The sequence below is a fragment of the Mastigoproctus giganteus genome, chromosome 3 (genome assembly GCF_048544385.1).
Source record: "Mastigoproctus giganteus isolate SK-2022 chromosome 3, ASM4854438v1, whole genome shotgun sequence".
NCBI lineage: Eukaryota > Metazoa > Arthropoda > Arachnida > Uropygi > Thelyphonidae > Mastigoproctus > Mastigoproctus giganteus.
In genome coordinates, this window is record NC_143577.1 from 16,197,845 (window position 1) to 16,319,740 (window position 121,896).

Genomic DNA, 121,896 nt, shown 5'->3' on the forward strand with positions numbered 1-121,896 from the left:
AGCAGTACACTTGGGGACAAGAGTAACTGCATACTAGTCAAAGAATTTTAGCTCCAAGAAACAAATGTCTTGAAGAATTTTGCCATTGTATGACTTGTCATATTAAATCATACTCTTATAAGTAGCTTTATAGCCCTATTCTTGGTCTTTATTTTTTTTAATATACTTACTTATAGGTAGAACCTTTGAATCATTTGAATCTTACCACGACTGTTATAGTTATTGAGTGGTAGGGGTATTCAGATATTTACTGTGATAGATAGATAGCTCTAAAGTTCATATCACTTGGGGGTTGGCGTTAGTTGGATAATTTTGTTACATAGTATAATTAACTTATTACTTTAAAGAGCAACATGCATATATAGCCTAATATATTTAATGCAAACTTGGTAGCATTGTAGTATTATTGCTGTGTAACTGCAACTGGTCCTTCAACACAACCACTATGCAAGTTCTAGTTCCTTTAAAGAATTTTTTTTACAAGGATAAAAAAGGAAACAAGGTTAATGCCTATAACCATGGGGGCCTAGTTTATAAATTAGAATACCAATATTGTGGAGTTGACACAGATCTTATGAGAGATTTTCTACCCAACTAAAAGAACATTCTAATGGACATAGTTGAAACGTGTTAGGAAATTCAAATCCAGCCTTTCATGCCCTATTCAGCATCATTCTTTCCACAGATAATTTAATTCTACAAGAGAATCTGAAAGAAGCATTCTATGTTAGAATGCTACAAAACTGAAGCCACAATGGAAAAGGGATACATTGTTCAGAACAGCACTTGCACAAAGATAAAGGCTGTTCAAGTCCGGTAAATACACACAAGTTAAAAACTACCAGGAAAAACCAGCCAAGACCACAGAGCTTATCTAAGCCCAGCTCAGTGCACATCATAATCATTAACCCTGGGGGCTCACATCTGGTGAGTATGGGCTTGGCACACCCAGGGTCCTGAGCTGGATATTATCATTCTTCTCTTTCTTGGTGATGCCTTTCTACTTCTCTCTCACACAGGGGGGTAACTCGGGAATTTTTTTATTCTTCACTTTATCTCTTAGAAGTTTCACAAACTTCAGATAGCTGAGGAGCAGTATTTTTTTTTACTATCAATTTTGTGGCCTAAAAAATGAAAAAATAAAATTTTACAATTCTCATGACAAGTTATAATGTGTACACTTTATAGCCTTGAATTAACAATCTAAAAGAAGGATGTTATTTAACATCATGTAGCAAATTTATGTCTGCAGCAAAAGACAATTTTATCCTCAAATCTGGTTTGACATTTGATCTTCAGTAAACTGTCGAAATAAAGGAGCCCCAAATAACGGAACATTTGAGCTAACGGCACGTTCAGATCAGATGTTTACATACAGCTCAGAGGTCTTGCAGTGCAGATAAAAGAAAACGACGTCATGTGATTAATGTATTTGTTTACATTTGCCATTCTGAAAGTGAATTCTGTACTGATATCATGGATTATACCACTGTTTTATGTTTATTTTAAAATTAAAAACCCCTCACCCCAGCCACTTCATTTCTATTCTTCACTTAACATTAAAACAAACTAAAAAAGTGCTCATATTTTTGAGAGAAATCCCTGAGTTATGTTCTGCGCTATTGAACTTGTGGGGGAAAAAAAAAAAAAAAAAAAAATCTAGATTTCAAAATTTTATTACTATTGGATAGCAACACCAGGCCACCCAAAAGATTTGTCTTTCCAACATTGAAGTTATGTTCCTACCACCACAGATGAACTAGGTTAATACAACTTCATTCAGCCATTAGAACACGGCATTATATCCACCTTTAAATCTAATTACATCAGAAAATCGTTACAATGGATTTTGGATAAAATTGATTCTGAATCTATTGAAGTAATGGAGGCATGGAAAAACTTCTCTGTTGTGGACTGCAATAGAATCATACCTTTATCACTGAAAGAAGCAAAACTGTCAATGTTAAATGCGTGTGGAAAAATGTATGGCCAGAATCAGTTCATTCAGGAAATAAAGTTGATTGAACTGGCCGAAAACAGAATCGGGGGGAAGGTTTTGATGATATGACTACTGAAGCCCTCGTGGGTAGTACAGTTGATAGAATCGCCCTCCTCCCCACACCGGGTGGAAAAGACCAGAGTTCGAATCCCGTCGATGATGGGAAGAATTTTTATGGGTCTTTTTCACGACGTGGCTGAGTTAGTCGGCTCAGGCGAGGGCAGCATGGTTTTCTTCCCCGGAAACTCTGGTTTTTCATCCAGCAAACAGAAAATTGACCTGTGGACATATTTGATTAGCCGAAACACCCTAACACCAACCCGATATGCTAATGTTTGTTACGGTATTCCCCGCCCAGCCGCTGTTTTAAATTCGGGAATGCATTTTTCCTATTGTAAAATAGCGGGAAGGGAAAGGATAAACACCCTAAGGCTGAGGCAGTCTATAGGGGGGGGGGCCCTGTTTGCCGATAGGTACATGGTGATGACACGGCTGGCACGCACTGCGTGTCACCCATGCCAGCTGTTTCCATCTGTTAAGGAGATCACGTGACACTGGGCAAGGTCAGAACGCGTCAATCACGGTCGTATCACTAGCAGTCTGGAAGGGTACCCGTTTCTGAATCCCGATCCCTTTTTCTTCTGCGTGCAAACAATTTCCCATGGATACTGTATTTGCGACCAGCACTCATATAACTTGCGTTACGGGAATGCCGTGTTTTTACCGACTGCGTGCCAGCACGGTAAGCGCAATAAACCCGGACAGGGCACCTTATTCCGAATATGAGAACAGCGCTGAGTAACCTGACTAAGTAACATTCTAAAGATTAAAACACACTAACACGAAAAGTTACAGTATACTAAAAATTGAATGAATACACTCACCTGATTTCGCCGGTCCTTTCTTAATCCGTTTCCGGAGGTCGGTAAACGATACTGACAGCGGAAATAAATTGCTTAGTGATGTGGGCACATGCATGTCTCCTTCGCCATAAAATTTCGGCTACATATGCGTAGAACTGGTTTCGTGTAGGCTGCTTGGACAACACCTTCCTTTCGATGGCACTCCACGAACTCGCAATATTTTTGGTGTCTTCGTCTGTTTCAGGATCGCTGAAGTGAATCGAGTAGTTCTCAGCGACACGCCGAAAACCTTCGTCCCCTAGACAGTCAAAAGACTTCCAGCAATCCGACACTATAACAGTGCCGGGTAAAATGAAAGTCTTAATGACGTCTAGAAGGACTTCTTTACTTCTGCCTTTCACGACCCTGAAAAAACACCGCGTATAACCCCTCTGAATTCCTACAAACACCCATTTCCCATTCACTCGCTGATCCCAATCATACTTCCTTTCATCAAACTTGCATTCACCAATTTCGACAACTACACCCACACCACCAAGCACACAACTCTCTCTCACACACATATCGACACACAACTCCCGACAAATGCACCCCCAGTCACTCACGATCTCGGAACTCACATCCACCTCATTCATTACAAGCTCACACGGCGCCTTCTGTACCCAGTAATAGGTCAGAAGTAGCACGTCAATCATTCGTAACTTGCTCTCCGAGAACCAAGACCCCTTTCGCACAGACCTTTTCACACAATGACCATTTAACCCTTTCACTCTGCACTTCCATTCATATCCATCCATAATGTTCTTTCGTTCACTTAATCTCATCATATTTCCACACTTAGGACACTTATATCGGGAGGCGATCAAACCCACACTCATACACCATTCAATTACTTTCATACAACCATCCTTCTCCAAACACATAAAAAAAATCGAATTCAGTCTCTCCTGAGGGTTCATGACGCCCATCTTCGATCAAAGGAAAAGTGAAAATGACTGCGTTCGCTAAGAACAATACATCTGAAAAGAGCGGGAACTGATAGCCAATCAAACACATTCAATAGCAAATGAAAATTTGGGCAACCGATCAAATTCATAATCCTTTACGTAATTTTCGCTTTTTTCCAATTTTAGAAAAAAAAATAGTAAATAGTATTAGTAAGTTAAAATAATTCAGTGTGATTTTCCTCTTTTTGTTTTATACATTTTCTAATTATCGCTCATTTCTATTGAATGGGTTTGATTGGCTATACTCCTATTGGCTATTTTGCACATAAAAAACGTGCAAAATTTTAAACCTGAGAATATATTTCTGCTTACTACTATGTGTATAAATAATGTTTTAACAAAACCTATACTGTATTAGATAATGTTATTTCCATTTTAAAATTTATTTCAAATTTGGCATTCCATGAAGGAACTTCATGGAACGTCCCACGTGAATATCGCCTTTTGTGTTTTCGTAGTGAAAAGTTATTGCATGTGCAAAGCAAAGTATATTTTTTGTTATAATTCATTTGAAAAGTTTGCAGATATATACATATACAGTATATATTTGTTATAAACTTATATTTTATATGTAACTCTTTGCATTATCATATTTACTTTATTCTTAATGTTTTCTAATATGTATTCATACACTGTGATCGAAGCGATCATCCAAAAATAATACATCATTTTTCAAATATGTAAATAAAAAAAATAATAATGGAGGGAAGAAAACACAATATTTAACTTATTAGAAAGAAATGTCTAGCGGGCTGAATAGAAATCATTGAAACAATTTCAATGAATAATAAATACATTCATCACATTCTGAAACAAGAATAGGGCTAAGATTTAGTACTCGGTGCACCCTCTCTATACTCGCCGACACGGCAGTGATTGACGGGTGCTGACTCCGCCCAGTGTCACGTGTTCTCCTGAACATACGGAAACATCTGGCACGCGTGCCACGCCGTGCGTGTCACCCGTGTTATGAATTTCGCTGTTAGAAGTGTCACGTGGTGTTAATACTTGATTAGCATATTATTTAATTTTATCGATGCGTAATTATAAAGCAAAAAAAGAAAAGTTGTTTGATTTTGGAAAAGGCTGAATAATACGTATATTATTCGTCCTGAATAATACATCCCCACAGAAACGGGGGGGTCTGGGGGGCAGAGCCCCCCAGAAAAAAAAAAAAAACCCTCAATTTGCGTATTCGATTGTTAGTGACTTACTCTTTGGTTTCCCCTGGTTGAGATGGGTGTCTGTTGTATTGGGTGATTTTTTTTTTCCTGCGAAATATTAGTTCGAAAATGTTGGGTTGTTTTGAAAATATAATTCAATTGATGAGGTGAGTGGTTTTCTGTCGTTTTAGCATTTCTGTTGGGCATCAGCAATTTTCAGTGTTGCCCATGGTGTTAATTTTTTTCCAGTGTTGCACGTGGTGTTAATTTTTTTTTTTTAGATTTTAGATCAGTGATTATTAGAGTGCTTGTGATTAATTTTTTGATTTTAGCATTTCTGTTGACGGGCATCAGCAATTTTCAGTGTTGCACGTGGTGTTAATTTTTGTTACAAATAATACTAATTACTTGTTTTTTACAATACTAATTACTTGTTTTTTCCGGCCAGAAAGGCAGGGGATTGGGATCCCCGTCTAGTAATGTACCGGGCGAGAAGAATCAAGGGTTGCACGTGGTGCGAATTTTTTTTAAACAAACAAAAAAAAGAAAACTTGTTTGGTGTTGGAAAAGGCTGAATAATACGTATATCGGGGGTGTGGGGGCAGAAGCCCCCACAGAAACGGGGGTCTGGGGGCAGAGCCCCCAGAAAAAAAAAATAATAATGATCCCCCTATTTGCGCTAAAAATAATTGCCCTAAAATTATAGCTTAGATTGTAAGCTATAGCTTGGAAAAACGTGCATTTTTGTTTGTTTTATTTTTAATAATTGTTCATTTGTCGTTCCTTTTCTTTCGCGAAAATTACCTTTCCCCCTTTTTTTTTTTTTCTTTTCGGTTGTATCCGACTTATTCAAATGTCACGTGATATTTTGCCCCCAGAAAAAAAAAATAATAATGATCCCCCTATTTGCGCTAAAAATAATTGCCCTAAAATTATAGCTTAGATTGTAAGCTATAGCTTGGAAAAACGTGCATTTTTGTTTGTTTTATTTTTAATAATTGTTCATTTGTCGTTCCTTTTCTTTCGCGAAAATTACCTTTCCCCCTTTTTTTTTTTTTTCTTTTCGGTTGTATCCGACTTATTCAAATGTCACGTGATATTTTGTGATCCACGAAAACCGTATTTTTGTAACTTGAACTTTTGAAATTATTGGATTTATCCTGTTTTCAGCGGCCGTATTTGTTGCTGTGCCACCCGCGTGTCACCTAGTACCGTTTGCCGAGGAGAATAGCGGGAACGCAGTGAGTGGGCGGAGTCACAATCCGTCAATCACTGCTTTCCCCCCTCTTCTCCTCGCCGCCATTTTGAAGGGTGCACCGAGTATTAAATCTTTACCGTAGATATACATCTCTAAATCCTTTTTGGCCTCTTCAATATATGTTTGCAGTTGCTGAGTTAAATTAAACTGGATCTCTGTTAGTTCTAAATTCACATTTTTATTTTTATCATCTGGTGTCTGTTGTTTACTGAAAGAAAATGAAGTAGCAGTACATGAACAGATAGTGAGGATGAGATAATTATAATATACATTTTTTATTTCTGCTATGCCATGTATTATATTTAATTCATATATCACAGCACTTAATTCATATAAAATGAACTAAACTAATTTTAATTTGGCAATATTAAAAATAAATGCAGAAGCTGTAGCAATTCACAAAAAAAAATAATAAAATAAAGATACAATATTAAAATATACTATTTGTGAATTTCTTGTGTGGACTGGGCCAAAAAAAATCCCTAAAATTAGTTTTTCTTGTTTAAAATTTTTATTTTTCAAACTTTGGAATTCTGGGAAATTGCCTAGTCTGTCTGTACATAAATGCAGGACATTCTACATCCTACAGCACTGCTTGCATCCACTCACAATGTGGCAGAATAGTAGTATCAGATTATTTGCATTTTAATCTCATATCCTCTTATTGTAAGAAACTGAATGCTCTTTCTGTAAATGTACAGGGTGTCTATAAATTATTCAACTCAATTAAAAATTTTGTTGTAATAGGTATCTTAAAATGGTTTGCTGCAGATATCAAAGTTACTCAATGAGCATTTCTCATGCTGTTGGCAGACTAGATTCCAGCAAGCATAGCAACAGTACAGCATTAAAATTGCAACATTACAGGAGAAAGTAATCTGTATGTTGTGGCTATGGGATAAAAAATCGCCAGTGACTGCATATTTAATGGGAATTCCAGGAACATCCACCTACAGAACATTTAATGAGGTGCTGTTAGAAGCAGTTTCACAAAATGGCAATGTGCTGCACTGGAAAAGGGCAGGTACTTTAGCATATCTGCCAATAAAGTTTTGGAAATTCAGTTAAGTGTTTACCCAAAGGCCTACAAAATCAATCCACCGGGCAAGCCTCCAGCTGCTAATACTGCAAGCAACATTACACAAGGTGGTTTGTGTTTACAACAAATCGTCCAGGAAATAAAGCCTCGTATAAAATCACAACAAGAACAATTTGCATATTACATTATGAACCATATAGATGAAGATGACCACTACTGTGAAAATGTTATTTTTAGTGATGAAGAGACTTTCCTCCTGTCTGGTAAAGTCAACAGAAACAATTTTCACATTAGCATTAGCATTAGTAGAGGCATTTGATGCAAGAAAGCAAGCTTATGCAGCATCAGCCAAAAAAATAAAAAATAAATAATCACTTCCACTTCACCCCTCTGTTCGTTCGAAATACCTGTCCAGCTGAGCCTTAAACTTATTTAGGCTATCAACTTCCACGACAAGAGATGGAAGTCTATTCCACCAACCAACCACCCGCTGGCTGAAGGCAAATTTCCTCACGTCTATCCTACATCTGTCTTTTCTCAATTTGAATTTATGCCCTCTCAGGTGATTATTCTGAGCAAGAGGAAGGATCCCATCAGCATTGAGCATGCTCAAACCATTCAAGGCTTTATACACCTCTATCAGATCACCTCGCCGGTGCCTAGTCTCCAGACACTGTAATTTGCAAAACTTAAGACTTTCTTCGTAAGAGCACCCCTTTGTTCCATTCACTAATCTTGTTGCCCTTCTCTGTACTCGTTCCAGCATCTCTACATCCTTCTTGAAATGAGGCCTCCAGACCTGTATACAGTATTCTAGGTGTGGTCTGACCATTGCCTTATACAAGGGAATAATCACCTCCTTATCCCTGCTAGAAAAATTCCTATATATCATCGACAATACACCATGAGCTACTCTTGCAGCCCGTCTGCACTGCTCAGAAAACTTCATATCTGCCTGCACAACCACCCCCAGGTTCCTTTCATTCTCTACCACTGTCAGTGTAGTACCACAGAGTTGATACATTGCTCTGGGGTTGCTGTTTCCCATATGTAGTACTTTACATTTGTCAATGTTAAACTTCATTTACCACCTCTCAGCCCATCTGCTCAACTTTTCCAGATCCTGTTGCAGTAGCATAGTGTCAGTAGTGTCCTTGACAACCCTGCCAACCTTCGTATCGTCTGCAAACTTGGACATTAAGCTTGATATATGGGGATCCACAGTCAGTTTGTGACAAGGATGCAATTGTCCCAAGGTGGTACACGCTGTTCTTCAGCCAGGAGAGTCAGCTGGTTTTTTTTTGGTATTTTTTCCCGTAAAAACTGTACTCTGCAAATTACCTATGTATACTCGAATTGTGTGCTGCACCTCAGTTGAAAGTTTTGCAACCTCGTGTTCAATCAGCAAGATGGGGTACCACCACACTGGAGCTTACATGTGCTCTATTTTCTCAATAAAAATTTCCTAACAAAAGACATACTGTGAATGATGTTACCATTCTGAATAAGATAAATGTTGGAAGTGATCACAGAATGGTAAGAAGTACACTTGATATAGATGTAGCAAAGGAAAGGAAAAAACTGACTCGAGTAAATAATACAAAGATCTTTGAGATAACAGAAGAGGAGAAAAAGCAGTATGTACTAACTTAAGAACAAGTTTGAGCTTCTGCAGACTGCTCAGGACCAAGATATCGACGAGGAATATTACAACTTTCTGAAAGTGATAAAGCCCAAGAAACCTATAGGGAAAAAGAAATCCAAAAAAGAAAAAATTAGCCAAGAAATTGTTATGATAAACCGAAGGCGAGAAACGAAGATCAAGATAAACACTGACAAGGAAAAAATTGAGTATTCTGAGTTATGCAAAGCCATTAGAAAGAGACTCAGAGAGGACATAAGAAGATTTAACACAAGAAAAGTAGAACAAGCATTAAGGGAAAACAAAGGATTTAAATCAGCAGCCATGAGCAGTAATACAGAAAGACAAATGATACTGAAACTGAAGGATAGCGATGGTGTACTTATAAACAGCAGAGAAGGCATAATTCAAATAGCAGAAGACTACTATAGAGAATTATACAAGGAGCGAGGGAATGATGCCAGCAGTGGGGAAGATGGATTGCAAATTAGCAACACATACGACATACCCGATATTCTTCCTGATGAGGTAGAACATGCATTGAAGAAAATGAAGAATCAGAAAGCCTTGGGGGAAGATGAAGTTACTGTAGAGTTGTTAAAATTGGGAGGAAGAGACATAACACAAAAACTGGCAAGGCTCTTCACAAAGTGCATTAGAAAAGGTGTGACGCCTAAGTAGTGGAATAATGCAATCATAGTTTCGCTGCATAAGAAAGGAGATAAATCAGAAATTGGAAATTATAGACCAATTAGCTTGTTATCCCACATCTACAAGTTGTTCACAAGGGTCATTACTAACAGATTAGAAAGAATACTTGATGAGAATCAACCGAAAGAGCAAGCTGGCTTTAGAACAGGATTCTCAACTATGGATCACCTTCCCGTAATATCACAGCTAATGGAGAAAGCAAATGAATATAAAATACCATCATGCCTGGCATTTGTGGATTATGAAAAGGCATTTGACTCCATACAGCATAAGGCAATGTTTCGGGCACTGGAAAGACAAGGTAGATACCCCACATATTACGATTTGGAAGAAAATATATGAGAATGCTATCTCCTTTATCAGACTAGACAAAGACAGTAGGAAATTTAAAATCGAGAAAGGGGTTCGACAAGGAGACACAATATCTCCGAAGCTGTTTACTGTTGCCCTTGAGGAAGCTTTCAGAAGATTAGACTGGTCGCAGAAAGGAGTCAATGTGAATGGAGAGTACCTAAACATTTACGATTCGCAGATGACGTTGTGGTCATAAGCCACGATCCCAAAGAATTAGAGGAAAATCTTAATCAGTTATGCACAGTTAGTAAGGAATTTGGACTAAAGATGAATATGGCTAAAACAAAAGTAATGATGAACAAGTATGCAACAGAAAGGGAAATAATGATTGAAGGAGCAGTAATTGAAAAGATGGAGTCATATACTTATCTGGGACAAGTCGTCAGCTGTAATAGTGATAAATGGCTGGAAGTCAAGAGAAGAATAAATTTTGGATGGATAGAATTCAGGAAATATAGTCACATGCTGAAGAGCAATATCCCAGTTTGTCTGAAACGTAAAATAATGAACCAATGTTTACTCCCCACCATGACTTATGGAAGTGAAACTTGGGCACTGACCAAAAGAATGGAAGAGAAGCTGAGAACTACACAGCGAAGAATGGAACTAATTATGTTGGGAATCAGACTGTTAGATAAGAAGAGAAACACATGGATTAGGCAGCAAACTCAAGTAAAGGATATTCTTGTGAAAACTAAAATGGTCTTGGGCAGGACACATAGCTCGAAGATATGATGACAGATGGACTAAGAAAATAACAGAATGATACCCAAGAGGAGCTAAAAGAAAACCTGGAAGACAAAGTTGGAGATGGATAGATGAAATTCAGGAGTTTATGGGTAGTAAATGGATGGCCAGTGCTCAAAACAGAAGGAACTGGAAAGTTGCTGGAGAGGCCTTCATCCTGCAGTGGATTGAAAATGGCTGATGATGATAATGAATATTAATAACTGGACAGTACTCATACGTTAATTTAATAAATAACCTTTGATTTAAAATGAATACTACGAAAAAGAGCAAAATATATCATTTTCATCAAGAGTGGTAGCCAGAATACTGTTTTTTTTGTAATGATAATAGAAAAATGCTGTTGTTTGATTTGCAATGCTTCCATAGCTATACCCAAAAAAGGGAAATTTAGAAAGGCACTTCAGTGCACTGATTAGTAGTATTTTTGCATATAAATATCAATTTTTGGCAATGGCTAAGGATCTCAAAGGAAAAAAAATCCGATCATTTTGCAAATATGCAAGATCAGTTGCAAAAAATCCTGTTTTTGAATTTAATAGTGAGAAATATGTTTCTGAAATTGAGAAAGTTGTGAATGATTTTGAAACCAGATTCACTGATTTTAAAAGAATTGAAGACATTGTCAATATATTTCTTATCCATTTAATGTCGACTTAGATACGAAACAAATTGCAAAAAAGTCGCTGAGATTTTTCACACGGAGAAAATATTACTTGAAAATGAAATTATTACATTGCGAAACGATAATATTTATGTGAATTGGCCTTTTCATATTTGAAACAAAGAAGAATCGCTGTACTCTTACAGACTTGCAACCATAATAACGTAAAGATTTTTATGGTTGGCCTCATCACAGTATATCCCCTATTTTGAAAGCTTGGCAGATAACATTAAGACAAACTTCGCATAAATTAAAATTTAAATACGTGTGAATTTAACATAAGAATTCTGAATTGTATTTAATTTATAAACAACATTTTTCAATATGTGTTGATTAATTTTTTTAACCATGTGCAATGAAATTCTTGAGATGGTAGATCGCGACACATTTTTAAGAAAAAAAGTAGATCGCATCACAAATTAAGTTGGCCACCCCTGCTCTAAGTAATAAGCGGTATGCCACCAAAATTAGTAAATAACTCCAGGGGCTCACATCTGGTGAGTATGGGCTTGGCACACCCAGTGTCCTGAGCTGGATATCATCATTCTTCTCTTTCTTGATGATTCCCTTCTACTTTTCTCTCTCTCAGGGTAACTCGGGAATTTTTTTTTTTGTTTTTGGCTGGTGCAGCATAAGCCTCAGGCTTCATTGCATCATATAGTTAATAATAATAATAACTATTCAAAACACACGGAGAAGGATCCCGTGAAAATAATTAGTTCCAATATCTGCCGATATGGGAGAATATAGCACTGTACAAGAGGAAAGACGTGCCAAGGTACCAACAAATAACTAAGACAAACCTTAATGAAATTGCAAATTTTTATTTGTGCTCTTTGCAAAGAAACTCAATTGCGCTAAAGTTTTTAAATCCAAACTAAAAAATAACCCACCTAAGACAGCAGAAAATTTGCATATCTCTGAGTTAATTTAATTTTCCCAGCAGCAGATAGCTATAAAGGCACAACGTGAACATTGCAAGCACATTCTGTAAGTTTACTATTAACATTATTCCTCAACTGCAGCAAAGAGGATGCCTGGATGAGAATTTTATGCAAGATGGGGCCATCCATTGTATGGCCACCACATTCACCTGATCTTACACCGAGTGATTTTTGGCTGTGGGGTCACCTCAAGGCCAATCTATCCAGGAAGTGTCCCTGACCTGGCTGTCTTAAAGGACAACGTAGTGCAACATGTGCGGAACATTACTCCAGAGGCGTTGCATTCCGCAGTGGAGCACACTGTGCATAGAATGCAATTTCTGCTCCAGAACGATGGTAACTGCATCGAAAACCAACTTGACAATCGGGAGTAAACTGTGAGTGAGTTTGGAGTGGTGAAACCATTTCCTCTGACAGTTTAGTTGTTTCTTTATGTTTTTTTTTGCAAATAGCACAAATAAAACTTTAATTTCATTAAGTTTTGTCTTAGTTATTTATTTCTTGGTACTTTGTCATGTCTTGTCCTCTTGTACAGCACCATATTATTCCCTATTTTGGAACTAATTTTTTTTTTCACAGAATCCTTCTCCCTGTGCCTTGAATACTTACTAATTTTGGTGGCATTCTTCCGCTTATTAAAGTTACAGAGAGCTCTGAATAGGGATACTTAATGCTATTTAGGCAAATGGACCAGGGCCAAAGCATAGGATGATACATCACTAGTGACTAGGGTTACTCAGCAACAACTTTAGGTACATCTGAAGAATTAGTTTATTCCGCCCCTCTGAGAGGTACTTTAAGGATTGAGTAGTTTGGATACGTGCAAAACACGCTCACATAGATAGTAATCTTAAAAGCTAAGGCTGGATCATTTGCACATTGAATGGATATTGAAGAATTTAAAAGTTCGTTTGTGTGGATGGTTCCAGAAATTTAAGACTCATCGGGGCCTGTCTTTCAAAAAAGTGTGCTGAAGGTGCAGCCTTGGGTATTGACGCTATAAAGGGATGGAAGGAAAATCGTATAAAAAAATGTTTCGCTGACATACTATCACAATGACATCTTCAGTGCTGATGAAACTGGGCTCTTTTTTTTTAAATTTCTACCGAATCGAACATTTACATTTAAAGGCGAAAAATGCAGTGGGGGAAAAAAGCCCAAACAACGGATTACCGTTTTCCTAACAGTAAGAATGTCTGGCACAAAGAAGTTTCCTATTTTAACCATTGAGAAACCCAGAAGCCTAGATGCTTTAAAAGTTTGAAGGCAATAGCAACTATGCATCGAGCAAACCAAAGGCATGGATGACATGAAAAATCTACGAAGAATGGATCAAAGACTTAGATCGCATGATGAGTGAAAGTGTAAATGATCTATGTGCAATCATTGTCGAGTACCCACCACCAAATATGATATCAATTCTTCAGCCACTTGATCAAGGTGTAATACAGTGTTTTAAGAAAAACTACTTTAAGAAGAATGCCAATAAACAAAATTGTACCATGTCTTGAAAGCAAAATTCAATGTGAAATCGAGATCCAGCAAGCATGTATTTCAGCATGGGATGAAGTTAATGAAAAAGTGATCGCCGACTGTTTCAAATATGCTGGATTTACCGCCTTGAATGATTCAATGTGTGAAGTTTCGCATGCTGTTCCCTCTATTAATTGCGAACAACAGTCCGATAACAGGAAAGAAATATTTGAGTAAGTGCATCATCACATAAACTTACTTCTGGATGCGGACATTGAATGTTTCAGGGTATATATGAATGAAGAGGAACTCATTGCAAACATAATGGAATCTTCTGAAAAATTTGCAGTGATGAAGATAAGTAACTTACTGTGGTTGAACAAGATGTTCCAGTGAAAACTTTCCGTGAAAGATGCTCATTAAGGATTAGAACATGTACATTGATTTTTTTTTTCAAGCGCAGCCTTACTGCGAAAGTGAGATAACTACTATCGGACACCATAATTCACTTACACCTTCATAATCCACTTTTAAAATATGCTCAACAATTGAAACAGCATGTTTTGACTGATTATTTTAATGTATGAAACAATTCTCTTGACAGGTAAATAGCCTATGTAGTGGAAATTAAAATTTAATTTTAACCTTACTGCACTCTACAATCAACACAATTTTCACGGTCATAACTTTCTTTGTTAATACTGTAACATATACACCGATGAGCCAAAACATAATGAGCAGTGAGTCGTTATACAAATCGAAGCAACTGTAGGTGAACTACGGCCCGGGTCAGGACACGGTATAAAAACACCTGATGCTGAGCTCCGTTAATCAGTGTTACTCTTGCTCTTCAGATGGGAGAGCCAGCGGACTTAAGCGAGATTAACAAAGGCCAAATTGTAATGGCCAGATGACTAGGTCAGAGCATGACGTAGCCCAGTGGTCAGGAGCGAGAGTGCATAGAACGCGTTCCTTGAGTGGACCGGGGTTCAAGCCGTGACTACTAAATATGATAAATATTTGTATTGATGATTTATTGTAAATTCTACTGACTTGGTTGTCGTGCCGGAGTATAAACAGAAAATTTATTTATTTATCATATCCAAAATATGATATTAGGGTGCCCCGTAAATGATTACGTCTACCCATATATTTATTTGTCTGTAAATTGCGTGTGTTCTCTGGTCTGTTTGCTGGACGAAAACCCCTAGTTTCTGGGGAGGAAAACCTTGCCATCTACGCCTGAGACCAACTAACTCAGCCACGCAGTGAAAAAAGACCACTAAAGTTCCTTGCGTCATCGACGGGATTCGAACCTGGGCTTTTCCACCCGGTGTGGGGAGGACGGTGGCACCACCACTGTGCTACCGCGCAGACTGGTCAGAGCATATCCGAAAAGGCACAGCTGGTGGGATGCTCACAGTCAGCCGTGGTTAGTACCTATCGAAAGTGTTCTGAGGAGGGGAAACCCACAAATCGCCGGCGAGGTGTTGGACGACCACAGCTCATCGATGCTCAAGGTGAGCAAAGGATCTCCCAGATGGTATGTGGCAACAGATGGGCGACTGTGGCTCAACTCGCCAGTAATTGGAATGTTGGTGAAGAGAACAACGCACAGTACATCGCACTGTGAAAAGATAATTGTGAAAAATTTAATTTCTGAAGTTTATTCACTGTCACGCGATTCACGGGGAAGCATAGAAGCCAGGACCGATTCAAATTTCACAAAATCGTTTGTCGTAGAAATAATGTTTTATTTACTAGAATGGAATGTGCACTTTATTTTCTTAGGCAAATTTTAACATATTTTAAAGCTCATAATTTTAAATTTTTTTAAAATTCATAATTACACTAAGTTACGAATAGCTACTAATCGGAATTTAGAAGTTTTAAAACTAGTATGTAGCTGTTTTAAGTTTCATCAAACCAAGCGGATTGCTATGAGGTGAGTGCTAAAAATTAAGCTATGCTATACTTATGATCTAGTTGTTACATCACAGCACATAAGGAATCCTTAATATATCATCAATTATTTAGTTACTTAATGGGAATTCGGGAGAATAACAAAAAGACACCGACATTGTGGCTACACACCCATCATGGTCAACGATGAAATCTGCACTGCGTGCTTTACAGTGACTTTGATTGGTTTCACCTATAAAAAATGTATACTGGCAAGTTGCCAATGGCAACAAACTACCAAATATTCACTGGAATGCAAAAATGTGTCACTGCCTGGTGCACAGTGAGGCCTACGGTTAATTAAACTTAAAAGTTGGAAACGATTTCGTGATTTTATTAGTTTATTATTGAATTGATTACTGGAAATAGAGGATGCGCATGCTATATGCAGGTCCTGTTAATAAAAATATTCATTAGGTTGCATTGTTCTTAACAAAATTTCATATAACTCTGTTCACTGTATATCTAGATTTAAATAGCTGGGGGTACAGCAGTGCCTATGGACAAGCCACCCCTGGACAGACATGACAATGTACAGGACAAAAATCACACACCTAGTGGTTGGAACTTTTCCCGACTCTTTAGGTCACTAAACAGTGATAAGCAGAGATGCACCATTGTCACGAAGCACCTGTAAACTTGGAAAATATCAAGCAGGATATGAGCAACCAACTACAAAGAACAATGAATGCAGACACAACAAACAGAACATGTGGAAGAAGAACAAGTACAAGAACTATAACCTGGAACAACAGAAGTGGAAAGACAGGTGAACGCGATATCCAGAATAGAACAATGGAAGGAACCCAGCAGAATTCGAGGGAAGAGACCACACAAAGAATCGAATCATACCGAAGCAGGCCCAAAAGTATGTGGTCTGTAACTTGCCACAGGATATCTTAACAACAACGAAGTGACAATAGACTATGTGACACAGCTATTGACTGTGCAGTCACCAGAATGAACGCAAGAGAAACTAGAGACAACAGAACACAAAACGTAAAGGTAAGGCACTACCAGCACGGGAAAGAAGACTATAGCAAAAGATAGAAGAGATAAGGAGTTTAGATTTGATTCATCCCTTTCCTTCTAGAGAAACTCTAGAAGAAAACAGATGAATCATATTGGCCCACAACATACAAATGGCTCGACTGTTGATGATTCTGCTCAAGTAGCTGACAAACTGAATAAGATTTTGCATCTACGTTCACACATGAGGAATTCTGTAGAGTAATAGAGCTCAGAAGTTTATCAAATTCTAACAGGGAGCTAAATTATTTTGTAATAACTGAGAGCCAAGTGGAGAAGAACTTGTTAAAGTTTAACATAAAAAAGCATCATGGGGTGGATGGGATCCAGTAGTGTAGCCAGGATTTTTTGTCAGCAGGTACATTCACAAGAAAGGTGCCAATTGACTAATGCTGACCTGCTTGTTATTTTTGGTATCAGGGAATATGATGTACCTACTGATCCTACCCGGACTATGCTATTGATAGGATCTAGATCTATCCAGTTCTAGTAAAATAGGCAGCAAAGGAAGTAAGCAAACCCTTATCCATAATTATGAGAGCATCCTTGGATTTAGGGAAGGTTCCTCTGGTTTACAGATCTGTGAATGTATCCCCAATTCACAAAAGGCGATAAAAGAGTGACACGAGTAATTACAGAACTGTTATTTAACTTCGGTTCCGAGGGGAATAACGGAGTCACTGGTTAAAGAAGTATTGCAGGATCATCTAGACAAGACTGCAGTTATAGTTGAGGCACAGCATGGGTTTGTTAAGGGGAGGTCTCGTCTGACCAATTTGATTGGATACTATGATGGGGTCAGAAAGGACCTGGATGCAAAAAATAATTTTCATATCATATATTTGTATTTCAGGAAAGCTTTTGACACTTGCAAATAAAAGACTGCTCTACAAATTAGAGCAGTAAGAGACAAATTGCTGGTACGGAAAAAGGGTTGGTTGATTAGAAAAAAACAGAGTTGTAATGAATGGACACTGCTCTTAATGAACTAATGTTATTAATGGAGTCCCTCAGGGTTCTGTGTTGGGTCCATTGCTGTTTTCTGTATTTATTAATGATATGGATGAAGGTATATGGGACTTACTGTACAAGTCTGCAGACGATACGAATGTTGGCAGCGTTGTTAATGACAGGGGAAGTTCGTTGGAAGGCACTGTGGAACCACAGGACCTCCAGCTTTTTAAATCTAAATACAGTCAACGGAATTTAAAAAAAAAAACTGCTTTATTTAATGCAAGTATTAAATAGAGGCAAGGAGCATCCAGGCCCAATCATAGCCTAAGGCATTTGGTTCATGGCAAAACAACTATTTCCAATAAACGTTTCAATAATAAACGAATAAAACACGAAATCCTTTTCAACTATGAAGTTTACCCGTAGGCAGAACTGTATGCTGGACAGTATCACATTACTATCTATGTTGCATGTCTTATAACAAAGTCAATTTAATGTAACTTTAAGAAGCAGCACACCCATACAGCAGTCACAAGCTGCTACTAGTTAATGACACAAATGCCAGTACACTACTTCAACAGGATCCAGAAAAGTTGAGCAGATGGGCTGAGAGGTGGCAACCGAAGTTTAACATTGACAAATGTAAGGCCTTGCAAATAAGTAGCAGTAACCCAAGGGAAAAGTATCGACTGTAGCACTACACTCAGGCTGATACATATTTAAAAAGACTTTGGGATTATTGTGCAGTCAGATATGAAGTTTTCTGAGCAATTCCGACAGTCTGCAAGAGTAACTCATGGTGTCTTGTCAATGATGTTCAGGAAATTTTCTAGCAGGGATAAGGTGATTGTTCCCTTGTATAAGACAATGGTCAGTCCACACCTTGATTACTATATACAGGTCTGGAGGCTGCATTTTAGGATGTAGAGCTGCTGGAATGAGTACAGAGTAGGGCAACAAAATTGGTGAATGGAACAATGGGTTGCCCTTACAAAGAAAGGCACCTGCAAGGCCATCTGATTGAGATTTATAAGGCTTTGAATGATTTGACCAAGCTCAATGCTGATGGGATTGTTCCTCTTGCACAGATTAATTACCTGAGGGGACATAAATTTAAATTGAGGAAATAAATTCAAGGCAGAACTAAACAATCATTTAGAGTTAATGGATGGATGAAATGGGGTCTTTTTTTTTTTTTTTTTGGCTGATGCTGTATAAGCTGCTTTCTTGCATTGTTAGTTCTACTAATGCTAAATTTAAATTAAGGAAGGCAGTTGCAAAATAGATGTGCGGAAATTTTTAGCCAGCTGATGGTTTATTGCTCAAACAAACTTTCATCTGTTGTTGTTGTTGTGGAAGTTGAGAGCTTAAATAAATTACAGCAGGAACTGGACAAACTTTTGGAGTGATTGAATGGGTGAAATGGAAAGTTTTTTGCTTTCTTGCATCATATGCCTCTACTAATGCTAATTACTGGTAGACGTTCAGCTGCACCTGTAGGCATAGTGGAGCAGCTCACCGAAATAATAAGCACACTGGCACCATCCCAGTCTCATACTCAGCTACATAAAGGGTAAGGTCAATTACACCAGAAACTCAGCATAGTACTGGCTAATCATCTGTCTTCAGAGGCAGAAGGTCAACTAAGTCACCCCTATACATGTACTGACAAATTCCTAGAAGTAACCATGGGAAAATAGAAGACAACAGTCAAAGTCAAGAACATCACAATCAGACCGATTCACATCAGAACCCTTAACAAGGACACAACCAACCACCCCATGCATTTGGTACCAAAAGGAACCAATCCCACGAAAAGGAGAAAACGTTTTAATAATTAAAAAAAAATTTCTCCTTTTTATGGAATCCCCTCAAGACAGGTACTGGTACCAAGTTTATGGATTGGTTGCTTTAGTCGGGTGGGTATAGTGCCTGCCTGGCAACCTGAAGGTTGCGGGTTTGAATCCCACCTCGGGCTTGGATCAGAGTTGAAAATGCAAAACCTTGGGAGGTGCATTATGGCCACAGAAGCCGATGACAACAAAAAGGAAGGCCACAGACAACAAAAAAAAAAAAAAAAAAAAAATTGGGTGGTTGGTGTGTCCAATTATTATTAGTTTTTGTATACTTAAATTTTATCTCAAGATTAAGACTGGCAACAATATGTCAATTTATGAATAATTCCATTAAAATATCAGAAAATATTCAGTATTATGGCGGCTGTAAAAATATAAATTTCCATTTATACTCTGTATGGCCAAGCCAGTATAGTTTACATCTAACTGTATAACTGTTTTATGTAGATAAGCAATTACAATGCAGTTAACACAGCAAAACAGCTAATACACACTCCTGTCACATATGCCAGACACCAATGGATGTCTGAGTTTCAGTACCTTGAAATTTACGAAAATAATTGATTTCTCTCGTTTGCTTTTGTTTGATATATTTTACTTGGATTTGAGAAATCACAATAGCTATTTTCAAAATTTTTATAATTAAACAAAACAGAGGTTAAATGATCATGCGTATAGGTTTAAGTTGTTAGCAAACTTCGTGAGCTTCTCCTGTATTCCCTCATCATTTATAAAATTCATTTATAAAGAAACAAGAGAGATGATCTCTGAGGGATACCATTTGCTACTACAGTCCACTCTAAATAATACCCATTTATGACCATCTACTGTTTTCTGACCTTCAAACAGCTACCTAATCCACTCATGGATTTGTTATCCCAACCTGCTCTACCTTATACCTCTGTTGAAGGAACCAAATGTCTATCTGGCATTGGCATGTCTATCTAGTAAGACCACTGCCAAAAACACGCTCTGCTTCTCAGCCCTGTCACTTCCATCCTATTTCTTCTGCATCAAGCCTATTAAAGCTATTCAAGAAATCTCTTCTGAAAACGTTAAGCACCCAAATAATGCCACATCAGCCACTGCAGATCCACTGCTACAAATCTAGTCACCACCACTACCAAGATCCTCGAGGCATTTGAGCATGGTTCGGAAATCACCGTTATTTATATCGACGTCCAGGCAGCATTTGATTCCGTATCCGTTCACGCATTGGCAAGGCTACTGGGTGAGTATTACCTCATTGGGGGAGACGTGCTCTGGTTCATTCAGACAATGCTTGAGAACAGGACCATTATTGTTTGCGATGCCAATAGGCGCTACACCAAAACTATTACAGCTGCAGTCCCACAAGGCGGGGTACTGTCCGGAATCTTATTCTCAGCTGTTCTTCTGCCTTTTGTGACTGGCCAAACTGATATTATTATAACCTTCGCTGATGATATAAAGCTGTTCGCTGCTATCAACGCCGGAGACACTGCTGACTACACAAATGCCTTAATCGTACAAACAATCCAGAACCTCGAGGCCTTTCTCTCCAGTTTCGGCCTTCACATCAATTCTGAGAAGTCGAAACAGTTGACTTTCTCGGTCAAACAGAAACCAACAACGGTGCAAGCCAATATAAGAGGATCTGCGATTTCTGCTGGTCAGCAACACACCGATCTGAGCGTTATTTTTGACTAGAAGCTCCCTTTTCTACCACACATAGACCACCTGCAAAAAAATTTCTGTCGACTCCGGTGGATGTCCAAGACCAGACTGTTGGATGCAGGTATATTAAGACGTGTCTATTCGTCATACTTTATGGCTCAGAAGTCTGGACCTCAACTGCCACAACTCATCTGTGACGGATTTTTGCAGGAGAATTTTGGCTATTGAAGTGGGTCATATGGAAATTTCAGCTTCCTCCTGCACCAAGGACTACCCAGATGGCAGCAGTTCTAAACATCAGATGTCTTCCTGCCATTATCCATGAGAGAAGACGCGTCTTTGCTGTAAAAATGGTTGGCATTATTTCGGACCCAGACTTCTGGGCTAACTGCGATTGGAGGATCGCAGTCCCAAGCCTTGGGGCCAATCCAGTCCTTCAGGCCACCCCAAACTGGTTAAAGTTATCTGATCAGTTCTTACCGGGGCAAATGCTGCAGTATATACACTCCTTGGATGGCGATCTGTACAAGTTCGCATTGGAGAAAAAATGCAGACAGAACTTACTCCATCGACTTCCTTCTGAGGACATCACAGGACATTAGCATCTGTTCCCAAGGATCTGTCCATCACTACATTCTTCCAACCTTCTGCATCTGCTCAGATGATTCCAGCACTGTAAAAGGACTGCTCCCTGGAGAATAATTTAGCATGATAGCATGCTATTGTGTATATATGTTCATATGTAAATTTTTCATTTGTTTTCCAATGTTTAATCTTACACTTGTATAATTAGTAATAATATTGTTTTCTCCTATCTCATCCTTTATTACATTGAATTAGCCATGAAGGGTATTGTGTACAGCATGTGCATTTTGTATACAATAGAGTTCTTCTTCAAATCAAAAGCCATACTAAGATGTAGCTGTCAGAGTTCTTGCTCACATCCAGCAACTTTATCATAACCATGTCATAGTAATTTGCTAGTTTACTACGGCAAGATTTCCCTTCAACAAAAGCACACTGAGCCACATTTAGTATACCATTCATGTCAAGATAGTTCTCTATAACAATTTTTAACCTTCATCTAGCACAGTCTGACATCCTTTTTTAAAAATCTGAAAATAAATTCAAATCCTTCCATGTACCATTCAGCTCAAATAGAGCGGAGCATCAGTTATACGGAATAATTGATGTTAGACCTCTTCTGGATAATCAAACCGGAAAATTTTTCTGGTAAGATTAAATAAATAAATAAAAAAATATAAGCCAATCTCAGAAAACAATAACTGGATGGAAGAAACACCCATCCAGTCATTTTTATACAAAACAGGAAAATTAGAAATATTTTTAAATGCTCTTGGTTTTATCGACTTACCGATAATGAGCACGGATAATCAGAGCATCCCAGTGGCATTTGCATACATAGCAATTGTAACTTGCTCTTTTCTCACCTCAAAACCTGGTGTAGGCATTTTCCTTTTAGTGGCTAGGGTTTTTCTTGGTAATGCTTTCCATAATAAGCACGTCTCATAAACATTATAAACGTTATTCTCTTAATTTGCTATAACTGAAGCAAGCCCACGAGGGGCGAAACATGTCTGTCTCGAAATTCCAACACCTTGCCTTCTGAGGTTGCTCCACATTCTAATAGCAGCAGCCAAGAATCCCGTTCACCACTATCCTGGCTGCTCTTAATGTATGTCTGTGCACCCTCCCCCCACAACCAGCAGTTTTCAACCCATCTACCACTGCCTCGAGAGCAACTGCAAATTTCTTGCACTTCTATTTATGACTGTTAAGAAAAATTTGTTTATGCTACCAGTTTTATACAACCAATAAGTTAGATGTGTTTACAATCAATCATTTCAACAATGAATATACTTGTTCAGTTAGCAAGAAAATAATTGTAATGTTCTTTCATTTAAGGATGATTAGACCACGCATGTCAAAAAAAAAAAAATTTATAAAATTTTGGTGTATAAATATGAAACCTATATCTCAAAGCAAGAACCGTACAGACATTTAGGTTTTGTATTTTTAACTGTTTACCTCATTTCCGAAAATATTCGAACTGTTTTAATTAACTGATTTGTGTCAAACACATGCCATATACTCAGTCTCCTTAGTACCAGGCAAAAATTCACACCTCCCAATTTTCTCTTACTGATTTATCCCTTCTATTCTCTGGAACAATCTTCCTTCACAAATATTTCCTGATTATTACAATCTAAAAGTATCTATCATCTGTGTTCTCAGCCTTTAAATCGTGCAAATTATTAAGTAATATAAGATCTATTATGTTTTGTGTTTGCGATTTTCATTAAACACACATACTGCTGGTTTTCTTTTTTTTTTTTTTTAAATAAAATAAAAGCCACAGTAATTTAAAACCTTTATTTAAACTGTTTATAAAATAACTTACTATATATTTATGCTCTTTTAAAATTAAAGATTTGACAAAGTATTCAGTTTGTTTTCCATTTAACAATTAGGTCATGTAATTCCTTCATGCTTTCTTCTACAACTGCAAGATATGTAGATGAACTAGTATTTGCATAGGTATTAAGAGTTCCTGCAGAAAAGTTGATGAAATCTGGATAAAAGATGTAACAAATGCTACAACCATCATCATGCAGTGGACCAAAACATGCATAACCTGAGTCTGTAGAAATGGTCTGAAAGTCAAATACATTCAAATTAAATAAGCAGTAACTTTCTGTATTCAACATTTAAATTTAATTACAATGTTTACATATTTTATAACAAAAACTTATTGGAGACAGTGCAATATATACATATATATATATATATATATTTAAATAATGGCTTAAAAGTTAAGATGTAATAACATAAAATAAGAAAAAAAAAAAAATAATAAATATTAAGCTATCATCAGAGGCAGAAAAATGCACATCCTCCACATGATGCCCAGATATATCCGATAATTCAAAATAAAACATAAGCCAGTAGTAGGGCAAAAACTGTAGAGCAAAAATCAACATAAAAATAATGTAAAATAAAATAAACCAACAGGGAGGGGGAAGTAAAGGTAATAAGAAATAAACAGTAGCCAAAAGTCCCCTATATAATTTAGCACTTTAAATCCAATTAATAAAACAGATATAAAATCACCAAAAAGGGGTTAAAAGAACTACCAAGAGAAAACAAAATATAATAGACTGACCATTATGCTCCATATCAACAGAGGACCATGAGGCCAATAATGGTTATGGAATTGCTGCATTTCAATTGCTAAACAAATCGTTGCAAAGGCAAAAAGATCGAAGAACCAAACCATCCATTCCTCCTCCGATCAATCCACAAATGCAGAGGATTTGCATGGTGGTGGTCCTTATGCAGCGAGAAATAAATTATAGAACAGACAGCACTCTAGAGCAGACTGGCTTATGTTTTATTTTATTTTGAATTATCGGATATATATATATTGCACTGTGCATAATTTTTAGTGAATTTTAAATTCTTTGTTTTATCATACTTTTATCTCATTTTAATAATTTCTTTCATATTTCAAATTCGTATTTATGACAAAATGTCTTCCTTCACTAAAGGTTGCATGGGGATTTTGATATTTCTGGGGTTCTCCATTGTGTTCCTGGAATATTGGACTGCCCGTGTGTCAATAGTGAGCAACACATGAGTTTTAAATTATTTTAAATTATGTAATCTGGTTTTAAGGTATCAATTTCGTAATTTATTCACATAAGGAGAATTAGTAAAGAATAAATCCTACTGACTGAATAAAACTTAATTCCTTGTGTATTTCTAAAATATTAATAGAATGTAGGAAAAATTGAACTTATGTAAGGTCTCATTTATGTAATGTATTTATTTATATATATATGTCAAGAGATATTGAAAAATGAACTATTATGCCATTTACAGGTCAGAAATGGGTACAAAAGCATCTGCTTTATGTTAGAAGTATGCAGATCAATAAAAAATATTATGACTCATTTATATAATTTAAAACTGAGCCAGCAACTTCCAAGGGAGATTTTGTGATGTGTTGTTAACAAAAAAAACTGCAGCAAAACTGCTAGACCATAGATCACTGGTGATAGATGATTGCTAAATGGAAAACTTGCCCTGCACAAAACAGCTTGAACTTCTCAAATATCCACTACAAAAATCCTTAAATGATGATCTGCAGTGGGGCAAAGATAACTCAATTGCAATTCTTCTAAAACTCAGTCTTGTCTTATATTTAAAAAAAAAAAAGAGATTCTGCTGATCCTATGCTTATCTTTGATGATACTACAATTTCTAGACAAGATCATATCTCTATTAGGGATTACCCTGACTTCTAATCTCTCTTGGCAGAAGCACATTGCAAATATTCCTTCCTTCCTCTTGCATCTAAAAAAAAAAAAAGTTTCTCTTTCACTCCTACTTTTCTTCTAAATAGCTGTTCACTCTGTACAAATCACAAATTCACACTACCATGGAATACTGTTCCAACATCTTGGACAATGCCCACAAAACCTTTCACAACGTTCTAGATTTCATTCAAAAGATGGCAGTTAGGTAAATAATTAAAGTCATCTCTAACAGAGTCCCTCCACTTAATGCCGATCTCCAGGTAATTTTCCAGTGGGGCAAAGACAACTTAGTTGATTTCAATCCTTCTAAAACCCAGTCTTGCAAAAAGGATTCCCCCTGCTCCTATGCTTATCTTTGGTGACACTCCGATTTCAAGGCAAAACAATATATCTCTTTTGGGAATTACCCTGACTTCTAATTTCTCTCGGCATAAGCACATTACAAATATTGCTTCCTCTGCATCTAAAAAACTTGGTTTTCTCTTTTGCTCTCGGCATTACTTTTCTTCCAAACAGCTGTTCACTCTGTACAAATCACAAATCCGCCCTACCATGGAATATTGTTCCCACATCTGGGGTGGTGCCCCCAAAACCTCTCTTAGGCTTCTAGATTCCATTCAGAAGAGGACAGTTAGGTTCATTAATGATTCATCTCTAACAGTCTCTCTCTCTCCACTCGCTGTCTCATAGACGTACTGTTTCTGCTGCATGCCTCTTCTACAGATACTTCCATGGGCACTGTTCTTCTGAATTGTCTCCTATAATTCCCGCTCTCTCTTTCAAAACAGTCCGAACACGTGCCGCCACCAACCAACATCCATTTACTGTCCAACTTCAAACTCACAGAACCAGCTTTTCATCTTCCTCGTTTATTCATCCAACTGCCGTTTTCTGGAACCTTACTTCATACATAATTCCTGAAAATTACAGTCTACAGAAGTTCAAGTCCAATGTCAACAAATATTTTCTTTTGTATTCTCAACCTCCAACCGAAGCACAGTACTAAGTACTATAGGTTCTAATACCTCTCATGTTTGGTATATAAAAAAAAAACTATTTCTGTTACATGCCTTTTCTATATACAGGGGTTGTTAAAATTAAAGTATCCCTATGTAGAGGGCACTGGGGCGAGTTCTAAGGCTCGTACTGAAGAGAAATTCCAGCATCAGAAGTGCATAAGGCATGGACCTGACTGTTTGTCCTGTCTGCAAAATAATTGCAAAATTTGAAGCAGCAGGACATCTTAGTGTTCTAAGATGGACATCTCGTGTTGAAGATGTGGCTACAGCTTTTGTGGATTTATCAAGTCAAAAATCCACGTGGTAGCGCAAGTGTGCTAGCTGTATCTCGTGAAGTGGACATGCCATATTCCACTGTAAGGCTAGTAATGCGTCATGTGCTGCGGTGCTATCCTTACCAGATGAACATGCTACAGCAAGGCGATGCAAATGACAGTGGATATCACTTGGCCATGAACATCCTTTGGAGTGAAGTTCAAGTTCCTTTCTTTGGAGTGAAGCCCACTTCTGCTTAAATGGACAAGTGAATGCACACAACTGTCGTATTTGGGCAACAGAAATCCCTCGAGTTATCCATGATGTCCCATTGAATTCTCCAAAAGTAACAGTGTGGTGTGGATTTATGGCCGCATTCATGATTGGAACATATTTTTTTTGAACAGGTAACACCGACTGGACCCCACACCTGTTCCATCACTGGACAGCGATATTATGAAATGGCAAATTTTGCAATACCAGAGCTGCAACAACATGGGTGCCTTCAGGATACCATATTCATGCAAGATGGTGCGCCACCCCAATCACAGGGATCTCACCCCAATGCGACTTCTGGTTGTGGGGTTTTTGAAGAACCAGGTGTCTCGAGAAGGAGGTCAAACTTTGGCAGATCTGAAGGACAGCATTAGACGTCACGTGCTGGCTATTCCAGTTGACATGTTACATTCTGCTGTAGAAAATGCTGTTCTTTGAATGGAAACTGTTGTTGACCAAAATGGAGGACACATTGAACAACTGTAGCGCTGTTCAAATGATTTGTATTACCACAGCGCCATATAGTGACAAATTTCCCCCCCCCCAATAAATGGCAAGTGCATTCTTTGTTGTACCAGTTGTCCAAATTTCTCTTCAGTATGAACCTTAGAACTCACTCCATAGCCCTCTAGTAGGGATACTTTAATTTTAACAACCCTGTACTTCACTGGGCACTGTTCTGAATTTGTTTCTATAATTCCCGCTCCTGCCCCAACCAGGCAACATCCTTTTACTCTCAAACTTCAAACTCACAAAACCGCTTTTTCTTCTTCCTCATTTATTCATTCAACTTCAGTTTCCAGAAGCAACCTTCCGTCATATGCATTTTCTGAAAATTACAAATCTACAGATGTCCAAGTTTGATGGCAACAAGTATCTCCTTTTATTTTATTTATCTTCAGCTCATGCACAGTACTTAGTAATATGTTCTAATACCTCTCGTGTTTTCATATACAACCACTCCCCAATTTACATATATTTTTGCCAGCTGGTGCAAATTTTAAAAAAATCATGGAAACGTATTTTGCATCCTGTAGTGCGGATCACCTGCTTTTGTCTGAAACTACTGTTTTGGATCGGAAATCTGTGGTTTCTTTTTATTCCCGTGTACTTAATGATGAAGGGAAAGTGACCAAAGAAAAGTGGAAGTGGTGGCAGGGCTAGAAAACGAAACAAAACTGATTTAGAAATGAAAATGATTAAAAAAGTATGAAGTTTCTTATTTTTTCATGACTAGATATCAGTCAGTATAGTGTATACTGCATGATATGACAACCACGAATATTAGCAATTTGTCACCACATTGAATGGTGACACGATGGTCCTGTAAGACTGTCACGGACTTTCTTTATATTTTCTGTAGTGGGAGGTTTTGGAGCTCATCTGCCTTATTCATCTTCACATGATTCCCCACCAGTTAAAACTCATGGTGTCACCTTTGAATTATATCAAGTGATGGAGCAGTCACCTACTGTGTTCAAGAAGTCTTTTTGTTTATATCATCATCCAGTTCTTTTTCACAAACTGTTTGATAACAGTTCTAATATCAGTTTTTCATTTCTTACAGGTAGTAATCCTTCAGCCAACTCCTCACTACAATGAAAAATGGTATTGAGAGTGACACATTTTTTACAACAAAAAGTTTTTTTTCACATCACCTATTCATCACCTCAAATAATTTTTCTAGTTCTTCCTTGATTTATTCAAACTACTACCCACTTCCACAACAGATGAAAGTACGTTCCAATGATCAACCACCTGCTGGTTGAAGGCTAACCTATGCCATCTATCCTTCTATTCAAAGCCTTAATTAAACACCTCAACCAACTCAATTTACAGGTACCTAGTCTCCACATGCTGCAATTTAAGGACTGAAGCCTTTCTTGGTGAGACAATAAGACCAATATGCAGTGGTCATGATTTGGCTTAACCATTGCCTTGTATAGCTGGATAATCACCTCCTTATCCCTACTAGCAAAGTTCCTGTATATCATTGAGCTGTCCTGAGTGTTTACATTGCTCAGACCCACATTTCTGACAGCACAATTATCCCCAGGTCATTTTCATTACCATTACCCTGAATACTGCTAACAAATGAGCAACCCTGGCACTCTGCCTACACTGCTCAGAGAACTTCATATCTGACTGCACAATTACACCTAGCTCTCTTCATTTTCACTATGCTGAGTGTAATACCACACAGTTGATAAGTTAATCTAGGATTACTGCTAATCATATGAAGTACCCTGCATTTGTCGATGTTAAACTTGAACTGCCATTTCTCAGCATTACATAATCTGCCTAATTTTTCCAGATCTTGTTGGTACTAGGTTATCTTGGTTACTGTCATTAACCACCCTTCCAACCTTTGTATTATCAAAAAACTTAGACATCAATATTATTAATATATATACAGAAAACAACACTGGGCCCAGCACTGAACCAAGGGGGTGGGGGAAATTCACTAATAACCCTAGTGCATGAAGAGCAGTGCTATTAATAACCACTGTTTTCTCCCACATCCAGTTCCTTTTTTACTGTACTACAGTATCTAGTTAGATTGGGTAGACAAGATGACCTCTCAACAAATCCATGCCGTGACTGCATTCCTGCGAAGATCCTAAATTACTTCTTTAACTAGTGACTATTATTTTCTCTGGAACAAAAGTTAAGCTAACAGTCTGTAACCCTTTCCTAAAGAATTCCTCATTTGTGAATGTATATACAAAATACCCATTCAGTTTTTTTTCAGCAAGCTGACCTGCATTTTCAACAGTAAAACCACACATCAATGGAACTAGTGTTATTCAACCCCCTTCTTCTACTGTTAATATAAGTATGTCTTGTAATCTGTCGTGACTTGATTACAGATTAGTTTATGTTCCATAGGCTTCTGATCCCTAATAATTGGTGTTCGTAATCACCAAGTATTAGGGATAAAGAAATGTAATCATCCCCATAATTGGTCCTTGACATTTTTGATCTGATGCCTTTGTTTAGATGTTGCAGGTACCAAGAAAATGTTATTTACCACAGAATGTCCTCACAACTGTGAAGTATGGTAGAAGTGCTGGCACTGCCTGGTATTGTTGCATGTAGTTTGGGCTCGGACCACTGGCCATCATTCTTGAACAGCAATACCATGCGGTACTTTGACCTCTTCCAACACTATGACAGCCATACAATGCTGCAAAGCTTGTAGTGATTTGGATTAAAGACATGAGCATGGTACAATTCAAATGGTGCCAGGGATCAATACTGAAACTCTGGTGTCAACCCAATGTTTTCTTCTCAAGTATTGCCCAAACATCTGAAACACTGTTCCACTTAAGAAATATTGCAACATTTTAATAAAAAAAAAAAAAATTTTTTTTAATAAAACTTCCAAATTTATATTTATCATATTTTAATGAAATCTGGATGGCTCAACAACTATTTCAAAATATCCAAATATAAAATTTTATTTAATGAATTTTGTCTGTAGAATTCAAGTTGTTTCATGTGAACTGGAATAAGGACAGACATAACGAAGATAAGTGCTTTATACCTTTGTGAGTGAATCTAACAAAGCAAAGAATATTTTCTGGGACAGAATAAATCAGTGTGTTTGATGGTCAGAAAACTATAGCAGTTTATGTGGCTAGGCCACCTTACCTGTACTATGTTGATCAATAAAAATAAATTTTCAATGTGGTTCATAAAGTTTGATTTTCTCATTTTGGCATCTCTTATATGTAGTGCATAATTTACATTTATGAAATTAAATAAAAACACATTCCTTACAAATATTAAATGGTGGTTTTGCTATATATATAAAGGAAAAATATGGGAAATAAGTCAGTCATTCCTTATAACACCAATTTGAAATCTCTAAAACTAATACCAATTTACACCGAAATTTTCACATAGCAAATGGAACTAATTTTAAAATGCAAAGAATATGCATAACTTACAGAACTTGTCATGAGATCAAACTGAGTATTTTGATTAAATATATCATCATTCAAGAGTTCTGGGATATCTAGATTATTATCCAAAGCAATTTGCCTTAACGAAAGTAGGTAGTGGTCCATTCCATTTCCATTTGACACCTGACAAAAAAAAAAAAAAAAAAAGTAAATAAGTAGCATGTTAGAAACCAGTCATAAAATGATAGAGAAATTTTACTCATTTTATAATTAGGAAATAGGTTCGTTGGATTTAGGGACCATTCACATAATAGAGCAATTTTTTAACGTCATCCCAATTTTAGTTAGATTTTCTTGTATAGCTATTATTCCCATAGTATCTTAAAATCTGATCACTCAGAAATAATTGGCTATTCATGTCATTTTGTGTCAAATTTTTAAGCTTTTCTAGTGCACAATGCTGCCAGAATCATAACTGATCCCTCTCTCCTTATTCTGAGTAGTGCAGTAACAAGGCAACCTGTTGTAAAACTATTTCATGAAATATAAAAACCATTTTATGATGCATTATAGACTAGTTATTATAGATGGGCTCCAGAGCCTCACCATTTGCTTAATCCCTTTAGAAAAAGTGACATCACCCAAACTGTTCAAAACTTTAAGTTTTTCTGGAATTATAGGCAATATCATACAATTTGCATATCCTCTTTACAATATATTCCCAAAATTCTTGTCAACTTAGCACAGACTAACTATTATTACCACTGAATATGATAAAATTTGATAGCACTCCTTAGGGCAGTGCTTCCCAATCTTTTGTCACTCAAGTCACACTAAGTTAAAAGACAAATAATAAGTTTCCCTATTCAGGAGACTCTAGTGTTAAAACTAGAGTTAGTGCTGTGAAAATTGGTGAGTATGTCATTTAGGATATGGGAAAGCAATTTGTAGAAGAAAAAAATAGTTAAAATTTCCACCACCGGGGGGGAAACGGCACTGCAAATATGTAAGAGTTTTCATTTACTTCAAGACGCACTGCTTATGCAAATGACACCCCGTTAGATAAAAGCAGAAAGGCCAACACCACCGTCAATAACTATTATGGCTCTTACAAAAGAGGAATGTGTTCTTTTAGTAAAACTGTTCTACCAGAATAATAGTAAGGCCAATGTAGCACTACATGAATATCGGAAACTTAAAAGGGACCTTTGACGTCAGTGGGGCTTCGAAAATTAATAAAGAAATTTGAAGCAACCGGGGAGTTAGGTATAATTCCAGGCAGGGGACGACCACGTATTGGGACGGAGGTAGTGGTGGTTGCAATGGTCAGAATGCAAAACACTACCAGAGATTTGCCAAGAGAACCTTCCTCAGTCTACTGTATGTAAAGTGCTTTGAATAATTTTACACTGGTTTCCGTACAAGATTCACGTAGTGCAAGAACTAAAGTCTTGTGATCAGCAACAACGAATAGACTTTGCTCTACGATTTCTGCCTCGTATGGAACTTGACGATACACAGGCTCGAATGATCTTGTGGTCTGATGAGGCACACGAGGCTCTTCATGGGGCCGTAAATGCAAAATACTGCCGATATGGGCAACTTCTCGTCTATCTGCTGTGCATGAAAGACCACTACAAAGTTCATACATTACAGTATGATGTGGATTCACAGCAGAGTTTATAATTGGACCATATCTCTTTGAAGAGTCTACACCTCATGGCCCTGTAAGGTGCACAGTAACTAGTGCATGGTACTGTGCTCTTCAATGAGATCACATTATTTCCCACTCTGCAAGAAAGGCAATGCTTGGAGACCATAGTATTCATGGGAGATGGTGCCCCTCCCCATATTGTTTGACAAGTGAAGGAACGGCTCTGTTCAACATTCGGAAATGATTGCATAATTTCTAGACTTTCTGCAGTTCTGGCCAGCCTGATCACAAGATCTCAATTCCTGTGATTTCTGGATATGGTGATACTTGAAAGCCAGAGTTTACCATGGCAGCATACAGACGCTTGTCGATTTGAAAGCAAGCATTAAACAGCATGTAGTCAACATCCCCAACGAGATGCTACGCGAAACTGTCTCGAATGCAGCTCTCCATTTTCAGAAGTCATCTCAAGTGAAGGAAAGCACATAGAATATCTGTAGATTTTTAAATTCTGATATTAAAATCTAATCCTAAGTTAAGCATTCCATCTCGTGTTTACAGTGCCAATTTCTCCCCTGGCGGCGGAAAATTGAACTATTTTTTCTTCTTCTACAAATCCCTTCCCCATACCCTAAAATGACATACCCACCAGTTTTCACAGCACTATTTCTAACTGTTTTAGGGTCTCCTGAATAGGGAAACATTTTTTAACCACGCAGTATATGGTGGCCATCACTTAAGTTGTTTGCTAAATGGCAGGTCAATGGTAGCCAGAATTCAATGGTAACTCCATCTCCCCAGACTTCTTCAGATCACACCATCAGCCTTGATCAAACTGTGTAACATTTCAACTTTTCTGCTTCCTTTCAATCTTTTCCACATAGTTTCCCTTTGGTTACATCTCAAACTTCTCCCGCTTCAGAATGCACCCCATCCAACTTTGCATTTTTCCTTACAGTATTTATACACTGATTTTTTAATTCTCTTCAATACTTCATTTCTAAGCCTATCCGTCTATTTTGCCCTTACAATTCCCTCCACACCCACATATGAAAAGCATCAGTTCTAATATTCTCCTTCAGTCTCAGTCCTATGAAGCATAACACTCCACACAAAATATTTAAATGATCCCGTCATTAACCTGATACTATTCTCCCATCATAGCTCTAGTTTGACTTTCCTAACTACTTCTCCACTTGTTAGCAGACTCGATAAAAATACACCATGATCACCGAATTATGGCTATCCTGTCTCTAATGGACTATGCCGCATAACTTTCAGCATAAAAAGCTGAACAGCTTTGTACACTAGAGCAGTGGAAATTTTCACCTGGTCGTGCAATTCAAAGAGCAGTATCAAGGCAGCTCGTGCATTGGGTGATTGCATATCGTTGAGCTGCTCGCGTCCCGCTTTGAACAATATCTTAAATTACAATGCACAACACTTGCATGTATGGGGTTCCAGAGCAGATGATCCAACAAACACTCTCTCTTCATCACTAATGATCACTGTCGATGGCTAATGCTGCGGTCACAGCGACACACTAGAGGACTGAAAACGAATGTACTGGTCAGATGAATCCGAATATCTAGCAAATGAAAAACGCTGAGATGCCTTTGTGTGTGGTGCAAGCAATATGAGTCCACCTACTCATCATGCTCACTATCCAGGCAGGTAGCAGTAGTTGATTAATATGGGGCATGCTTTGCTGGCAAGAACTAGGACCTGATGTAGCCGAGTGGTCAAGAGCGCGTGTGCAGTAGCATATGCTCTTTTGAGTGGACCGGGGTTCAAGCCTGTGACTACTAAATTCAATTAACATTTGTATTGATTGATTTATTGTAAACTCCACTGACCTGTTGGTCGTGCCGGAGTATAAACAAGAACCATTGGTAGGTATGGATAAACATTTCACTGGAGAGGTCTACTAGCAGCTCTCAGGAGACCCAGTGCACCATATCGTGTTGCATTTTTTCCCAGACAGAAGCAGGATCTTCCAAGCCAATAATGCACTGTCATCAGGCCTGCATGAGTGGTTTGAGAAATAGCGAAGATACCAGCCATCTTGATTGGCCTCCAAATTTTCCCAACCTCAATTGAATTGACACACTAGGGATGTTTTCAAATAGGAAATGGGGTGTATGGACACAAACTGCCATTTATTACAACATTGTAGAAAGCCTTGCAGGCTGCAGATTTCTATGAACATCTAGTGGAGTCAATTCCTAGGCTAACAGCAGCTGTTATCCATGCAAATGGAGGCCCAATGGTATTAGGTAGGTTGACATTATTCAGTGCAATTATATATAATACACACAACCCTATCGTACAATTTATGATGACTTTTCGAGGAGCAACATTTCATATTTGCAGAAAATAAAAGAAACTGTAATACCAAATCTGGACATGGAAATTTATAGGAGTGGCAGATTCTGGAGATGAATAAATTGAACAAATACTGTGCAATTTATATTAATCTGCATGGTAACTATTAGTGTTTTATTCATATTATATAATGGCTCCTTAAAATTTCAAGATAAATTTAAGCTTTGCTTTCAATTATTACACATCACCCCCCCCCAAAACATAGGGTAATTTTTATTTATCACACCATTGTATTCACCTGAGGAATATAATATGTTGTTTAGAAACAGAAGCCATCACCTAAACTATTTGCTAGTGTTGGGAAATTTATGTCACAATGTGTTCACGTGTCCTCCACACTTATTAACGTCACAGTTGGAGTGTAAAGTTGCAGAGAATAAGTTCTATATTTCCTCTAATAGAGAAAAATTTATTCTTCAATTGCTTTCTTTTGTGCTCGATTGTTTCATAAATCCTTCTGAAACACTGCCTTTGAGGTTACTATAGAGATAAAAATCACTTGGGTTTAGATGAAGTGACACTGAAGGTTGCACCTTTCCCAGTTTATTATGTTCTAACCGGAGTGTTTCGAATAAAATACATCAAATTTTATTTCTCCCCCTAACTGCATTCCTAGTTTCCTGCATTTATGATCTTTTTTAAAATTAAGGCATGCTAAAAAATAATGTGAGTTCTACGAGTAAAATCAAATTCTTAAATGTAATGTTTATAAAATGACATTTCTCAGATATTAATATAATTAGTGATGTTACTCCAAAGACATATTGTCACGAGAGAATTGTAAAATTCACAAGGTCTTCACTTTAAAATGAAGACGAGAAGAAAACACGATAGTTAATTTTTCAGCTTTTTTTCCCACATCACAATAATTGTTTAAAATATATCTCCATTGAATTGTTGCTAAAATCTTATTTTATGGAATGGCTTATCAGGATAGCAACACCACTTGCCTGTTTAATCTCTTCCTGGTGTGCACCTATAGCTGTCTGCAATGCACTGATTTTATCTGTGGAGGAAGATTTGGGATTTAACATGGTGGCACAAAACTTCATTGCTTCAGGTGTTGTCACACGTATGTAGCCTAATCTTCCATGAAGAAACTTCCGGAGTGAATTTGTCTCGTATACTGTGCCCTTTTTACCATAAAGCCTGAAAGAAATAATACTATTAAGAGAAAGACTATCAACAAATTTTTATAATTAAAAAAAAAAAAAAAAATTATGTTTATTTAGTAAATATAAGAAATATAAGATCCATGTCAAAAATAGAAGCCTGGAAGAAATGGCACCCAGGTGGCAAAATGAAATTACTGGGACCTTTTCGTATATTAGTGATGGCATTATTTTCTGCTACAGCCATTTGAAAAGTAGTGACACTATCCTGGATAATACTACTGTTTCCGACAATTACATGTTCATATCAATTCCACTGGAAGAAATCAAAATTTGCCTCAATTTAGACAATAGCTTCCACCCAGATTACAGAACCATTCACAAGACATATCAGACTCCAGTGACTAAGACATTGGGGAGCATAATTTACCTCTGAAGGCTCCTGGACTGTGATACCCTCATTTTAACAGAGATAACTTAGCTTATTAATTTTTATGTAACTGCAGACGACAAAACAAAAGAAATTTACAAAGATCTATCAAGCAAAAGCAAACAAACCCAGGTTACTGATTTTTTAAAGAGAGCAAAAGAGACACAAAATCTACATGCTGCAGAAGAAAGTTCAGACAGTAATATTCTTCAACAGGCAAAACGCTCTCTTTTGATTGTGCTTAGCTGATGAAGAGGAAGAAAATTAAGTGAACGTTCATTATCTGACATATATATCACAGTTTGTAAGGTAAGACATTTGTTCAGTTATTACTATTTAAGTTACTACTATTGTACAAATAAAGTTAAAATATTTAGTTATTACTATTATAAAAATTAAGTTTCCGATAGTTATATAACAGTTTCGCATTACACAAGATTTTGTAGGAACCAAACTACCGCGTTGTATGAGGGTTACCCATATTCGAAGTGCTGGTCAATACACAAGATGCAGAAATTGTTGGGATTTGGGTTTGGTTATGCAGAAAGGACAAGACAGGATGGGGGAGGGAAGGAGTGGTTATGCTCTTATTTAAGAAGCACATAAAATCTAAGCAGTGCATCCAGCTGATATGGGTTGCCAGTGCAAATTTGAGCCAGCTCGTTGTGATTTAAGCACTGGAAAACAAAATTCGAGTTGTCACATTATAGGCCTAATGCCTCAGAGTACAGTAAACAGCTGAACAGAGAAATAGATTCTGATTTACTGGCACAATGTCTTATAATGGGGGATTTTAACTGGAATTTATAGGTTGGTCATACACAGACTAGCAAGATTTTTGTGGATTTATTGGATGACTGTTTTCTACAGCAGCATGTTAAAGAGGCAGCAACACTCTTGATCTCACTGTTAGCAGTAAATACTCATGCATTAAGAATCAGCAGATAATAGAACCGCCAGGTGGCAGTGATATTAGTGTATTGATTTGAAATTTACCTAAAAGATGTTGTAACTACCATCATCAAGCATAAAGGGAAAGGTTTTTACTTACATAAAGTTGACTACAGTGGCCTTGGACAGTTTGTAATTCTACACAATAATCATGATGTTCCCATTGGATCATCATCATTATTGTGTAGAATTAAAACTGATGATGATTACGACCAACTAATGATGTTCCGATTGGAAAACTCGGAATGGGAAGTGTTCATAATCATAGAAGCTAGTAGGCTTTTCACACTAAGAAATATTATTCAAGGAATAGGCCTAAATGGATGAAACATTGCAGAGAAAAAAAATTTATCAGATGCATATGAATTATCAAGCAACACAGAAGCCTATGGTAGATATAAACTAGTCTGTAATCAAGCCACAAAGGAGGTCAGGTAAGTGAAGGCAGAATATGAGAAACTTTGGCAAAGGATGCAAAGAAAAACAACAAAGACTTCTCTACTTAAACACTAGAAGTATGGGGAGGAATCAAAGTGGTCCACTTGATATCAATGGTTTGACTGTTGATTATCTTACTCAGGTAGCTGACAAACTGAATGAGTATTTAGCATGTATATTCATACATGAAGAATTCTCTAGGGAAGTGGATGCCAGAAGTTTATGAAACTAACAGGGAGCTAAATGATGTTGTAATAACCAAGAGGAAAGTGGAAGAGATAGTTTAAGCTAAACATTAGAAAGGCACTTGGGGTGGATGGGATCTATCCACTTATATTAATTAACGGAGGTACTGAAGGCTGTAAGCATACCCTTAGCCATAATTATGAAAGCATCCTCTAGAAAAGTCTAGAATTATACTTCAAGCACAATATAATTTTGTTAAGGCAAAATCTTCTTTGAAATTTAATTGGTTACTCAGATGTGGCCACAAAGGAACTGGAGGCAAAAAAAGTTTTGATATCATATATTTGGATTTCGGGAAAGCTTTGGATATTGTTGCACATAAAAGACTGCTGTACAAATTGCAGCACTGTGGCATTAAGGGCAAGTTGCTGCCATGGATAAAGTAATGTTGGGTGAGAGAAGACAGAGGGCAATAATCAATGGATATTGCTCTTTATGGACTAATGTTATTAATGGAGTACCCACGGTTCGGTAATATATGAAGACATAGACTTAATGTTAGCAGATGATACAAAGTTGGCAGGGTGGGTAATAACAGCATGCTATGCAAAGGGATCTAGAAAAGTTGGACAGATGGTTTGAGAAATGGAAATTCAAGTTTAACATTGTTAAATGCAAAGCACTGCATATAGGTAGCAGTAACCCCAGGATAATGTACCAAATATATAGTGTAATAAAATCAGAGTAGTGGAAAATGAGAAACACCTAGGGAAAAAAACAATTCCGTACCCAAAAATTTTTTTGGGTATGGAATTCAGAGCATCCCAAAAAAATTTCCTATTTCAAAACACTACTCCAGGAATCCACCTTGAGTCATTACCTGCACATGACCGTTCTGTCTGCCAGGCATGTAGTGACATCACACCATTCAGTAAAAGCTAATTCATGCAGTGATGTTTGAGTCAGAGTGGTGAGACATACTGCCAATTTCTTGTTGTTGTTATTTGGTTTTTAGGAGCATTAGCAACTAAGGCCATATTGCTCCAGGGATATGCGGTGGTCATTCCTTGACCTTTCTGCATCCTCCATATTTGGTGGCCATGGGCTCAAACCCCGGTCTAATCAAGAAGCGTGTGCTATGCACTGCTGTTCCTGCCCACCTGGCTACAGAGGCACCACAATTTCTTGTGTGATTATTCAAGAAATGTCTTGAATAATCTGTTCAAGACATTTCTTGAATATTGCCTTCCAAAGGGCATGCAAGGGTTGATTTTTAAAAGATTTAGCCAATTTTGACACGCACCCTTAAAAAGGTTCTCCACTCCTGACCTAGGGTAATTATGCAATCATACATTGAGTTCTCCGAGCAATGTAGACAGGCTTTCAGGACAGCTCATAGGGTTTTGACAATGATATACACGAATTTTGCCAGTAGGAATAAGGAGGTGATTATTCCAGTATATAAGGCAATGGTCAGGCCATATCTTATACGACATACACAGCTGGAGGCCTCATTTTAGGAAGGATACAGACCTGCTAGAATGAATATGAGTAGAGTGAGTGAGAAGGACAATGAGATTTGCAAGCGAAAGAAAGGGGTGCTCTTACCAAGTAAGTTTTAAGTTTTCAGTTCTGAAAACTGCAGCATTGGAGACTAGATGCCAAGTGATCAGATTGAAGTATTTAAGGCTTTGAATGGATTTTGCAAGCTCAATGCTGATGGGATTCTTCCTCTTGCTCAGGCCACACACAAAGAGGCACAAATTCAAATTGAGGAAGGATGGTTGCAGAATTTTTCCTTTAGCCAATAGGTGGTTGATCGTTGGAACAAACTTTGCAACTGTTGTTGTGAAAGTTAATAGTTTTAAGATTCAAGGAAGAACTAGACAAACCATTGAAGGGAATGAATAGGTATTAATGGGAGGTTTTTTTTTTTGCTAATTCTGTATAATATGCTTGCTGTTTGCATCATTTGCCATTGCCAATGCTAATTTTACACAAGACACAAGAGTATGTAAATAATTTTGTTCTGATTTGGAATCACGGAGAAGACAAATCAACCAAACACACTCTGACATCCAGTTTAAAATGGAAATGGAGCATAATAACCAAATACCATTTGGGGATGTTCTTCGGAAAATGGAACACAATTATTAGCATTATTAGCAAGGTTAACAGAAAGCCTACAGATTCAGGAGTTATCCTCAACTATCACTTAATCTACCCCTATTCAGGTTATCTCTTCCTATATTCAGAGCAAAGATATGACAAGATTACAACCTCCAACAGGAAACTGAGTACGCCAGCACTAAAGAATGGTTTTCCCAACATCGATAAATTCTTAAATGTGATTATTGCTTGCAAACCCAATAATCTGAGCATAATCACCATATCACACATTCTGGTAATAAGCCAAAGGACAGCAAAAATAGCAAGGGTCCTTCAACGTGACCACTATGATATTCTAGTTCTTTAAATTCATTATCAGGATTTAATTATGACATTACTTTTAGAAAATAAGGGCCTATCCAAGCCCAGCTTCAGGCACATCATAATCAAGGAGGGGTGTAAAAGCAAAACATCATGAAGAGAGGATACGGTTATTTTCACAGAAGCCAAATGAACAGAGCTTCTGAACCAAGCCAATATGATAGTCTAGTCTAGTAAACAGTTATCAGGAATTTCCATGAATTTATTTTTGTTTACTTTTCCATTATTATATGTTTTTTATATTTGAGTAAATTAATTCCCTGACATATGATGTTCTCAAGGTTATTTATTTTATTTTACTTTCTGGAGCAGTTTAAAATTATTAATTTCCCAGTTTATATTAATTATCTTTACACAGGGGCTGAAAATTTAATTTTCAACCTTCTTTCTCCCCACTAAATCAAAACTGTTGCAGATTAACCATTACCTTTTCATTGCCCACAAACTACACATAGCTGGGGAGCAGCATTTACTACCATTTTTTGTGGCCTAAAAAATGAAAAAATAAAATTTTATAATTAATTCTGATAACAAGTAATTTATAATTTGTGCATTTTATGGCTTTTAATTAACAAGATGGTAAAACTACCAAACTGGTAGTTTTACACTCACCTGTTAATCTGAGCTATTTTCAAACCATTCAGGATCTTCGTGATCCTTTCAAACCAGCCTGTTAATCTCGACTCTTTTTTTAAACCACTCAAGAATCTCTCTCTCACTCTCTCTTACTGCACCTCTTAATGTTCTCCTCTGTCCACACAACTCAGCCTGTTAGTTTTGACTATTTCTTTTTAACCAATCAGAAAGTTCCTGATTAGTCTTTAGTTTTCAGTGCATATTGGCATTCTTTTTTGTCACCAGCTTTCTGTGCATATCTATTCCTTCATTTAATTTTCCGGTCATATAATTGCCCCTTTCTTATTTTATTTCCTAGAAGAGGATTAAGATCATGAGAGTTTCATTAATTTTATTATTCTCTTAATTCATTGTTAACTGAAAATGTGAAACCTTGTTTTCTGAATTTATGTCATGTTAACTGCCCAAACATAAACTTGCCTTTAATTTTTATCAAATATTAACTTATCCCTGCTTTCTGAATTCGTTTTTTTAATTTACACAATTTCTTTCTTATCGTTACAGTTTTCTTCAACGTTGCCCAACGTAGTTGCAATACGTCCACGTTTTTCTGACGTTTGTTCCTGTTAGGTAAAGGCTGTGGCATAATAGTTGAAATGTTATGGTGAATGTACTAATTTTTCTAGATTGTCTTAACTTATTTTAACAATGGCTGGTTTAATTTATATGGATAATTTTTTATTTGGAGAAATACCATTAGTCCTCAACCCCAGTTAGTTGAAGCTTAGATAATGAACCCCTATTTCCCTCTAAAATTAAATTTCCTATTATTCTGAACATAAAGTATAAGATAAATTGACTTCATTTCTACTTAACATTAAAAAGTGCTTCATATTTTTTATCACATTAGGTATATTGTTATATAAAATCTTACTTGTAGTATGATAGCAGAAGTGCCATTTGAACAAAGCTGTCAGGACTAGCTGTATGCTGACGTAAAAAGTTTTTTCCATAGTCCAAGAAAGGTAGAGTCTCAAAGTTGAGTTCTTTAACCACGCTGAAAATTACACAAATACACGGTAAATCACAAAAAAATATTTAGCCAAATATGCATGCACAAATTCATATAGCATATTATGGTGGTATTTGAACTTGTAGTTGCACTATACAGGGTGTCTCAAAAATATTGGTACAGACCTTTATGGGAGGTAGGTAACATCTAAAGGAATGTGAATCGCATAGGAACTCATAACCGGAAACGTCACAGGAAAGTAGTAGCAGAGGCACAAGAAGCAGAAATGACACAAGACAGTAATTAGTGGCAAACATTTATTTGACATAATATTAACAATGGAGTATGAGGTGGATGCATTTCATGATGTTACAACAGATGCTCGAAGGTTCCACCATAAGATGTGATGCATGCGTGACACCGACGCAGCATGGATTGGCGGACACGGTCGAACACACCTGGAGTTTCTTTGACAGTAGCAGCAGCATAGACGAGTCTTGCCACGAGATCCATTTCCATCTCCACAGGCGATTCATACACAATAGATTTGAAGGCCCCCCCACAGAAAGAAATCAAGGCTCGATAAATCAGGTGAGCGTGGGGGCCAGGAAATGGGTCCACCACAGCCAATCCATCGACGCCCCAAACACCTGTTCAAATGGTCAAGAACACACCTTCCATGTAGAGCTTGTTCAAGAAAGATCCGATATTTAGCGGAGTTCATGAGGGATGGTAACAGGTATGGGCCGACTAAGCAGTTACCGACCATACCTGCCCACACATTTATTGCGAAGCAATGTTGTGCCACATGGGGACGCACACCATGTGGGCCCTCTGCTCATCCATACACTAGGTGCATGTCTGTCAGCTCACAGTTCATATATCGATGCATGCTCTTCATGCAGTGACTACTGCTTGAATGAGTAAACCAGAAATTTTCCCCCTCGCAAACTGATGAGCAGTGCCATGTACCGACTTACGGTGACGTTTCTGGATATGGGTTCCTATGCGATTCACATTTCTTTAGATGTTACCTACCTCCCCTAAACGTTTGTACCAATATTTTTGAGACACCCTGTATATAAAAACACTTAAAAAATAATTTCAACAACAAAATTACATAACAGTAACAGTGTTAATTATCAGTTAACTGTTTCCCTTTTTAAGGGCACAGAAAAATATATGCAATACAATATACACACCTGTCTGTAAGACATTTCCGTAAAAGATTATTTTGTTTGCAGTTTAACAACAAAAAGAGATCAATGTTTGGTCCATCAGATGAGTTTAGCCATATGACTGAATCTTGACCCTCCTTCTAATATTTAAAATATTCACTCCTGCTTTAGGTAAATATCTTGTGTTCTGTTTTCTAATTTACAAAAAAGTCATATATATATATATATATATATATTGTCTAATTACCAAATTTTGTTTAAAGAAGGTTACCGTTGTTTTCAAGATCGATTTATAGATCCTTAGATTTGTCTTAATGTTGATGTAGAGAAAAAACATTTGTAAATTAGCTGAAAATTTTCCATGCATCTGTGCGATACGTAATGATGGGCCAAGTAACATATTCTAAAGATTAAAACACACTAACGCAAAAGGGTTACAGCACAGAGTATTCTTACTACTCTGTGGGTTACAGTATGCTAAAAATCCAAAATGGCGGCAAGAAGAAGGCAGTGATTGACATGCTTAACTCGCTATGGTTGGTGTTAGTTAGGGTGCTACATTGCCGGTGTTTTAAAATCGGGAACTCGTTTTCCTATTTTAAAACAGCGGGAAGGGATAACACCCTAAGACATCTGGAAGGGGACCCTATTCTAAAGTCAGCCATAAAAGGTACACTTACCTGATTTCGCCAGCCCTTCGTTAATCAGTTTCCGTCGGTCGGTAAACGGTACTGATGGCGGAAATAAACTGCTTAGTGTTGTCGAATTGCTTAGATGCATGTCTCCTTCGCCATATAAATTCGGCTACATATGCGTAGAAATCGTTTCGTGTAGGCCGCTGGGACAACACCTTCCTTTCGATGGCACTCCATGAACCCTCAATATTTTTGGTGTTTTCGGCCGTTTCAGGATCGCTGAAGTGAATCGAGTAGTTCTCAGCGACATGCCGAAAACCTTCGTCCCCTAGACAGTCAAAAGACTTCCAGCAATCCGACACTATAACAGTGCCGGGCAAAATGAAAGTCTTAATGACGTCTAGAAGGACTTCTTTACTCCTGCCTTCAACGACCCTGAAAAAACACCGTGTATAACCTCTCTGAACTCCAACAAATACCCATTTTCCATTCACTCGCTGATCCCTATCATACTTCCTTTCACCAAACTTGCATTCACCAATTTCTACAACTACACCCACACCACCAAGCACACAACTCTCTCTCACACACATATCGACACACAACTCCCGACAAAGGCACCCCCAGTCACTCACCGTCTTGGAACTCACACCCAAGTCATGCATCGCAAACTCACAGGGCAACTTCTGAACCCAATAATAGGTCAGAAGAAGAACGTCAAGCATTCGTAACTTGCTCTCCGAGAACCAAGACCCCTTTCGCACGGATCTTTTCATACAATGACCATTTAACCCTTTCACTCTGCACTTCCATTCATAGCCATCCATAATGTTCTTTCGCTCACTTAATCTCATCATATTTCCACACTTAGGACACTTAAATCGAGAGGCGATCAAACCTACACTCATACACCATTCAATCATTTTCATACAACCATCAATATGCAAATTAAAAAAAAAAGTCGAATTCAGTGTCTCCTGAGGGTTCATGGCGCGTATCTTCGATCAAAGCAAAACTAGAAATAACCGCGCTTGCTAAAAACAACAATACGTCTTGAACGTTAAGAGCGGGAACTGATAGCCAATCAAACCCATTCAATAGTAAATTAGTGGCAATTAGCAACCAATCAAATTCATAATTCTCTGAGCAATTTTTCGCTTTGCTCCCTTTTAGGAAAAAATAATAATATTAGTAAATAAATAAACACATAAAAATAATTTAATAATCTTTAAAATAATCCAATTAAAATCAGCATATAAAATATTTTTTGTAATTTTTATGCATTTGGTTGTATGTTAGTTACCGCTTAGTCCGCTGGGGTGAAAGTTACCATAGTAAAATTAACTAATTATTTCTATTCTATCTACGAAATTGAAACTTTCAATATACATAAACAGAAGTGTTTTCTTTGATGTCATACATACTTTCAAGTGTGTAATTTCTAATTATTCCCGTTACAAACAACCAGGCGTTGACCTTGATTACAGAACGCATCTCTGAATTTGTTTAAATTTCCCGCGTGTGACTGACACAGAAGCCCATTCCAAAATTACAAAATTTGTTGAATGAATCACATTCGTTCACTACAAAATTCCCATGCTATCAGGGATAGGCAGAAGGGACATGCCCCCATTAGCCAATAAATTGAAATTTAAATAAAAAGAACACAGGAAGCGTTCTTAAAAAAAAAACTAAAAATCCTGGTCGCATGCCCCTACTCCCTTACGATGATACCTGGATACGCCACTGCATGCTATTGTGAAACAACAAGCATGGTAGGGCTAAACCTGACAAGTCTTTTTAGGCTATATCTCTGGAAAACGATAAAATTAAAAAAAAAACATACCAAGTAAAAATTTGTTTAAAATTCTTTAACCTCCTGTTACGTAAACTGGAGCTTTAACTAAAAGCATTTTATCCATATACACATCATGCCATGTGGATAAAATTGGTAATGTGCAACCATCTGAATATTTAATATTAATATATCATTTTTTAAATAAAAGTAGATAAACATATATACATCTCTAAATCCTTTTTGGCCTCTTCAATATATGTTTGCAGCTGCTGAGTTAAATTAAACTTGATTTCCTTTGGCAGTTCTAGATTCACATTTTGATTTTTATCATCTGATGCCTGTTGTTTACTGAAAGAAAATGAAGTAACAGTACATGAACAGATAGTGTGGATGAGATATAATATATACATTTTTGATTTCTACTATGCCATGTACATGGGCGCTGGCAGCATGGCGTAAGTGTTTGGATTTCAAAGTAATACACAATTTTTAATATTTTCATTAATTTATTGAAACATTAAAACAATACAAATTCTTTCTTTTAAAATACAAGTTCTTTTTACCACCGATCACAAAACTTGGGCTCTGCTGTACACGTAAATCAGTCAAACTCGACTTAATAAAAATATTGCATGTATTTGAAAATTTGGTGAACAAAAAAATTATTCCCACATGCACCACCTTGCAAAATATCCTGCCGGTGCCCATGGCCATGTATAACATTATACTCTATAAATTAACTGTTCAAAAGCAATTTATAAATTAATTCTTATTCTAGTAAAGAGCACAGAACTTAATTCATATAAAATATAACTAAACTTTTTCCAATTCGAGCACTAAGTATATCGTGTAAAACAGTGGATATTTCCATAACGCATGAGACTATAAATTGAAAATGTAATAATAAACAGTCAGTGTCAATTCACCATATTTCCGATTCTCCGAAGTAATCAGAATGGTATCAATTTAATTGTATCTCATATTGTAAATATCTTCACAACGAATTGTCATGGTATTGCACTGCATGGAATAACTAACAGTTCACCAATGGAGAAGAGTCTTCTCCATTGGTGAAGCATTAGACTCTTTGTGAATACCGTCTATTATTGTATCTCAATGTGTATCTCGTTGTGAAAGTATTCACAATATGACATACAATTAAATCAATGTCATTCTAACTATATAGGAGTTCGCTACGAACAAAATATGGTGAATTGCCACTGACCGTTCATTAGTCATTCAGGTAAAATAGTAAATGGTAGTTACAAAAATATCGCTCTGTTTATATACTAAAATATATTTCAATTTGTGCATATCTTCAATGAGACAATGTTTAAAAATGCTGTTCTAGAATTCTAGTCTACATGTCTACAATAAACGACGTTATTTATTTAGCTGTGCTCCAATAATTTAAATAAAAAATCTTTAAAAATTTATAAATTTCAGATAAGAATAAGATGTCCAAAAGACCAAGTGGAGCAGAATTTCGAAAGAAGAAGAAATTGAGAGAGAAAGAAGCAAAGAAATTGTCAGATAATTTTCAAACATGGTTTTCGCCGGTGAAGATCTCTGACAACAATAAAGAAAACCCGGTTAGCTGCAATTCAGTCATTCCTGAAGCTGAAGAAAACTGTAGCAAAACAGAGGCAAATAATTCTGAAAATGAGCAGAAAAGCAAGTCTGAGTATGAATCACAATATAAATCATATTGAAATCAAAATAAAGAAGAAAACTTACGCAGCACTATGGACCTCCAGACAGGAGCTGGTAGGTATCAGGAACCCTGACCTTGTAAAACAATATATTTTAAGATGCGTCATCCCCATCCCGCTCTAGGCATCTCAGATTTGGTCTTCTGCCCCAGATGCTACAATCAAGGCTTTCCTGGGTTTAGAGTACTGGATGCTGAGACCACTCTGCTGAGATGCTGAGAAACAGGATCCCTACGCAGCCATTTACAATCTCAAGAGCCATTTTATATGCCAACTTGGATGTCACGCATTGGTCTCACATAATTGTCGCCAAGAACATTCTCACGCTTGCAAAACTGCTGACCGGGAGACTCAACTCGCCGAAACTGACTACCTGCTGACTCAGCCCCTTATGACGCAAAGGTGGGCGAATAGGACACCATCCCCTCCGCTCAGTAGCGAGCTCACACAGCTGGGAAGCCTTCAGCGATTTTTTACTTTTAACACCATTAAGATCTACAACGATCTTCAAGCAGACCCAGAAAAGCTTATCACAGAGAAGAGGTACAGGACTGAAAGGTTTCAAAATGCATTACTCCACCTATAAATGTTGAGTGAAGCCCACAGATGAAAACAAAACAGAATGCAGGAAATGAAGAATGAACTGGTCGGGACTGTTTATGCTCCTGTTATGTTTACATTATACGTCTTATCTTTCTGTGAACTCGCTGTAAATAGTGGGTAGATGTGAACATTCTCTAATTCCTAGTAAAATTACAAATTATGCTTGTGCTCTCTCTTTCTATCTGCCCGTCATGTAAAATAAGGCAATGATATGTATAATATAATTAATTAATTATACAATGTATAATTTGTATAATTTATTAAGACAATGGTATGTATAAATTATAAATGGATAATTATGTATATAACTTATATTTGTATATATGAATGTGCACCCCCTGGTTAATAGCCGTAAGCGGGTGTCTCTTAGGAGAAAATAAAGATAATAATAATAATAAAAATCACCTCAGATTGTAAAAAATGAAAATAATAATAATATTATGCTGAACTTAAATAATCCCACATCTTGGCCAGTGAATATTTCTAATAAAATAAGAAGCTTTTTAACATAAAATGGACCAAATCAAGGCAAAGATGCGGATTTTTGTTATTCTTTATCTGAGGATGGACGTCGATTTTCTATAGAGTGGTTTCAAAAAAACTTGCTAATGGTGAATTTGTAGACAGAAATTGGCTGATTTACTCCAAAGAAACTAAATCGTTGTATTGTTTTCCATGTACATGTATTTTATTTGGAACTAACAAAAATTGGGAATGTGCCTTCCCCAGTCAATTCAAAGAAAGGCTTTTCCTCTTGGAAACATTTATATCGATGTATTCCAAATCACGAAAATTCGTTAGAACACCGTGAACACTTTCTAAAATGGAAATCAATTGAAAAGAGTCTAAAAAATTCTGTACTTATTGATGATGCTCTACAAAAAGCAGAGAAAGGAAAATGGAGACGAATTTTAAAAATTATTCTGGATGCAATATTATTTTGTGCAAAAAAATAATCTTGCATTAAGAGGTTCAAATGAGATAATTGGGAATCCGAAAGCTGGAATATTCCTAAATATTATTGAACTTATAAGTCATTATAATAAAGAACTAGCAGAACAAATTTCAAATCATCGCAAAGGAATTGGGAATTATTTATCGCATAAAATTCATATGTTTAATTGGAAATGTTCATGGGGTCAGTATTATTTCAAAAATTAAAAAAGCTAAGTACTTCTCCTTGTTAATTGATTGCACAACCGATTTATCACATCATGAACAAATGTCCCAAGTAATTAGACATGTGCAAATTATTGATGGAAAAATATCAATTGAAGAAAGTTTCATTGATTTTATAGAAAGTAAAGAAAAAACTGCGATTGGATTGGTGGCAGAAATTCTTACGAAATTATAAAAGGATGGACTTGACATTAAAAATGTAATGGGGACCAATATGGTGGGAAAATATAATGGTATAATTAAAAAACAAAATGAATCTGCCACGTTTATACCATGTTCGGCACATAGTCTTAATTTAGCTGGTGTACATGCAGCGTCAATAACATCTGGGATGATAAGTTTTTTTGGCGTTGTAAAGCATATTTACTTTTTTTTCTGGTTCCACTAGTCGCTGGGAAATTTTAATGAATACTTTGAAGATTTCACTTAAAGACATACAGACACAAGATGGTCGTCCAAAGAACGAGCTATAAAATCTTTGTTCTTACAAATAACTAAAGTTCATGAAGTCTTAATTAATATTGAAGATATGTCTGCAAGTGCAGAAACTATCAGTACTGCTCAAAGTCTGCTTTTACAAATAGACTATCCATTATTATGCAGATTGGCTTTATGGAATAAATTTCTTCATAATACTGACTGTGTAAATAAAGCATTGAAAGTTAAAAAGCTTTGTATACCTAACTCTTCCCAATTAATAAACGGAATGATAAAAAATCTTCAAGAAATACGGGAAAGTGAATTTGAAGATATTTTCGGATATGCTGCTACCACAGCAGAAAAAATGGATATACCAACTACATTTCCAGAAGAAAGAAAAAACAGAATGACACTTTACGGATCTTCGGATGATTGCAATTTATCTACCAAACAACAATTTTGTATTGAAATTAAATACATTTTGGATGTTCTTATGAATAATTTGAGCACTAGATTTAAATAAATTGAATACTATTTCTTCAGATTTTGATTTTCTCTTTGGAACTTCACTCGCATTAATTAATAAATCTGACTTGCGGAAGGCTGCTTTCGACCTTGCATTAAAATACAACAAAGATTTAAAAGCACCAGTTTCAAAAATCATGTTTTATCAATTCTACAGAATATCAAATCTATTACCCCTTTACAACTTCTCCAATTCATTCACGACTATTGTCTAATAGAATCTTATTTAAATCTAGAAATAGCATTACGAATTTTTCTTACTCTGCCTGTAACAGTACTTCTTGTGAAAGGTCCTTCAGTAAACTTAAATTGATTAAAAATTGTCTTAGATCAACAACTAGACAAGAACGACTAATCAACGTATCAATTATATCTATTGAAAATTAGTTCCAGGTCTGCTGTTGAGATTCTCTCTTGCTCATATTATGCACCTGACGGGCTAGCCGAGTGGGTAAAGTACCTGCCCGGCAACCCAAAGGTCGCGGGTTCGATTCCCGCCTCGGGCTTGGATCAAAGTACTGCCAAAACCTTGGGAGGTGCAATATGGCCACAGAAGCCGATGCGCCAACAACTACCAAATCAAAAAAAAAAAAAAAAATCTTATGCACCTGAGGGGGCATAAATTCAAATTGAGGAAAGACAGTTGTAGAATTGATGTGCAGAAATTTGCCTTTAGCAGTTGTAGAATAGATGTGCAGAAATTTGCCTAATTTTCAATTTATCTATTGAAAATTAGGTTGCACAAAACATAAAGCTAGCGGGTGGTTGATTGCTGGAACAAACTTCCATCTGTCGTTGCGGAAGTTGATAGCTTAAATAAATTCAAGGAAGAACTGGACAAATTTTTGGAACAAATGGATGGGTGAAATGGGAAGTTTTTTTTGCTGATGCTGTATAAGCTTGCTCTCTTTCACCATATGCCACTACTAATGCTAATGCTAAAATAGTGGAAATATACATGGCCACTCAAACTGTTTGAATCACTCTGGCAATAAGAATGGATATAATACAGTTATGTTTAAAAATGGAAAGTATTATCCTCCATCTTCACACCGATAAATACAAGATTAAAAGCAATGAGGGAAACCATGATGCAAGAATGGGAAAATAAAATGCCACACCATCCAGTTGACAAACTCAAGCACTGAGGATTTAATCAACCAGTGTCGACAACACTACCTCTGAACAAATAAGCAAACCCATGAAATCTAAGAGGGTTAGAGCAGAGTTGCATATTGTGCTTCTTATGCTTGCTTTCTTGCATCATATGCCTCTGCTAATGCTAGTGTTTACATAGGTATAAATATACACTGTAAGTAAGAGAAAGTTGATGACGAGAATGTATATGTAATAAAATATCCTATAAGTTAATGGGCAGGTGTTGTGGGAAGGTTTTTTTTTTTTTTTTTTGGCTGATGCTGTATAAGCTTGCTTTCTTGAATCATTTACTAATACTAATACTAGTAAATAATATACATAGTTTGAGTATCATGTGTAAACGAACCACACAATATTTAAAAGCATTGCAGTTAACATTTCAAAAAGATTTAATTTTTAAAAAAGGAAAATGACGTACGCATAACTGAGTGTGTAGTTCATCATTTTGCATGAAGGAATTCCATCAACAGGACTGTGTTCATTTACCATTCCAGTCACCCCATCTTCACCAATCATTATCTGTAACGGTAAACAGTATTTCACATTATAAAAAGCATTCGTCTAATTTTAATACATCATGATGTTCATTATAATGTAATTTTATTCCATCATAATAAATTTTCCATAAAACAGTAAAGTGTAAATTATAATGTAAAAAGCTTATATTATACCTGTGCACTAGAAAATCGACTATCTTTGATAACTTTTTATTAGTAAAAAAGTTATTTAATAGTAATTCAAAATAAGACATTAATGAATCCAATAGCACTTTTAGTACTGCAGATGAGTAATAGGTCGACAAGATGAAAGGAACTATAAATATTGGATTTCAGTTTCACAATATTACTGCATAATGTTGACGGGGTATCTATTGGTTAGTTCAGGAAGAAAAGTGAAGAGATGAATGACGAGGGAAAACAATTAATTTGGACACGTCTGAGGTTTGATAGTGAAATGGTGCTGGATAGACACTACATACAACACATTTATTATATGTCCTAAAATAATATCCATGAGAACCTCCATAGAAATAGAAATCAACAGAAGCTGATTGTCTTTTTGATAAGAACAGATGAAAGCTTACACGGGGAATATACTAGGCAAGAGGGATATGTGGACCAGAACCATGGTATGTCTGCCAGAGGCAAAAGTTGATGACGTTGTAGAGCAGATATCATCTTTTAAGGGCACAAAAGGTGATATTGTTGTACACGTTGGAGCTAATGACATTACGAGTAAGAGATCCGCAGATTTACTTAACAAATACAGGTCAATGTTGAAAAAAAGTCGCGAGTTAGGGTTGAATGTGAAAGTGTCTGCAATTCTGCCCAGACATGACAGGAGAAGGAGAGCCTTGTTAATCAATTCGGCTCTGGAGAGATTGTGCAAGGCTCATGGGGTAGAATTTTTTTTCAGCATGGCCCTGATAAAGGAACCACTGGGTGACAGTGATCACAATGTACTGATGTGGGATTTACTTGAAGATGTAACTACCATCAAGGGTTAAGGGAAAGGCTTTTACTTTCGTAAAGGTGACTACAGGGGTCTCAGACAGTTTTTAAATTCTATACAGTGGGATCAGGGCTTACAATACCGGTCAAAATCTTAAATACTGGTATTTCGGTAAAACGAGCAAAGAGTGGGGATAAGGAAAAACCAAGTACTGTAATTACTTGAATTCAAGTTTTAAATAAACATTTATTGCAATAATAAATATTCTGAAAAAAATCATTAAAATACAGTTATTCTAAACAAAAAAATACATATCGTTACTGCAAAGTTTAGTTATGTTTAAGCATCCACACTACCTGTCCGAATAAAGTGAGCTCTTAAGAAACATAAGCAATCAATAGTATGATCATTTAAAATGGATCTAATTTTGATACATACAGTATTTTATTAGCGGCAGAAAACGCCCTTTCGGATTCTATTCTGGTACTGAGATAATCGTAGAGGATATCAGTCCATATTTTCTAGGCTTTGAACTTTTTTAGCAAAAACAGTTAGAAGTATTTCATTAATTTCCAACTCAAGTTCATCTTTTAAAATCTCATTGGAGTCAGACAATTTCTTATTTTGGAAAGAATTTGCGGAACACTGATGTTCTGTTCCACGTTGGTCTTCCATGGTTGAATTATGTTCATCATTTACTGAAGGAGAAAGACGTTTTATTCAGCGAAGTATAATTTTCACTATAGTATCTTTACTGAGTCTGGGAGAGAGCAAAGAGTGGGGGATAAGGAATAAAGAAGAGAGCAAAGAGTGCAGTTAAGGAATTCTTCATATATATAAATGCAAAGAAGAGAAGAACAAATCAGATCGGACGCATATGTAATTGAGTGGGATAGTATTAGATACCCAACTGATGTTGCAGATGAACTCAACAGTTACTTTGCATCGATATTTACAGAAGAAAAACCCTTCACGTCAATGAGAAATTATGGGAGTTAAGTTGAAAAAAATGTAATTAATGATGTTGAAATTTCACATGGTGATTTAATTGTTTGTTATTTGGTTTTTAGGAGCATTAGCAACTAAGGCCATATTGCTCCTGGGATATGCGGTGGTCATTCCCTGACCTTTCCGCATCCTCCATAGTTGGTGGTCACGGGCTCGAACCCCGGTCTAATCAAGAAGCGTGTGCTACGCACTGATGCTCCTGCCCACCTGGCTACGGAGTCGCCAGTGATTCAATGAGAAAACTTTCGTGCCCACAGGCGAGTAAGGCTCCTGTGGTTGATGGCATATACCTTATAATCTTAAAGGAGGCGGCAAGTGAGTGCATTGCATTGAACCATTAAGGCTAGTTATGAGAGCATCACTGAACTCAGGAGAGATTCCGTTGGATTGGTGTAAATTGGAACATAAATGCGGTTCTAGGAGTGTAACGGGAAATTACCGACCGGCCAGTCTAACTTCAGCAGTAGGGAAAATTATGGAGGCAATGATCAAGGGTGGAATTCAGGATCATTTAGATGGAAATGGAATTCTGTAGGATACACAGCATGGTTTTGTAAAGGGAAAATAATGTTTAACACAAATCTGGTTAGCCATTTTGGCCGGTCACTCTTGAGCTGGATTTAGAGAATAATTTCTACATTGTGTACTTAGATTTCAGCAAAGCATTTTACTCAGTTCCACATGGGCAGTTACTTTATAAGTTAGAGCAGGCTGAAATCATAGGGAAAATCCTTAGATGGATAGCACGATGGCTTTAGGGGACCAGGCAGGAGGTTGTGATAAATGATTATTCCTCAGATTGGGTTAATGTAAGAAGCGGGGTTCCCCAAGGATCAGTATTGGGACCACTGTTGTTTTTGATTTTCTTAAATGACATCTATGAAGGGATACAGGGTGTAATGTCTAAACTTGCAGAATCCAAAAGTCTTCGACCTTTGGATTAAATTTGATTTGGCTTACTGGCACACTTAGCGTTGTAGTGCCCTTTATAGACCTGTTAGTTTAACTTGTGTTGCAGGGAAAATAATGGAGTTACTAGAAGCATTGCAGGATCATCTAGACAAGACAGCAGTAATAGTTAAGACACAGCATGGGTTTATTAAAAGGAGGTCTTCTTTGACCAATTTGATTGGATACTGCGATGTGGTCAAAAAGGAACTGGATGCAAAAAATAATTTTGATATCATATACAGTACTTGTATTTCAGGAAAGCTTTTGATACTATTGCACATGGAAGACTTCTGTACAAATTGGAGTGGTATGGCATTAAGGGTAAGTTGCTACAATGCATAAAGGGATTGTTGAGTGGAAGACGACAGAGAGTGGAAATCAATGGACACTGCTCTTCATGGACGAACGTTATGAGTGGGGTTCGGCACTGGGCCCATTGTTGTTTTGTGTATTAATGATATTGATGAAGGTATATTAGGCTTAAGATGATACAAATTTGCAGATGATACAAATTGGCAGGATTGTTAATGACAGTAAAGACAGTATGCTACTCCAACTGAATCTAGATAAGTTGGGCAAACGGGCTGAGAAGTAGCAACTGAAATTTAACATTGACAAATGCAAAGTACTGCATATAGGTAGCAATAACCGAAGAGAAACGTACCAACTGTGTGGTACTACACTCAGGGAAGTGGAAAATGAAAAAATACCTGGGGATAATTGTGCAGTCAGATATGAAGTTCACTGAACAGGGCAGGTCATGGAGTCTTGTCAATGATATATAGGAATTTTGCTCTCAGGGACAGGGAGCTGATTATCCCATTGTACAAGGCAATGGTCAGGCCACACCTCGAGTACCGTGTACAGGTCTGGAGGCCTCATTTTAGGAAGGATGTAGAGTTGCTAGAATGAGTACAAAGAAGGGCAACAAGGTTGGTAACGGGAACAAAGGGATGCTCTTACCAAGAAAGGTTTAAGTTCTGCAGATTGCAGCACCTGGAGAGTAGGCACATGTGAGATGATCTGATTGAGGTGTATAAGGCCTTGAATGGGTTGAGCAATCTGAATGTATTAGTGATTAGTATTAGTATTAGTAATGGGTGCAAGAAAGCCTAGGGCTTATGCTGCACCAGCCAAAAAAAAAAAAAAAAAACGAATAAAACAATGATAAAAAAAAAAAATTAATAAAAGAAAAGGAAATTAAACCTGTCATCCTATGCACTTCCCTGCCCTGAAGGTACTATCCAGATGACCTTTGAATTTCCCCAAACTGTCAGCCTCTACCACCCATGTAGGCAACCTATTCCAGTAATTTATAACTCGCTGGCTGAAATAAAACTTCCTGCAGTCCAATCTAAACATTTTCCCCCTGTAACTTGAATTTATGGCCCCTAGTTCTAGCATCATTTATAATCTTGAAAATTTCCTCCTCATTCATTTTACTGATGCCTCTCAGAGCCTTAAACACCTCAATCAAATCTCCTCTAAGGTGTTTAGTTTCCAAACTCTGCAACCCACATATTCTAAGTCTTTCTTCATAAGGACCCCTTTTTGCCGATCTCACCAGGTGAGTTACCCGTCTTTGCACCCTTTCAAGAAGCTCGGTGTCTTTCTTTAGGTGCGGTCTCCATACTTGAACACAGTATTCCAAGTGTGGTCTAACGGGAACAAAGGCCTTATATAATGGGATTATCACGTTCCTATCTCTACTTGCAAAAGTTCGATAGATCATCGATAGAACACCATGGACCTTCCTTGCAACCTGTTTGCAATGCTCAGAGAATTTCATGTCTGACCATATCGTAACACCCAAATCCCTTTCCTCCAGTACTGGGTTTAGTTGAACTCCACCAAGTGAATAAGTTATTTTGGGATTACTGTTTCCCAGATGTAATACCTTACACTTTGTTGGATTAAAGCATAGCTGCCATTTTTCTGACCATTCCTGAAGTCTATCTAGGTCTCTCTGAAGAAGCTCAGCTTGACAGTGATCATTAACTACTCTACCAATTTTAACATCATCTGCAAATTTAGACATCACACCCTCTATCCTTTCATCAATGTCGTTTATGAAAATTAAAAACAACAGTGGTCCTAATACTGATCCTTGGGAGCCCCACTTCTTACATCAACCCAATCTGAGGAATAGCCATTTATCACAACCCTCTGCCTCCTGACCTGAAGCCATCCTGCTATCCATCTAAGGATTTTCCTAGTGATTCCAACCTGTTCCAGCTTATAAAGCAACTGCTCATGTGGGACTGAGTCAAAAGCTTTGCTGAAATCTAAATAAACAATGTCAAAATTATTCCCTAAATCCAGCTCGTGAGTGACTCTTTCAAAATAGCGAACCAGATTTGTTAAACATGATTTTCCCTTTACAAAACCATGCTGAGTATCCTTGAGAATTTCAATTCGATCCAAATCATCCTGAATTCCACCCTTGATCATTGCCTCCATGATTTTCCCTACCACTGAAGTCAGACTGACAGGTCGATAATTTCCCAATTCACTCTTAGAGCCACCCTTATGTATGGGAGATACATTGGCACTTTTCCAATCCAAGAGAATCTCCCCAGAGTCTAGTGATGCTCGCATAATTAGCCTCAATGCACTCACTTGCCACCTCCCTTAAGATTATAGGGTATATTCCATCAACTCCAGGAGCCTTACTGGCCTGTAGGCTCGAAAACGTTTTCATTAAATAATCTTGTGAAATTTCAATATCATTAATTGCATATTTTTCAACTTCGCTCCCACAATTTCCCATTGCCACAAAAGGTTTTTCATTTGTAAATATCGATGCAAAATAACTGTTGAGTTCATCTGCAATGGCAGCTGGTGTATTTAATACTATCCCCTTTCCCGTACGTAAAGGTCCAATCTGGTTTGTCCTGCTCTTCTTGGCATTTATATATATGTGAAGAATTCCTTATTCCCCCCTCTTTGCTCTGTTTGCTAGTGATTTCTCATAAACTGCCTTTGCCTGTCGAACCTTTTCTGTGGCTCTATTACAGATCATCTTGTAGCTGTTATAGGCTTCAGTACTTTTTATTGCTCTGTAATCTTTCCATGCCACCTTTTTCTGCTCAAATAATGTGGCAACTTCACTATTCATCCAACTTGGAACCCTCCTCGTGGAGTATTTTTTTAATGGTAAATATGCATTTAAGGCATCTGTGATTAATGTTTTAAAAGCATACCACAGTTCAATTGTATTCATTCTCTGTGCGATATCTACCCAGTTAATAGAGGCCATGTAGTACCTTAAGGCATCGTAATTTCCTTTTCTGAAATTAAAACCCATTCCTTTGCCTTTTACTACTGCTACTTCTCTCATCATCATCCACCGTAGAATTCCGTGATCACTTCCTGCTACTGGTCCCTCTACTGTCAGCCCTGTTATGTCATCTGATTCATGGGTGATGATGAGGTCTAGGATATTCTTTTCTCTAGTACTTTCCCTGACATGTTGATACAAATAACAGTCATCTAGTTTATTTAAAAATTTTGTTCCTCATGTCGAGTTTCCTTCTCATTTACTCCAATCAATTAGAGGCAAATTGAAATCACCCATAATAAGACATTGACGCTTACTTGCCCATTCCATTTGCATGTAGAGGCTTTCGTCATAATCTTCACAATCACCTGGTCTGTAGATTACTCCTACTCGCATTATACCTTTGTTTGCAACTATCTCATGATGATGGGATGCTTCCTCTTGCTCAGATTAAGAACATGAGGAGACATAGATTCAAACTGAGGAAAGACAGTTGTAGAATGATGTGCGGAAATTTTCCTTTAGCCAGCAGGTAGTTGTTTGGTGGAACAGACTTCCATCTTTTGTTGTGGAAGTTGATAGCCTAAATAAATTTAAGGCTAAGTTGGACAGGCATTTGGAACAAACAGAGGGGTGAAATGGGAGGGTTGTTTTGGCTGATGCTGCATAAGGTTGCTTTCTTGCATCGTATGCTTCTATTAATGCTAATGTGTGTGTGGCAGGGGGAAGAATTAATGTATTCAAAGCAGGGAAATTTAAAGTGGGTTTTAATAACAGATGAGTACATACAAGCAATGGTGTTTGTATATTCATTTGTAATTTCCTGAATACGTGCATAACACCTAATATGCCGTTAAATGAGTTTTATTGAAATAAAGTGCATCTGATAGGAAAGAAAATAATAGCTAATATTATCAGAAATGAAACATAATTCATCCCAACCAATCAAGATTTTTTTTTTTTTTACTTGTAGAGTACAGTACAGTATAGTGTCTTATGTAATTCAAATTGAAATATTCCTATAATCAGCTAGAGAGTAACCGATTATGGGAATAAACTTCCACCTAATGTTGGGGAAGTGTAGTGTCGATAAAAGTTTTTTTTTTTCTAGATAATCTGTATAAACTTGCATTTTTTTCCCAATAATAACAATAATACTAATACTATACTAATTTCAAGCAGTTGAAAAGCACTCTACAGTTTTTGTGAATGTATTACATGTATAAAGTAAAAGTTCAAGTACCTGAATATTCTTGTCATACCATCTATTACCTCCATTCCAGGCAGATCCTTGTCCATGAGATACATGATATAGATTGTGTGTAGGCTCCTTTGAAGAAATTTCAGGGACTATGGTTTTATCAAGACACAAGACAAATATAGCTTCTTCTATGGATACCAAAGCTTTACTATTGATTTCATCTAATTAAGCAAAAAGAAAAATTAAGGTTGTTTGTTTTTATTAGAATACCATTTTACAAGTATAGTTAATATTAGTTCACTATTAAGAAATAAGTAATACATTTCTGAACTTTCCTAAACAAAATAAAAAAAAAATTCTAACAATGTTATAATACTGTATTAAGTGTTTGGGTTCGGTATTTGTGAGAGTGGGTGGATATAGACTGGGGAGAGTTGCACAGCCGCAATAGTTATCCTAAGGTTCTAGCCTATAAGGATATCTATTGACTATATCAATGAAAGTGTGTGTTGTATGAGTGAGAGATGTATGTATGAATATGAATGATCAAAAAGGAAAATGATTAAGTTACATTTGGCAGATTTATATAAAAAATTGTTAAACAGTTACCTGTAAGGAGGCAATCATGAGCTTTTTTCCATTTATCCCTACTCAAAGTTGTAAGAACTCCCACAGGAACAGCTGGTGTTTTTGATTTTTCTACAATCATCTTCAGCAGCATTAATAGCTGTCCCTCATTTAAAGATTTACCATTATTATCATATACATTCATCCTAAAAAACTGAAAAATGAGCAGTTACAATTTGAATTTGAGAATATATTAAAAGAAAAGTAAAGTATTTTAAGTAAAGACATTAACTACAAAAGTACTTTTAATTTTTTAGTGATATATATAGACACATTTCTTCGTACATTTGGATTTATTTTTATTTTTATTTTTATTTTTATTAAGAGAACAGAATTTTACACTGATAGTAGCATAAATTACTTTTAACCATAAAATAAAATAATAAATTTTCCCCCAACCCCATTAAAGCCACCCTGATGCACCATTTGTGGATAACAGCATCAAAACCACATCAGTTCAGCATGATGCCAGTATGTTTAAAGAGGGTCCAGATGTATAGCAACTAGATGAGAATCCTCTCTGCTCTTTAACAAGGCGCCTCCGTAGCCAGGTGGGAAGGAGCAGCAGTGCATAGCACACGCTTCTTGATTAGACCGGGGTTTGAACCTGTCACCACCAGATGCGGAAAGGTCAGGGAATGACCACCGCATATTCCCTGAGCAATATGGCCTTAGTTGCTAATGCTCCTAAAAACCAAATAACAACAACAACAGCTCTTTAACAACGAATTCAAATGAACCATTTGGGCTCCAGATTTGCTCTGATTTCTTATTAAAGATTAATTTATTTAATTATCAAAAATTAGGAAATATAATGTGATTACTACCGGTGAAATAATAAAACCTTAGTTATTAATAAATGAAATACTGGCATAATGATAAATATATATGTGAGTAACGGTACTACGTTATTATTATTATTTATTATTATTAGCTATATCCAGCTCAGGACCCTGGGTGTGCCAAGCCCATACTCAGCAAATGTGAGCCCCTAGGGCATTAGGTTCAATGATTGAAAATGCAAAAAAAATTTTATGAATGGATAAATAGTTGTATGCACATATTTGTCTGATTTGTCAAGAATGTCCACCTTGACTGGCTTTGTACGTTCCTTCTTAAATATAAATAGAATTAAACTAGCCATTCACTTGTGACATGACTTGGTGCTAGGTTCATTCTAGTTAAAACAGAGAACATGGGTTAATATGTAATAACTTCGGAGCCAAATATTCTCAAAGCTGCCATTAAGTTATACTATATTGGCTCACAAAAAGGTTTAGAAATATTCATAAACAGAATTAAAAACAGTTGGTAACTGGACTAATTTAGCACAAAGTTTAAAGAATGCCAGTTACCAGAAATTACTAGACATAGAGGAAAATACAAAAAGTCCATTATAAGTTAAACAGTGAGTGATGATGTTTGGGAAATAAAGGCTGACAGTGAGTGTCTTATTCACACACATTGCACCTCCAGAGTCAAAGCAAAACATGATCAGTCTTCTTTGATTTATTTTGGTGTTGGGCTTAGGGGAGGCTTAAATTTTTCTAGGTTAAGATGAGCCTCTCCTGGTGTCTCACTCAACTACAGTCCTACTTGCTTTTCCTTGAGATCTGAGCATTTATAGACCTCACAACCACTCAAAAAATTTTTGCTATTCAGATTTGCAGTGTTTTAAAATTTTCTAGATTTTAGAAAGATTAGCTAATGGTTGAATAGTTTCAGAGGAGTCCATTTTAATCAATGTCAAGTGCTCACAACTGAACTTAATTACATCTGTCAATGTTTATAATATCTACCTTCTTTCGTTTGTTTTCACAGGCAGTAGGTGGATTGATAGCGGTGATGAGATTTCCTCGTATTGCAATACTTTCTGCAGATAGGTTTAGATATATTACAACTTTGAAATATTGGTTTAATATACTGCATGGTAGCTCCCATTCAACAATTTCTTTACGTCTGTTTTGTCTGCTTGTCATTACTGGAGATCATCTGCTATCTCACAAGAGATCATTTGGTCCAGAAATAAACTCTCATGACAGTCTTACAAATAACCAATTACCCTCTTGGAGTAGTCATCTGTTTTAAACTAGTGCAATACCAGGGCAACTGATTACAAAATTAACTTTGTTCTGCTGTGAGAATTAAGACAGTTATATTATCTATGCATTTTAAATCCTACTTGGCAGAAAAACAAATTAAAGGACACGACAGTCCTGCAAGAATTTTATAAAGAAAGAAATTTTACCCATTGATACGAGTTCCAGATTACTTTCTATTTCTGAACCACACGTGCCAGCAGCATGATGCAAGTGCACCACCTCTGGATTTCGAAGTAATACACAATTTTTAATATTTTCATTAATTTATTGAAACATTAAAACAATTAAATTCTTTCTTTCAAAATACAAGTACTTTCATCCATCGATCACGAAACATTGGCTTGGCTGTACAAGTAAATCAGTCAAACTTGAGTTCATTAAAATATTGCATGTATTTGAAAAATTGGTGAACAAAAAATTTATTCCCACATGCACCACCTTGCAAAATATCCTGCCGGCGCCCATGATTCTGTACATCATTCAAGGAGTAATAAATGCATTTAAGTGACTATGAATCAGCCATGGTCAAAAATGCATGACATGAAATTTCCATGCACCCCAGGGGCATATTCAGGGGTGGGCAGAGGTGGCATATGCCTGCTTAACCAAAAATTTGAAATTAAAGAAAAAGAACGCAGAAGGCGTTCTACAAAAAAAAAACTCAAAAACCTTGTCACCGTGACCCCCTCTTACAATGATTCCAAGCCCTGATTTCCATGCCCCTCTTACAATGATTCTGAGCACTGGTCTCCATGCCCCCCTTACGATGATTCCAGGCCTTGGTCTCCATGCCCTCCCCTACAATGATACTTGGATACACCACTGACACACCCCCCTCCCACAGCTGGAAATCTGTGGAGTATAGAATCCCATATTTATTCATCAGACTTGCACCATCTGCATCTGTGAAAACACTGGAATAAACTTCCTGCTAACAGGAAGTTTATTCCTGTTAAAAACACACACACACACATACACACTTCATCAGTGCATCCCTCAAATAATATGACAGCTTTACTCTTTCTTGTATGATACACATAAGGCAATGAATCTGAAAGTGAAAATTTCATTTCAGCCAGAGAATAACTGATTATTGGAAATTTTTCATCTGGCTTGTGAAAATGGATAGTTTGAATTAAATTAAGGAAGAATTAAACAAATTATTAGAGGGGATGAAGTAATGAGGTGTTTTGTTTTTTTGTTTTTTTTGGCTGATGCTATATAAGCTTACTTCCTTGCATCATTTCCCATTACTAATACTAACTGACCATCTGAAATACATATATTGTTTTCAGGTATAAGGAGAGAGGAAAAGGAATAAAAGAACAAGAGGGGGAAGTGAGAGAAACAGAAAGTGAAGATAATACATAACTAATAAAAGATGCATAATATAAATACATAATTACATAAAAAATTATCAAATGAGGATGTCGCCACAACTTGCAAAACCAGCCTCTTGTCAGATGCCAATGGCTGGAATTGCAAGCAAAATATCAAAATCATGTCTTCATTTCTGATGTAAACCACAAGTTGATGGGTAAAAAGCATGAACATAAAAGAAAATAACAAATTTTGTTACCAAAATCAAAAAAATTTTAATTACAAAATTAAAGGAAGATGTAAAATAATTAGTATTAAAAGGGGATATTTTAGAAAATGGCTTGTGAAATTTACAGATGACACAATGAGATGAAATTAATAATAACAGAAATTTCTAGAGACAATATTTTAGCCTAATATTAGTTAAAGTAAAAAGATTTGAAAACGTAAATAAAAGTAGCTCAGAGAAGTATAAAGGGATATAGAAGCAATGACATGAAATATATAGAGAATTTAGAAATATAGCAATGTAGATTAATCATTCCCATTTATGTTTATACCTTTTTTACCCATTGGCTTGAGATTTACATCAGAAATGAAGATATGCTGTTGGTATTTTGCTTGCAATTGGCACCTGATGAGAGGCTGGTTTTGTAAGTTGTGTGGCAACATTCTCATCAGGTTGTTTTTATTTAATTATGTATTTTTATTATTCATATTTTATTAGTTATCTATTATCTTTACTTCTGTTTCTCTCATGTTTTTTAAGTTTCTCACTTATCCCTCATGTTCTTTAATTCCTTTTCCTCTCCCCTTATCCCTGCTTTGCCTAAGTTTAGCATCTGCTGCTTTGGATTACACTAGACTAGTGGTGTACAGCCTTTTCCCCATACAGGGGTCATATTCAGAGTTAGATTGTTTCGCGGGCCGCACTGAGTGATTCGAGAAAAATTAGTATGTTATATTTTTAATGAAGTGTACTGCACATATACTTTTGCACCGCCACTAAAATCAAACAGAAGGTGTGCCATAATTGCAGTTAGGGAACATTTTGATGGCATCTCGTATATATAGACGATTCTGGTCGGGTATGTGCATGTTTGATACAAAAAGTAGATAAAAGAAACAGAATTCGTGACACCAACACATGGCTTCGTAACTTCAACACTTTCACATATTCGCTGCAATGAGCTCCACAGTCTTTTAAATTTGTTTATTTCCACTTGTTTTAATATCGAAAGTCAACCATGGCTTTCGACATTAAAACATGAAATAATAAACAAATAATTTTTATAATTAACAAAATAAAAATGCTTTTTAGTTCACTTTCTGCACGAGCCATATAAAAATTATTATTATTATCATTAGCCATATGGTGCAAGGAAGCCTGAGACTTATGCTGCACCAGCCAAAAAAAATTTCTGAATTACCCTGAGATAGAGAGAGAGAGAGAGAGAGAGAACAAGAGTCAGAAGTAGAGGGGATTCATCAAGAAAGAGAAGAATGATGATTATCCAGCTCAGTACCCTGGGTGTGCCAAGCCTATACTCAACAGATGTGAGCCCCTGGGGTTGTTCACAGGCCATAGATTGGACACCGCTTCACTAGACCAATTCACCATTTTTCTTATTTCTGCATTTATGTTCTTTAACATATTGTTAAATAAGCATATAGTGAGGATTCAAGGAAGCACCATTAAGTGTGCACACAATGAAGTGAAAGTAGGGTAATAAAGGCACAAAGATGATAGCAGAAAATGGCGTCTCTCAAAGGCAAAAGGGAAAATGGCCTCTTCCTCTGAAGGAAATGCTAAAAGAAACACATTCACTTGGAAAATATTCTTTGTGAATACATACTAAGTATCATTTACATGTTTATTATGTATTTATTTAGCTGCTTCACAAAAATCAAATTATAATTTTAATCCTTACATGATTATTATGTATTACAACAATATGATGAGGTGGATTTGGTCTGAGGCCATGAAATACTTGTCGGTCACATATGTGGTCAGGAATGCGGCAGGTAGAAAACATCTTCAGATATTGATTCATGTCAAGAGGCTGGCCATGCATCATCTCTGGTGTCAGTGTACGCCTAAGGAATAACCAAATATTATTAAATTTTCAGTAATTATTTATCTTATATAAACTGTAGATTTCTTATTTAAAGGAATTAAACAGCTTTTTTTTTTTTTTAATAAAAAGTAAATTAAGTTATTCAGAGTTTTTGCCCCAAGCATAAGAAACTTTCATCCACAAGTGGATTCCCTATGTGTGATTGAGAAATTTGCTTACCAAACAGCCAATAATCCAAGAATGTGCTGATGATGGTGCTTAAATACACCGAATGGCAACTTTATTAGGTATACCTACCTAATAGCGAGCAGATATCCCTATTTGAAATTTGGTTGTTCTGTTTTAGTTATCAGAACAGCCAAATTTGTTGCAAATCTCTACTCCAAAGTGTTCATCCTACAGATACTCAACTGAATTGAGATCTGGTAACTGGAAAGGCCATTGCAGTAGGCTGAATTCACTCTCATGTTCCTGGACCTAGTTTTGTGCAGTTCTGGCCTTTTGACATGGTGCATTATCCTGCTGGGAAAACCCATCCATGAATAGATAACCTTCACTGCAGCTACAAGGGGATGTGCCAAATCAGAAATAACTTGTGAATAACTTGTAGCATCCAAATGTTGCTCCAGTGATATCATGGAACCGAGCTGCACCATAGAAAAACATTTCCTCACAATTACGTCAAAACCAGCCAGCATTGCTGACACCTTGCGCGATGGGTCCACGGACTTTCTTTCAACACATTCTGGTATTTCCAACATCAGGGACTGGGATTTGTCAGACCAAGCAATGGTTTCCCAGTCCCTGCACCCGTCCAGTGTTGGTGCTTCTGAGCTCACTGTACCATACTATATTGTTTTTTTTCCAACAGGAGTGGAAATTTGGTTTGGTCTTTGGCTGCAATATCCCATCTGTGACAAGGTACAGTGAGTTGTGTACTCTGAAAGGCTTCTTTGGTTATCACCTGTACTGGATTGTTATTTGACCGGCAGTAGCCTTTCTGTTACACTGCAAAGGTCTTATCAGCCTTTGTTGGCCTCTCACAGCAACAAGCTGTTTCTGATCCCAGGATCACCATTGGCTAGATATTATTTGGTAATTGTACTAATCTCTACAATCTAAGATACAGTCATACCTGAAAATCCCAGACGAGGTTTCAGTTACTGATATTTTTGTCTTGCCCATTCTGCATTGAGTTGCACAAACAGCATCTCAATGTATCTGCCCACTTGCTATCACACAGTACAAAAATATAATGTTGAAGGAGCACTCTATTTCATGAAAAGGATTAAACATATTCATTAAACATATTTATGTTTAATGAAGTAGCAAATCAGTGTATATACATTCTACAATTTGTATAATCTGTATAATTTGTGACAGTACAGAATGAATATTCCAGCTGAGGAGCAAAACTATAAACTTAATCAAAAAACTGAATATTACAATGACTGATTCTCTTCCAAATAATAAAAGTTGCAGTTGGATGCTATATAAAATCAACAGTGTTAAGTGCTAATTTTGCTTATAAAAAATTACCTACTCATCAATTAAATTCTTAAAATCCAGTACCCCAGCAATCACTGATGCTGCATATCTACAAAAAAACAAAAAAAGAGAAAAAACTTAACATTCAAATAATCAAATCCTTAAAATCAAATCGTGTCAGAAAACTATTTTAAGAATGATACTTCTCTTAACTACCTAGAAAAAACTACCAAAAGGATATACTCTATATAAGCTTTCCAGCATAATTTTTAATCTGAATTTAGAAATAGAAGTGGAACAATCAATAAGAATTATAAATAAAAAAGATGAAAGATGTGGAGATCCTTTAAATTTTGTGTATCCATTTCTCAGTTCATATTAATGTGTTTTAATATTACAATTTTATGAAAGTATTAATAAATCTAGGCCATTTAAACATCAAGTTTCTCTTTTTTTTATACTCTGGGGCAGTCATCCAGTGGCAAGAGGAGTTATAACTAATTTCGAAACAACCATACAACAGTATTCAGTTAACAAGCAGTTATGCATTTTTTTTGGTGGGACACAGCTAAATATGCCGACTACCTGTCGGGACATAATAGATAGTCAGCGAAATGGCCTCATTCAAACTGCCTCTGACAGCTGCTTTGCAGGAGGAATAGAGGTGAAGTCTGGTCAACACCTATCAGAAGTTGTTAGAAAGTTAGCTTTTTGAATTAAAGCCCCTTGTTTGGGTGTGTGTGTGTGTGTCCACCCTAATTAACAGATTTGTAGCCTATTATACAGGAAATAGGTCTGGACATCAGCATATCCAAATCAGCTCAAATTACTTTTTATAAAAATAAAATTAAGAATGACATTGGAGCCTATCATAACAGATAACAGATAAAGAAAGGGCAGTCTCACACCTATTTCGGTTTGACTTGGGGTGAGGATCCCCATATATCAGAATCATTTTTACACCATGACAACAAAGATGTACTTGGTGATGTGGGCAATTCGACAAGAACTGACAAGGTTGCTCAACATGGATGTAGTCATGATATAAACCCAGCTGTGCCTGCAACTATTTGCACCTTACGCATCTCCAATCTGGTGTTCTGCTCCGCTGTCATATGTAAACAGATTCCAGGCAATTGATTACTGGATAATGAGATTTATGAATAGGGTCATGGTCAACTCATTCACCATCTCCAAGGCTGTAATATATACCAGCCTGAGCATAATCCCATTACGAGTTTGCACCTCATCCCATACTATTCTTCTTCTTTCTCAAATGCCCACTCAGAGGCGGATTTAACGGCGGGCCCACGCCCTGGGCCCCGACTTCTGAAGGGCCCACGCAAAACCCCAACAAATTAGTTGAACATATTAGTTCAACTAATAGTTAAACTAATATGTTCAACTATTAGTTCGAAACTTTGTGATTATTATTATGCTATTATTAATTATATTATACATATATTATATTCAAATTTTATTGGAAATAAAACATTAATAGTACATAATATTTTTTATTTATTTAAAAAAAATGGTTAACATGTATTTTTATTTTCCCTGTCTTTCTCTTTTTTTTAAGGGACCCAATATTTTCTTCTGTGCCCAGGGCCTCAACCAACGTTAGTCCACTCCTGTGCCCACTGCTGTTCTTGACTCTACAAGTCTTAAAGGTTTTATCTCTACTCCATGTACCAGAAACAGTAATCCCATCCCTTCCAAAATATTAAAATCATTAAAGATTTTAATATTTTGGAAGATGAGGATATGGTTTCCTTCAACATGGTCTCCCTGTTCGCATCTATTCCTACACAGCTAGAGATTGCTTTTGCTAGGAGACTGTTGGACTATTGAACTTTAAAAAGTTTCTGAATATTTTCTTTTATTACATTCTTATCCATATTTCTTATTTTATTCTCACTGTATATTTTTAATAGTCTTATTTTAATGTTTTGTCGGCTGCAACAATATTTATTTCAAGAACACTCCTCTCGTTTTTGTTTCTTCAGTGCTTATACTACACCAAACTGTCATCCAGTTAACAGGGGTTGCACTGGCTATCCATATCAACTGGATGTGCTGCCTCAGATTTTGCTTCTTAGCCAAGAGCAAAACCCTCCCCCTCCTGTCTTTTATGTATACATTGCACTCTCCATGTTCAAGGCCTGTATACCTTACATCTAAATGGCAAAGTGTCTCTCATATCACTACAGTGTCTGCATTTGATGACTTAATGAGTACTTTAAATTCATCAAATTTATTTAATATGCTCTAGCATTAGTGTAGTGCAAGTATACATGCATGTGTTCTTAGTCTTAGTTATCCTAACAGCCCATCTATATACTTGTTCCATGATGACCAACCACAGGGTTTAATATCCCCAACACCTTGCTTTCTGGGCTGCTGCATGTTCCAATAGAAGCTGTTGTTATAGGGTTTTAGGAGCAGTAGCAACTAGGGCCATATTGCTCTGTGTATACTATCTGTAAATTGTGTGTTCTGTGGTCGATTTTCTGTTTGCTGGATGAAAAACCCAAGTTCCTGGGAGAAAACCATGCTACACGCTCCTGAGACTGACTAACTCAGCCATGTTGTGAAAATAGGCCTGTATAAATTCCTCATGTCATCAACGGGACTTGAACTCCCGTATTTTCCACCCAGTACTACCCACTAGGGCCAACAGAGGCAGTGCAAGAATCACTTTCACCTTTGACAAAAGCTCTAGCTAATCTATTACTATGTGCATTCTCCCCACCTCAAGCTATCAGCTTTCCTACCTACTAACTTCTTTGATAGCACCAGCAAATATCCTTGCATTCTACCCCATTAGCCTTGCATAGTCTCTCCTGAGCCAAAGAGATTGACAATGCTCTCAACATGTATTCTTTCCTATCATGTCTGGGCAGGTTGGAGACACTTTCAAATTTAACCCCAGCTCACCAATTTTTTTTTTTTTTTCAACATTGCCCTATGCTTGTTAAGTCAGCTTATCATAAGCAGATGATATATCAAAAAAAAAAAAAAAAATGATGTCCAGCTGAGATTTATTTCCAAAGGCTATTTGAATCTTAAATGAGGTGCTCTCATGGGCAGCACAGTTGGTAGGATTGCCATCCTCGCCACACTGAGTGGAAAAGACCTGAGTTCGAATCTCGTCGATGGCGGGAGGAATTTTTGTGGGCATTTTTCACAATGTGGCTGAGTAAATTCGGGTTTTTCCAGGAAATTCGGGTTTTTCATCCAGCTAAACAGAAAATCGACCTCGGAACACATGCAATTTACGGACAATATATACGAGCAACATGGCTTTAGTCGCCAATACTCCTAAAATCAAAACAACAACATCCCACTATCATCGAACCTGTAACTTTAAACCAACGGCAATGACATTCAAGGCCACTATTTTCATACAGTGGTCTTGACTGTCAGCAGAATGAACTTACCAGCACACTCACTGAAACCCCTAACATCCATATTGTTACTATTTAAATTGGACTATGAGTATAGCGGGATGAACGGAACCACATTCCTCACTTAGATTGACATAAGAAAACGTAAACAGTACCCCATTTTGCGGTAGGACAAGCTGTAAATCCCATCTGGGACAGGATTATCTGCTAATCCCTTCGGGGGTACGATTGATTTCCGCCAGGCCTCTTATGGCGATTTCATGTTTGCACTTGTGTCCCGTAACTTTACTCTCTGGGGTAGTACCATGCCTCACTTCTCCTAGTAATCTCCAAACTCTAGTAGGACCCCTTCCTTGCAGACTGCTTACTTTTTTAAACTCCATTCTGACCTGCCGTTCTTGGCAATGACATTCAAGGCCACTGGTTTTATACCAGTGGCCCAGCCTACCCTGGCGAAGAGCAGCCCGAGTATTGTGGACAGCCTGGCTCGCTTCCCAGTGGTGGTAGCGGGCAGCGTAGAGTCCCACTCAGGGCCCTTCGGCAAAATAGTTAGAACACAACACATACTGCACATCAACACACTACACTTTTTCTGGCTTTTACAGTGATTGTATTTCTTCACAAGAGTAATTATGGTGCGGTTGTGGAAAACAACCGATGACGCCAACCCAAACACTATGCTACTATACTCATCAGAATAACATCATGAAGTAATGATCACTCGACAAACACGGTTGCTAGGGACTAAGAAAGTTGTTTTGGAGATTTGTAGGTTGTTGTTGGGTTTTAATAGCATCAGCGGCTAAGGGCATGTTGCTCCATGTATATTGTCTGTAAATTGTATGTGTGTGTTCTCAAGTCGATTTTCTGTTTGCTGGACAAAAAGCCTGAGTTTTCGGGAAATGAAACCATACTACACTCGCCTGAGACTGACTAACTCAGCCACGTTGTGAAAAACACCCATAAAAATTCCTCCTGTCATGGATGCGATTTGAACTCAGGTCTTTTTCACCCGGTGGGGGGAGGACGGCGATCCTACCAACTGTGCTACCCACGAGGGCTCGGTTTGGAGACTTGTACAAGTCAGTCTAGTGGACGCAAAGCTGAAGTATAAGGTACTGTACTGTCTGTAAATTGCATGTGTTTCTTGGTCGATTTTCTGTTTGCTAGATAAAAAACTTCCGAAATGCGGGGAGAAAAAAAAGACCTTGCTTCCCTCGCCTGAGACCGACAAACTCAGCCACGTTGTGAAAAAGGCCCATAAAAATTCTCTCGTTGTCGACAGGGTTCGAACGAAGGTCTTTTCCACCCAGCGTGGGGAGGACAGCGATCCTACCAACTGTACTACCCACGAGGGCACAGAAGGACGTCATGGAGTTTGACAAATTTGCGAGGCACTGGCTTGGACTGGTGAATACTGCGTCCCACAAATGTTCGATGGGATTGATATCGGGAGAATTTGTCGGTCAAGGGAGCACACGAAATGCTTGGACATGGTCCTCTAACCACTTTGCTCAATGCTGGACTTATGACATGGGGCATTGTCTTGTTGAAAGAGTCCTGTGCTATCTGGCTACATGGTCACCATTTAAGGCAAAACGCGGTCCGCAAAAAGGCTGAGATGGCATCTGTCGATAATAGTGTGTTCTATTGGGAAGAAGGGATCCAGTGATGTCCATATGGACATGTGTTTTTGTAAGTGACGACTCCTAGAACGTCAGTTCAACTCCGCTTAGAATCTCTGTGAAGGTCAGTACCACTGTAAAAGGAACAGATATGTGAGTAGTGTAGATTTGTGTGAGCAGTGTACATGTTCTGTTATTTTTCTGGCCACTTGACTGCCGAGAAGCATCAGTCACCTGGAGAGATGATTCAGGGTACTCGTCCAAACCACGGAAAGGTGGGCCAGCCTCAGTAAAGTTTGTACCATATCAATTCGAGACTCTGACTCACCTGATGTTGCCAAAAGGTGGGCCAATTCCTCTGGGAGCCCACTCCAGAGGAGGGAAAAAAATCCCGTAGTGTAAATTTTTAAAAAAATAATAATAAATGTAGAATAGAATGAAATAAAATAAAAAATTAAAAAGAAAAAAAACTTGTGGTGTAAATAGAAAAAAAATAATAAATAAAATAATAAAATAAAATAGAAAAGAGAGAGCGAGAGAGAGAGAGACAATACTATGCATGCATAAAATAGTCAATCTTTAGATGTTACTTCTTCCAACTCTAAGCATCTGTCGTCTTGTAAGCAGAAGCAAAATCCTGCAATTTTTGGAACACCTTATTGTTAAAAAGGAGATATTCTTCCTTTCCCAAAGAAAAATCACTAAAATAACATTGAGTTGCAAGCGTTAATCAGTATAATGAGTACACTCATAAAGCATATGTTTCCAGTTTTCCTTAAGTCCACACAGACATAATTCTGTAACACCCAATCTGAAACTCGAACTCATCTGAAACAACTTCTCGTTTAGCGATCCATGACCAGTTATCAAGAATGAAGTGTCCATTCTCATAGAAAAACACTTTTAACATATATGTCACATTTGGAATAAAATATCTTGTCACTACTCCCAGTTGAAGAATTGTCCCACTTCGTCTGCCAGATATCAATTAGTTCATTACAACATCTTGTTTTCTCAACTTTTGGACTATTCTGCAATTCTAACTCTATTCCTAAATACGTTGTTGTAATCCGTTTCTTAATTCGATAACAAAAGCCTCGAAAGACGACAAATCCATGTGTGTAACCCCAACAAGGATGCGGAGTGCAGATGTGGAAACAGTTCTACAAGACCAGTTAACAACTAGAAGCATAAATCTCTATATCGATTATGTCCATGAAAATATCCCTCAAACCATGATACCGCCGGCCACACATTCTAGTTACAGCTGTTCACGTGCTCGCTATCGAAAATGGGATCCATTCATCGGCATGATGGACCTGGAACCTTGATTCATCAGATCAGATGATTCTTTTCCAGTAATCCAGTGTCCAGGAATAGTACTCACTGCAGGCGGAGGTGTTGATGACTATCTGTCAAGGTGGGTACATGCACATGCAAAAGGGATAAATCAGATTGGACCACTTAACATACATGGGTTGACTGTTGATGATCATGTTCAGACAGCAAACAAACTGAATGAGTATTTTGCATCTACATTCACACATGAGGAGTTATTAAGGGAGGAAAATGCCAGAACTTTATTAAACTCTAACAGGGTTCTTAATGATTTTGTAGTAACTGAAAGCAAAATGGAGGAGAAATTGTTGCTGTTAAACATAAGAAAGGCAACTGGTGTTGCTGGGATCCAGTTATATCAAAGGATGCAGCAAAGGAACTAAGCAAATTTTAGCCCTAATTATGAGAGCATCCTTGGACTGAGGGGAAGTCCTCACGGACTGGAGATGTGCAAATGTATCCTCAATTCACAAAGAGGAATCTAAGGGTGAAACAAGCAGGGGAGGGCCATCCAGAAGTTGAAAGGGGTGCACTGCACCCGGGTGTCAGCATTCAAGGGACGCCTGAAAATCTGAAACTGACATACATATATGAAGAAAATTTTAAAGGGAGGTGCCGAATTTCATTTGGAACCCGGGCACCACATAACCTAGGAATGCTCCTGGACACTAATAATTACATACCAGTTAGTTTAACTTCTGTTCCGGGTAAAATAATGCAGTCGCTGGTTAAAGATGCATAGCAGGATCATCTAGACAAGACGGCAGCAATAATTCAGACACAGCAGGGGTTTATTAAGGGAAAGTTTTGTCTGACAAATTTGATTGGATACTACACTGGTGGGCAAAACTTAAGGACCAACACTATTTTTAAAGGTTAGAACAACCTTTAGAAATAGTGTTGGTTCTTAACAACCACAAAAACAAGCGAAATAGCCTGTGGCCGCTCAGCAGAAAGCTGGTGCACATGCAAAAATTTGAATCGTCATGAGAGGGCTCACATAAACAGATAAAAGCAGCAGTTCAGCAGTTATGTGCAAATTACCGAATGGTGAGCACGACTGTTACAGACGTTCGATTAGTTTTATACAGTGCTACAGACAACATCTGGATGACTTTACCAGAGGTCGAATAGCTGGGAAGCTTGAAGTGCGAGGAGTGTGACTGCAGAGTTCAGTATTGCCCATAGCATCGTCTCACGTGCGTAGTCGGCCTTCAGAACGAGTGGTACAGATGTTCGAAGGACCAATGGTGGTTGTCCATGAAAAACAATGCGCAATGATGACTGCTATATACTCCTATAGGCCAAGAAGGACCGACACCAGACATCGGGATCAGTTGCAAACCAGCTGCACAGGAGCACAGGACGCAGGATATCGCGGTTTACTGTGGCCAGGCGATACCCCAAAGGTGGACTATTTGCCCCACGGCCAGTACGCTGTGTCCCTATAACACCTGCCTATTGGGGACACCGTTTACAGTAGTGTATCAAACACAACGACTGGACAGCAGCGCAATGGAGTAAGGTACTATTACTGATGAGAGTTGATTCAATCCCAGCAGCGATTCTGGACGTCAGCTAATCTGGCTAGAGGTTGGCACATGGTATCACCCCGCAAACATCACTGAAAGGGACCAATATGGCGGTCGAGGTGTTCTCGTCTGGGGAGGCGTTACCTTGGATGGATGTTCACAACTCCAGATACTAGAAGACGGTACTGTAACCGGTGCACGCTACTGTACTGAGGTAATCCTTCCCCATGTGCGTCTGATCCGAGGTGCCATTGGCCCCGAGTTCGTGTTTATGGATGGTAACGCCACACCCCATCGCACTGCAGCTGTTGATATGCTTTTGAAAATTAAGGACATTGTTCTTATGGATTGGCCTGCCCGTTCCGCCGTCTATCTAAATCCCATCGAACACATATGGGACGCTCTGGGGAGACGCCTAGCGGCATGTCCACACCCTCGATATTACCGCAAGAACTTATCAACAACATTGTTCTAAGTATGGACAGGCGGTGCAAAGCCTGCATCGACATTAGGGGTGGCCAAATCTCCTACTGAGGACCACCTCTTCCCTTTGTTCCATCTTTGGCAGTGATGCATCTGTATCATGGAAGTTAGTGCTATGTTGCCATTTTTGAATAAAGTCCCTCTGTACCGTTTTGTTTCCGTTGTTGTGTCGGTGTTGTTTCCTTCATTTCTGTATCTCACGAGTTATGCTTTTCCCATATCCGGGCCACTCCTGTTAGAAGCTACAGGTGAAAACCTGACTGGTCCTTAAATTTTGCACACCAGTGTATGATGTGGTCACAAAGGAACTGGATGTAAAAAAATAATTTTGATATCATATACTTGGATTTCAGGAAAGTCTTTTGACACTGTTGCCCATGAAAGGTTACAGTACAAATTGGAGCAGTATGGTATTAAGGGTAAGTTGCTACAATGGATAAAAAGGTGGTTGAGTGGGAGAAGAGAGAGTGTGGTAATCAATGGAAGCTGTTCTTCTTGGAGTAATGTTATTAGTGGAGTCCCACAGGGTTCAGTGTTGGGCCCAATATTGTTTTGTATATTTTTCAGTGATATTGATAAAGGTATATTAGGCTTAGTGTCGAAGTTTCCAGATGATACAAAGGTTGGCAGGGTTGTTAATGCCAGTAATGGCAGTGTGTCTATGTCTACTTCAACAGGTTCTAGAAAATTTGGGCAGATGGGTTGAGAAGTAGCAACCGAAGTTTAACATTGAAAACGCAAAGTACTGCAAATGGGTAGAAGTAACCCCAGAGGAACATATCAACTGTGTGGTACTATAATTAGGGTGGTAGAAAATGTAAAAGACCTGGGAGTGATTCTGCAGTCAGATGTGAAGTTTTCTGAACAATGTAGACAGGCTGCCAGAGTAGGTCATGGGATTTTGTCAATGATATACAGTATAGGAATTTTGCTAGCAGGGAAAAGTAACTGATTGTCCTTTGTATAAGGCAATGTTCAGTCCAAAACTTGACTACTGCCTACAGGTCTGGAAGCCTCATTTTAGGAAGGATGTAGAGTTGTTTGTGCGTGTAGAGAGAAGGGCAACAAGATTGGCGAATGGAAGGAAGGGGTACTCTTATCAAGAAAAGCAAGTTGCTGCATCTGGAGACTAGGCACCTGCAAGGTGATCTGATTGAGGTGTATAAGGCCTTGAGTGGGTTGAGCACGCTGAATTCCGATGGGATACTTCCACTTGCTGAGATTAACAACCTGAGTGGGCATAAATTCAAATTGAGGAAAGACAGTTGTAGAATAGATGTGCGGGAATTTGCCTTTAGCCAGCGGGTGGTTAATTGCTGGAACAAACTTCCATCTGTCGTTGTGGAAGTTAGCATTAGCATTAGCATTAGTAGAGGCATTTGATGCAAGAAAGCAAGCTTATGCAGCATCAGCCAAAAAAAAAAAAAAAACCCACTTCCACTTCACCCCTCTGTTCGTTCAAAATACCTGTCCAGCTGAGCCTTAAACTTATTTAGGCTATCAACCTCCACCAAAAGGGATGGCAGTCTGTTCCACCAACCAACCACCCGCTGGCTAAAGGCAAATTTCCGCACGTCTATCCTACATCTGTCTTTCCTCAATTTGAATTTATGCCCTCTCAGGTGATTTTTCTGAGCTAGAGGAAGAATCCCATCAGCATTGAGCATGCTTAAACCATTCAAGGCTTTATACACCTCTATCAGATCACCTCGCTGGTGCCTAGTCTCCAGACACTGTAATTTGCAAAACTTAAGCCTTTCCTCGTAAGAGCACCCCTTTGTTCCATTCACTAATCTTGTTGCCCTTCTCTGTACTCGTTCCAGCAGCTCTACATCCTTCTTGAAATGAGGCCTCCAGACCTGTATACAGTACTCACGGTGTGGCCTGACCATTGCCTTATACAAGAGACTATTCGCCTCCTTATCCCTGCTAGAAAAATTCCTGTATATCATTGACAAGACACCATGAGCTACTCTTGCAGCCCGTCTGCACTGCTCAGAGAACTTCATATCTGCCTGCACAATCACCCCCAAGTCCTTTTCATTCTCTACCACTGTCAGTGTAGTACCACAGAGTTGATACGTTGCCCTGGGGTTGCTGTTTCCCATGTGTAGTACTTTACATTTGTCAATGTTAAACTTCATTTGCCACCTCTCAGCCCATCTGCTCAACCTTTCCAGATCCTGTTGCAGCAGTGTAGTGTCAGTAGTGTCCTTGACAACCCTGCCAACCTTTGTATCATCTGCAAACTTGGACATTAAGCTTGATATACCATCATCAATATCATTTATAAATACAGAAAACAATAATGGAGCCAACACTGAGCCCTGAGGGACTCCACTAATAACATTAGTCCACGATGAGCAGTGTCCATTGATTACCACTCTCTGTCTTCTCCCACTCAACCACCCCTTTATCCATAGCAGCAATTTGCCTCCAATGTCACACTGCTCCAATTTGTGTAGCAGTCTTCCATGTGCAACAGTATCAAAAGCCTTTCTAAGATCCAAGTATATAATATCAAAGTTATTCCCTGCATCCAGTTCTTTTGTGACTGCATCATAGTATCCAATCAAGTTGGTCAGGCAAGACTTCCCCTTAACAAAACCATGCTGTGTCTGAGCTATAACTGAAGTCTTGTCTAAATGATCCTGCAGTGCTTCTTTAACCAGTGCCTCCAATAATTTTCCTGGAACAGAAGTTAAGCTCACAGGTCTATAGTTACTTGTGTCAGCCTTTGATCCTCCTTTGTGAATTGGGGTCACATTTGCACATTTCCAGTCTATGGGTACCTCCCCTGAGTCCAAGGAAGCTCTCATAATTATGGCTAAGGGTTTGCTTACTTCCTTTGCTGCCTCCTTTAATATAACTGGATAGATCCCATCCACCCCGGGTGCCTTTCTTGTGTTTATCTTCAACAGTTTCTCCTCCACTTTACTCCCAGTTATTTCAAGATTCTGTAGCTTACTGCTAGAGTTGAATACACCTCTGGCATTCCCCTTGCTGAATAACTCCTCATGTGTGAATGTCGATGCAAAATATTCATTTAGTTTGTTAGCTACCTGAGCAGGATCATCAACAGTTGACCCATCAATATCAAGTGGACCAATCTGATTCATCCCCTTCCTTCTAGAGTTTACATAAGTAAAGAACTCTTTGCTGTTTTTCTTTGCATCCCTTGCCAAGGATTGATAGCTTAAATAAATTCAAGTTGATAGCTTAAATAAATTCAAGGAGGAACTGGAGAAACATTTAAAGGGAATGCTTGTGTGAAATTGTCAAGCAAGGAACACAGTGATTTTTCACCTCATCCCTTGACTTGAGCTTACTATGCAATGGGGCCAAATAGCAAATCCACGATTGTCAAGTTTCTAGATTTTATTAAATGAATAGTATTAATAAAAAATTTAACAATACAATTGTAAATAAATAAACTTTAGTCACTCACTTGAGTTGATCATTTTTTGAATTAAACTTTTGACGAGGGTATACCACAGTCGGATTATAGTACCCAACAACGGGCTTGCGAAAATTAAGGTGATCAATCTGCAACCATACATCTGATAACTGTAAAAGAAAGTCGGTAAAAAAAACGAGAATAGAATGAAGAACTTATTCACAATATTAAAAAAAAAATAATATGCTGCATATCATTAAATTTAATGTGTGTATTTTAAGAATACATACAGTTTTTGTATAAATTATTTGATTTTAACAAAAAAACAAATTAATTTTTATATTAATGACTATGAAATTTATTTACACTGTGGAACTGAGAAAACTCGTGATGACTTAACAATATGAGATGTTCGAAGCAAGTGTAGAGAATGCAATTGCTCTCTTTATGTACAAAATGATACTTTTTTTTAGGACTTCAGTGTTTTATAGGCTGTAGTCTAAAGAGCGTAAAAAAAAAAAGGTAAAAGGTACCTTAGCTCTAAATTCTAAATATCTTCTCTCTTCAAAATAAGCTTCCATCTTATGGTTTTCCAACTGTTTTTGTAATTGGGTATCCAGTTTCCTTTCTGACCGCAGTCAGAGAGAAATCTGGACCGCTTTCTTCTAACTTCTCCACTAATGCCCAAGGTTCAGGTCTTTCTCCCATTCTTTTCACCTTGTAAATTAATGACCGGTTAATGTTTACAAGCGGGTATCCCTTCCAATTGATTGTTGCGAGTAGCAGTGATTGACATGCCTAACCCACTACGATTAGTCTTAGTTAGGGTGTTTATGCCCCCTTGTCGCTGTTTTAAAATCGGGAACTCGTTTTCCGGTTTTAAATCAGCGGCGAGGGGGTAGGATAATACCCTAAGAGTTATTGTTGTTGTTGTTATTTGGTTTTTAGGAGCATTAGCAACTAAGGCCATATTGCTCCGGTGCGGTGGTCATTCCCTGACCTTTCCGCATCCTCCGTATTTGGTGGTGACGGGCTCGAACCCCGGTCTAATCAAGAAGCGTGTGCTACGCACTGCTGCTCCTTCCCACCTGGCTACGGAGGCGCCTGTTTATATACCCTAAGATTAACTACAGCGGGTTAGGTATGCCAATCACTGCTATTCGCGCACGATCAATCGGAAGGGATACCCGCTTGTAAACATTACCCTAATGACCTTCTTCCATTGACCAGAAATCTTATTCATAGTTTTGCTGATGACAGCACACTGCATTCCATCTTCCAGTTTGAGAAACCTTGCCCTGCATAAACGGCTTCAACTTCTCGAATATCCACTACCAATTTCTTAAATGCTGATCTCCAGATAACTTTACAGTGGAGAAGAGATAACTTAGTTGATTTCAATCCTTCCAAAACTCAGTCCTGTATTATATCTGGCAAAAAGATTCTTCTGCTCCTATGCTTATCTTCGATGACACTCCGATGTCCAGGCAAGAATATATATCTCTATTGGGGATTACCCTGACTTCTAACCTCTCTTGGCAGAAGTGCATTACAAATATTCCTTCCTCTTGCATCCAAAAAACTGAGTTTTCTTTTTCGTTCTCGGCGTTACTTTTTTTCCAAATAGCTGTTCACTCTGTAAAAATCACAAATCCGCCTTATCATGGAATATTGTTCCCACATGTAGGACCATGCACCCAAAACTTCTCTCTCAGGCTGGTAGATTCCGTTCAAAAGAGGGCAGTTAGGTTATGACTCATCTCTAATAGTCTCTCCACTCTCTATCTCATAGACGTTCTGTTTCTGCTGCATGCATTTTCTATAGATACTTCCATGGGCACTGTTCTTCTGAATTGGCTTCTATAATTCCAGCTCTTCTCTCTCTCTCTCTCTCTCTCTCTCTCTCTCTCTCTTCCAAAGCAGTCCGAACATGTGATACAATCAATCAACTGAACTTTAAGCTCACAGAACTAACTTTCAATTTTTTTCATTTATTCATTCAGTTTCCATTCTCTGGAACAATCTTCCTTCATACGTATTTCCTGCAAATTACAGTATGCAGAAGTTCAAGTCTAATGTCATCTTTTCTTGGATTGCAATTTTTATCCTTTTTTTTTCCCCACTTTTTTCAAAAAGAAAAAAAAACAAAACAAAACATTATAGACTTCAAATATAAACATGAAACAGTTTGTTCCACTTTCCAGATTTGAAAACTATTAAAGGCCCAAAACTTGAAGTGCATGGGCATATATTTCTGCTTATTTTGTATATAAATTGTTTTATATAATATCCGTGTAAAATCACCATAGACAACTGTTAATGGAAAAACTACGATAGTAGTGTAAAATGCATCATTTCAACTGGGTTGTCATGTTTGCAATACTAGGGTGCCTGTCCACCCACCGATGAAAGGCCAATAGGCCTTGAAACGGTAACTTGTTGTGAAGGAGGAGCACAATATGAGATACAGTTGAAATGATGCCTTTTACACTACTATCGTACTTTTACCTTTAAGAGTTGTCTAATGTTTTTACACTGATATTATATAGAAAATTATACCTCTTAAAAATATTATGTCCAGCTGCATTTAATGTTACATAGATTATTTTAAAAACAATTTAAAAATATATAAATATTTTTATTTATTTTATTTTATTTAATGCAAATTTGGCGCTCTGTGAACTACGAAATGTCGTTAACTCCTATCCAGAGTTAATATCGCCTTCGTGTCTTGATTATTTAAAATAATAACAATAAAATATTAATGAATCTTTCAAAAACACCTTAACCTTATGTAAGATTATTGATGTCTATAGAACACCTGGGATAGTCCCTTACCTAAGACAGTCTATTCTACTATTCGTTATGCTCAGAGCCGTAAAAACTTTGGCTGTACAACAAGTTGCATTGATATTGCACTACTTTCAAACGAATGGCCCATTAAAGGTTAAGCTCCTAGTTATCAGTTTCTATTATAAAGTCACATTATAATTAATTTTGCACAAAACTCATAGAAAGCAAATCACGTGCTGCTAAATCATCATTTCAAATATATCACTTAAAGACTAAAGCTAAAGAGAAAATAACACAAACAGATAGCAACAAAGTCGAGAAATATTTCATACGCTATTGCCAGTTAAAAATAGTAACAAATATAGTGGCGCTGTACCTGTCTGGTGCAACCAGGCTATATTATAACTCTGGGAAAACGATTAAAAATGAATTCAAAATAATTTATTTTGTTGTGCAAAATTTAGAAGACAAAATGCGGTGATAAGAGTGAGGGGAGAACTGACAGAAAAAGCTAAAAAGGGACTAAGACAGGGATGCTTACTTTCACCTGGTTTGTTCAATACTTTTGCCGAACTGATAATAAAGGAGGCACTTGAGAATAAGAAGTGTGTGTGTGGGGGGGGGGGTAAAAAAGTGAAAATTACGTTCAGGCTATTAAGTTACGGAATGAAGATAAACGTGATAAAAACAAAGGCAAAGATGATTGGTAAAAGGTCAATTCCTTTCCGAATTGAGATCGATAGAGTAGGAATAGATCAGGTAGACCACTTTAAGTATCTGGGACAGTTATTAGCACAGGACATTTCATGTCAAACTGAGATTCAATCCAGAATTGCAATGCAACACAATCTTTCAAGATAAACTGTCGTTTATTTCACAGAAGAAGATGTCACTAGAAATTGGGAAGAAGATAATAAAGACATATCTGATCAGTGGCACTATATCCAGTAGAGACATGGATTCTAATAAAGAGAGAGTCTTCAACAAAAAGAGAGCCTTCGAGATGTGGTGCTGGCGCAGGATAGAAAAAAATTAAATGGACTGAAAAGTGTCAGATGTGGAAGTATTAAGACGTGTCTAAGAACAAAGGAAAATTCTAGGTAAATTAAGATCAACTAGACTCAAATGGGTGGGCCACGTGATTCGACATGGTGGTTTGCTTCTGGATGGAACTATGGAGGGAAAACACTCGAGGGGTATACCAAAAAAGACCTTCATCGGGACGTTACTGGATGAAGTAGTACTTCGAAATTTCGAGTAACTAAAACAAACGGCACAGGAGAGACAAAGATGGCGATAGCTCATCAGAGGAACTGACCATTCACAAGACTGAATTACTGATGATGTGCAAAATTCTGTTTTCTTTCTTTTTCTTTATTTTTTTTTAAATAAAAGCTATTCGGAATAAATTACTCAAGTTCGTTAACCTATTGAAAATTTATAACCAATTTAACAACCCTTTAGCCCTTCTGTCTCGTTTTGACCTAATGATGGGTATAATCAAATGAATAAAAAAATTCATTACTATGCTATAATAATATATAATAATATAATACTATACTAAAATAATATATAATAATATAATACTATACTAAAATAATATATAACATAATACTATACTAAAATAATATATAACATAATAACATAATACTATATATATTAATAGTATCTAATAAATATATAATATAGTGGTATATTTAATATTTAATAAATAATTACTCTGAAAGTTTTGAACTATTTTGTTCTTAGTTTCAATTACAGAATATTTCTAAAAACCCTAAGTTTTAGCCCGTATAGCCTCAATTGACTTTCTTTGCAGAGTGTTCTTTTGTTATTGCTCAGGTTTTCCTTCATCGAATTAATCTTTCGCCTTTTACTAAAGGTTACCGTGGAGGAGAGCATTACAATGGGCCTGCGGGCAAATTTTTGTGGTCCCACCATTGGTGGGATATTAATTAAAAAAAAAAAAAAAAGTATTCTTATGAGGTTGCACTGATTGGTTGTCCCAGAGCAAAGTTGACAGTGCAATTCTGATCATTATAGGTGAGACATCTCAACACAGGTAGCACCTATAATGATCAAAGAATGGAGGAACCTGCGATCACTGGCCTGTTTGCCTTTATGTTGCCTCTGTATTGTATGGACTCCTGACCAAGAGTTAATAAACGGAATTAATAATAATAACTATGGGGATCCGCCCCCTGCTCGCCAACCCCCACGCACGCTTTTCTATAATTATTTACTTGTGCATTTGTAGTGCGCGGCAATCTCAAGGTCGAATAAATATCACCATGATATTTATTCGACCTTGAGATTGCCGGGAAAACCTTGAGTCGAATAAATATCACTATGTTATATTTATTTGTTCTGTTCTGTTAGTTTTCGTTTACCAGGCCGTTTTTTGGCAGATTCAGTCCCATTCCTCTGCCATTTGCATATGACGTCACTAACAGTTGACCTAGAGATCCCCAGAGTGACTGCTATGTCTCGTACAGAACGCTTGCTTATGTGACATCCTACTACCATTCCACGTGGGAAGTCTGTTAATTCTGTTGAACGTGTCATCTTGCATGCCCAGTTTTGCAATTGTCTGTTCGAAGCCCAGTGTGCATATTTATAGCAGGTTCTGTGACGTGTTGCATGCATAGGACCTGTTTCCCCATCCATGGAGGGGTGTCGGGATATTAATCGTAGGGTAATGTATATAATTTGGGGACCAAACTTTACATATTTCTGGCGCCGGATTTTTTCAGTATTTTCTTTGGGAAAGATGTTAACTGACTTAAACTCATGTCAAAAGAATAAAAAAAAAGCTATTTTTACTCTTTATTTAATAAGGCATTTATTATGTTAATAGATATTAGAATAATAGATATATTAAAATCTATAGATTTTAAGTAATCAAGAAGCAAACCAATGTGAACGATGAGGTTGATTAACATCACTTCTTATACTGTACCACACTTTGGGAAAGATGGCAGCAGCTCACATTGAACCCCTTCCTTTTACAACTATTTTGTCTGCGTGTTATCACTACGAAAATAGCAACAAAAATGGTGGTGCCACAGGAGTAAAGATTGTGATTTTTTAAAAATTTTGCCATTACTTCATCTTTTCTTGGATTACAATTTTTATTGTATTTTTTTTTTTTTTTTTTTAGTTTTTAAAATTACATATTTAAAACATGTGTTTTTTAGAAAACATTATAGACATCAAATATAAATATGATACTTTTAGTTTCTTCCACTTTGCACATTTGAAAACTGTTAAACGCCCAAAACGTTATACGTGTGCATGTGCATATATTTCTGCTAATTTTGTGTATAAATAATTTAAAATATATATAACATTTTACAAACTTATTTACAAACATTTTCAATTATTTTTATTTTTTGATTTAATTCAAGTTTGGCGCTCTGTGAACTACGCAAAATTCTACTATTCGTTATGATAGCAGCAGTAAAAACTTTTCCTATACAACGAGTTGTCCTGATATTGCACTATTTTCAAACGAATGGCCAGCTAAAAGTTAATCTCCTGTTTATCAATTTTTATTATGAATGAATAAATAAATGTTCTGATTATACTCCGAGACGTCCTGTAGTTAAAGGAATTCTGTATTTAGCAGTCATGCAAGCTTGAACCACGGTCACTCAAAGCGCGTGTACTCATGCGCCTTCAAACATGACCATTTGTTTATTTATTTATTTATTTTTTGATTCTAGACTAAAAACCAAAAAATCCCCTGTTGAAGGCTGTTACAGTAATCATTACTTATCCCCCCGCTTTATTTTCTCCCTTACTTTATTCGATTTTTTTAAACTTTATTTCAGCCTCGTTTACTTTTCTAAAATATTAAAGCTCTGCTTTAATATTTTCCATGATAATTCTGCTCTCAGTCATCCAGATACGAATGTAAATTTTTAATCGCGGACCTAAAAGAGAGCTCAATTTTCCTTTATGGACGAATAAATCGATAACTAACCAATGGGCTTTCTAAGGTAAAGGGCAGACGAAAAAGTGGATTTGTTAGTAATAATAAGCTCATTGTAAATCAGTTTGAGGTGTCCTTTGATTTTCATTGACTATACTCACATATATATTTTAATAATTTTAAATCCAATCAAATTCATACCCAGTTTTCAACAGTGTTTCTTCTTTCTTCTAGAAGCTTGTGGAGTTTCTCTCCTACTCCGCCGTGTTTGATGAACTCTTGCACCATCTGAATTATACAAAAAGAGTATAGTTCGTATTAAAAATTAAATCATTAATTTTATATTCAGATTATAGAAACATTGACAATTTTGTCAGTTTTCTGTCTGAAACCTATAAAATATTGAATAGCATTTTAATAGAGTACTATATCAAATTTTATAACATTATGAAGGGGAGTTTAACCCAAATACTGAATTCTGAAATATTGTTATTACTGGCAGATTTTTGGTATAGGCAGAAAAAGCCAGCTTCTGTGCATCAGTTAGTCATTACAATATTACTAGTATTTTGGTCATTATTTAATATTTAAGGACAGTCATAACTGAGTATCCAAAACTTTCAGAAATTTTGCTTGGTGGGGAAAAAGGTTCCAACTGGTAACGTTTACAAGCAGCTCGTGACAGTACTATTATATAATGTAAAACAGAATATTCTTAAGGGGTTTTATCTCTCTGTGGGCGCACCGATGACCTGAATTGAGGAATTGAAATTCTTCAAAACGTTCAGAAGACTAATGCTGATTTCAAGAAGTTTATTGAGGACAAGATGTGGTATCAATGTGGTATCCTGTACAAGATGTGGTATCAATGAACCGTTCCCATCGTAAGCAATGTGGTGGCAAAGCAGTACAAAAAACAATGGCATTGCAATGACTGAGCGATCCAGCCGACCCTAAGAATTATGGATGCTGCTTAAAAAAAACAGGACGGTGGCTTTTTTCTTTTCATCGTAGATTTGTTTGTAGCAAGCAAGCATATTATTCACCCCTCTGTTAACTTTTGAGAATCGTTCGCTGTCAGGATCCATCTTCTCAAACTTCGCCATTGCCGATACAATTTCACAAAATTCCATTGCCATCTCGAAACGCTTCATGCGTTTCGGCTCCTCATTTCGTTCATCTTGAGCTTCGTCAGCATTTTTTTCTTTCACTATAATAATAAATCTTTATTTGTCTTACCAAATTTAAAATATAGGTGTACATTGGTAAGCGACAAATTCCCTTCACGGCAGAAAATGCCAGGGGATTACCATAAAATGTGAATAAAAGAATGTCTAAAATATACAAGAAAGGTTAAATATACACGAAAAGATGAAATATAAACTGCATTACTCATCACTACATTTCTGTCTAAAGTCCTGGCAATTGTAATACAAAAGTTCATCTTAAAATCACATCCACTGAATCAACTTGTGCGAGATATACATTATTCAATTGCGTACACACAGTTCTTGACAGAAATTCACACAACTACTAGGCAACAGTAGCCTCAGCGAACCACTGCGGTTTGTTTCCTATATTTCAGATCTTCCATGAGCCTTAGTAGGTCAATTCCTATACGTGTTAAGCACTGAATTGATTCTAACGCATTGGCGGGTGTAAACCTGTTGGCCATCTTCAGTCTGTCGGTCTTTATTCTCAAAGATTTTGTGCCTCTTAATGCAAATGGCCGGATGTGCCACTCACAAAGCTGCCAGAAGCATGGTGATGATATCGTGCCAATCATCATTTTGATTGTGGTTATTAATCGTTTCCAGGCAATGATGTCTGGTAAACGCTGCAGTTTAAGCTGCTCAGAGAGCTGCGTGGTTCTTAACTGTTGAGGGAGATGGTACTTATGGTTTGCCCACTTCAGCAGCCAGAATTCACTCGCATATATTCTCCTAATGTGGGTAGGGGTGGCTGAAGCCCACAATTCGGCGCCATACAAAATGGCCGAATACACTGTGCTTCTTAAATATCGTGCGGTTGTTGTAGTCTGTTTCACATGCAAGAAGTGCTGTTTTGTAGCCCAACGTAAGTAGTTCATTTTCTTTACAATCAGGTCAATATGAGACTTGAACGTAAGTTTCGTATCAAATGTTACTCCCAGATCTCTATGCCTCTCAACAACTGGGATAGGTTTGCCATTAAGTTTCGGGTGTACGAGCGTAGGCGATTTTTTGAGCGAGCATGATTACAGTCTTCTGCGGATTTAGGGCCAAGCCAAATTTCTCTAAGTACACGAATAAGTTCAGAAGCTTATAATTAATCTGCTCACACAATGCCCTATTGTTCATGGACGGTTGGATGGGTGTTAGGATCTTAATATCGTCTGCATAAGTACATACATCATCCCTACCCTTGCAGAACGGGATCATCATGGCGGTAAAGAGGAGTCCAGATAAGACTCCACCCTGTGGAACTCCTGCATGGAGTTGGCGTTGGAGGATCTGACTATCTGTAAGGTAATAAATGGACCGACAAGCAAGTAGGGCCTGTAGAAACTTCAGCAAATTTCCTTTTATTTGGAAGGCGTGTTGGAGCAGATGAAGTAAGGCATGTACATCCAGACTATCGAAGGCTGCTTTTATATCGGCATAAATTATTGCAATTTCCTTTCTGGCTTGGAAAGAATTTAATATCGCGGCTTGAACTGTGAGGAGGTTAGTAATCGTTGATCTTGCAGTTATTGAATAATGAATTTGTTGAGGCTGCCCATCCAGTATCTGATTCGACAACTTTGGCAAAAGAGTTTTCTCCAGTACTTTTAACAGGGTAGATGCAGTAGATATTGGCCTATAGTGCTCCACAAGGTTAGGCTTTGTAATTTTCGGCATTGGAATTACAGCGTACTTATTCCAGTTCTCAGGGAAAACTCAGCAAGCAAGGATAGAGCTATAAATTGCTTGGCGTGGTTCAATTAGGTAAGGACTGAGACACTTTACCATGAATTGGGGAACTCCATCAACTCCAGCTGTCTTAGTTTCCCCGAGGGAGTTAATACTCTGTATTAGTGCTTCTTTAGTGTTAAGAACAGACTCCATCTCATTGTCAACTAATTGATCACACTCAAACTCCCTGACTTGAGACTCATGATATATGCCGGAGAATCTGCTGATGTGGCCCATCCATGCTTCTTTGTCAAGCCCCTGATTTGTGTCACTTTTATGTGTGCAACGAGGTAGCTTTCCCCTGTCAATTGCGTCTTTCATGTAGCGGTTGATTGCTCTAGATTTTTCCCTATTAAATATTGTTCTGGCCCTCGAGTAGTTAATTCTATTTTGTGTGTCATTAGACAGTTTCCATTTTCTGTGCAGAGTTTGCTTTAGTTTAAACAATACAGTTAGGCTAGAGTTCCACCAGGTTTTCGATTTTGGTGATATCCTTACTATCAAATTCTGTAATAGAATTGATCCAACTGGTTAAGAGAGTTGTTGCAAATAAGGCATCACATTTGAGTAGACATTCCCACGGGATACAGCTGGCAGCAAATAAGAATTTATTTGGGTCCAGAAAGGCTGGTGAAGTGACAAGCTGACTCTTAATTTTTTCCTTGGCATTGAAGTCCACACACGGTAGCATTATGATCATTGCAATTGGGCTATGATCGGATGGAAAAAACATTTCGGGGGTGCATCAATTATACATTTACCAGAAGACAGAATTAGGTCAAGTCTATTTTCACCTCTTGTAGGTTGGTCATTGATAAGAGATGGAGCATGGCTGTAGTTTATTTAACATGGTGTCCAGCAGGTTATTGAGCTGTAGTGGAAGGTTGAAATCTCCATATACTTCCTAAAATGAAGCTTCCAGATCTGTATGTGGTACACATTCAGATCTAGAAGCCTAAAACCATTGCCTTATACAGCACAATAATTATCTCCTTATGCATTCTGGCAAAATTCATTGACAGAACTCTATGATCTGTCCTAGCAGACCATCTGCACTGCTCAGAAAACTGCATATCTGACTGCACAACTTCTCCCAGGTCTTTATCGTTCTCAGCTACCTTGAGTGTGGTATTAACAGTTGGTGTGCTATTGTGAGAATACTGCTGTCCGTATTCACCGTACCTTCAGTTTGGAAAGATATGGGATCGATTTCCGTATCCAGACTTCTTTTTTCTTTCATTTTCTTTCTAACTTTAGGATGATGACGACTCCATGCAGAACACGTATTGAAACCTATACTATTCTGGTACCAAGTGAGGGTTGAATGTTGAGAAGACAGAAGATACTCATTGACGTTAGACTTGAATTTCTGTAGATTGTAATTTTCGGGAAACATATTCAAGGGAAGGTTATTCAAGAAAATAGAAGGTAATAAGGAAAAATAAAGAATGGGAAAATAAGAATGGAACTGGCTAGTTGATGAATGTGTTCGGACTGCTTTGGAGGAAAGAGGTAGAATTATGGATGCATAAACTGAAAGTCTGTGTGGTAGTGGAGGGGACTCTGTACGTGAGGAACCGTTAATTAATCTGGGTGAAGTCTTCTGGATAAAGATTAGGAGCTTAAGAGAAGTTTTGGGGTACTTCCTAAAATGAAGCTTCCAGATCTGTATGTGGTACACATTCAGATCTAGAAGCCTCAAACCATTGCCTTATACAGCACAATAAGAAACCAGATTTCATGGTGGAGAAGATTTCAGATTTACACAGAGTAAGCAGCTGTTAAGAATAAAAATAATACCGAAAGTGAAAAAGAAAACTTTTCTTTTTTCGATGCAGAAGAAGCAATATTTATGATAAGCTTATATCGAGAAAGGTTTTCAATCACAGTTAATTCTAAAACTGTCATAATTCATATTCGTAATCAAAAAATTTCATAATTTGTAATTCTAATTTCTGGTAAAGATATACGATCTTGGGTAGAAATCTGAGTGTTGTTGATGATGAGCATGGGTGCAGTAAAATCTTTTTGCGAGAAATAGGGCTGGACTGTGTTTTAGAAGGCCTGATAAATGTCCTTATTCACACTGGGAATAATTATCTAGAACTGGATTAAGGAACTGATGCTGGATATTCGAACCGTTGAAGCTGTTTGTGCAAGCAGGGTTTCTTGAGAAAGATATACGTTTCCTATATTCCACCGTCTAGTTTGAACTGGAAGATGGAATGTATTGTGCTATCATCGCAGAATTATGGACATAGATTTTTAGACAGCTGAAGAAAATCAATTACTATACAGGTGGACAAAAAGAATGGATGAAAAACACAACCTTGGAGAACTCCAGCATTAGTTGAAACATGCACATTCCACCTGTTTCAACTAGTACTGGAGTTCTCAACTAATACAGTTTATGTGTATGTATTCCACACACATACATGTGACATATACATGTATATGACGATTTGTGCTATCGGCGTTCGTGATTAATGACTACATCCTGTTTAAAACATCCGCTCAGTGGTGCCCTCTGTATTCAGATAAGTTATGTTGATTGTCTAAACAGGTGGGATTGACGTGACTCAAGCCCACAAAGAAATATTACATATTTCCTCTAGCTTATGTTGTATAGCAGGCCATGACCTATTAACCAGGCTTGGAAGGAGGTTATCTGCAGTCCCGAGTTAAATCCAGGTCATCTATAGTAATCCACCAAGATGTGATTAAGGTCATCCTACCTAGATCGAAAGGTATAATTGCTTTTTTGCATATGAACTAACAAAATAGAAATATAAAATGACAAATTTAAACTGGGAATAACAACCAACTTAGTAATTGCGAACAGTGACACGCATTTCAGTGTTTTCTTTGAATTTTTTTATAACACTGCAAATGTTGTAATGTAGAAATTTACTTTGCATCCGAGTAGCAAAATGAATTACTAGAGCTGGAGTTTAGCTGTTACACTGTTCCCGTTTCTGTGATAAATGGGAAGAGGAATTCTTATTTAAAATTAAATAGATAGGATTGTCTTTTTTCATATTTCATGTTACAGAGTTTAAACATCACATGAAACACAGTGGCGCGTTATCCTACAGACAAAAAAGACATCTGCCCAGGGCCCCCACCAGAGGGGGTCCCAAAATCACTGTTTCAAAAACTCATTGCTGTTTTTTACTAATATTTTTAAGTGATTTTTTTTATCGAAAACTGAGCTTTCTACTTGCCAAGGTCAATGAACTTTACTTGAAGATTAATTTGAAAATTACGTTTTTTTCAAAAATGGTTTTACCGATTTTTATATTTAGGTCTTCCTTAAATAGTTGAGTTAATGAAAATATATATAAATAAAGACTGCCTTGTATGTATCCGGTGCCTCTGGCGCCCTTATGCTTAAAAGGCAGTACAATTTCAGGGAGAAGGTGGCCACGATCTTATCAACCAGTCTTGAGTGAATGTCCAAGCAGAACTGAGGTGCTTGGAATAATTCGGCAGTTTTTGATTTTAGTGAGTGTAAGAAACCTAAATAAACGAGTGTAAGAACATTACAACTTCACAACGATTTGCAGAGGTATTGCACTGCTTTGAATAAGAAACGCTTCACCAGTGGAGAAGACTAATGTTACTTATTCTCGGAGCATATCATCACTCAGACAGCACCGTTTCAAGCTTGTTGGCTTACTCATCGGTGAGTGGGCAGACACCCTGTCGTTGCAATAGTGAATTCGTTGTGAAGGTATTCACAATATGAGATATAGTTAAACGACATGGAGAGTTAAACGATGCATGTATACTACATGGGTAGTAGAAATGATGGAAGTGCGTTATCCATGCATATACAACCTTTTTCATACTCTTAGACATGGGCGCCGGCAGGATATTTTGCAAGGTGTTGCCAAAAAAAAAAAAAAAAAAAAGCTACGATAGAACGTCGATTATCTGAACCACCGCGTGCCCCCCAAAAAATTGGAGTATCTACACTGCACTGGTTGTTATGCGGAAATATTACTCCTGCAGCTTAATACGTTCGTTTCCGATGATTTACCAGAAGATATATGCAGTATAGCATATTAATAGTCTTAATTTGTCATTACAGGAGTTAAAAATCAAACGTTGGCTTCAGCTACTGTGTGGACCTAGGACAGGCTACCATTTCTTTGACGAGTCCCTGTCTATTGTAACGTTATCCGTTGTAAGCACGGGAGGACGGTGTGGGGGGGGGGTTAGCTTTCACTCAGTCTGCTGCGAGCCACTGCAGTGTGAGGTTATTGCAAGCGTTTTGTCACTCAATGCTCAATGCTCAATCACTCAGTGCTCGAGTTTTTGTTCGTGGCTCTATCAAAGTGAAATACTGTGTCATTTTGCCTTTTAATTTTAATACTGCTGCCCTGTTGAGTTAATAATGGCGTCTACAGGCAAAATAAACCGCAATGTGTTGTCAACAGAAGATAAAATAATAATTATTAATAGACTGGAAAAGGGCGAAACCGGTGTATCTCTTGCTAAGATTTTTAACTTTGGAAAGCAACTATATCTGACATAAAGAGCAGAAAAAATGAAATTTTGAATTTTGCTTCAAAGTTAGACATTGAAGATGGCTCTAAAAAAAAGGGAAACTATGAAAAAAGCTACTGATGAGAAATTAGAAGACGCTGTTTATTTATGGTTTCTACAAAAGAGAAGTCAAGGCGAACCTATTGCTGGACCTATGTTATACGAAAAAGCGATACAATTGAATCAAAAGTTTAAAGGCCCATCTGAATTTAAAGCCAGTACAGGATGCCTGAAATTTTTCAAATCTCGCCACGGTATAAGGGAACTTGAAATTCAAGGACAATCTTTATCAAGTGATGTTCCGGAAGCAGAAGCTTTTAAAGCATTTTCTGAAAATAGCGGAGGAAGAAGATGTTTCCAAGGATGAAGTTTACAATGCAGATGAAACTGGTCTTAATTGGGATCACTCCTTCGTAAATCACTTGCACCATAACGCGAAATGGCTGCTCCTGGTTTCAAAGCTAACAAACAACGTGTTACAGTTATGGTGTGTGCAAATGCAAGTGGATAGTATGTTTTACCATTGGGAAATCCAAGAATCAAAGATGTTTAAAGGTGTAAGGTGCCTACTAGTACGGTATAAAAGACAGAAAAATGTTTCGATGAATTTCAACATTTTTTTGGTTTGGTTTAGCCAAGATTTTATTCCAAGTGTGAAGAGGCATCGAGAAAATGAGGGTAAAGTCGGTAATGTTTTGCTTATTATCAACAATGCACCATCCCACCCCCCTTTTGAAAAACTGAAGTCAGTTGACAAGAACTTCATTGTCAGGTTTTTACCGCCAAATGTTACAGCCCTGCTGCAGCCAATGGATCAAGGTGTTATAGAAAAACAGAAAAAGATGTACAAAAAACTGTCTTGAGTTGCTTGCTGCTACCAGAGGGAGAGGAAGAGAGCATGGTTGAGTTTTCAAAGAAGCTCAACATTAAGGATCGTTGCTATATGTTAGCAGATGCCTGGAACATGCCGGAGAGAAATTGCCTGAAACATGAGAAATCTGAAAAAGGAATGGCATAAACTTTGGGGTGCTGCCGAAGAGACGTGAAAAATTTGAATGAAGTCGTAAGTGAGATTGTAATTTTATTTCAAGGGCTTCCCAGGTTTTCCGGAAATTCCTTGAAATAAAGTTACCTGAATTCCTTTATTTCAAGGTTAGACAATGAAGAATCCTTGATGATACTGGTTATGATATTTTAACTGAAGAAGAAATTGTTACATTAGTCTAGGATGAAGAACGTACTGACTTTAATCAAGGTGATTCTGATGACGAAGAAGATGAAGCGGGCCCACTCATGCGGAGGCCTTCACTGGCTAGAAACTGCAATGGCATGGTGTGAGCAACAGTCTGAATGCAGTTCTACGGAGATACTGCTATTAAAGAGGATGAGAGACCTCGCTGCGAAAAAAAAAAAAAAAAAAAAAGACAATCCCGCATGGTTTAAAGGAAAATCCAAGATTGCATATTTTAAAAAAATAAACTTGCACAAGATTCATTATACAGTACTCTTATTTGTGTGCTATTACTATTCTGTGTGCTATTAGTAATAGCCAATGATTTATAGTTGACGTCATGTAGAACAATTAGGTAAGTTCAAAATAAATGTAATATACATTGTTTCTTCAATACGTTTTGGTTATTATTTACAAACCATTCCTAAATCAATATTTCATATTTCAAAATACAGTAGTAATAACCTTGCGTACAATAATTTAATTTTAGGCCTAATTACACTTTGTTTCGTACAAAGTGGGTATTCTTGTGTACCATTAATATCCGGACACCCCTCCATGGATGGGGAACCGGGTCCTATGAATGCAAAACGTCACAGAACCCGCTAAAAATATGCACACTGGGCTTCGAACAGACAATTGCAAAAGTGAGCATACAAGATAACACGTTCAACAGAATTACTTCAACAGAATTGATCAACAAATGCTAGACGCCGATTAACATGGTGTAAGGAGCGCGAATTCCGGACTGTAAGTGGAAAACAGTCCTATAGAGACGAGTCGAGATTCGCATTCTACCAGTGTGATGGCCGTTCCTGGGTGTGGCGAATGCCAGGAGAACAGTTCTTTTCTGATTACATCCTCTCAACAATGAAGTTTGGTGGAGGCAGTGTCATGGTATGGGGCGCCTTTCTTGGTTTGGCTTGAGCCCTTTAGTCATTATCGACAAAACCATGAATGCTATGTAATAATAGTCTAGACAATTATGCACTTCCAACATTATGGCAATACTTCGGGGAAGGCCCATACCTGTATCAGCAAGACATGCCATACTGCTCAGGTCATAACAGAGTGGTTTGATGACATGGGTGTGGAAAAGTTGGATTGGCCAGCCCAGAATACTGATCTGAACCCTATCGAGCATCTTTGGGATGTATTGGACTGTCGGGTATGTGCACGTGGAGATCGCCCAAAGAACAAGGCGGAACTGGTCCCTGCGTTAAAGGCCGAGTGGAGGAACATATCACCTGACATTTATAAAAAGTTGGTTGAGAGTATGCCGCGAAGTTTGAAGGCTGGCATAAAAGGTTTTAGTACAAAATTAAATGACATTCAGTACAAAATTAAATGACACAATAAAAGTTTTTTTTTTTTTGTCTAAAGGTAGGTGTCCGGATATTAATGGTAGGGCAGTGTATGTTTGATTAACCGAATCAACATTGATGCCAATTAGTTCGGATAATCGACGTTCACATAACAGCCTAGTGGCTCTAGTGTATTACACTAGAGCCACTAGGTAATTTATTACATACATCCATTTGTACTGTCTGTAAATTGCGTTTGTTCTCTGGTCAATTTGCCTGTTTTGCTGGACGAAAAAACTCGTTTGTGGAAGAAAAATCCTTGCTATCTACGCCTGAGTCATGGAGTGAAAAACGTCAATAAAAGTTCCTCGTGTCATCGACAGGATTCGAACCCGGGCTTTTTCCACTCGGTGTGGGGAGAATGGAGACGATACCACTGTGCTACCTCACAGAATAAAGGTGATGCATGTGGGAATTAATTTTGTGTTCACTAAATTTTAGAATACGGGTAATATCTTAATTAATTCAAGTTTGACTAATTTAAGTGTACATTCGAGCTAACGTTTCGTGATCGCTGGGAGAAAGTACTGCACAGACTGTGAGCGCACTCGGGGAGAGTGAAAAATAAAAAAGTGCCAGATTTCGTCATTGGCAATGAAGAGTTTATGAACGCAACTATATCAAAATATATTCGTAGATATGCCTAGAAGAATGCAATTTTGTATAGCAGTTTTATCGTGATCTGTAAGCATATTTAAAGATAATGACGAAAATTAACGGTCTAATTCTGTTTTGCGAGTTATTTTAATTTTGTTATTGTTTTGATAAATTATTTGAATTAATATTTTAGTTTTTTTTTTTTTTTTGTAGAATTTATATTGTTTTAATATTTCAATAAATTAATGAAAATATTAAAAATTGTGTATTATTTGCACCACGCTGCCGGCGCCCATGCTCTTAGACATTTATTTAGTCAAGAAATATTTTTAGATTAATTGTATTACTGATAATGAATGGCCGTGTAAGGGGTGGAGGCCATGTTTATTGGCAAAATAAACTAATTTAATAAATAATTAATAAATAAATAAACCTCTCAATTATGCCATCACTATTTTTCGCACAGTTGTGTGGCGCTGAGAGTTAAAAATGGCTGACCATAACGAACGTGTTCGAATTGATACAGAGTGGAGGTAGGTGTTCTCAACTAGTGAGGGAGAAAGTCTGATTAAGGGATGCTACCAAGTGAAAAATAAAGTAGTCGTTTAACGAGTTTTCGTGTGCAGAAAGGATATTTCTGCAATGTTGTTTTAGAGTCGTCTGAGGTTGTCTGTAGTAGAACGAAGGGAGAAATATTAATTTAAATATGAGATTAATATAATATTAATTTAAATAGAAATTATGTGCGGCTTTTGTGTGAAGATACAACATATTATTAGTACCTTCTCAATATAGAAACCAGGACTGATTTCCTGCAAGTTACCTGTTCTACCACATTCAATTTGTCAAGTAAACAGCTTTATTTTTCGCCATTTTCTCTTATATAGTATTATTGCACTTATTTTTCTAGTTAACTCAAAAGTTTATATAAAAAAATAATATTTTATGAAAGTAAGAGACGAGAACATTCTGCTTCGTATCTCGTGTTTTCTCGCAGTGGTGCAGCTATCGTAATAGTGTGCTGGGCAAATGAAATAACTAAAGCCATTCGAGGGCAGAAGAGTTTACAACTTCATACAGTAGCATAGCTACCCTTTCTCGGGCCTGGAGGCAAAAAACATGTCTGGGCTCCTACTTAATTAATGAAAATTGCAAAAACAGGAGACAGCCAAAGACCCCGGTCCCCTAAAGGGCCCGGAGGCAATTGCCTTGCCTGCCTACATGGTAGCTATGCCACTGACTTCATAGTAACTGCTATGAAGTTACTCATAAACATGCGTCCAATTCGGGGCTATGGCTGTTTCAATTTTAAAAAAATGGCTACGGAATTTAGTGATACAAAATAATATAAAAATAAAATATATAAGAATAAGCAAACGTGTGCTACTATGAATAAACATTTTATTGTGGGTTTGTGTTCTTTTATTCTTATTGGTAAAACTCCAGATCTTGGGTACATATTTCGACAAACGGACAAGAACAAAGTTGTGATCGACAGGTGCCACTCACTGCTTTCCCGCCCACTGTCCTCCTTGGTTGATATGCCTAGGGTATTTATCCCCCACTTGCCGCTGCTTTTAAATCGCAAACTCGTCTTCCGATTTTAAAACAGCGGGATGGGGGAGGGATAAACGCCCTACCTAAGCTAAGCACCCCTCCTCCTCCTCGATGACACATAACAATCAGAAAGAAAACGCCTTCACAATAATCACAGAACTTGTCCGTACAATCACTTCGTTCTATGACCACGGCCACCGTGCAGAGACAAGTGGTACCCAAATAATGAACTTTAGCCTTCTTGTTTATTGTTATTTTTTTTTTTTAGGAGCATTAGCAACTAAGGCCATATTGCTCCGGAATATGCGGTGGTCATTCCCTAACCTTTCCGCATCCTCCGTATTTGGTGGTGACGGGCTCGAACCCCGGTCTAATCAAGAAGTGTGTGCTACGCACTGCTGCTCCTTCCCACCTAGCTACTGAGGCGCCTTTCTTGTTTATTATTTTATTACGTTAGGTGAGTTAAGCACATATGAGTAAAGCGCCTGTCATCTTCACCTCATTAACCTAATGCTATTTTATGAACAATCGATATAACGACCGTTTTCTCATTCCTCTGGGGGAGGTGGGGGGGGGTCATTAGATAGAGCGACTGTATTACTATTTGCAAATTTTCCTGAAATGTAACGCACTGCATACATTAACTGACTTTTTTTTTTTTTTTTTTTACCATCGAAAACTAAAATCCACTTTCAGGCGCTTTCGCATATACGTTTCTGGTTCCTATTCTCTTCACCATGTCTGTCCGTCCGCCCGCATGTAATAAATGGCCCCCCAGTGGACTGATTTTCATGAAATTTTATATTTTGCTCTTTTTAAAAAGATTTGTCATGTCTTTCGTAATTTTTTTAAAATCGCAAATAGAAATCCATAAATTATTATTTATTTTTATTTTTTCGTATATATCACACGGGTTATCCACACAACGTATATTAAATGGCGCACTGCATACTGTTTGTTGCTCTGTATTGATTGGAGGAATGAGTGCGCAGTACGGTTAATGTGCAGAAAAATGTTCTCGGATTCGCACATACGAAGTTCTTAATTTTCGGTGAACCTCTTTATTTTTTATTATCAGTTTACTAAATATATGTTGTGAATTAGTACTATTAGAAGTCGCCGTAGCCGAGTAGTCAGCCACGAGGGTGCATGAATACAGTGCTTTGAGTGACCGTGATTGAAGCTGGCGTGCCTACTAAATACGGTGTTGTTTCTTGCGCATTCTCCATCTTGTAAACTGCTCTGACCGTGCAGTCGGGATGACTGCACGGTCAGAGTCCCGGAGTGTAAGCAGAAAAATTTATTTATTTGCTTATTATATTAATGATAGCAGAAACGTGAAAGATAACACATATCAAATTTGTTTACACATTTGTTGTTGTTATTATTATTGTATTTATTTATTTATTTATCATTGGCTGATTCGGGGAAAGTTCATGTCCTTGCACATTACTAATATTATACTGTCGTGCCATTAGTGGTGGCAAAGGTTTGAGTTCGATTTCCGTTGCTAATCGGAAAAGTTCGAAACTTTTATGGGCTTTTTCATTCCAAGGCTGAGTTAGTTGGTCTCAGGCAAGGACAGCAAGGTTTTTCTCCTGGAAACTTGGGTTTTTCCTCCAGCAAAACAGGAATATCGACCAGAGAACCGACGCAATTTATAGACAAACGAGTAAATACACACGAGTGGATTAAGTTGTTCTTGGTATCCCCTAATATGATATATTTTTTAAACAGCATAACAAAAAATGCAATAATTTGTCAATTTGTGTAGGCCATCCACTAAAAAAGTAGATTGCGCTCTGGTTTCCTAGTTTTTTTTTTGGGGGGGGGGTAAAAACGTACTGGGGAAACGCCCTGGTGCGGTCTGGCTTGATTGCGTCCACGGTGTTGATTTAAAAAAATGCATAATAAACAAACTGTTAAAAGATAAAAAAAAAAAAAAAAGGCTTTCAACGAAGGTCGTTTTGCTGAAACCCCTTTAGTAATCTTAAACATTGAAAATTGCTGTCTGGCAACACGTTAGCAGTGAACTACTGAACTGCGTTACTACTATATCCAGTGGCAGAACTAGAGCGGGGCAGCCAGTGTAATGCCCCAGGGTTCTTACTTCACAGGGAGGCCCACTAGCTGACCAAAAGTGTGGGAATGAATAGAAAAAGAGATTCTAAGCAGGCATATGGACTAGTTCTGTAAGGTCATTAATAACAGCAGAAGCATCAGCATCTCTATCAACTGGATCAATGGTACTAGACAATTTAAGCCAGCTATAGTCGTAAACATTAAATTCAAGAAGGAAAATTACTTCGCTGTTAAGAAAGTTTTGAGTCCATCAAAGTTCTTCGGGATTCGAATCAGACTTTTTTTTCCCATTTGGTGTGGAGAGGACGGTCATTATAACTACTGTACACCCCACGAGGACTGATGGACTAAGATACTGTAGATGTGTGGGGCAGGAATAAATTTTTTTAGATATGGAGTACACACGTGAAGATTATAGATGAATGTATCCAGTCCCTTAACATAACGTGGCCTTCAGTGAATTTGATTTCTGTGCTCTGCATACACGGAAATTGGATTTCCTGAATAACTGCTAGAGTATCGCAAACAAGATTATACAGAGTAATAATTCCTGGGATCATTATGCAATTTGGCAGTTGGATGTATATTTACATGCGATAGATTAATGCTGTTTATTGCCTTTCTCCATGTTTTCATTTTGGACATTGTGCAAAATAAATATCGATCATTTCTTCAAAAAGGTTACATTTTTGTAAATAACAAAATTCTTGTTATTTCTGGGGGTGATATAGCGAGGAAGGATGTAGCCATCATTATAGATCACAGGATTAAGGAAAGGCTAATGGAGGCGAATAATAGCGACAGACTCATGTCAATTAAACTGCAAATGAATGACAGCGAAACATTGAAAATAGTACAATGTTACGCACCAAAAACCGGTTGCGAAGAGATTGAGAAGCTGGAGTTTGAGGACAAGTTCGAAGAGAACATCACAGGTGGAGATATAGTTATCATAGGTGACCTGAACGCAAAAGTCGGAGTGGAGGGACAAGGACTAGAATACGTTATGGGTCCGCATGGCTAGGGACCTAGGAATGATGATGGTGACAGGCTGTTGGATTTCTGTTTACGGAACAGCTTGGTCATAGGAAACACCTGGTTCAAGAAGAGAAAGAGTCACAAAGTGACAAGATACGATTGGGACGGTCAACAGGAATCCCTCCTTGACTATATACTCGTGGATAAAGAGCGACGCAGAAGACTAGTGGCCGTCAAAGTCATTCCTAGTGTTTCATTGGGTAGTGATCACAGGTTAGTGTTGGAGTTTTAAAATTCCCTAAATTGAAGAGGATCAAAATAACAAGAGGGAGAAAACTACGAGTGTGGAAGTTGAAAGAAGAGGAAAAAGGAGCGATGTTCAGAGAAGAGTTCAGGAAGGTTGTACCTAAGACTGGTGAACAGCGTGGACTCAGAATAGAAAGCATTCAAAGACTGTACAGTAGGACTGACAGAGCAGGTTTGTGGAAGGACAAGCATTAGAAGGAGATGGGAAGAAACACCATGGTGGAATGATAGAACGAGAGAGGCTGTGAAAATCAAGAATAATGCATTCAGGACCTACTTTCAGAACAGAAATGGCGAGAATAAAGAGAGATATGAAACCGTGAAGAGAGAGACCAAGAGGATAGTTAACGAGGAAAGAAGACTGTGGTTGGAAGAATGAAATGAAACTCTACGACAAGATATCGAAGGTAATAAAAAGACGCTGTATAGTATGGTGAGTAAAAGGAGAAGAGATAGTGAACAGAGCAAATATTTGATAGATGAGAATGAGAACCTAATAACCAAGGACGAAGAGATAAGAGGAACATGGAAGAAGTATTTTGAAAACCTGTTGAACGTGCAGGACAGCCAGCAAAAGGGACAAAAGCAGGTTGATCATAAAAGAGGGAATGAAAGCGAAGATACGGACAGAGAGAGCAGACAGACTTGATGTGGAATGATGTAGTGCAGGCATGGAAATAGGATAGGCCTGGCAGATCGACGGTGGATCTAATTTTCTGCATCAGGCAACTGATGGAAAAGTGTTATGAACAAAATAAAGAATTATGGATGGCATTTTTGGATATAAAGAAAGCGTTTGATGCCGTAAAGAGAGAGAAAGTGTGGGAGGTTTTGAGAAACTTGGGGATAGAGGAACATCTTGTGGAGAGAATTGAGAATATGTGCACCAATACAGTGAGCAAAGTAAGAACAATGGTGAGGTTGACGGAGAGCTTGGAAATAACATCAGATTTGAGGCAAGGAGGCGTCCTGTCACCACTACTGTTCATAGCTGTCATGAATGATGTGCAATGTAGAGTGGTGGAACAACTTGGACAGGACCAGATGAAAGTCGTGCTCTTCGCAGATGACCTCTGCATATGGGGAGAGAGAGCAGGGAACAAGTGCAACGGCAAGTTGATATATGGGCTAGTATGACCAATGAATTTGGACTGGTTTTCAGTCAGGAGAAGAGTGAAGTAATGATTCTAAAGAGGAGTGGCGATCTTGACGGATACATTACAGTGGAAGGGAAACAGCTAAAAATGGTTAACAACTTCAAGTATCTATCTAGGAAGCACCATTACAAAGACTGGAGTAATAGACGAAGAAATAAGTAGAAGGATACAAGTGGGTGGGAATTTCTATAGGCAGACAAAAGATCTGATCTGGAACAGGAACATACCACTGAAATGTAAGAAGGTTATATATCTAATTAGGTACGTAATAGTAAGAAGGTCCTATTACGTACCAATTCTGACATATGCATCTGAAACTTGGACTATGAGGAAAAAGGATGAAAGCAGAATTCAGAGGGCAGAAATGAGATCTGTGAGGAGCATAGCCGGAAAGACAAAACGCGACAAAATCAGGAATGATGTGATTAGATAGAGAATTCGGGTTGAAAAACTCCAGAATAGGATTGAAAGGTCCTGTTTGAAATGGTTTGGACATGTCAAGAGGATGAACGAGAGGCGTTTGCCAAGAAGAACGTTCGATTTACAATTAAGGGACAAAAGACCAAGGGGGAGACCAAGAATGAGATGGCATGACATGATAAAGACCGATGTCATCAAGAGAGGAGGAAATTGGAGTGAAATCAACGACGGAGAGAAGTACACGGACAGGGCATGGTGGCGAGGCTTCATACGTCGACCCATGGAACAGCGGAACAATGATAGATGATGATATCATTTTATGAAGTTTTCTCACTAAATGCTACTTTTTGGAGTATAAGATCTGCTCTAAAAGTAACATTTATTGAGAAACCAATACATAAGATCATGCCATCTTAAATTATTGATATAAGTTTATTATATTTGGCATGCTTACTTGCCTTTTCAGTTTTGAGATACTGCTCTGCTGTTAGTTTTGGATGTAAGAAGCGCAGATATTTCTGTAGCATTGCACGTAAAGGTGGAACTGGAAGTGTCTGTAGTTCATTCTGATGAACCAACATTTTACCTTTCATGTTCGTGACTGCTTCTTCCTGTGATGATGATGTAATCATTCTTACTATTTTAAATAAGTGCTTCCATTGAGCTGCCTGTAATAAAAGAATAATAAAAAAAAAAACTTGATCAACACAATTACAAGTAAACAATCATTTAACAGTACACTGATCTGAAAAATATTTATTTATATATTTTTCTAAAGCGATATAGAAACACTGGCATAGATATTGATAGGGACTCATCAAGTCGTTTAAGCGACTGGAAGCAAACAAGAAAATGCCCCAATCTCCCAGCTACCTGATAAGGTCCCAGAATACTGTATTCATTTTGTCGCTGCTCCACCACACGAAAAGATCATATTGATTTTTTTTTTCCAGTCCATAATAGCATAGCTGGATTCTATTGAAGTCCAGAGAATTGAACAGGAATTTAAAATTAAAATATACAAAGTCCTCATTAGACCAGTTGTGACATAGATTTGTGAAGCTTAGACATTAACGAATAAAGATGAGCAGTTGTTGAGAGTGTTTGAGCGTAGAATTTTACGAAACGTTTTTGGGTCTGTACAAGATGTTGATGGATCCTGGAGGATTACAATGAACCATGAACTTGGCCATCTTATTCAGGGTGCGGACATCGTCAGATTTGTGAGAAAAGACCATTAGAATAAGAAGTTGGAGAAGTGTGACTTCTGGGCGAGCTTATTGGTAGAACATATTGGAACATCTGGGAGAGCTTATTGGTAGAGAAGGCTAAGACCACCCTGGATCACGACGCCAAAAGAAGAATACCTAGTCTCTGGATGCAGCCACTTTCAGGCATCCATCTAAAACACGTTTCTGCCTGTTGGTGCACAAAAGGTGAGTTTAATCTTGTACAGTAACAGAGGGTGAAGAACAGAATGTGAAATTCTCCTTACATCAGCTGACATGACCAAAAGTTCTGGAGACACCGCTGTCTTGTCTGCCCATTCAGTTGAACAATAAAACAGCTTAATGGAGAATTATGAGAGACTGTATAGTTAAAATATTTACATTGGAAGACATATTTCTTCCGCCTCAACTTATCTCTATGACAGTTCACTTTTAACTTATAGAGAGCGCCTCAATTTTTTGTGGAGAAAGCGCGTCAATAATTCCTGTTTTTTGAAAATTTTAATCATCTGAGAAGAAACTTAAAAGAAATCTGTCGGTAAGAAGTGGTTGTTTCTTAAGACCACAAGGACGCTTTAGATCTGAGGGATTGAGAAGCTGTCCCGTCGCCACCGTAATAATATTATGGTGGCCACGGCTGCCCTCTTCTCTAGGAACATGCTTCCGCGATATTGGGACAGAGATAAGTCCTGCAAACATTTGTCATAATAAACCTAATATCGCGTATTTTATTATGGATTCTTGTTTTTCTAAGGACGTGGCTAACTCGGTTTTACTTCCGAGGGAGGGTTAATTTGGGTTAGTGATGCATGTCGGTTATACACACTCTTGGGACCCTTAGTCGCAACTCTGTATTCATTGACCTGCGAACGCCTTTTAATCAGTCAATCACTTTTCTAAATGGTTTAATTGCCTCGTAAGTCACTTTTCAGTTACTTAGTTCGAAGCATCTGCTGTTACTATGTCTAACGTTATATTCGATGATGGCCCTGAAAGGATTATATTAATGCTTTATACCGAAATAAAGTAAACGTAATCTGATCAGAGTTGTTTTTTTCACTTTGATTTTAAAATCAAAATCTACAAAGAAAAAACAAATTCACGGCTGGAAAATTATGACAACATTCCTAACCAGTGTACAAGATGATAAGGCATTTAGATTATCAGAAAGCCCGGGAAAGAGAATAAATGTTAGAGAAAAGGACAGCAGGGAGGATTGGTTGGTTGGTTGGTTGGTTGTTTTTGGATTTTAGGAGCATCGGCAACCGAGGCCATGTTGCTCCGTGTCTATAAATTGCGTGTGCTCTGAGGTCGATTTTCTGTTTGCTTTGATAATTTTGATAATTTATTTATCCCTATTTTGTGTTACAATTGTTGGGAGATAACAGCAAGAAGGGAGGGAGAACACATAAGCCAGAGGCTTTTTAGGGGGTGTTCCCTTTGAAAAAGATAACAATAAAAACAGATACATCATGAATCGGACATGTTTCTACATTCCATTACAGAGATTACGTAAACCAACCACACATGTCGCGTGGTTAACAACAGTACTTATAATTACATTGTGAGTACTTTTACAATAACAAGTATGAAAGAAAAAAATATGAAATAATTGCGTAGAGTGTTACAAGCTTTTTGACAGCTATTCCTTCAACTTGTTTACACAATTTACAAACTGGTATGCATTGTGGAAAGTTCAGGAGTTGAGTAGAAGGTGATTTAGATCAGACATCCCTGGTGATGTGTTCAGTCAGGAGCTTCTTGAACTTGTTTAGTGAAATGGCATTTTTGATGTTTTCAGAAAGATTATTCCAGGTTTTTGCGCCTCTGTATTTTATATTTTTCTGGCCTATGGCTTTTCTGAAAAGCGGAACCTTCAGGTTCGCTTCATTTCTTAAATTATATCTTATTCCTTCTTCTTCTATTGTTATAAAAAAGGATCTGAAGAGAGGAGGAAAGTTCGGTGTTTTCAAAGCATTGTAGACAAAGACCGCCTCAGCTTTTTGTATCAGTTGGTAGATGCTTAAGAGTCTCGCTTCCTTATATCTCGAAGTCACCGATGCATTCCAGGGAAGGCCCAAAATTGAACGAACACATCGATTGACAATTGAATTGATTCTCGTAAGGTTATATTGACTGGTCGTACCCCATGAGATGATTCCATATGTGAAGTGAGGCTGTATTAAGGAAAGGAATACTAGTCTGAGAAGGGAAGGGGTACCCAGGCAGAGGCTCGGGCGAGTATTCCTGCTGGTGACGAAGTTTACTTTGGTAAGGTGATCATTTGTTTATCCCAACTCAGCTTGTCATCTAGCCAGATTCCTAGAAACTTGGTATCATTCACCTTTCCAGTTGTTTTCCTTTGTATGTTATTTCGAAATCAATATTTAATGGTTTATTTTTCGTCCTAAACACCATATATTTGGATTTTTCTGGGTTTTGTATCAGCTGATTCTTTTGAAGCCAACTATGCATTTCAGAGAGCAGGGCAGAGATCTTGCATTGAAGTTGGTTAGGGTCTTTATCAGTGATTAGAATGGAAATGTCATCGGCATACGCTACTAGGTGGGAAGATGGAAGATGAGAGAGAAATTCATTAATGTAAAGAACAAATAGGATAGGTCCGAGAAGTGAGCCTCATGGTGTTCTTTCTCGGGTAATCCTAATATGAAATGGTTTGTAAATGTAAGACGCTCGTCTCCAAATGGTTTCTATGACTGACAACTTTTATCAATCAAGTTGTCGAATACTTTCAGCTACTGTAAATCAAACTTGACGTGATGACACAGAAAGTATAAATATTATCATTATTCAAAAATTACTTGTGCAATGTGTAACACATTTTATCAATAAACCCAATAAAATCAGCCTACATCACATTTTCACGGACACACAAGCAATCCAAAATTCATTTATTTGAAGGGTTTGAAACTATCGTATTAGGGCCACCGAAGAATTACCTCATGTACCCATTTGTGTGTTATGTCTATAAATTGCGTGTTTTCTCTGGTCTGTTTGCCTGTTTTGATAGAAGAAACACCGGTTTCCAGGGAAGTGGGAGGGAGACGAACCTTGGTATCAAAAAGTTCCTCGCATCACTGGCAGGATTCGAACACGTTCCTATTCCACCTGGTGTGGAAAGTGGTTATAACCGCTGTGCTATTGCGAAGAAAAGTCAGTCGGCTATTGGAGATTCATTAATACTGGAGGTACTGGAATTCGGAAACGAGATTGGAATTCGGTTTGATTCCTATTTCGCCATTTTCTCAACCAGCTGATTAGTAAAGCTGCATGTCTCTTCTCTTGGATGGCAAAACTCTGACTACTTTCCGTTCAATGTCCTGTGCTAGCTGTTACTTTATGGAACTTAAATACAAAAAAAAAAAAAAATTATGATATTAGGGACCCTGTAAATGATTACATCTACCCATATATATATATATATATGTATTTATATATTTTGTCTCTAAATTGCGTGTGTTCTCTGGTCGATTTGCCTGTTTGATGGACGAAAAAAACCCAAATTTATGGTGGAAAAAACCTTGCTATCTACGCCTGAGACCGACTAACTCAGCCAGGATTGAAAAAAGCCCACTAAAGTTCTTCCGTCTTCACGGTCGAATCCCGTCGTGTCATCGACTGGATTCGACCGTGGGTCTTTTCCACCCGGTGTGGGGAGGACGGTGACGATATCACTGTGCTTCCGCGCAGACGGAACTTAAATACAGTATAAGCATCAGCCGCTCAATCTACAGGGAAGAGAGTGTTTACAAAAGAATACTGGTTTCTTAAGTGGATGATAATCAAATTTCGCCTATCTACCCGAAGAGCAAAGAGCCACTTGTATGATCAAATTCCTTGTCATTTGTAGGATACTTAACCTGATATATCAGAGACAGATCTTGTTCTCAACGAAGACGATAGTAGCCCTAATCGCCGAGCCGAATTTTTGGGACACTTGTTTCTAGGAATTCTTCGCCCCAGTCGACTCAGGTCGGAACCTGCCCTGATATCGATCTCAAATAATCGAGTTCATTTGGTGAGATTCCATTCAACCCAGATATCAGTTACCAAAACCCCTATTGTGACCTCATAAGGTTTATACGGAATAAAAATTACCGCTTGCAAGGTTTTACATTCAGAGGTCCTCACAACTACACCTCTGTGAGATTCCTGAACAGTCGGATCAGTGGATATACTTTATGGTTGGAATCCTTCATTTAGTGAAATAAACGGTTATTTTTATTTATTATTATATTTTTTTTTGTTAGCACCCTAATTATTTCATAATTACTTATTGTATTGATTGTTATTTTATTATTATTTAAAATTTTTTTCTCATTTAATCTCATTTTTGTGGTATCTGATATTGTTAAACTCCTGGACGGAGTTTTACAATAACAGTGACGGATTGGGATTGTAGACTTTTTGATTACTGATATCAGTAAAGATAATTTATTCATTTGTTTATTTTCTTAAGACCCATTTTAGATAACATAACCATCCTTAATGATATTTCCTAAATGCTTCAGAACTAACTACTAATTATCCAATATTAGGTAACCTGATCTTATTTTTTGACTCCAAGCTGTCATTCACCGATCACGTTAACCTCATACACTCGAGACTGACTTCTCTACGCTGGGTCGCCAAGCACCAGCTGCTCCACACCAATGATCCACGCCTGCTAAAAATATATATCGTATCAAATCTATAACCAGTAGTCCTATAATCCTCAGAGATATGGGCCTCGGCTGCTGAATCCAACCTTAAAAAGATATTTGCCGCGGAATTCTGGCTGTTAAAGTGGCTCCACCTTCCCCAGCTCTGCAGTTAGCAGATGCCCTTCAACTGCACAGATTGCAATCCTACATCGGAGAAAGAAGGCTGTTATTAACAATCAAGATGGCCAACGGTAAAATTACAGAGCCGAATTTCAGGGATTACTGCTCTTGGCGCATTCCTCCTCCTTATCTCCTGTCTTCAGCATATCCACTAGGAGGTACTTATAAATTTCGGTGAGCATCGCTCCTCTGGTATGCAGAAGTCTAATACCTGCGTGCACTATTTCATTTTTCATCTATGAATTATCGAATCTCCTGAGATATTGGAGGAATTCTTAGAAGCCTCTTCAATCGGAGTTGTAGTTAGCCGATCTCATGTGGAACGAGTAAGGTCCCTCCCCATTATGTATTCCGAATTTTTTAGCCTGTACAGTATACAAATATGGACCGTGAAGCCACACATAATACAACCCCCCAACCCCTCCCCCTCAATATAGCTTTAGATGTTAATGCGCTATATAAATGAACAACGAAAACAACTGACAACGTCCTCTTTATGGTACAGGAAACATCACATACTCTGGATTCTGAAATGCATCGCGAGAGAGTGAAAAGTCACGTATAGCTAAACCTGTATGTACCAGTCCGCGTGAATCGACTGTTCTTAGTATCAAATAACCGAAGAAAATGTAGTCGAGAGGCCTGGGCTACCATAAATATGCCGAAGTACAAAACGTGAGAAAGAGTTCACAGAACGATGCGCATAATGAAAAATCAAAGTTCACGGAACTCCGGCTAGAACTGATTATGGGAATTTCTTTAATAAGAAAAAGGAAAAGTTCTGCTCTACCGAAAAAGTATTTTAATTCTCAAGGGAAAATTCTGTCATGTGTCATGTCGTTGTTTGGATATCCTAGGAATGTCCATATTTAGATCATAAGTAGACCATTTAAGATAATATAAAGTGTTTATAGTATTATAAAAATGAGGACGCCAGAACCATTCCAGGAAACAATAAAACATTGTACATGTATTTAAAAAAAGTAGTAACAAAATAATGAATTATAGAACGGAAATTTCCTTGTTTATTATTATTATTATGTCTAAGGTGGCACCTAGACTTCCGTCTATCTCCACCTGATAAACTGAATTTGTGCAGAACCTCTGCGAAACAGACCTGTATGGGCAGGCCTCTTCGCCACCAGGGAGCAGCTGGCACCTGGACACCTGCTCCCTAATGGCCGCCCATAGTCACTTGGTACTGGGCCTGGTCTACTATTTTAACAGTGCCTCATGCGCAAAAATCCCGCACCCACCGGAAGTAGTGCTATGCCGGTGGGTGCCAGCAATCCCGCTCCCGGGCTGCCCACACCTGAGAGCCAGCAAAAAAAAATTATATACATATACACACATACAATATAAACAAACTAAAAAAAAAAACAGATAATCAAAATGTATATAACCAAATCTTAATTAGTAATCATTAGATTATTCCACTGTCTTTTCCGTTGAAAAACAGTTACACAAAACTCTTGCAGTGCTTGAAATTTATCCTGATTAGCAATAAGATCACTTTCACAGCCTCTAACTAAATTACCAATCTTCACTTTTAGCCTTTCTCTATGTTCAACATACAAACTACAATCATATAATAAATGACGCCAAGTTTTAGGTTGACTGCAAGTACATAAAGGAGAGCTGAGTAGACCAAAGTAATGTAGTTTAAAATTTAATGAGCCATGGCCAGTTAAAATAAACGATGTTACCATAGAAGTAAAAAACCATTTGTTGTTACTATCATAAGTAAATGTAACTGTTGGAATGAACAATCTAGTCACCTCCCCAGTTACACTAAGATCCCATCTCAGCCACGGAGTGGCTGAGTTAGTCGGTCTCAGGCATAGATAGCAAGGTTACAAATACGGGTTAAGGTATTCAATTACGGGCAACCCTAAAATAATAATTTGAATTTTTTGTTATGCGAGGTTTACCGAAATTCTATAATCGTGTTAGACCGAAACCGTGTTATATAAGTACCGTGTTGTGCGAGGATTGCTGCAATTTATCAATCGTGTTAGAGCGAAATCGTGTTGTAGAAGGACCGTGTGATACGGGGGTTGCCTGTGTATTATTTCCTAATAAACAGCACGAATTAATTTTAAGTTGCAAATAATTTTTAAAAATGTATATTTTAAGTGAAAAAAAATCAAGATTGGGAAATATAAAATTTTCAATTTTATATCCTCCTATTACATCAATAAAATTTCTGCATTTGATATTGTCATAGAACAAATGCTGTACAATGTGGTGGCTGAATATGATAATTTTAAACACATTTTGGGAAATTCAAAAGAAAAGAAGAGGATATTTTAAAATGCACTATAGTCAAGTGAGGCCATTTAACATTAATATAACAACAGAATAGCCTCACGAGTATAGTGACATCCAAAAAGAATGGGCGACACCAAAAGTGTGATCAACAACGATTGTTATTAAAACGGGACTTCTATTATATGTACGAGGGCTGTTCAACAAAAGAACGACATAATATTTCATGAACAACCGTACTGCTTGCTATTTCTAGCTGGGCTATGGAATTAACATTAAACCAAGCGGCATCTTATAGCAACTGCGCAGTTTACTCGTGCTCCCGTTGTCACCTTGGCTATCGGTCAAGTTTATGCCTATTCAGATTCGCCCACGTAACAATGGACGTGACACGCGAGGAATTTTTTTGCTGCTTTCAGATTTTGTTTCCATCTCAAGAAAACGTCAAACGTACGAAATGTTTCGCAGAAGGTTTAGGAAGTTTAAATTTTGACGTCGTTCAATCATAAAAACCTTCATCATTTCGACCCAGAGCAACAAAACTCTGTTTGGAAGTCTACATCAACACCGAAAAAAGCAAAATGTTGTGGCTTCTAAAGGAAAAGTTATGGTCCTCTCTTTTTTTGACATTCAGGAATGGTTTACCAGCATGTTGTACCACTTCATACAACTGTTATGGGACTTTACTACAAAACTGTACTGCACACTTTGAGGGATCACATTCTTCGCAAACGACCACAATTGCATGCAAGTGGGTTGATGCTGCATCACGACAATGCGAGACCTCACATTACTCATACTGTCATCGAGTACTTAGCCAACATTAATGTCGAATGTGTTCCACATCCGCCGTACAGCCCTGACATTGCACTCTTCAATATATATATATTTTTATTTCTAAAGTTAAAGAAGGACTTACAAAGAAAATGTTTCCAGTCGTCAGAAGAAGTTGTAAAGACATCAGAGGCGATTCTCAAACGCATGTCAAAAAATGGCTTCCACCATGTTTTTGAAGAATATCAGAAACGTTGAAGTGAATTTCATCAAATGGGGACTACTTTGAAAATTGCTAGCTTTAGACAGTCAGTACATGCTTCGCGTGTATTGTTATGCAAGACTTGCAAGTGGTGTCTCTTGTGAAGAGGTACATTTAGGAGGTGTGGCAATAGAACAAATAAAAAGATTAAAAAAAATAAATAAAAAATAAAAAGAACAAAGTGAAGAAGCTCAAAAATGGTTTATTTTTATTCAAAAAAAAAAAAAAAAAAAGTAATCATCACCTGATTAAATGCACTTATTACACCGTTCTAAAAGTTTCTGAAAAGAGTCAGCGAAGGCGCCCAAAGAGATTATGTTCAGTTCGGTGGTTATGTTTTTTTTTTTATGTCCTCAACATCCTGAAATCTTTTTCCTTTGACAGCAATTTTCACCTTGGGAAAGAAGAAGAAGTCCGCTGTTACAGATCGGGATTTCTGCCCACTGTATGAAGAACTGCGTTGCATCCTCATCATTGCAATTCTTGATCTACCCCGTGGTCAAGAGAACCTGTTTATCAACGAAGAGACCTGCTACATTCGCAAAAGAACTTTTCACCAGACGGAGATTCCTTCTCATACAAAGGACAGCACACTTGACCTTGACTACATCGTACCAGGAGCATCAACCTTCACTCTCTTACAGGTTTTATTATCTTCTGGCCTGCCCCACAGCACTCCTATATATTCTGCTAACCCTGATTCGCAAGGGTAGGATTGCTACCGCTGACCCAGCTTGGCAGGGTAGGATTTCATACCGCCAAATACCGATATCACATGCCTCCCTTGGTGTATGACTTTTTCTTCCACCCTCTCGAGGGTCCCACTCCCATGCTCGCCTATAGGTGGAAACCGCGACCTTCATTTCAGAGAATGCCTTCCTCAACATCCTCTGACTCTCTCCACTTTACCCTACCCTCCTTTGTACACTCTGTGCTTTCCTAGATTCTTTCTTTTCTTTTTTTTTTCCCCTTGGTCCTTGTTCAGGAAGCTGAGGCGACCCTGATGGAGACCAGCCAAAGAACAACGGGCAGCCTGGCTACCTCCTAGCGGTGGGTGCGGGCAACGTGGACTCCCTCCAGCCGAATGCCTGAACCCAACAACAGAATCTAACACAATACTACACATAATTCAACACACAACACTTCTGGCATTTACAGTAGTACTGTATTTCTTCACAGCGCACTTGTGGCAACAGATGTGGGAAACCACAAGTGGCGCCTAACCCTATGTTGCAGATTGGGAGAGTAGGGTGGATGATTGATCTGTACAATGCACTGTCTCGTCAGGAATATCTTTACAACAAGTACGGAATGGGCAGAGGCATTGCCATGCAACAAGAATCAGACGTCCTTCTCTCGAAATTGCGGCCTCACACGGGAAATGCGCTTCAATAGTCTTCGAAGAACCTGTACATAGAACGCAGCATTGATTCTCTCCCACTTCAGGTACAAATAGGATTGTGACTTACACCCTATTTGTTGTAAAACATGATCAGCATCGTCTTGATTCTGAACTTGTAAACGAAACTTTTCAGGGCTTGGTGATGATTTAAGTCATTGCATGCTCTGACGCATCGTCTCTGGGTGTACTGAAACGCCCACCACTCATCTCCAATGACAGTACAATCGAGAAAATTACGATTGGTTGGACAAATCTGGAAGAACTCTTCGCATGATGATACTCTTCATTGCTTCTGCTCATCCGTGAGACTGTACGGCACAAATTTTGCACAGACCTTACGTTTTCCTAAATCTGCATAGAGAATTTGAAGAATTGTGTCCTTATTCATGTACAACTCAATCAGCCATCATTAAGAGGGTCAAACGACAATCTCTTGCCACTATTCCCCGAACTTTCCAACTCTGTCCTCAGTTCGAGAGTTTGACGAACGCCCACTTCTTGGGCCATCGCAAACATCCTCACTTAATTCCTTGAACCGCTTATACCATTTAGTCACACTGGTACAACTTAAAGTTTCATCACCATAAACAGTTTTTAACATTTCACACGTTTCTGTTGCTGATTTTCCCAATTTAAAAAAAACTTCGACATTTGATATTTCGTTCGTTTTTCCATTGAAAATTCATGACACGAACGTTAACGCTACTAACGAAACTGGTTGTTAATTGCAACGTGTCATCTTACTGGACAATCTGTGTACCACCATCTGTTGGAGAAAATTTGATCTACAATATATCACTTTATATTCAAACTCATTGAACATGACCACAACAGCACACAAAATAAGAGAATTAAAAGTATATATAGAAGAGTAATGAATATTGTGTAATGCAGTTGTAATTAAACTGAACGGATACATTTAGAGAACATAAAACTACAGAGTTTTATTAAGCGTTGTCGTTGGGTTTTTAGGAGCATGGCAACTAAAGCTGTATTCAATGGCGAATTACCCATTAAGGCAGTGAGGCACGTGCCTAGGGCCTCAGGCTTTGGGGGGGCCAAGCCTTTCCAAACATTAATCTATTAAAATAGATTAATGTTTTCAGTAAACATCATAAAAATCTTGATTAATTTGCGAAAATCTTGATTAATTTAAGCAAAAAATTCAAAAGTACAAAATTTCATTTATTTGCCACCTAACTTATTTTTTTTGTATTCTTTTTTTTTTATTATTATTATTTGGGGGGCCCAAATATAATATGCCTAGGGGCCCCAACTATCCTTAATCTGCCACTGGCTGTATTGCTCCTTGTATATTGTCTGTGAATTGCATGTGTTATGAGGTCAATTTTCTGTTTGCTGGACAATAACCCAAATTTCTGGGGACCCGGGTAGGATGGTTTTTTTCTTCCGGAAACACTGGTTTTTTTGTCCAGCAAACAGAAAATCTACCACCAGAACACATGAAATTTACGGACAGTATACATGGAGCAATATGGCCTTAGTTGCTAATGCTTATAAAACCCTACTACAACAACAACAGGATTCATCTCAAGGAAATGTAACCCATCCCGGGTATAGGCAAGTATAGAGGGATTAACTATCACAAATGTCTCATCTCACCCAAACTTAGAAGTAATCTGGACTTCAAACATCTATTCCACAAGAATATTGCAGTAGTGGTCAAAAAAAATCAGCATGCCTTGGATGCAAACAAAAAGAAAAAAAAAATTATATCTATATACTCATAGATATGCAACTAGGATAAGGCAGATGTTCTTCAGTCACATTCACCGAATGGAGTCAAAGAAGATGCTCAGAATAACTGAATTTAAAAAATACGACTACGATTGTCTTCCGAAAACTCTGATTTTTCATTCCGCGAATTCAGGCAAACCCACTTTAGAACACACGTAGTGTACAAACAAGATATACAGACGATATGCGCCATCGTATCTCTCTGGACGCTTATTCTAAATAACCAACTCAGTAAATGCTTCATTTCACTTAAAGTTGCATTCAGCTAGGCTGAGGCCAAGTTATACGATTTTTTTCTTCCCCCTCCCCCTTTTGGTCTTCCAAAATTTCGGGTTTTTCCTCCCACCTGCAAGAAGTTGAGATTGAAAGACACAATTTACAAACATGATATACTTGAAAATTCCAGGAAATGCAATCATTTATAATACTCAGAATTCATACGAAATATAATGATATTTCTAATGGTAATTACGTGGAAGAGAAGTTATTGCCATCAGCACTTACTGAATCATGGTTATGGATTTCCTCAAACTACAACTCTGTTCAAAATTACACTTGATTCATAAACTAGCGGATAAATCCCCCCCCCTCTCCAACGACCCCAGAAAGCGGAAGATGAAAGTTATTGAAAACAAATCCCTTAAATTGCCTGGTTTTTTTTTGTTTTTTTTGGATTTCAAATTTTTGTTCATACAATCACCAGTATCTTACCCCTTCTAACTGTTAAGCCAATCCATTCTGGACTTCATCCAATTCCATAAAACGCTCAGTAATTTTATCAGAAATGTAATTACGAATAAGTGGATACTTTCTTTACTAAATTCGGTTATATATACTATAACACCTGTTGAAAAATACCCCGTTTTTATTCCTCGTGGCTAGCACACCGGGTGGAAAAGAGTTCGAGTTCCGTCGATGACGTGAGGAATTTTTATGGGCCTTTTTTCACAACGTGGCTGAGTTAGTCGGTCTCACGCGAGGAGCATAGTTTTTCTCTCGGAAACTCGAGTTTTTCATCCAGCAAACAGAAAATCGACCACTGAACGCATTCATTACAGACAGTATATAAGGAGCAATATGATATTGGTCGCTGAGAGTGACGCGTTATCCTATAGGCAAAAAAGACGTCTGCCTAGTGCCCCGATCAGAAAGGGACCTCAAAATCACTGTTTAAAAAACTCATTGCTGCTTTTTTTATTAATTTTTTTAAAGTGATTTTTATCGGGAACAACTTTCTACCTGCCAAGGTCAATGAACTTTACTTGAAGATTAATTTGAAAATTGCGTTTTTTTCTTTAAAAAATTAATTTGAAAATTAAGTTTTATTGGTTTTTTCTTTCGATTGGGCCCCCAAATTTCAAAAAAAAAAAAACAACCTCGTTTTGTAATTCATGTAAACAAATATTTCGAATAAAACACTTAATGCAAATTCCTCTTTATACTCCTGTATGCGGTCTTCCAATGGACAATTGAATTCAAGACTTACTGTTTTATGGTAGCCAACAAAGCAGCGCGAAGTTAACATTGAACGGCGCATAAGTATGCTTGATAATGATTGGAAAGAAAACGTGCGTACTTGTGTTCATATAAACTAACTCAAATATATAATTTATATATTGATATACTGGGTCAGCTATTTCTGCTCATTGATGCAGAAAAAGTGACACCCAAACTATAGTTTATATTAAAAAACAGAGGAAGTGCATAGAACTAGCAGAGATAATAGAACTAGTATCTAGAGCACACCTGTGTTAGCGTGGCCTATTCTACTAATGCCTGGGGGTGTTTTCGGTAAATAACGCAGAAAAATGACCCTTTTATTACTTTTGTTTTTTTATGTAGGCTTCTAGTTTCTGAAAAGAAACCTATGAAGATAGCAAACTGTTTATAATCCAAATATATTTGATTAAAAAGTATATGTAAGAAGCGATCTCGAAGGAAAAAGAGGGGGAGACGCAACTTTTTTTTTTTAATTTAGAGATTTGACCTCATAGAGTTTTAATTAGAGTGCATTATATACACCACAATATATTTATGAAACTAAAGATTATTTGGATTGGACTAGAACTTACCGAACTAGGAGATTTGTTGATTACTTTTGAGACAAACATGTTGGTTAATTCGTGAGACCAGGGTCTCCCTACACAGCGACAGGGCAGTTTTGACCCCGTACGTAAGTAGCGTTCGAGTAGACGTTTTTCACTGATCGGCCTTCCAGACTGGATTCTCCACTTTCTCGCACAAGGAAAGTGACTTTGGCTTTGATGGTGATTGGACTAAGTGCGCCACGTGGTTTCTGTAGTCATAATCTGTATGACTGCCTTTCCCTGGCAATTAATGTTCGGAAATTTTGAAGATTTTACGCAAGGCTAGAGAGTCATTCCCCCCCAAGTCATTTGCCGTATTTCCTGTTGTGAAGTGATTGGGGGCGACGTTACGGTATGTACTCTAAAAATGATTAAAAAAACAACAAGGGAAAAAATAATGAAAGTGTTAGAGTATTTATTTATAAGTGGTAAACAAGTAAATTTTTGATATTAATCGTAAAGATTTTGGTTTTGAATAAATATTCTCATTAAAGTTTGTGAAAAAGGGGTATTAAGGTTATTATTAAATTAAAACCACTCCCATACCATGTGAAAATTAATAATATAGTTTATTAGGCGGTTTGCGTACATGACTATAATCAACGGGTCTCGACTACTCAAGTTGTCTGTCCAACTGTACTATGTCAACTGTAAGGGTGACGTTTCGGGTATCATACCGATACCCATCATCAGACCAAGCTGTTGGGGAAACAGAAAATAGAAACTGTTACCAATTTGAATGTTTTAGAATATTACAATTACCAATAATAAAATTAAAATCAGACTGGTAATTGGAATATTCTAAAACATTCAAATATCGGTAAGATACCCGAAACGTCACTCTAATTACAGTAACGTAGGCTAACAGCCTAATAAACTATATTATTAATTTTCATGGTATAAGAGTGGTTTTAATTTAATAATAACCTTAATGGAAATCAACCACGTAGCGTCCTTCCCAAAATATAAAAAGGGAGTATCTGAACGTAATCCCAGATGCGGTTTTTCAGTTTTATGGCTCTTAAGATTTCCAATGGATAATCAAGTTTAATAAGAGGCAACGAAAGGGAGAGGTTGAAAAGCTGTGAAAAAAGTCATCTGAAAGGTTTATGTGAAAGACAATATTGCAATATGTGCTGTGACTCTTCTTGTGTGCTAGCAGAAAATTTAAGGTTTGTAACTATATTCTTCTCCTTTAAAGAGGGCGTTGAAGTGTGTAAGGTGACTGAAGATGGCGACTATTGAGAGAGCCAAGCACCGTGCAATTACTGAGTATCTCCATTTAAAGGGAATGTACCGGAAAGAAATTCATGAAGACATGCAGAAAACGTAAGGGGAAAAGTGGGCTGAAGAATTTAAGCGTGGACGAGACAGTGTTGAAGATGCACCCCGTAGTGGAAAGCCTGTTATCCTGTTGACGCCTGCAAATATGGATGCCATTTATGACCTGATCATGCAGGATCGCAGAACAACATTGACACACATTATGACAACATTCAACATATCCCATGAGCTCGCTCGCGATATTGTGGAGAGTGTTTTAGAAATGAAGGAGGTTTCTTCGAGGTGGGTCCTTAAAGCACAGAAGGCAGCGAAGCTGAAAAGAATGAGGTGTTATCATGAGATTGTGCAACATTTCGAAGCTAATGACGCTCTGTTTTGGGAGTGGTATGTCACTATGTACGAAACACGGGTGCACCACTTCGACCCTGAAACAAAAGAACAGTGGAAGCAGCCCTCTTCGCCCCTCCTAAAAAGTTTCAAGCGCAGAAGTCGACTGGGAAAGTCATGGCATCCATCTGCTGGGATGCAGAAGGAGTGATCATGGGTAATTTCCTGGAACGAGCCACTATCAATGCAGAGTATTCTTCTAACTTACTGAAACGTTTCCGGGAATTGAAGCTCAAGAGGAGCGGATAAAATTGGCCAAAGGAGTCATCTTGCATCAAGACAATGCATCGGCGCACACGGCGTTTATGATTCAGGCAACACTGCGTGATTGGGGGTTCGAGGTGTTACAGCAGCCGCCCACCGGATTTGGCTCCTTCGAACTGTTCTTGTCCACGGTAATTCCAGAAGGGATTTAGAATCTTCTGCAAACAATATACTTTCCAGACTATCTGAATGGGCCACTCAAATATATCACAGTTTCAGTGACAAAAACAAAAATGATGATCTTTAAGAGATGACTAAATTATGCCAGTGATAAAATATCAAGGAAAATTACTTCCTTTAGTGTCCACACACACACACACACACACACACACACACACACACACACACACACACACACACACACACACACACACACACACACACACACACACACACACACACACACACACCTTGGCGTTCTCCTAGATGATTACTGACTTTCTCTTCACACTTGCAGTTGCTCTCTAAAAACATTAAGACTTTACAGAAATAAATACTCTTCAGAATGTCTAGGAATGAATGCAGACTGAAAAACAATACTCGCCGTAATCTTGGCGTAATCTGTCTTTATCCCAATTCTATCAAATACCCAGCTTTCTAGCTGTAAAATCCCAACTGGAAACTGTACAAGGATCTTTTCTCTTCGCTTTACTACGGAAATGCCATGCAGTCTTCACACCAGCGCCACAAGGTATCGCAGGCACTTTACCCGCTGACCTTCATGTTATTTATAAAGGTCTCTGTCATTATATTAGGAAAGGGATACCTCTTACCTTCCTAAAGGATCTACCAGGGGTAGCACAGTGGCATCGTCACCGTCCTTCCCACACCGGGTGAAGAAAGAAAGCCCGGGTTCGAATCCCGTGAATAATGAGACGAACTTTTATGGGCTTTTTTCACTCCGTGGCTGAGTTAGTCGGTCTCAGGCATAGATATCGAGGTTTTTTTCCGTATTTCCTGTTGTGTTTTGTCTGTTTCCCCCGAAAACCCGAGTTTCCGGGGAAAACAGAATACAGTGAAACTTCCCTTTAACGGACAGCCATGGGGAACGAAAATTTGTCCGTTAGAGAGAAGTGTCCGCTAACAAGAAGTCTGAGGGAGAAAAAAAAAAGAAAGAAAGAAAAATCGTTAAACGTTTAATGTAAAATTAAATTAAAATATATACAGATTTTGAACAATATTTTTGTAAATAATATACAATTACATACACAAGAGATAAAGAAAAATCGTTAAACGTTTAAGGTAAAATTAAATTAAATTATATACAGATTTTGCACAATATTTTTGTAAATAATATACATACAATTGTGCTATGCATATTATGACTTTATCTTAAGAAAAATACATACAGTAATCACTTATTTTCTTCTGCACCTTCTTCCGGCTGATAATTTTGTTTTCAACATTTGTTTGGAGTGAAGAAACCATCGAAAGTCCTTCAGTATCTTCTTCAGCGGCGAAAAACATTTTTAAACGATTGATTTGTATGAGCGCTTCTTCTATTTTCATCGGTGGTTCGTCGTTAATATGTTCTTCGACAGAATGACCTCCTTCCATTTCTTCATCCTCATGAGGAACTTCTTGAAAAATATCGATGATAATGTCGTTGATATCTAGAAGACCATCTTCTGTTGTGAGGTTCGAGTCTATATCTTTGTAGCCAGGGTCACTTGTAGCGGAAGTATCGTACATTATCAATAGATGTTGAAGTTCTTGTTCTTCTTGGTGCTCCACATTGCTGTTCACAACTTCAATTTTTGCGATTGAGAATCCAGACTTTACAAAACAGTTCACGACAGTTTGTTTTCTAATTGCGTTTACTGAAGAGGAAATCCATTGAATCGCATCTAGGATGCTGAGTTTCTTTGCAAGGTCACTCGCATATGTTACACCGTTCATGTTTGCAATGAGATGTCTTAAAACACGTTTTTTGTAGTGAAGTTTAAATTTTTTTATTATCCTTTAATCCAAGGGCTGACACTCTGCAGATGTGTTTGGTGGCAGAAAAACGATTTGAATGTTGGACAATTCAATGTGCGGGTGAGATGCAGCATTATCCATGAAAAGAATAATTTTTCTGTTTTGACGAATCATGTTTTGGTTAAAGTGACTTATCCATTCGCTCATGATATCTCTTGTCATCCACGCTTTTTTATTAGACTTCCAGTCAACATTCAAAAGATTAAACTTTATGCCCTTGAAACAACGAGGATTTTGTGGTTTTCCTATAACAAGAGGTTGTTCAAAGTCTCTCAGTATATTTGTACACAATAGTACAGTCAAGCGTTCCTTAGAAATTTTTCCGCCCTGGCACTTTTCGTTTTTTAGACTCATTGTTTTTTCAGGAAGAACTTTAAAAAACAACCCTGTTTCATCACAGTTGTAAATATCCTTAGCTTCAAAATCACGACATAACTCTTCCAATTTGACGGTCCACTCTGTTACAACCCCAGTATCAACAGATCCACTTTCACCACTTACGGTTTTCCAAGAAATTTTATGCCGAGTTTTGAACTTGTCTAGCCATCCCACAGAAGCTTTGAACTCATTTACTCCCATAGATTTCGCAACCTCCAAAGCCTTT

At 37.6% G+C, this 121,896-nt stretch overlaps 2 protein-coding genes and 1 non-coding gene across 3 annotated transcripts in view; 1 reads left to right on the top strand and 2 right to left on the bottom strand.

Moving 5' to 3' along the window:
- LOC150087738 (uncharacterized) overlaps window positions 1-3,767 on the bottom strand; it is a 4,299-nt gene extending 532 nt beyond the window's left edge. Inside the window, exon 1 of the mRNA XM_090370102.1 lies at window positions 2,884-3,767. Within this exon, the coding sequence (XP_090226228.1) occupies window positions 2,904-3,761 (858 nt within the window). The 5' untranslated portion in view covers window positions 3,762-3,767 and the 3' untranslated portion in view covers window positions 2,884-2,903. The remainder of the gene's footprint in view (window positions 1-2,883) is intronic.
- Window positions 3,768-23,786: 20,019 nt separating this feature from the next.
- LOC150087739 (carnitine O-acetyltransferase-like) lies at window positions 23,787-117,426 on the bottom strand. Its single transcript, XM_090369862.1, has 14 exons — window positions 117,363-117,426; window positions 103,212-103,421; window positions 85,779-85,865; window positions 78,902-79,020; window positions 67,124-67,177; window positions 65,434-65,599; window positions 60,063-60,234; window positions 59,496-59,674; window positions 51,980-52,080; window positions 46,190-46,312; window positions 42,276-42,398; window positions 36,109-36,307; window positions 31,165-31,302; window positions 23,787-23,996 (listed from the first exon to the last, which is right to left on the bottom strand). Exons 1-14 carry the CDS (start codon window positions 117,399-117,401, stop codon window positions 23,787-23,789), a joined length of 1,920 nt encoding a protein of 639 aa, XP_090225988.1. The 5' UTR covers window positions 117,402-117,426.
- Window positions 83,478-83,594, top strand: LOC150087740 (U5 spliceosomal RNA). The gene has a single exon (XR_016546837.1). It is a non-coding gene; the product is annotated as a U5 spliceosomal RNA (small nuclear RNA).
- Window positions 117,427-121,896: the final 4,470 nt, after the last annotated feature.

What these genes read in the sequence shown, in the direction of transcription:
- LOC150087739 (XM_090369862.1), bottom strand. Translation starts at nt 117,401, where the DNA reads ATGTTTGTCTCAAAAGTAATCAACAAATCTCCTAGTTCG. An exon ending in GGTATGACAAGAATATTCAG is followed by an intron (nt 52,081 to 59,495) that starts GTACTTGAACTT and finishes TTACCGTTACAG; the next exon opens with ATAATGATTGGTGAAGATGG. An exon ending in ACCAGGAAGAGATTAAACAG is followed by an intron (nt 31,303 to 36,108) that starts GCAAGTGGTGTT and finishes TTTTTTTGTCAG; the next exon opens with GTGTCAAATGGAAATGGAAT.